The sequence below is a fragment of the Nicotiana tabacum genome, unplaced genomic scaffold (assembly GCF_000715075.1).
Source record: "Nicotiana tabacum cultivar K326 unplaced genomic scaffold, ASM71507v2 Un00024, whole genome shotgun sequence".
Classification (NCBI taxonomy): domain Eukaryota; kingdom Viridiplantae; phylum Streptophyta; class Magnoliopsida; order Solanales; family Solanaceae; genus Nicotiana; species Nicotiana tabacum.
In genome coordinates this window covers 11,788-155,966 of record NW_027438262.1, presented here as the reverse complement: position 1 = coordinate 155,966, position 144,179 = coordinate 11,788, and positions in this window count along the sequence as shown.

Below are 144,179 nucleotides of genomic sequence, written 5' to 3'. Positions count from 1 at the left end.
TGGACCCCGATCGCCTAAAATTTTCCGGGCCATCAAATACGACCTAAGGAACCATAGTCACCGCCTCGCCATGATCGTTCCTCATTTTTTGCATTTTTTGGCCAAAAAACTAGAATTCCGCCCGATTCCCATATTTTTGTGTACGCGCCCACGCCTTCCGAGTGGGTCGGGCTCCTCGGAGCCGGATCGCCTAAAATTTTTCCGGACTATCAAATACGACCTAAGGAACCATAGTCACCGCCCCGCCATGATCATTCCTAGTCTTTTGCGTTTTTCGGCCAAAAAACTAGAATTCCGCGCGATTCCATATTTTCGTGTGCTTTAGCCCACGCCTTCCGAGGGGTCCCGGGACCACCGGACCCCGATTCGCCTAAAAATTTTCCGGACTATCAAATATGACCTAAGGAACCATAGTATCCGCCCCGCCATGATCGTTCCTCATTTTTTGCATTTTTCGGCCAAACAACTAGAATTTCGCCCGATTCCCATATTTTCGTGTGCTATACCCACGCATTCCGAGTGGTCCCAAGAGCCGCGGACCCCGATCGCCTAAAATTTTTCCGGACTATCAAATAAGACCTAAGGAACCATAGTCACCGCCCAGCCATGATCGTTCCTAGTTTTTTCCGTTTTTCGGCCAAAAAACTAGAATTCCGCGCGATTCCCATATTTTCGTGTCCTATAGCCCACGCCTTCCAAGTGAATCCGGGAACTCCGGACCCCTATCGCCTAAAATTTTTACGGACTATCAAATACGACCTAAGGAACCATAGTCACCGCCCAGCCATGATCACTCCTCATTTGTTGCGTTTTTCGGCCAAAAAACTAGAATTCCGCCCGATTACAATATTTTTGTGTGTTATTGCCCACCCTTCCAAGTGGTTTCGGGACGCCCGGACCCCGATCGCCTAAAATTTTGTTCCAAATGCTTTGCATTTTTCGGCCAAAAAACTAGAACTCCGCGCGATTTGCCTTCCGAGTGGTTCCGGGAGCCGTGGACCCCGATCGCCTAAAATTTATCGGGCCATCAAATACGACCTAAGGAACCATAGTCACCGCCCCGCTATGATCATTCCCCATTTTTTGCGTTTTTCGGCCAAACATATAGAATTTCGCCCGATTCCCATATTTTCGTCTGCTATACTCACGCATTCCGAGTGGTCCCAAGAACCGCGGACCCCGATCGCCTAAAATTTTTCCGGACTATCAAATAAGACCTAAAGAACCATAGTCACCGCCCAGCCATGATCGTTCCTAGTTTTTTCCATTTTTCGGCCAAAAAACTAGAATTCCGCGCGATTCCCATATTTTCGTGTCCTATAGCCCCGCCTTCCAAGTGAACCCGGGAACTCCGGACCCCTATCGCCTAAAATTTTTCCGGACTATCAAATACGACCTAAGGAACAATAGTCACCGCCCAGCCATGATCATTCCTCATTTGTTGTGTTTTTCGGCCAAAAATCTAGAATTCCGCCCGATTACAATATTTTTGTGTGCTATTGCCCACCCTTCCAAGTGGTTCCGGGACCCCCGGACCCCGATCGCCTAAAATCTTTTCGGGCCGTCAAATACGACCTAAAGAACCATAATAACCACCCCTCGATCATCGTTTCTCATGTTTTGAATTTTTCGACCAAAAAACTAGAATTACGCCCGATTCCCATATTTTCGTGTGCTATACCCACGCCTTCCAAGTGGTCCGGGGAGCCGCGGACCCCGATCGCCTAAAATTTTTCCAGACTATCAAATACGACCTAAGGTACCATAGTCAACGCCCCACCGTGATCGTTCCAAATGCTTTGCATTTTTCGGCCAAAAAACTAGAACTCCGCGCGATTTGCATATTTTCGTGTGCTATAGCTTACGCCTTCCGAGTGGTCCCGGGAGCCGTGGACCCCGATCGCCTAAAATTTTCCAGGCAATCAAATACGACCTAAGGAACCATAGTCACCGCCCCGCCATGATCGTTCCTCATTTATTGCATTTTTCGGCCAAAAACCTAGAATTCCGCTCGATTACCATATTTTTGTGTGCCCCACGCCTTCCGAGTGGGCCGGGCCGCCTGACTCGGATCGCCTAAAAAATTTTCGGTCCATCAATTAGTACCTAAGGAACCATAGTCACCGCCTCGCCATTATCGTTCCTCATTTTTTGCATTTTTTGGCCAAAAAACTAGAATTCCGCCCGATTCCCATATTTTTGTGTGCTAGCCCACGCCTTCCGAGTGGGTCGGGTCCCCCGGAGCCGGATCGCCTAAAAAATTTTCGGACTATCAAATACGACCTAAGGAACCATAGTCACCGCCCCGTCATGATTGTTCCTAGTCTTTTGCGTTTTTTAGCCAAAAAACTAGAATTCCGCGCGATTTTCATATTTTCGTGTGCTTTAGCCCACGCCTTCCAAGGGGTCCCGGGAACCCCGTACCCCGATCGCCTAAAAATTTTCCGGGCCATCAAATACGACCTAAGGAACCATAGTAACCACCCCGCCGTGATCGTTCCTCATTTTTTGCGTTTTTCGGCAAACAACTAGAATTCTGCGCGATTCCCATATTTTTGTGTGTTATAGCCCACGCCTTCCGAGTGGTCCTGGGACCTCCTGACCCCTATCGCCTAAAATTTTTCCGAACTATCAAATACGACCTAAGGAACCATAGTATCCGCCCTGCCATGATCGTTCCTCATTTTTTGCATTTTTTGGCCAAAAAACAAGAATTCCGCACGATTCCCATATTTTTGTGTGCTATCGCCCACGCCTTCCGAGTGGGCCGGGCCCCCCGGAGCCGGATCGCCTAAAAATTTTCCGGACTATCAAATACGACCTAAGGAACCATAGTCACCGCCCCGCCATGATCGTTCCTAGTCTTTTGCGTTTTTCAGCCAAAAAACTAGAATTCCGCGCGATTTCCATATTTTCGTGTGCTTTATCCCACGCCTTCCAAGGGGTCTCGGGAACCCCGAACCCCGATCGCCTAAAAATTTTCTGGGCCATCAAATACGACCTAAAAAACCATAGTAACCACCCCGCCATGATCGTTCCTCATTTTTTGCGTTTTTCGGCCAAACAACTAGAATTTCGCCCGATTCCCATATTTTCATGTGCTATACCCACGCATTCCGAGTGGTCCCAAGAGCCGCGGACCCCGATCGCCTAAAATTTTTCCGGACTATCAAATAAGTCCTAAGGAACCATAGTCACCGCCCAGCCATGATCGTTCCTAGGTTTTTCCGTTTTTCGGCCAAAAAACTAGAATTCCGCTCGATTCCCATATTTTCGTGTCCTATAGCCCACGCCTTCCAAGTGAACCAGGGAACTCCGGACCCCTATCGCCTAAAATTTTTCCGGACTATCAAATACGACCTAAGGAACAATAGTCACCGCCCAGCCATGATCATTCCTCATTTGTTAAATTTTTCTGCCAAAAATCTAGAATTCCGCCCGATTACAATATTTTTGTGTGCTATTGCCCACCCTTCCAGGTGGTTCCGGGACCCCCGGACCCCGATCGCCTAAAATTTTTCCGGGACATCAAATACGACCTAAGGAACCATAGTAACCTCCCCGCGATCATCGTTTCTCATTTTTTGCATTTTTTGGCCAAAAAACTAGAATTACGCCCGATTCCCATATATTCGTGTGCTATACCCACGTCTTCCAAGTGGTCCGGGGAGCCACGGACCCCGATCGCCTAAAATTTTTCCGGACTATCAAATACGACCTAAGGTACCATAGTCACCGCCCCACCATGATCGTTCCAAATGCTTTGCATTTTTCGCCCAAAAAACTAGAACTCCGCGCGATTTGCATATTTTCGTGTGCTATAGCTTACGCCTTCCGAGTGGTCCCGGGAGCCGTGGACCCCGATCGCCTAAAATTTTACGGGCCATCAAATACGACCTAAGGAACCATAGTCACCGCCCCGCCATGATTGTTCCTCATTTATTGCGTTTTTCGGCCAAAAAACTAGAATTCCGCTCGATTACCATATTTTTGTGTGCTATTGCCCACGCCTTCCGAGTGGGCCAGGGCGCCGGACTCGGATCGCCTAAAAAATTTTCGGGCCATCAATTACGACCTAAGGAACCATAGTCACCGTCTCGCCATGATCGTTCCTCATGTTTTGCATTTTTGGCAAAAAAACTAGAATTCCGCTCGATTACCATATTTTTGTGTGCTATTGCCCACGCCTTCCGAGTGGGCCGGGCCGCCGGACTCGGATCGCCTAAAAACTTTTCGGGCCATCAATTAGGACCTAAGGAATCATAGTCACCGCCTCGCCATGATCGTTCCTCATTTTTTGCATTTTTTGGCCAAAAAACTAGAATTCCGACCGATTCCCATAATTTTGTGTGCTATTGCCCACGCCTTCCGAGTGGGTCGGGCCCCCCGGAGCCGGATCGCCTAAAAAATTTCCGGACTATCAAATACGACCTAAGAAACCATAGTTACCGCCCCGCCAAGATTGTTCCTTGTCTTTTGCGTTTTTAGCAAAAAAACTAGAATTCCGCGCGATTTCCATATTTTCGTGTGCTTTAGCCCACGCCTTCCAAGGGGTCCCGGGAACCCCGAACCCCGATCGCCTAAAAATTTTCCGGGCCATCAATTACGACCTAAGGAACCATAGTAACCACCCCACCATGATCGTTCCTCATTTTTTGCGTTTTTAGGCCAAACAACTAGAATTCCGCGAGATTCCCATATTTTTGTGTGTTATAGCCCACGCCTTCCGAGTGGTCCCGGGACCTCCTGACCCCTATCGCCTAAAATTTTCCCGGACTATCAAATACTACCTAAGGAACCATAGTATCCGCCCCGCCATGATTGTTCCTCATTTTTTGCATTTTTCGGCAAAACAACTAGAATTCCGCGCGATTCCCATATTTTTGTGTGTTATAGCCCACGCCTTCCGAGTGGTCCCGGGACCTCCGGACCCCTATCGCCTAATATTTTTCCGGACTATCAAATAAGACCAAAGGAACCATAGTCACCGCCCTGCCAAGATCTTTCCAAATTTTTTGCATGTTACTGAAAAAGACCTAGAATTTCGCCCGATTCCCATATTTTCATGTGCTATACCCACGCATTCCGAGTGGTCCCTAGAGCCGCGGACCTCGATCGCCTAAAATTTTTTCGGACTATCAAATAAGACCTAAGGAACCATAGTCACCGCCCAGCCATGATCGTTCCTAGTTTTTTCCGTTTTTCGGCCAAAATACTAGAATTCTGCGCGATTCCCATATTTTCGTGTCCTATATCCCACGCCTTCCAAGTGAACCCGGGAACTCCGGACCCCTATCGCCTAAAATTTTTCCGGACTATCAAATACGACCTAAGGAACCATAGTCACCGCCCAGCCATAATCATTCCTCAATTGTTGCGTTTTTTGTGTGCTATTGCCCACCCTTCCAAGTGGTTCCGGGACCCCCGGACCCCGATCGCCTAAAATTTTTTCGGGCCGTCAAATACGACCTAAGGAACCATAGTAACCGCCCCGCGATCATCGTTTCTCATTTTTTGCATTTTTCGGCCAAAAAACTAGAATTACGCCCGATTCCCATATTTTCGTGTGCTATACCCACGCCTTCCAAGTGGTCCGGGGAGCCGCGGACACCGATCGCCAAAAAAATTTTCGGACTATCAAATACGACCTAAGGTACCATAGTCACCGCCCCACCATGATCGTTCCAAATGCTTTGCATTTTTCAGCCAAAAAACTAGAACTCCGCGCGATTTGCATATTTTCGTGTGCTATAGCATACGCCTTCAGAGTGGTCCCGGGAGCCGTGGACCCCGATCGCCTAAAATTTTCCGGGCCATCAAATATGACCTAAGGAACCATAGTCACCGCTCCGCCATGATCGTTCCTCATTTATTGCATTTTTCAGCCAAAAAGCTAAAATTTCGCTCGATTACCATATTTTTGTGTGCCCCACGCCTTCCGAGTGGGTCGGGCCGCCGGACTCGGATCGGCTAAAAAATTTCAGGACTATCAAATACGACCTAAGGAATGATAGTCACCGCCCCGCCATGATCGTTCCTAGTCTTTTGCGTTTTTCAGCCAAAAAACTAGAATTCCGCGCGATTTTCATATTTTCGTGTGCTTTAGCCCACGCTTTCAAAGGGGTCCCGGGAACCCCGAACCCCGATCGTCTAAAAATTTTTCGGGCCATCAAATACGACCTAAGTAACCATAGTAACCACCCCGCCATGATCGTTCCTCATTTTTTGCGTTTTTCGGCCAAACAACTAGAATTTCGGCCGATTCCCATATTTTCGTGTGCTATACCCACGCATTCCGAGTGGTCCCAAGAGCCGCGGACTCCTATCGCCTAAAATTTTTCTGGACTATCAAATAAGACCTAAGGAACCATAGTCACCGCCCAGCCATGATCATTCCTAGTTTTTTTCCGTTTTTCGGCCAAAAAACTAGAATTCCGCGCGAGTCCCATATTTTCGTGTCCTATAGCCCACGCCTTCCAAGTGAACCCAGGAACTCCGGACCCCTATCGCCTAAAATTTTTCCGTACTATGAAATACGACCTAAGGAACAACAGTCACCGACCAGCCATGATCATTCCTCATTTGTTGCGTTTTTCGGCCAAAAATCTAGAATTCCGCCCGATTACAATATTTTTGTGTGCTATTGCCCACCCTTCCAAGTGGTTCCGGGCCCCCCGGACCCCGATCGCCTAAAATTTTTCCGGGCCGTCAAATACGACCTAAGGAACCATAGTAACCGCCCCGCGATCATCGTTTCTCATTTTTTCCATTTTTCGGCCAAAAAACTAGAATTACGGCCGATTCCCATATTTTCGTGTGCTATACCCACGCCTTCCAAGTGGTCCGGGGAGCAGCGGACCCCAATCGCCTAAAATTTTTCCGGACTATCAAATACGACCTAAGGTACCATAGTCACTGCCCCACCATGATCGTTCCAAATGCTTTGCATTTTTCGGCCCAAAAACTAGAACTCCGCGCGATTTGCATATTTTCGTGTGCTATAGCTTACGCCTTCCGAGTGGTCCCGGGAGCCGGGGACCCCGATCGCCTAATATTTTCCGGGCCATCAAATACGACCTAAGGAACCATAGTCACCGCCCCGCCATGATCGTTCCTCATTTTTTGCATTTTTCGGCCAAAAAACTAGAATTTTGCTTGATTACCATATTTTTGTGTGCTATTGCCCACGCCTTCCGAGTGGGCCATGGCGCCGGACTCGGATCGCCTAAAAAATTTTCGGGCCATCAATTACGACCTAAGGAACCATAGTCACCGTCTCGCCATGATCGTTCCTCATGTTTTGCATTTTTTGCCAAAAAACTAGAATTCCGCTCGATTACCATATTTTTGTGTGCTATTGCCCACGCCTTCCGAGTGGGCCGGGCCGCCGGACTCGAATCGCCTAAAAAATTTTCGGGCCATCAATTAGGACCTAAGGAACCATAGTCACCGCCTCGCCATGATCGTTCCTCATTTTTTGCATTTTTTGGCCAAAAAACTAGAATTCCGACCGATTCCCATAATTTTGTGTGCTATCGCCCACGCCTTCAGAGTTGGTCGGGCCCCCCGGAGCCGGATCGCCTAAAAATTTTCCGGACTATCAAATACAACCTAAGGAACCATAGTCACCGCCCCGCCATGATTGTTCCTAGTCTTTTGCGTTTTTCAGCAAAAAACCTAGAATTCCGCGCGATTTCCATATTTTCGTGTGCTTTATCCCACGCCTTCCAAGGGGTCCCGGGAACCCCGAACCCCGATCGCCTAAAAATTTTCCGGGCCATCAATTACGACCTAAGGAACCATAGTAACCACCCCACCATGATCGTTCCTCATTTTTTGCGTTTTTAGGCCAAACAACTAGAATTCCGCGAGATTCCCATATTTTTGTGTGTTATAGCCCACGCCTTCCGAGTGGTCCCGGGACCTCCTGACCCCTATCGCCTAAAATTTTCTCGGACTATCAAATACGACCTAAGGAACCATAGTATCCGCCCCGCCATGATTGTTCCTCATTTTTTGCATTTTTCGGCCAAACAACTAGAATTCCGCGCGATTCCCATATTTTTGTGTGTTATAGCCCATGCCTTCCGAGTGGTCCCGGGACCTCCGGACCCCTATCGCCTAATATTTTTCTGGACTATCAAATAAGACCAAAGGAACCATAGTCACCGCCCTGCCAAGATCTTTCCACATTTTTTGCATGTTACTGAAAAAGACCTAGAATTTCGCCCGATTCCCATATTTTCATGTGCTATACCCACGCATTCCGAGTGGTCCCAAGAGCCGCGGACCTCGATCGCCTAAAATTTTTCCGGGCAATCAAATACGACATAAGGAACCATATTATCCGCCCTGCCATGATCGTTCCTTATTATTTGCGTTTTTCGGCCAAACAACTAGAATTTCACGCGATTCCCATATTTTTGTGTGTTATAGCCCACACCTTCCGAGGGGTCCCGGGACCTCCGACCCCGATCGCCTAAAAATTTTCCATACTATCAAATAAGACCAAAGGAACCATAGTCACCTCCCTGCCAAGATCTTTCCACATTGTTTGCATGTTACTGAAAAAGACCTAGAATTTCGCCCGATTCCTATATTTTCGTGTGCTATACCCACGCATTCCGAGTGGTCCCAAGAGACGCGGACCCCTATCGCCTAAAATTTTTCCGGACTATCAAATAAGACCTAAGGAACCATAGTCACCGCTAAGCCATGATCGTTCCTAGTTTTTTCTGTTTTTCGGCCAAAAAACTAGAATTCTGCGCGATTCCCATATTTTCGTGTCCTATAACCCACGCCTTCCAAGTGAACCCGGGAACTCCGGACCCCTATCGCCTAAAATTTTTACGGACTATCAAATACGACCTAAGGAACCATAGTCACCGCCCAGCCATGATCGTTCATAATGCTTTGCATTTATCAGCCAAAAAACTAGAACTCCGCGCGATATGCATATTTTCGTGTGCTATAGCATACGCCTTCCGAGTGGTCCCGGGAGCCGTGGACCCCGATCGCCTAAAATTTTTCGGGCCATCAAATATGACCTAAGGAACCATAGTCACCGCCCGCCATGATCGTTCCTCATTTATTGCATTTTTCAGCCAAAAAGATAGAATTCTGCTCGATTACCATATTTTTGTGTGCCCCACGCCTTCCGAGTGGGCCGGGCCGCCGGACTCGGATCGCCTAAAAAATTTCCGGACTATCAAATACGACCTAAGGAACGATAGTCACCGCCCCTCCATGATCGTTCCTAGTCTTTTGCATTTTTCAGCGAAAAAACTAGAATTCCGCGCGATTTCCATATTTTCGTGTGCTTTAGCCCACGCCTTCAAAGGGGTCCCGGGAACCCCAAACCCCGATCGTCTAAAAATTTTCCGGGCCATCAAATACGACCTAAGGAACCATAGTAACCACCCCGCCATGATCGTTCCTCATTTTTTGCGTTTTTCGGCCAAACAACTAGAATTTCGCCCGATTCCCATATTTTCGTGTGCTATACCCACGCATTCCAAGTGGTCCCAAGAGCCGCGGACCCCGATCGCCTAAAATTTTTCCAGACTATCAAATAAGACCTAAGGAACCATAGTCACCGCCCAGCCATGATCGTTCCTAGTTATTTCCATTTTTCGGCAAAAAAACTAGAATTCTGCGCGATTCCCATATTTTCGTGTCCTATAGCCCATGCCTTCCAAGTGAACCCGGGAACTCCGGACCCCTATCGCCTAAAATTTTTCCGTACTATCAAATACGACCTAAGGAACAATAGTCACCGCCCAACCATGATCATTCCTCATTTGTTGCGTTTTTCGGCCAAAAATCTTGAATTCCGCCCGATTACAATATTTTTGTGTGCTATTGCCCACCCTTCCAAGTGGTTCCGGGACCCCCGGACCCCGATTGCCTAAAATTTTTTCGGGCCGTTAAATACGACCTAAGGAACCATAGTAACCGCCCCGCGATCATCGTTTCTCATTTTTGCATTTTTCGGCCAAAAAACTAGAATTACGGCCTATTCCCATATTTTTGTGTGCTATACCCACGCCTTTGAAGTGGTCCAGGGAGCCGCGGACCCCGATCGCCTAAAATTTTTCCGGACTATCAAATACGACCTAAGGTACCATAGTCACCGCCCCACCATGATCGTTCCAAATGCTTTACATTTTTCGGCCAAAAAACTAGAATTCCGCGCGATTCCCATATTTTCGTGTCTTATAGCCCACGCCTTCCGAGTGGTCCCGGGAGCCGTGGACCCTGATCGCCTAAAATATTTCCGGACTATCAAATACGACTTAAGGAACCATAGTATCCGCCCCTCCATGATCGTTCCTTATTTTTTGCGTTTTTCGGCCAAACAACTAGAATTCCGCGCGATTCCCATATTTTTGTGTGTTATAGCCCACGCCTTCCGAATGGTCCCGGGGACCTCCGGACCCCTATCGCCTAATATTTTTCTGGACTATCAAATAAGACCAAAGGAACCATAGTCACCGCACTGCCAAGATCTTTCCACATTTTTTGCATGTTACTTAAAAAGACCTAGAATTTCGCCCTATTCCCATATTTTCGTGTGCTATACCCACGCATTCCGAGTGGTCCCAAGAGCCGCGGACCCCGATCGCCTAAAATTTTTCCGGGCAATCAAATACGACCTAAGGAACCATATTATCCACCCTGCCATGATCGTTCCTTATTTTTTGCGTTTTTCGGACAAACAACTAGAACTTCGCGCGATTCCCATATTTTTGTGTGTTATAGCCCACGCCTTCCGAGGGGTCCCGGGACCTCCGGACCCCGATCGCCTAAAAATTTTCCGGACTATCAAATACGACCTAAGGAACCATAGTATTCGCCCCGCCTTGATCGTTCCTCATTTTTTGCATTTTTCGGCCAAACAACTAGAATTTCGCCCGATTCCCATATTTTCGTGTGCTATACCCACGCATTCCGAGTGGTCCCAAGAGACACGGACCCCTATCGCCTAAAATGTTTTCCGGACTATCAAATAAGACCTAAGGAACCATAGTCACCGCCCAGCCATGATCCTTCCTAGTTTTATCCGTTTTTCGGCCAAAAAATTAGAATTCCGCTCGATTCCCATATTTTCGTGTCAACCCACGCCTTCCAAGTGAACCCGAGAACTCCGGACCCCTATCGCCTAAAATTTTTCCGGACTATCAAATTCGACCTAAGGAACCATAGTCACCGCCCAGCCATGATCATTCCTCATTTGTTGCGTTTTTCAGCCAAAAAACTAGAATTCCGCCCGATTACAATATTTTTGTGTGCTATTGCCCACCCTTCCAAGTGGTTCCGGGACCCCAGGACCCCGATCGCCTAAAATTTTTCCGGGCCGTCAAATATGACCTACGGAACCATAGTAACCGCCTCGCGATCATCGTTTCTCATTTCTTGCATTTTTCGGCCGAAAAACTAGAATTACACCCGATTCCCATATTTTCGTGTGCTATACCCACGCCTTCCAAGTGGTCCGGGGAGCCGCGGACCCCGATCGCCTAAAAATTTTCCGGACTATCAAATACGACCTATGGTACCATAGTCACCGCCCCACCATGATCGTTCCAAATGATTTGCATTTTTCGGCCAAAACACTAGAACTCCGTGAGATTTGCATATTTTCGTGTGCTATAGCTTACGCCTTCCGAATGGTCCCGGGAGCCGTGGACCCACGCCTTCCGAGTGGGCCAGGCCGACGGACTCGGATCGCCAAAAAAATTTTCGGGCCATCAATTACGACTTAAGGAACCATAGTCACCGTCTCGCCATGATCGTTCCTCATGTTTTGCATTTTTGGCCAAAAAACTAGAATTCCGCTCGATTACCATATTTTTGTGTGCTATTGCCCACGCCTTCCGAGTGGGCCGGGCCGCCGGACTCGAATCGCCTAAAAAATTTTCGGGCCATCAATTAGGACCTAAAGAACCATAGTCACCGCCTCGCCATGATCGTTTCTCATTTTTTGCATTTTTTGGCCAAAACACAAGAATTCCGCCCGATTCCCATATTTTTGTGTGCTATCGCCCACGCCTTCCGAGTGGGTCGGGCCCCCCGGAGCCGGATCGCCTAAAATTTTTCCGGACTATCAAATACGACCTAAGGAACCATAGTCACCGCCCCGCCATGATCGTTCCTAGTCTTTTGCGTTTTTCAGCCAAAAAACTAGAATTCCGCGCGATTTCCATATTTTCGTGTGCTTTAGCCCACGCCTTCCAAGGGGTCCCGGGAACCCCGAACCCCGATTGCCTAAAAATTTTCCGGGCCATCAAATACGACCTAAAGAACCATAGTAACCACCCCGCCATGATCGTTCCCCATTTCTTGCATTTTTCGGCCAAACAACTAGAATTCCATGCGATTCCCATATTTTTGTGTGTTATAGCCCACGCCTTCCGAGTGGTCCCGGGACCTCCGGACCCCTATCGCCTAAAATATTTTCGGACTATCAAATACGACCTAAGGAACCATAGTATCTGCCCCGCCATGATCGTTCCTCATTTTTTGCATTTTTCGGCCAAACAACTTAAATTCTGCGCGATTCCCATATTTTTGTGTGTTATAGCCCACGCCTTCCGAGTGGTCCCGGGACCTCCGGACCCCTATTGCCTAATATTTTTCCGGACTATCAAATAAGACCAAAGGAACCATAGTCACCGCCCTGCCAAGATCTTTCCACATTTTTTGCATGTTACTGAAAAAGACCTAGAATTTCGCCCGATTCCCATATTTTCGTGTGCTATACCCACGCATTCCGAGTGGTCCCAAGAGCCGCGGACCCCGATCGCCAAAAATTTTTCCGGGCAATCAAATACGACCAAAGGAACCATATAATCCGCCCTGCCATGATCATTCCTTATTTTTTGCATTTTTCGGCCAAACAACTAGAATTCCGCGCGATCCCATATTTTTGTGTGTTAGCCCACACCTTCCGAGGGGTCCTGGGACCTCCGGACCCCGATCGCCTAAAAATTTTCCGGACTATCAAATACGACCTAAGGAACCATAGTATCCGCCCCGCCATGATCGTTCCTCATTTTTTGCGTTTTTCGGCCAAACAACTAGAATTTCGCCCGATTCCCATATTTTCGTGCGCTATACCCACGCATTCCGAGTGGTCCCAAGAGACGCGGACCTCTATCGCCTAAAATTTTTCCGGACTATCATATAAGACCTAAGGAACCATAGTCACCGCCCAGCCATGATCGTTCCTAGTTTTTTCCGTTTTTCGGCCAAAAAACTAGAATTCCGCGCGATTCCCATATTTTCGTGTCCTATAGCCCACGCCTTCCAAGTGAACCCGGGAACTCCGGACCCCTATCGCCTAAAATTTTTCCGGACTATCAAATAAGACCTAAGGAATCATAGTCACCGCCCAGCCATGATCATTCCTCATTTGTTGCGTTTTTCGGCCAAAAAACTAGAATTCCGCCCGATTACAATATTTTTGTGTGCTATTGCCCACGCCTTCCGAGTGGGCCGGGCCGCCGGACTCGGATCGCCTAAAAAATTTTCGGGCCATCAATTAGGACCTAAGGAACCATAGTCACCGCCTCGCCATGATCGTTTCTCATTTTTTGCATTTTTTGGCCAAAAAACTTGAATTCCGCCCGATTCCCATATTTTTGTGTACTATCGCCCACGCCTTCCGAGTGGGTTGGGCCCCTCGGAGACGGATCGCCTAAAAATTTTCCAGACTATCAAATATGACCCAAGGAATCATAGTCACCGCCCCGTTATGATCGTTCCTAGTCTTTTGCGTTTTTCAGCCAAAAAACTAGAATTCCGCGCGATTTCCATATTTTCATGTGCTTTAGCCCACGCCTTCCAAGGGGTCCCGGGAGCCGTGGACGCCGATCGCCTAAAATTTTTCGGGCCATCAAATACGACCTAAGGAACCATAGTCACCGCCCCGCCATGATTGTTCCTCATTTATTGCGTTTTTCGGCCAAAAAACTAGAATTCCGCTCGATTATCATATTTTTGTGTGCTATTGCCCACGCCTTCCGGTGGGCCAGGCCGCCGGACTCGGATCGCCTAAAAATTTTTCGGGCCATCAATTACGACCTAAGGAACCATAGTCATCATCTCGCCATGATCGTTCCTCATGTTTTGCATTTTTTGCATTTTTGGCCAAAAAACTAGAATTCCGCCCGATTCCCATATTTTCGTGTGCTATACCCACGCGTTCTGAGTGGTCCCAAGAGACGCGGACTCCTATCGCCTAAAATTTTTTCGGACTATCAAATAAGACCTAAGGAACAATAGTCACCGCCCAGCCATGATCGTTCCTAGTTATATCCGTTTTTCGGCCAAAAAACTAGAATTCCGCGCGATTCCCATATTTTCGTGTCCTATAGCCCACGCCGTCCAAGTGAACCCGGGAACTCCAGACCCCTATCGCCTAAAATTTTTCCGTACTATCAAATACGACCTAAGGAACCATAGTCACCGGCCAGCCATGATCATTCCTCTTTTGTTGCGTTTTTCGGCCAAAAAACTAGAATTCCGCCCGATTACAATTCTTTTGTGTGGCATTGTCCAGCCTTCCAAGTGGTTCCGGGACCCCCTGACCCCGATCGCCTAAAATATTTCTGGGCCGTCAAATATGACCTAAGGAACCATAGTAACCGCCCCGCAATCATCGTTTCGCATTTTTTGCATTTTTCGGCCAAAAAACTAGAATTACGCCCGATTCCCATATTTTTGTGTGCTATCCCCCACGCCTTCCGAGTGGGTCGGGTCCCCCGGAGCCGGATCACCTAAAAATTTTCCGGACAATCAAATACGACCTAAGGAACCATAGTCACTGCCCTGCCATGATCCTTCCTAGTCTTTTGCATTTTTCTGCCAAAAAACTAGAATTCCGCGCGATTTCCATATTTTCCTGTGCTTTAGCCCATGCCTTCCAAGGGGTCCAGGGAACCCCGAACCCCGATCGCCTAAAAATTTTCCGGGCCTTCAAATACGACATAAGGAACCATAGTAACCACCCCGCCATGATCGTTCCTCATTTTTTGCATTTTTCGGCCAAACAACTAGAATTCCGCGCGATTCCCATATTTTTGTGTGTTATAGCCCACGCCTTCCAAGGGTTTCCGGGAACCCCGAACCCTGATCGCCTAAAAATTTTCCGGGCCATCAAATACGACCTAAGGAACCATAGTAACTACCCTGCCATGATCGTTCCTCATTTTTTGCATTTTTCGGCCAAACAACTAGAATTCCGCACGATTCCCATATTTTTGTGTGTTATAGCCCACGCCTTCCGAGTGGTCCCGGGACCTCCTGACCCCTATCGCCTAAAATTTTTCCGGACTATCAAATACGACCTAAGGAACCATAGTATCCGCCCCGCCATGATCGTTCCTCATTTATTGCATTTTTCGGCCAAAAAACTAGAATTCCGCTCGATTACAAAATTTTTGTGTGCCCCACGCCTTCCGAGTGGGCCGGGCCGCCTGACTCGGATCGCCTAAAAAAATTTCGGGCCATCAATTAGGACCTAAGGAACCATAGTCACCGCCTCGCCAAGATCGTTCCTCATTTGTTTGCATTTTTTGGCCAAAAAACTAGAATTCCGCCCGATTCCCATATTTTTGTGTGCTATCCCCCACGCCTTCCGAGTGGGTCGGGCCCCCCGGAGCCGGATCGCCTAAAAATTTTCCGGACTATCAAAAATGACCTAAGGAACCATAGTCACCGCCCCGCCATGCTCCTTCCTAGTCTTTTGCATTTTTCAGCCAAAACACTAGAATTCCGCGCGATTTCCATATTTTCGTGTGCTTTAGCCCATGCCTTCCAAGGGGTCCCGGGAACCCCGAACCCCGATCGCCTAAAAATTTTCCGGGCCATCAGATACGACCTAAGGAACCATAGTAACCACCCCGCCATGATCGTTCCTCATTTTTTGCATTTTTCGGCCAAACAACTAGAATTTCGCGTGATTCCCATATTTTTGTGTGTTATAGCCCACGCCTTCCGAGTCGTCCCGGGACCTCCAGACCCCTATCGCCTAATATTTTTCCGGACTATCAAATAAGACCAAAGGAACCATAGCCACCGCCCAGCCAAGATTTTTCCACATTTTTTGCATGTTACTGAAAAATACCTAGAATTTTGCCCGATTCCCATATTTTCGTGTGTTATACCCACGCATTCCGAGTGGTCCCAAGAGCCGCGGACCCCGATCGCCTAACATTTTTCCGGGCCATCAAATACGACATAAGTAACCATAGTAACCACCCCTCCATGATCGTTCCTCATTTTTTGCGTTTTTCGGCCAAACAACTAGAATTTCGCGCGATTCCCATATTTTTGTGTGTTATAGCCCACGCCTTCCAAGTGAACCCGGGAAATCCGGACACTTATCGCCTAAAATTTTTCCGGACTATCAAATACGACCTAAGAAACCATAGTCACCGCCCAGCCATGATCATTCCTCATTTGTTGCGTTTTTCGGCCAAAAAACTAGAATTCTGCCCGATTACAATATATTTGTGTGCTATTGCACACGCCTTCCGAGTAGTCCCGGGACCTCCGGACCCCTATCGCCTAAATTTTTTCTGGACTATCAAATACGACCTAAGGAACCATAGTATCCGCCCCGCCATGATCGTTCCTCATTTTTTGCGTTTTTCGGCCAAGCAACAAGGATTCCGCGCCATCCGAGTGGTCCCGGGTCTCCGGACTCCTATCGCCTAAAATTTATCCGGACTATCAAATAAGACCTAAGGAACCATAGTCACCGCCCAGCCTTGATCGTTCCTAGTTTTTTCTATTTTTCGGCCAAAAAACTAGAATTCCGCGCGATTCCCATATTTTCGTGTCCTATAGCCCACGCCTTCCAAGTGAACCCAGGAATTCCAGACCCCTATCGCCTAAAATTTTTCCGGACTATCAAATGCGACCTAAGGAACCATAGTCACCGCCCAGCCATGATCATTCCTCATTTGTTGCGTTTTTCGGCCAAAAAACTAGAATTCCGCCCGATTACAATATTTTTGTGTGCTATTGCCCACCCTTCCAAGTGGTTCCGGGACCCCCGGACCCCGATCGCCTAAAAGTTTTTTGTGGCATCAAATACGACCTAAGGAACCATAGTAACCACCCCGCCATCATCGTTTCTCATTTTTTGCATTTTTCGGCCAAAAAACTCGAATTACGCCCGATTCCCATATTTTTGTATGCTATACCCTCGCCTTCCAAGTGGTCCGGGGAGCACCAGACCTCGATCGCCTAAAATTTTTCCGGACTATCAAATAAGACCATAGGAACCATAGTCACCGCCCAGCCATGATTATTCCTCATTTGTTGCATTTTTCGGCCAAAAAACTAGAATTCCGCCCGATTACAATATTTTTGTGTGCTATTGCCCACCCTTCCAAGTGGTTCCGGGACTCCCAGACCCCGATCGCCTAAAATTTTTCCGGGCCGTCAAATTCGACCTAAGGAACCATAGTAACCGCCCTGCCATCATCGTTTCTCATTTTTTGCATTTTTCGGCCAAACAGCTAGAATTCCGCGCGATTCCCATATTTTTGTGTGTTATAGCCCACGCCTTCCGAGTGGTCCCGGGTCCTCCGGACCCCTATCGCCTAATATTTTTCCGGACTATCAAATAAGACCAAAGGAACTATAGTCACCGCCCTGCCAAGATTTTTCCACATTTTTTGCATGTTACTGAAAAAGACCTAGAATTTTGCCCGATTCCCATATTTTCGTGTGCTATACCCACGCATTCCGAGTGGTCCCAAGAGCCGCGGACCCCGATCGCCTAACATTTTTCCGGGCCATCAAATACGACATAAGGAACCATAGTAACTACCCCGCCATGATCGTTCCTCATTTTTTGCGTTTTTCGGCCAAACAACTAGAATTCCGCGCGATTCCCATATTTTTGTGTGTTATAGCCCACGCCTTCCAAGTGAACCCGGGAAATCCGGACACTTATCGCCTAAAATTTTTCCGGACTATCAAATACGACCTAAGGAACCATAGTCACCGCCCAGCCATGATCATTCCTCATTTGTTGCATTTTTCGGCCAAAACACTAGAATTCCGCCCGATTACAATATATTTTTGTGCTATTGCCCACGCCTTCCGAGTGGTCCCGGGACCTCCGGACCCCTATCGCCTAATATTTTTCTGGACTATCAAATAAGACCAAAGGAATCATAGTCACCGCCCTGCCAAGATTTTTCCACATTTTTTGCATGTTACTGAAAAAGACCTAGAATTTTTCCCGATTCCCATATTTTCATGTGCTATACCCACGCATTCCGAGTGGTCCCAAGAGCCGCGGACCCCGATCGCCTAACATTTTTCCGGGCAATCAAATACGACCTAAGGAACCATAGTATCCGCCCCGCCATGATCATTCCTTATTTTTTGCGTTTTTCGGCCAAACAACTAGAATTCCGCGCGATTCCCATATTTTTGTGTGTTATAGCCCACACCTTCCGAGTGGTACCGGGACCTCCGGACCCCTATCGCCTAAAATTTTTCCGGACTATCAAATACGACCTAAGGAACCATAGTATCCGCCCCGCCATGATCGTTCCTCATTTTTTACCTTTTTCGGCCAAACAACTAGAATTCCGCGCGATTCCCATATTTTCGTGTCCTATAGCCCACGCCTTCCAAATGAACCCGGGAAATCCGGACACCTATCGCCTAAAATTTTTTCGCAGTATCAAATACGACCTAAGGAACCATAGTCAACCCCCAGCCATGATCATTCCTCATTTGTTGCGTTTTTCCGCCAAAAAACTAGAATTCCGCCCGATTCCCATATTTTCGTGTGCTATACCCACTCCTTCCAAGTGGTCCGGGGAGCCACGGACCCCAATCGCCTAACATTTTTCCGGACTATCAAATACGACCTAAGCTACCATAGTCACCGCCCCACCATGATCGTTCCAAATGCTTTGCATTTTTCGGCCAAATAACTAGAACTCCGCACGATTTGCATATTTTCGTGTGCTATAGCTTACGCCTTCCGAGTGGTCCTGGGAGCCATGGACCCCGATCGCCTAAAATTTTCCGGGCCATCAAATACGACCTAAGGAACCATAGTCACCGCCCCGCCATGATCGTTCCTCATTTATTGTGTTTTTCGGCAAAAAAAAAATAGAATTCCGCTCGATTACCATATTTTTGTGTGCCCCACGCAGTCCGAGTGGTCCCAAGAGCCGCGGACCCCGATCGCCTAAAATTTTCCGGGCCATCAAATACGACCTAAGGAACCATAGTCACCGCCCCGCCATGATCGTTCCTCATTTTTTTGCATTTTTTGGCCAAAAAACTAGAATTCCGCCCGATTCCCATATTTTTGTGTGCTATCCCCCATGCCTTCCGAGTGGGTCGGGCCCCCCGGAACCGGATCGCCTAAAAATTTTCCGGACTATCAAATACGACCTAAGGAACCATAGTCAACGCCCCGCCATGATCCTTCCTAGTCTTTTGCGTTTTTCAGCCAAAAAACTAGAATTCCGCGCGATTTCCATATTTTCGTGTGCTTTAGCCCATGCCTTCCAAGGGTTCCCGGGAACCCCGAACCCCGATCGCCTAAAAATTTTCCGAGCCATCAAATACGACCTAAGGAACCATAGTAACCACCCCGCCATGATCGTTCCTCATTTTTTGCGTTTTTCGGCCAAACAATTAGAATTCCGCGCGATTCCCATATTTTTGTGTGTTATAGCCCACGCCTTCCAAGGGCTTCCGGGAACCCCGAACACCGATCGCCTAAAAATTTTTCGGGCCATCAAATATGACCTAAGGAACCATAGTAACTACCCTGCCATGATCGTTCCTCATTTTTTGCATTTTTCGGCCAAACAACTTGAATTCCGCGCGATTCCCATATTTTTGTGTGTTATAGTCCACGCCTTCCGAGTGGTCCCGGGACCTCCTGACCCCTATCGCCTAAAATTTTTCCGGACTATCAAATACGACCTAAGGAACCATAGTATCCGCCCCGCCATGATCGTTCCTTATTTATTGCGTTTTTCGGCCAAAAAACTAGAATTCCGCTCGATTACCATATTTTTGTGTGCCCCACGCCTTCCGAGTGGGCCGGGCCGCCGAACTCGGATCGCCTAAAAAATTTTCGGGCCTTCAATTAGGAGCTAAGGAACCATAGCCACCGCCTCGCCAAGATCGTTCCCCATTTTTTTGCATTTTTTGGCCAAAAAACTAGAATTCCGTCCGATTCCCATATTTTTGTGTGCTATCCCCCACGCCTTCCGAGTGGGTCGGGCCCCCCGGAGCCAGATCACCTAAAAATTTTCCAGACTATCAAATACGACCTAAGGAACCATAGTCACCGCCCCGCCATGCTCCTTCCTAGTCTTTTGCATTTTTCTGCCAAAAAACTTGAATTCTGCGCGATTTCCATATTTTCGTGTGCTTTAGCCCATGCCTTCCAAGGGGTCCCGGGAACCCCGAACCCCAATCGCCTAAAAATTTTCCGGGCCATCAAATACGACCTAAGGAACCATAGTAACCACCCCGCCATGATCGTTCCTCATTTTTTGCATTTTTCAGCCAAACAATTAGAATTCCGCGCGATTCCCATATTTTCGTGTCCTTTAGCCCACGCCTTCCAAGTGAACCCGGGACCTCCGGACCCCTATCGCCTAATATTTTTCCAGACTATCAAATAAGACCAAAGGAACCATGGCCACCGCCCAGCCATGATCAATCCTCATTTTTTCCATTTTTCGGCCAAAAAACTAGAATTCCGCCCGATTACAATATTTTTGTGTGCTATTGCCCACCCTTCCAAGTGGTTCCGGGACCCCCGGACCCCGATCGCCTAAAATTTTTCCGGGCCATCAAATACGACCTAAGGAACCATAGTAACCGCACCGCCATCATCGTTTCTCTTTTTTTGCATTTTTCGGCCAAACAACTAGAATTCCGCGCGATTCCCATATTTTTATGTGTTATAGCCCACGCCTTCCGAGTGGTCCCGGGTCCTCCGGACCCCTATCGCCTAATATTTTTCCGGACTATAAAATAAGACCAAAGGAACTATAGTCACCGCCCTGCCAAGATCTTTCCACATTTTTTGCATGTTACTGAAAAACACCTAGAATTTTGCCCGATTCCCATATTTTCGTGTGCTATACCCACGCATTCCGAGTGGTCCCAAGAGCCGCGGACCCCGATCGCCTAACATTTTTCCGGGCCATCAAATACGACATAAGGAACCATAGTAACCACCCCGCCATGATCGTTCCTCATTTTTTGCGTTTTTCGGCCAAAAAACTAGAATTCCGCGCGATTCCCATATTTTTGTGTGTTATAGCCCACGCCTTCCAAGTGAACCCGGGAAATCCGGACACTTATCGCCTAAAATTTTTCCGGACTATCAAATACGACCTAAGAAACCATAGTCACCGCGCAGCCATGATCATTCCTCATTTGTTGCGTTTTTCGGCCAAAAAACTAGAATTCCGCCCGATTACAATATATTTGTGTGCTATTGCCCACGCCTTCCGAGTGGTCCCGGGACATCCGGAACCCTATCGCCTAAATTTTTTCCGGACTATCAAATACGACCTAAGGAACCATAGTATCCGCCCCGCCATGATCGTTCCTCATTTTTTCCGTTTTTTGGCCAAACAACAAGGATTCCGCGCCATCCCATATTTTTGTATGTTATAGCCCATGCCTTCCGAGTGGTTCCGTGTCTCCGGACCCCTATCACCTAAAATTTTCCGGACTATCAAATAAGACCTAAGAAACCATAGTCACCGCCCAGCCTTGATCGTTCCTAGTTTTTTCTGTTTTTCGGCCAAAAAACTAGAATTACGCGCGATTCCCATATTTTCGTGTCCTATAGCCCACGCCTTCCAAGTGAACCCGGGAACTCCGGACCCCTATCGCCTAAAATTTTTCAGGACTATCAAATACGACATAAGGAACCATAGTCACCGCCCAGCCATGATCATTCCTCATTTGTTGCGTTTTTCGGCCAAAAAACAAGAATTCCGCCCGATTACAATATTTTTGTGTGCTATTGCCTACCCTTCCAAGTGGTTCCGGGACCCCCGGACCCCGATCGCCTAAAAATTTTTTGTGCCATCAAATACGACCTAAGGAACCATAGTAACCGCCCCGCCATCATCGTTTCTCATTTTTTGCATTTTTCGGCCAAAAAACTAGAATTACCCCCGATTCCCATATTTTCGTGTGCTATACCCTCGCCTTCCAAGTGGTCCGGGGAGCAGCAGACCCTGATCGCCTAAAATTTTTCCGGACTATCAAATAAGACCAAAGGAACCATAATCACCGCCCATCCATGATCATTCCTCATTTGTTGCATTTTTCGGCCAATAAACTAGAATTCCGCCCGATTACAATATTTTTGTGTGCTATTGCCCACCCTTCCAAGTGTTTCCGGGACCCCCAGACCCAGATCGCCTAAAATTTTTCCGGGCCGTCATATACGACCTAAGGAACCATAGTAACCGCCCCGCCATCATCGTTTCTCATATTTTGCGTTTTTCGGCCAAACAACTAGAATTCCGTGCGATTCCCATATTTTTGTGTGTTGTAGCCCACGCCTTCCGAGTGGTCCCGTTACCTCCGGACCCCTATCGCCTAATATTTTTCCGGACGATCAAATAAGACCAAAGGAATCATAGTCACCGCCCTGCCAAGATCTTTCCACATTTTTTGCATGTTACTGAAAAAGACCTAGAATTTCGCCCGATTCCCATATTTTCGTGTGCTATACCCATGCATTCCGAGTGGTCCCAAGAGCCGCGGACCCCGATCGCCTAAAATTTTTCCGGGCAATCAAATACGACCTAAGGAACCATAGTATCCGCCCTGCCATGATCGTTCCTTATTTTTTGCGTTTTTCGGCCAAACAACTAGAATTCCGCGCGATTCCCATATTTTTGTGTGTTATATCCCACACCTTCCGAGTGGTCCCGGGACCTCCGGACCCCTATCGCCTAAAATTTTTCCGGAATATCAAATACGACCTAAGGAACCATAGTATCCGCCCCGCCATGATCGTTCCTCATTTTTTACGTTTTTCGGCCAAACAACTAGAATTCCGCACGATTCCCATATTTTCGTGTCCTATAGCCCATGCCTTCCAAGTGAACCCGGGAACTCCGGACCCCTATCGCCTAAAATTTTTCAGGACTATCAAATACGACCTAAGGAACCATAGTCACCGCCCAACCATGATCATTCCTCATTTGTTGCGTTTTTTGGCCAAAAAACTAGAATTCCGCCCGATTACAATATTTTTGTGTGCTATTGCCCACCCTTCCAAGTGGTTCCGGGATCCCCGGACCCCGATCGGCTACAATTTTCCCGGGCCGTCAAATACGACCTAAGGAACCATAGTAACCGCCCCGCCATCATCGTTTCTCATTTTTTGCATTTTTCCGCCAAAAAACTAGAATTACGCCCGATTCCCATATTTTCGTGTGCTATACCCACGCCTTCCAAGTGGTCCGGGGAGCAGCAGACCCCGATCGCCTAAAATTTTTCCGGACTATCAAATAAGACCAAAGGAACCATAGTCACCGCCCAGCCATGATCATTCCTCATTTGTTGCATTTTTCCGCCAATAAACTAAAATTCCGCCCATTTACAATATTTTTGTGTGCTATTGCCCACCCTTCCAAGTGGTTCCGGGACCCCCGGACCCCGATCGCCTAAAATTTTTTCGGGCCGTCAAATACGACCTAAGGAACCATAGTAACCGCCCCACCATCATCGTTTCTCATATTTTGCGTTTTTCGGCCAAACAACTAGAATTCCGCGCGATTCCCATACTTTTGTGTGTTATAGCCCACGCCTTCCGAGTGGTCCCGGGACCTCCGGACCCCTATCGCCTAATATTTTTCCGGACTATCAAATAAGACCAAAGGAACCATAGTCACCGCCGTGCCAAGATCTTTCCACATTTTTTGCATGTTACTGAAAAAGACCTAGAATTTCGCCCGATTCCCATATTTTCGTGTGCTATACCCACGCATTCCGAGTGGTCCCAAGAGCCGAAGACCCCGATCGCCTAAAATTTTTCCGGGCAATCAAATACGACCAAAGGAACCATATAACCCGCCCTGCCATGATCGTTCCTTATTTTTTGCATTTTTCGGCCAAACAACTAGAATTCCGCGCGATCCCATATTTTTGTGTGTTAGCCCACACCTTCCGAGGGGTCCCGGGACCTCCGGACCCCGATCGCCTAAAAATTTTCCGGACTATCAAATACGACCTAAGGAACCATAGTATCCGCCCCGCCATGATCGTTCCTCATTTTTTGCGTTTTTCGGCCAAACAACTAGAATTTCGCCCGATTCCCATATTTTCATGTCCTATAGCCCACGCCTTACAAGTGAACCCGGGAACTCCGGACCCCTATCGCCTAAAATTTTTCTGGAATATCAAATACGACCTTAGGAACCATAGTCACCGCCCAACCATGATCATTCCTTATTTGTTGCATTTTTCGGCCAAAAAACTAGAATTCCGCTCGATTACAATATTTTTGTGCGCTATTGCCCACCCTTCCAAGTGGTTCCGGGACCCCCGGACCCCGATCGCCTAAAATTTTTCCGGGCCATCAAATACGACCTAAGGAACCATAGTAACCGCCCCGCCATCATCGTTTCTCATTTGTTGCATTTTTCGGCCAAAAAACTAGAATTACGCCCGATTCCCATATTTTCGTGTGCTATATCCACGCCTTCCAAGTGGTCCGGGGAGCAGCAGACCCCGATCGCCTAAAATATTTCCGGACTGTCAAATAAGACCAAAGGAAGCATAGTCACTGCCCAGCCATGATCATTCCTCATTTGTTTCATTTTTCGGCCAAAAAACTAGAATTCCTCCCGATTATAATTTTTTTGTGTGCTATTGCCCACCCTTCCAAGTGGTTCCGGGACCCCCGGACCCCGATTGCCTAAAATTTTTCCGGGCCGTCAAATACGACCTAAGGAACCATAGTAACCGCCCCGCCATCATCGTTTCTCATTTTTTGCATTTTTCGGCCAAAAAACTAGAATTACGCCCGATTCCCATATTTTCGTGTGCTATACCCATGCATTCTAAGTGGTCCTGGGAGCCGCGGACCCCGATCGCCTAAAATTTTTCCGGACTATAAAATATGACCTAAGGTACCATAGTCACCGCCCACCATGATCGTTCCAAATGCTTTGCATTTTTCGGCCAAAAAACTAGAACTCCGCGCGATTTGCATATTTTCGTGTACTATAGCTTACGCCTTCCGAGTGGTCCCGGGAGCCGTGGACCCCGATCGCCTAAAATTTTCCGGGCCATCAAATACGACCTAAGGAACCATAGTCACCGCCCCACCATGATCGTTCCTCATTTATTGCGTTTTTCGGCCAAAAAACTAGAATTCCGCTCGATTACCATATTTTTGTGTGCCACGCCTTCCGAGTGGGCCGTGCCGCCGGACTCGGATCGCCTAAAAATTTTTAGGGCCATCAATTAGGACCTAAGGAACCATAGTCACCGCCCCGCCATGATCCTTCCTAGTCTTTTGCGTTTTTCAGCCAAAAAACTAGAATTCCGCGCGATTTCCATATTTTCGTGTGCTTTAGCCCACGCCTTCCAAGGGGTCCCGGGAACCCCGAACCCCGATCGCCTAAAAATTTTCCGGGCCACCAAATATGACCTAAGGAACCATAGTAACCACCCCGCAATGATCGTTCCTCATTTTTTGCATTTTTTGGCCAAACAACTAGAATTCCGCGCAATTCCTATATTTTTGTGTGTTATAGCCCACGCCTTCCGAGTGGTCCCAGGACCTCCTGACCCCTATCGCCTAAAATTTTTCCGGACTATCAAATACGACCTAAGGAACCATAGTATCCGCCCCGCCATGATCGTTCCTCATTTTTTGCGTTTGTCGGCCAAACAACTAGAATTCCGCGCGATTCCCATATTTTTGTGTGTTATAGCCCACGCCTTTACGAGTGGTCCCGGGACCTCCGGACCCCGATCGCCTAAAATTTTTCCGGACTATCAAATAAGACCAAAGGAACCATAGTCACCGCCCAGCCATGATCATTCCTCATTTGTTGCATTTTTCGGCCAAAAAACTAGAATTCCGCCCGATTACAATATTTTTGTGTGCTATTGCCCACCCTTCCAAGTGGTTCCAGGACCCCCCGACCCCGATCGGCTAAAATTTTTCCGGGATGTCAAATACGACCTAAGGAACCATAGTAACCGCCCCGCCATAATCGTTCCTCATTTTTTGCGTTTTTTGGCAAAAAAACTATATTTACGCCCGATTCCCATATTTTTGTGTGCTATCGCCCACGCCGCCCGAGTGGGTCGGGCCCCCCGGAGTCGGATCGTCTAAAAATTTTTCAGACTATCAAATACGACCTAAGGAACCATAGTCACCACCCTGCCATGATCGTTCCAAATGCTTTGCATTTTTCGGCCAAAAAACTAGAACTCCGCGCGATTTGCATATTTTAGTGTGCTATAGCTTACCCCTTCCGAGTGGTCCCGGAAGCCGTGGACCCCGATCGGGTAAAATTTTCCGAGCCATCAAATACGACCTAAGAAACCATAGTCACCGCCCTGCCATGATCGTTCCTCATTTTTTGCATTTTTTTGCCAAAAAACTAGAATTCCGCCCGATTACAAAATTTTGGGTGCTATTGCCCACCCTTCCAAGTGGTTCCGGGACCCCCGGACCCCGATCGCCTAAAATTTTTCCGGGCCATCAAATACGACCTAAGGAACCATAGTAACCGCCCCGCCATCATTGTTTCTCATTTTTTGCATTTTTCGGCCAAAAAACTAGAATTACGCCCGATTCCTATATTTTTGTGTGCTATACCCGCGCCTTCTAAGTGGTCCGGGGAGCCTCGGACCCCGATCGCCTAAAATTTTTCCGGACTATAAAATACGACCTAAGGTACCATAGTCACCGCCCACCATGATCGTTCCAAATGCTTTGCATTTTTCGGCCAAAAAACTAGAACTCCGCGCGATTTGCATATTTTCGTGTGCTATAGCTTACGCCTTCCGAGTGGTCCCGGGAGCCGTGGACCCCAATCGCCTAAAATTTTCCGGGTCATCAAATACGACCTAAGGAACCATAGTCACCGCCCTGCCATGATCGTTCCTCATTTATTGCATTTTTCGGCCAAAAAACTAGAATTCCGCTCGATTACCATATTTTTGTGTGCCACGCCTTCCGAGTGGGCCGTGCCGCCGGACTCGGATCGCCTAAAAAATTTTCGGGCCATCAATTAGGACCTAAGGAACCATAGTCACCGCCCCGCCATGATCCTTCCTAGTCTTTTGCATTTTTCAGCCAAAAAACTAGAATTCCGCGCGATTTCCATATTTTCGTGTGCTTTAGCCCACGCCTTCCAAGGGGTCCCTGGAACCCCGAACCCCGATCGCCTAAAAATTTTTCGGGCCATCAAATACGACCTAAGGAACCATAGTAACCACCCCGCCATGATCGTTCCTCATGTTTTGCGTTTTTCGGCCAAACAACTAGAATTCCGCGCGATTCCCATAGTTAGCCCACGCCTTCCGAGTGGTCCCAGGACCTCCTGACCCTATCGCCTAAAATTTTTCCGGACTATCAAATACGACCTAAGGAACCATAGTATCCGCCCCGCCATGATCGTTCCTCATTTTTTGCATTTTTCGACCAAACAACTAAAATTTCGCGCGATTCCCATATTTTTGTATGTTGTAGCCCACGCCTTCCGAGTGGTCCCGGGACCTCCGGACCCCTATCGCCTAATATTATTCCGGACTATCAAATAGGACCAAAGGAACCATAGTCACCGCCCTGCCAAGATCTTTCCATATTTTTTGCATGTTACTGAAAAAGACCTAGAATTTCGCCCGATTCCCATATTTTCGTGTGCTATACCCACGCATTCCGAGTGGTCCCAAGAGCCGCGAACCCCGATCGCCTAAAATTTTTACGGGCAATCAAATACGACCTAAGGAACCATAGTATCCGCCCCGACATGATCGTTCCTTATTTTTTGCATTTTTCGGCCAAACAACTAGAATTCCGCGCGATGCCCATATTTTTGTGTGTTATAGCCCACACCTTCCGAGTGGTCCCGGGACCTCCGGACCCCTATCGCCTAAAAATTTGCCGGACTATCAAATACGACCTAAGGAACCATAGTATCCGCCCCTCTATGATCGTTCCTCATTTTTTGCATTTTTTGGCCAAACAACTAGAATTCCGCGCGATTCCCATATTTTTGTATGTTATAGCCCACGCCTTCCGAGTGATCCCGGGACCTTCGGACCCCTATCGCCTAATATTTTTCCGGACTATCAAATAAGACCAAAGGAACCATAGTCACCGCCCTGCCAAGAACTTTCCATATTTTTTGCATGTTACTGAAAAAGACCTAGAATTTCGCCCGATTCCCATATTTTCGTGTGCTATACCCACGCATTCCGAGTGGTCCCAAGAGCCGCGGACCCCGATCGCCTAATCTTTTTATGGGCAATCAAATACGACCTAAGGAACCATAGTATCCACCCCGCCATGATCGTTCCTTATATTTTGCGTTTTTCGGCCAAACAACTAGAATTCCGCGCGATGCCCATATTTTTGTGTGTTATATCCCACACCTTCCGAGTGGTCCCGGGACCTCCGGACCCCTATCGCCTAAAATTTTGCCGGACTGTCAAATACGACCTAAGGAACCACAGTATCCGCCCCGCCATGATCGTTCCTCATTTTTTACGTTTTTCGGCCAAACAACTAGAATTCCGCGCGATTCCCATATTTTCGTGTCCTATAGCCCACGCCTTCCAAGTGAACCCGGGAACTCCGGACCCCTATCGCCTAAAATTTTTCCGGACTATCAAATACGACCTAAGGAACCGTAGTTACCGCCCAGCCATGATCATTCCTCATTTGTTGCATTTTTCCGCCAAAACACTAGAATTCCGCCCTATTACAATATTTTTGTGTGCTATTGCCCACCCTTCCAAGTTGTTCTGGGACCCCCGGACCCCGATCGCCTAAAATTTTTTCGGGCTATCAAATACGACCTAAGGAACCATAGTAACCGCCTCGCCATCATCATTTATCATTTTTTGCATATTTCGGCCAAAAAACTAGAATTACGCCCGATTCCCATATTTTCGTGTGCTATACCCACGCCTTCCAAGTGGTCCAGGGAGCCGCGGACCCCGATCGCCTAAAAATTTTCCGGACTATCAAATACATCCTAAGGTACCATAGTCACCGCCCCACCATGATCGTTCCAAATGCTTTGCATTTTTCGGCCAAAAAACTAGAACTCCGCGCGATTTGCATATTTTAGTGTGCTATAGCTTACGCTTTCCGAGTGGTCCTGGGAGCCGTGGACCCCGATCGCCTAAAATTTACCGGGCCATCAAATACGACCTAAGGAACCATAGTCACCGCCCCGCCATGATAGTTCCTCATTTATTGCGGTTTTCGTCCAAAAAACTAGAATTCCGCTCGATTACCATATTTTTGTGTGCTATTGCCCACGCCTTCCGAGTGGGCCGGGCCGCCGGACTCGGATCGCCTAAAATTTTTCCGGACGATCAAATACGACCTAAGGAACCATAGTATCCTCCCCGCCATGATCTTTCCTTATTTTTTGCATTTTTCGGCCAAAAAACTAGAATTCCGCGCGATCCCATATTTTTGTGTGTTATAGCCCACGCCTTCCGAGTGGTCCCGGGTCTCCGGACCCCTATCGCCTAAAATTTTTTCGGACTATTAAATAAGACCTAAGAAACCATAGTCACCTCCCAGACATGATCGTTCCTAGTTTTTTCTGTTTTTCGGCCCAAAAACTAGAATTCCGCGCGATTTCCATATTTTCGTGTCCTATAGACCACGCCATCCAAGTGAACCCGGGAACTCCGGACTCCTATCGCCTAAAATTTTTCCGGACTATCAAATACGACCTAAGGAACCATAGTCACCGCCCAGCCATGATCATTCCTCATTTGTTGCGTTTTTCCGCCAAAACACTAGAATTCCGCCCTATTACAATATTTTTGAGTGCTATTGCCCACCCTTCCAAGTTGTTCCGGGACCCCCGGATCCCGATCGCCTAAAATTTTTACGGGCCGTCAAATACGACCTAAGGAACCATAGTAACCGCCCCGCCATCATCTTTTCTCATTTTTTGCACATTTCGGCCAAAAAACTAGAATTACGCCCGATTCCCATATTTTCATGTGCTATACCCACGCCTTCCAAGTGGTCTAGGGAGCCGCGGACCCCGATCGCCTAAAATTTTCCCGGACTATCAAATACGTCCTAAGGTACCATAGTCACCGCCCCACCATGATCGTTCCAAATGCTTTGCATTTTTCGGCCAAAAAACTAGAACTCCGCGCGATTTGCATATTTTAGTGTGCTATAGCTTACGCTTTCCGAGTGGTCCCGGGAGCCGTGGACCCCGATCGCCTAAAATTTTCCGGGCCATCAAATATGACCTAAGGAACCATAGTCACCGCCCCGCCATGATCGTTCCTCATTTATTGCGGTTTTCGTCCAAAAAACTAGAATTCCGCTCGATTACCATATTTTTGTGTGCTATTGCCCACGCCTTCCGAGGGGTCCTGGGAACCCCGAACCAAGATCGCCTAAAATTTTTCCGGGCCATCAAATACGACCTAAGGAACCATAGTAACCACCCTGCCATGATCGTTCCTCATTTTTTGCGTTTTTCGGTCAGACAACTAGAATTCCGCTCGATTCCCATATTTTTGTGTGTTATAGCCCATGCCTTCCGAGTGGTCTCAGGACCTCCTGACCCCTATCGCCTAAAAATTTTCAGGACAATCAAATACGACCTAAGGAACCATAGTATCCGCCCCGCCATGATCGTTCCTCATTTATTGCTTTTTTCGGCCAAAAAACTAGAATTCTGCTCGATTACCATATTTTTGTGTGCTATTGCCCACGCCTTCCGAGTGGGCCGGGCCGCCGGACTCGGATCGCCTAAAAATATTTCGGGCCATCAATTAAGACCTAAGGAACCATAGTCACCACCTCGCCATGATCTTTCCTCATTTTTTGCATTTTTTGGCCAAAAAAATGGAATTTCGCCCGATTCCCATATTTTTGTATGCTATCACCCACGCCTTCCGAGTGGTTCCGGGCCCCCGGAGCCGGATCGCCTAAACCTTTTCCGGACTATCAAATACGACCTAAGGAACCATAGTCACCTCCCCGCCATGATCTTTCCTAGTCTTTTGCGTTTTTCAGCCAAAAAACTATAATTCCGCGCGATTTCCATATTTTCGTGTGCAGCCCACGCCTTCCAAGGGGTCCCGGGAACCCCGAACCCCGATCGCCTAAAATTTTTCTAGGCCATCAAATACGACCTAAGGAACCATAGTAACCACCCCGCCATGATCGTTCCTCATTTTTTGCGTTTTTCGGCCAGACAACTAGAATTCCGCTCGATTCCCATATTTTTGTGTGTTATAGCCCATGCCTTCCGAGTGGTCCCGGGACCTCCTGACCCCTATCGCCTAAAAATTTTCTGGACTATCAAATACAACCTAAGGAACCATAGTATCTGCCCCACCATGATCGTTCCTTATTTTTTGCATTTTTCGGCCAAACAACTAGAATTCCGCGCGATTCCCATATTTTTGTGTGTTATAGCCCACACCTTCCGAGTGGTCCTGGGACCTCCGGACCTCTATCGCCTAAAATTTTTCCGGACTATCAAATACGACCTAAGGAACCATAGTATCTGCCCCGCCATGATCGTTCCTCATTTTTTGCGTTTTTCGGCCAAACAACTAGAATTCCGCGCGATCCCATATTTTTATGTGTTATAGCCCACGCCTTCCGAGTGGTCCCGGGTCTCCGGACCCCTATCGCCTAAAATTTTTCTGGACTATCAAATACGACCTAAGGAACCATAGTATCCGCCCCGCCATGATCGTTCCTCATTTTTTGCATTTTTCGGCCTAACAACTAGAATTCCGCGCGATTCCCATATTTTCGTGTCCTATAGCCCACGACTTCCAAGTGAACCCAGGAACTCCGGACCCATATCGCCTAAAATTTTTCCGGACTATCAAATATAACCTAAGGAATCATAGTCACCGGCCAGCCATGATCATTCCTCTTTTGTTGTGTTTTTCGGCCAAAAAATTAGAATTCCGCCCGATTACAATATTTTTGTCTGCTATTGCCCACCCTTCCAAGTGGTTCCGGGACCCCCGGACCCCGATCGCCTAAAATTTTTCCGGGCCCTCAAATATGACCTAAGGAACCATAGTTACCGCCCCGCCATCATCGTTTCTCATGTTTTGCATATTTCGGCCAAAAAACTAGAATTACGCCCGATTCCCATATTTTCGTGTGCTATACCCACGCCTTCCAATTTGTCCGGGGACCCACGCATTGCGAGTGGCCCCAAGAGCCGCGGACCCCGATCGCCTAAAATTTTTCCGGGCAATCAAATACGACCTAAGGAACCATAGTATCCGCCCCGCCATGATCGTTCCTTATTTTTTTGCGTTTTTCGGCCAAACAACTAGAATTCCGCGCGATTCCCATATTTTTGTGTGTTATAGCCCACACCTTCCGAGTGGTCCCGGGACCTCCGGACCCCTATCGCCTAATATTTTTCCGGGCTATCAAATAAGACCAAAGGAACCATTGTCACCGCCCTGCCAAGATCTTTCCACATTTTTTTGCATGTTACTGAAAAAGACCTAGAATTTCGCCCGATTCCCATATTTTCGTGTGCTATACCCACGCATTCCGAGTGGTCCCAAGAGACGCGGACCTCGATCGCCTAAAATTTTCCGGACAATCAAATACGACCTAAGGAACCATAGTATCCGCCCCGCCATGATCGTTCCTTATTTTTTGCATTTTTCGGCCAAAAAACTAGAATTCCGCTCGATTACCATATTTTTGTGTGCTATTGCCCACGCCTTCCGAGTGGGCCGGGCCGCCGGACTCGTATCGCCTAAAAATATTTTGGGCCATCAATTAAGACCTAATGAACCATAGTCACCGCCTCGCCATGATCGTTCCTCATTTTTTGCATTTTTTGGCCAAAAAACTAGAATTCCGCCCGATTCCCAAATTTTTTTATGCTATCGCCCACGCCTTCCGAGTGGGTCGGGCCCCCCGGAGCCGGATCGCCTAAAAATTTTTTGGACTATCAAATACGACCTAAGGAACCATAGTCACCTCCCCGCCATGATCGTTCCTAGTCTTTTGCGTTTTTCAGCCAAAAAACTATAATTCCGCGCGATTTCCATATTTTCGTGTGCAGCCCACGCCTTCCAAGGGGTCCCGGGAACCCCGAACCCCGATCGCCTAAAATTTTTTCGGGCCATCTAATACGACCTAAGGAACCATAGTAACCACCCCGCTATGATCGTTCCTCAGTTTTTGCGATTTTCGGCCAGACAACTAGAATTCTGCGTGATTCCCATATTTTTGTGTGTTATAGCCCATACCTTCCGAGTGGTCCCGGAACAACCTGACCCCTATCGCCTAAAAATTTTCCGAACTATCAAATACGACCTAAGGAACCATAGTATCCTCCCCGCCATGATCATTCCTTATGTTTTGCGTGTTTCGGCCAAACAACTAGAATTCCGCGCGATTCCCATATTTTTGTGTGTTATAGCCCACACCTTCCGAGTGGTCCTGGGACCTCCGGACCCCTATTGCCCAAAATTTTTCGGACTATCAAATATGACCTAAGGAACCATAGTATCCGCCCCGCCATGATCGTTCCTCATTTTTTGCATTTTTCGGCCAAACAACTAGAATTCCGCGCGATCCCATATTTTTGTGTGTTATAGCCCACGCCTTCCGAGTGGTCCCAGGTCTCCGGACCCCTATCGCCTAAAATTTTTCCGGACTATCAAATACGACCTAAGGAACCATAGTATCCGCCCCGCCATGATCGTTCCTCATTTTTTGCATTTTTCGGCCAAACAACTAGAATTCCGCGCGATTCCCATATTTTCGTGTCCTATAGCCCACGCCTTCCAAGTGAACCCGGGAATACCGGACCCCTATCGCCTAAAATTTTTTCGGACTATCAAATACGACCTAAGGAACCATAGTCACCAGCCAGCCATGATCATTCCTCTTTTGTTGTGTTTTTCGGCCAAAAAACTAGAATTCCGCCAGATTACAATATTTTTGTGTGCTATTGCCCACCCATCCAAGTGGTTCCGGGACCTCCGGACCCCGATCGCCTAAAATTTTTTCGGGCCGTCAAATACGACCTATGGAACCATAGTAAGTGCCCCGCCATCATCGTTTCTCATTTTTTGCATATTTCGGCCAAAAATTTAGAATTACGCCTGATTCCCATATTTTCGTGTGCTATACCCACGCCTTCCAAGTGCTCCGGGGACCCACGCATTGCGAGTGGTCCCAAGAGCCGCGGACCCCGATCGCCTAAAAATTTTTCGGGCAATCAAATACGACCTAAGGAACCATAGTATCCGCCCCGCCATGATCGTTCCTTATTTTTTGCGTTTTTCGACCAAACAGCTAGAATTCCGCGCGATTCCCATATTTTTGTGTGTTATAGCCCACACCTTCCGAGTGGTCCCGGGACCTCCGGACCACTATCGCCTAAAATTTTTCCGGGCTATCAAATAAGACCTAAGGAACCATAGTCACCGCCCAGCCATGATCTTTCCTAGTTTTTTCCGTTTTTCGGCCAAAAAACTAGAATTCCGCACGATTCCCATAATTTCGTGTCCTATAGCCCACGCCTTCCAAGTGAACCCGGGAACTCCGGACCCCTATCGCCTAAAATTTTTCCGGACTATCAAATACGACCTAAGGAACCATAGTCACCGCCCAGCCATGATCATTCCTCATTTGTTGCATTTTTCGGCCAAAACACTAGAATTCCGCCCGATTACAATATTTTTGTGTGCTACTGCCCACCTTTCCAAGTTGTTCCGGGACCCCGGGACCCCGATCGCCTAAAATTTTTCCGGGCCGTCAAATACGACCTAAGGAACCATAGTAACCACCCCGCCATCATCGTTTCTCATTTTTTGCATATTTCGGCCAAAAAAATACAATTACGCCCGATTCCCATATTTTCGTGTTCTATACCCACGCCTTCCAAGTGGTCCTGGGAGCCGCGGACCCCGATCGCCTAAAATTTTTCCGGACTATCAAATACATCCTAAGGTACCATAGTCACCACCCCACCATGATCGTTCCAAATGCTTTGCATTTTTCGGCCAAAAAACTAGAACTCCGCGCGATTTGCATATTTCAATGTGCTATAGCTTACGCCTTCCGAGTGGTCCCAGGAGCCGTGGACCCCGATCGCCTAAAATTTTTCGGGCCATCAAATACGACCTAAGGAACCATAGTAACCACCCCGCCATGATCTTTCCTCATTTTTTGCGTTTTTCGGCCAAACAACTAGAATTCCGCACGATTCCCATATTTTTGTGTGTTATATCCCACGCCTTCCGAGTGGTCCCGGAACCTCCTGACCCATATAGCCTAAAATTTTTCCGGACTATCAAATACGACCTAAGGAACCATATATCCGCCCCGCCATGATCGTTCCTCATTTTTTGCGTTTTTCGGCCAAACAACTAGAATTGCGTGCATTCCCATATTTGTGTGTGTTATAGCCGACGCCTTCCGAGTGGTCCCGGGACCTCCGGACCCCTATCGCCTAATATTTTTCCGGACTATCAAATAAGACCAAAGGAACCATAGTCACCGCCCTGCCAAGATCTTTCCACTTTTTTCGTGTGCTATACCCACGCATTCCGAGTGGTCCCAAGAGCCGCGGACCTCGATCGCCTAAAATTTTTCCGGACAATCAAATACGACCTAAGGAACCATAGTATCCGCCCCGCCATGATCGTTCCTTATTTTTTGCATTTTTCGGCCAAAAAACTAGAATTCCGCTCGATTACCATATTTTTGTGTGCTATTGCCCACGCCTTCCGAGTGGGCCGGGCCGCCGGACTCGGATCGCCTAAAAAATATTCGGGCCATCAATTAAGACCTAAGGAACCGTAGTCACACCTCGCCATGATCGTTCCTCATTTTTTGCATTTTTTGGCCAAAAAACTAGAATTCTGCCCGATTCCCATATTTTTGTATGCTATCGCCCACGCCTTCCGAGTGGGTCAGGCCCCCCAGAGCCAGATCGCCTAAAAATTTTTCGGACTATCAAATACGACCTAAGGAACCATAGTCACCTCCCCGCCATGATCGTTCCTAGTCTTTTGCGTTTTTCAGCCAAAAAACTATAATTCCGCGCGATTTCTATATTTTCGTGTACAGCCCACGCCTTCCAAGGGGTCCCGGGAACCCCGAACCCCGAACGCCTAAAATTTTTCCGGGATAGCAAATACGACCTAAGGAACCATAGTAACCACCCCGCCATGATCGTTCCTCATTTTTTGCGATTTTCGGCCAGACAACTAGAATTCTGCGCGATTCCCATATTTTTGTGTGTTATAGCCCATGCCTTCCGAGTGGTCCCGGGACCTCCTGACCCCTATCGCCTAAAATTTTTCCGAACTATCAAATACGACCTAAGGAACCATAGTATCCGCCCCGCCATGATCGTTCCTTATTTTATGCATTTTTCGGCCAAAAAACTAGAATTCCGCTCGATTACCATATTTTTGTGTGCTATTGCCCACGCCTTCCGAGTGGGCCGGGCTGCCGGACTCGGATCGCCTAAAAAACATTTGTGCCATCAATTAAGACCTAAGGAACCATAGTCACCGCCTCGCCCTGATCGTTCCTCATTTTTTGCATTTTTGGCCAAAAAACTAGAATTCCGCCCGATTCCCAAATTTTTGTATGCTATCGCCCACGCCTTCCGAGTGGGTCGTGCCCCCCGGAGCCGGATCGCCTAAAAATTTTTCGGACTATCAAATACGACCTAAGGAACCATAGTCACCTCCCCGCCATGATCGTTCCTAGTCTTTTGCGTTTTTCAGCCAAAAAACTATAATTCCGCGCGATTTCTATATTTTCGTGTACAGCCCACGCCTTCCAAGGGGTCCCGGGAACCCCGAACCCCGAACGCCTAAAATTTTTCCGGGATAGCAAATACGACCTAAGGAACCATAGTAACCACCCCGCCATGATCGTTCCTCATTTTTTGCGATTTTCGGCCAGACAACTAGAATTCTGCGCGATTCCCATATTTTTGTGTGTTATAGCCCATGCCTTCCGAGTGGTCCCGGGACCTCCTGACCCCTATCGCCTAAAATTTTTCCGAACTATCAAATACGACCTAAGGAACCATAGTATCCGCCCCGCCATGATCGTTCCTTATTTTATGCATTTTTCGGCCAAAAAACTAGAATTCCGCTCGATTACCATATTTTTGTGTGCTATTGCCCACGCCTTCCGAGTGGGCCGGGCTGCCGGACTCGGATCGCCTAAAAAACATTTGTGCCATCAATTAAGACCTAAGGAACCATAGTCACCGCCTCGCCCTGATCGTTCCTCATTTTTTGCATTTTTGGCCAAAAAACTAGAATTCCGCCCGATTCCCAAATTTTTGTATGCTATCGCCCACGCCTTCCGAGTGGGTCGTGCCCCCCGGAGCCGGATCGCCTAAAAATTTTCCGGACTATCAAATACGACCTAAGGAACCATAGTCACCTCCCCACCATGATCGTTCCTAGTCTTTTGCGTTTTTCAGCCAAAAAACTATAATTCTACACGATTTCCATATTTTCATGTGCAGCCCACGCCTTCCAAGGGGTCCCGGGAACCCCGAACCCCGATCGCCTAAAATTTTTCTGGGCCATCAAATACGACCTAAGGAACCATAGTAACCACCCCTCCATGATCGTTCCTCATTTTTTGCGATTTTCGGCCAGACAACTAGAATTCTGCGCGATTCCCATATTTTTGTGTGTTATAGCCCATGCCTTCCGAGTGGTCCCGGGACCTCCTGACCCCTATCGCCTAAAATTTTTCGGAACTATCAAAAACGACCTAAGGAACCATAGTATCCGCCCCGCCATGATCGTTCCTTATGTTTTGCGTTGTTCGGCCAAACAACTAGAATTCCGCGCGATTCCCATATTTTTGTGTGTTATAGCCCACACCTTCCGAGTGGTCCTGGGACCTCCGGACCCCTATTGCCCAATATTTCCCGAACTATCAAATATGACCTAAGGAACCATAGTATCCGCCCCGCCATGATCGTTCCTCATTTTTTGCATTTTTCGGCCAAACAACTAGAATTCCGCGCAATCCCATATTTTTGTGTGTTATAGCCCACGCCTTCCAAGTGGTCCCGGGTCTCCAGACCCCTATCGCCTAAAATTTTTCCGGACTATCAAATACGACCTAAGGAACCATAGTAGCCGCCCCGCCATGATCGTTCCTCATTTTTTGCATTTTTCGGCCAAACAACTAGAATTCCGTGCGATTCCCATATTTTCGTGTCCTATAGCCCACGCCTTCCAAGTGAACCCGGGAACACCGGACCCCTATCGTCTAAAATTTTTCCGGACTATCAAATACGACCTAAGGAACCATAGTCACCGGCCAGCCATGATCATTCCTCTTTTGTTGCTTTTTTCGGCCAAAAAACTAGAATTCCGCCCGATTACAATTCTTTTGTGTGGCATTGTCCAGCCTTCCAAGTGGTTCCGGGACCCCCTGACCCCGATCGCCTAAAATATTTCTGGGCCGTCAAATATGACCTAAGGAACAATAGTAACCGCCCCGCCATCATCGTTTCTCATTTTTTGCATATTTCGGCCAAAAAACTAGAATTACGCCCGATTCCCATATTTTCGTGTGCTATACCCACGCCTTCCAAGTGGTCCGGGGACCCACGCATTGCGAGTGGTCCCAAGAGCCGCGGACCCCGATCGCCTAAAATTTTTCCGAGCAATCAAATACGACCTAAGGAACCATAGTATCCGCCCCGCCATGATCGTTCCTTATATTTTGCGTTTTTCGGCCAAACAACTAGAATTCCGCGCGATTCCCATATTTTTGTGTGTTATAGCCCACACCTTCCGAGTGGTCCCGGGACCTCCGGACCACTATCGCCTAAAATTTTTCCGGGCTATCAAATAAGACCTAAGGAACCATAGTCACCGCCCAGCCATGATCTTTCCTAGTTTTTTCCGTTTTTCGGCCAAAAAACTAGAATTCCACGCGATTCCCATAATTTCGTGTCCTATAGCCCACGCCTTCCAAGTGAACCCGGGAACTCCGGACCCCTATCGCCTAAAATTTTTCCGGACTATCAAATACGACCTAAGGAACCATAGTCACCGCCCAACCATGATCATTCCTCATTTGTTGCGTTTTTCGGCCAAAACACTAGAATTCCGCCCGATTACAATATTTTTGTGTGCTACTGCCCACCTTTCCAAGTTGTTCCGGGACCCCGGGACCCCGATCGCCTAAAATTTTTCCGGGCCGTCAAATACGACCTAAGGAACCATATTAACCGCCCCGCCATCATCGTTTCTCATTTTTTGCATATTTCGGCCAAAAAACTACAATTACACCCGATACCATATTTTCGTGTGATATACCTACACCTTCCATGTGGTCCGGGGAGCCGCGGACCCCGATCGCCTAAAATTTATCCGGACTATCAAATACGTCCTAAGGTACCATAGTCACCACCCCACCATGATCGTTCCAAATGCTTTGCATTTTTCGGCCAAAAAACAAGAACTCCGCGCGATTTGCATATTTTAGTGTGCTATAGCTTACGCCTTCCGAGTGGTCCCGGGAGCCGTGGACCCCGATCGCCTAAAATTTTCCGGGCCATCAAATATGACCTAAGGAACCATAGTCACCGCCCCGCCATGATCATTCCTCATTTATTGCGGTTTTCGTCCAAAAAACTAGAATTCCGCTCGATTACCATATTTTTGTGTGCTATTGCCCACCCCTTCCGAGTGGGCCGGGCCGCCGGACTCGGATCGCCTAAAAAAATTCGGGCCATCAATTAGGACCTAAGGAACCATAGTCACCGCCTCGCTATGATCGTTCCTCATTTTTTGCATTTTTTGGCCAATAAACTAGAATTCCGCCCGATTCCCATATTTTTGTGTGCTATCGCCCACGCCTTCCGAGTGGGTCGGGCCCCCCGGATCCGGATCGCCTAAAAATTTTCCGGACTATCAAATACGACCTACAGAACCATAGTCACCGCCCCGCCATGATCGTTCCTAGTCTTTTGCGTTTTTCAGCCAAAAAACTAGAATTTCTCGCGATTTCCATATTTTCGTGTGCTTTAGCCCACGCCTTCCAAGGGGTCCCGGGAACCCCGAACCCCGATCGCCTAAAAATTTTCCGGGCCATCAAATACCACCTAAGGAACCATAGTAACCACCCAGCCATGATCGTTCCTCATTTTTTGCGATTTTCGGCCAGACAACTAGAATTCCGCGCGATTCCCATATTTTTGTATGCTATCGCCCACGCCTTCCGAGTGGGTCGGGCCCCCCGGAGCCGGATCGCCTAAAAAATTTTCGGGCCATCAATTAGGACCTAAGGAACCATAGTCACTGCCTCGCCATGATCGTTCCTCATTTTTTGCATTTTTTGGCCAAAAAACTAGAATTCCGCCCGATTCCCATATTTTTGTATGCTATCGCCCATGCTTTTCGAGTGGGTCGGGCCCCCCAGAGCCAGATCGCCTAAAAGTTTTCCGGACTATCAAATACGACCTAAGGAACCATAGTCACCTCCCCGCCATGATCGTTCCTAGTCTTTTGCGTTTTTCAGCCAAAAAACTATAATTCCGCGTGATTTCCATTTTTTCGTGTGCAGCCCACGCCTTCCAAGGGGTCCCGGGAACCCCGAACCCCGATCGCCTAAATTTTTTCTTGGATATCAAATACGACCTAAGGAACCATAGTAACCACCCCGCCATGATCGTTCCTCATTTTTTGCGATTTTCGGCCAGACAACTAGAATTCCGCGCGATTCCCATATTTTTGTGTGTTATAGCCCATGCCTTCCGAATGGACCCGGGACCTCCTGACCCCTATCGCCTAAAATTTTTCCGAACTATCAAATACGACCTAAGGAACCATAGTATTCCCCCCGCCATGATCGTTCCTTATTCTTTGCATTTTTCGGCTAAAAAACTAGAATTCCGCTCGATTACCATATTTTTGTGTGCTATTGCCCACGCCTTCCGAGTGGGCCGGGCTGCCGGACTCGGATCGCCTAAAAACAATTTGGGACATTAATTAAGACCTAAGGAACCATAGTCACCGCCTCGCCATGATCGTTCCTCATTTTTTGCATTTTTTGGCCAAAAAAACTAGAATTCCGCCCGATTCCCAAATTTTTTTATGCTATCGCCCACGCCTTCCGAGTGGGTCGGGCCCCCGGAGCCGGATCGCCTAAAAATTTTCCGGACTATCAAATACGACCTAAGGAACCATAGTCACCTCCCCACCATGATCGTTCCTAGTCTTTTGCGTTTTTCAGCCAAAAAACTATAATTCCGCGCGATTTCCATATTTTCGTGTGCAGCCCACGCCTTCCAAGGGGTCCCGGGAACCCCGAACCCCGATCGCCTAAAATTTTTCCGGGCCATCAAATACGACCTAAGGAACCATAGTAACCACCCCGCCATGATCGTTCCTCATTTTTTGCGATTTTCGGCCAGACAACTAGAATTTCGCGCGATTCCCATATTTTTGTGTGTTATAGCCCATGCCTTCCGAGTGGTCCCGGGACCTCCTGACCCCTATCGCCTAAAATTTTTCCGAACTATCAAATATGACCTAAGGAACCATAGTATCCGCCCCGCCATGATCGTTCCTTATGTTTTGCGTTTTATGGCCAAACAACTAGAATTCCGCGCGATTCCCATATTTTTGTGTGTTATAGCCCACACCTTCCGAGTGGTCCTGGGACCTCCGGACCCCTATTGCCCAAAATTTTCCGGACTATCAAATATGACCTAAGGAACCATAGTATCCGCCCCGCCATGATCGTTCCTCATTTTTTGCATTTTTCGGCCAAACAACTAGAATTCCGCGCAATCCCATATTTTTGTGTGTTATAGCCCACGCCTTCCGAGTGGTCCCGGGTCTCCGGACCCCTATCGCCTAAAATTTTTTCGGACTATCAAATACGACCTAAGGAACCATAGTATCCGCCCCGCCATGATCGTTCCTCATTTTTTGCATTTTTCGGCCAAACAACTAGAATTCCGCGTTTTTCCCATAATTTCGTGTCCTATAGCCCACGCCTTCCAAGTGAACCCGGGAACTCCGGACCCCTATTGCCTAAAATTTTTCCGGACTATCAAATACGACCTAAGGAACCATAGTCACCGCCCAGCCATGATCATTCCTCATTTGTTGCGTTTTTCGGCCAAAACACTAGAATTCCGCCCGATTACAATATTTTTGTGTGCTACTGCCCACCCTTCCAAGTTGTTCCGGGACCCCGGGACCCCGATCGCCTAAAATTTTTCCGGGGCGTCAAATACGACCTAAGGAACCATAGTAACTGCCCCGCCATCATCGTTTCTCATTTTTTGCATATTTCGGCCAAAAAACTAGAATTACGCCCGATTCCCATATTTTCGTGTGCTATACCCACGCCTTCCAAGTGGTCCGGGGAGCCGCGGACCCCGATCGCCTAAAGTTTTTCCGGAATATCAAATACGTCCTAAGGTACCATAGTCACCACCCCACCATGATCGTTCCAAATGCTTTGCATTTTTCGGCCAAAAAACAAGAACTCCGTGCGATTTGCATATTTTAGTGTGCTATAGCTTACGCCTTCCGAGTGGTCCCGGGAGCCGTGGACCCCGATCGCCTAAAATTTTCCGGGCCATCAAATACGACCTAAGGAACCATAGTCACCGCCCCGCCATGATCGTTCCTCATTTATTTCGGTTTTCATCCAAAAAACTAGAATTCCGCTCGATTACCATATTTTTGTGTGCTATTGCCCACGCCTTCCGAGTGGGCCGGACCGCCGGACTCGGATCGCCTAAAAAATTTTCGGGCCATCAATTAGGACCTAAGGAACCATAGTCACCACCTCGCCATGATCGTTCCTCATTTTTTGCATTTTTTGGCCAATAAACTAGAATTCCGCCCGATTCCCATATTTTTGTGTGCTATCGCCCACGCCTTCCGAGTGGGTCGGGCCCCCCGGAGCCGGATCGCCTAAAACTTTTCCGGACTATAAAATACGACCTAAGGAACCATAGTCACCGCCCCGCCATGATCGTTCCTAGTCTTTTGCGTTTTTCAGCCAAAAAACTAGAATTCCGCGCGATTTCCATATTTTCGTGTGCTAAAGCCCACGCCTTCCAAGGGGTCCCGGGAACCCCGAACCCCGATCGCCTAAAAATTTTCCGGGCCATCAAATACGACCTAAGGAACCATAGTAACCACCCCGCCATGATCTTTCCTCATTTTTTGCATTTTTCGGCCAAACAACTAGAATTCTGTGCGATTCCCATATTTTTGTGTGTTATAGCCCACGCCTTCCGAGTGGTCCCGGGACCTCCTGACACATATAGCCTAAAATTTTTCCGGACTATCAAATACGACCTAAGGAACCATAGTATCCGCCCCGCCATGATCGTTCCTCATTTTTTTGCGTTTTTCGGCCAAACAACTAGAATTCCGTGCGTTCCCATATTTGTGTGTGTTATAGCCGACGCCTTCCGAGTGGTCCCGGGACCTCCGGACCCCTATCGCCTAATATTTTTCCGGACTATCAAATAAGACCAAAGGAACCATAGTCACCGCCCTGCCAAGATCTTTCAACATTTTTTTGCATGTTACTGAAAAAGACCTAGAATTTCGCCCGATTCCCATATTTTCGTGTGCTATACCCATGCATTCCGAGTGGTCCAAGAGCCGCGGACCTCAATCGCCTAAAATTTTTCCGGACAATCAAATATGACCTAAGGAACCATAGTATCCGCCCCGCCATGATCGTTCCTTATTTTTTGCGTTTTTCGGCCAAAAAACTAGAATTCCACTCGATTACCATATTTTTGTATGCTATTGCCCACGCCTTCCGAGTGGGCCGGGCCGCCGGACTCGGATCGCCTAAAAAATATTCGGGCCATCAATTAAGACCTAAGGAACCGTAGTCACGCCTCGCCATGATCGTTCCTCATTTTTTGCATTTTTTGGCCAAAAAACTAGAATTCCGCCCGATTCCCATATTTTTGTATGCTATCGCCCACGCCTTCCGAGTGGGTCGGACCCCCCATAGCCAGATCGCCTAAAAATTTTCCGGACTATCAAATACGACCTAAGGAACCATAGTCACCTCCCCGCCATGATCGTTCCTAGTCTTTTGCGTTTTTCAGCCAAAAAACTATAATTCCGCGCGATTTCCATATTTTCGTGTGCAGCCCACGCCTTCCAAGGGGTCCCGGGAACCCCGAACCCCGATCGCCTAAAATTTTTCCGAGATATCAAATACGACCTAAGGAACCATAGTAACCACCCCGCCATGATCGTTCCTTATTTTTTGCGATTTTCGGCCAGACAACTAGAATTCCGCGCGATTCCCATATTTTTGTGTGTTATAGCCCATCCCTTCCGAGTGGTCCCGGGACCTCCTGACCCCTATCGCCTAAAATTTTTCCGAACTATCAAATACGACCTAAGGAACCATAGTATCCGCCCCGCCATGATCGTTCCTTATTTTTTGCATTTTTCCGCCAAAAAACTAGAATTCCGCTCGATTACCATATTTTTGTGTACTATTGCCCACGCCTTCCGAGTGGGCCGGGCTGCCGAACTCGGATCGCCTAAAAAAATTTTGGGCCATCAATTAAGACCTAAGGAACCATAGTCACCGCCTCGCCATGATCGTTCCTCATTTTTTGCATTTTTTGGCAAAAACACTAGAATTCTGCCTGATTCCCAAATTTTTGTATGCTATCGCCCACGCCTTCCGAGTGGGTCGGGCCCCCGGAGCCGGATCGCCTAAAAATTTTCCGGACTATCAAATACGACCTAAGGAACCATAGTCACCTCCCCACCATGATCGTTCCTAGTCTTTTGCGTTTTTCAGCCAAAAAACTATAATTCCGCCCGATTTCCATATTTTTGTGTGTTATAGCCCACACGTTCCGAGTGTTCCCGGGACCTCCGGACCCCTATCGCCTAATATTTTTCCAGACTATCAAATAAGACCATAGGAACCATAGTCACCGCCCCACCATGATCTTTCCAAATGCTTTGTATTTTTCGGCCAAAAACTAGAACGCCGCGCGATTTGCTTATTTTAGTGTTCTATAGCTTACGCCTTGCGAGTGGTCCCGGGAGCCGTGGACCCCGATCGCCTAAAATTTTCCGGTCCACCAAATACGACCTAAGGAACCATAGTCACCGCCCCGCCATGATCGTTCCTCATTTATTGCGTTTTTCGGCCAAACAACTAGAATTCCGCGCGATCCCATATTTTTGTGTGTTATAGCCCACGCCTTGCGAGTGGTCCCGGGTCTCCGGACCCCTATCACCTAAAATTTTTCCGGACTATCAAATACGACATAAGGAACCATAGTATCCGCCCCGCCATGATCGTTCCTCATTTTTTTGCATTTTTTATCCAAACAACAAGAATTCCGCGCGATCCCATATTTTTGTGTGTTATAGCCCACGCCTTCCGAGTGGTCCCGGGTCTCCGGACCCCTATCGCCTAAAATTTTTCTGGACTATCAAATACGACCTAAGGAACCATAGTATCAGCCCCGCAATGATCGTTACTCAATTTTTGCATTTTTCGGCCAAGCAACTAGAATTCCGCGCAATTTTCATATTTTCGTGTGCTTTAGCCCACGCCTTCCAAGGGGTCCCGGTAACCCCGAACCCCGATCGCCTAAAAAGTTTTCAGGCCATCAAATACGACCTAAGGAACCATAGTAACCACCCCACCATGCTCGTTCCTCATTTTTTGAGTTTTTCGGCCAAACAACTAGAATTTCGCTCGATTCCCATATTTTTGTGTGTTATAGCCCACACCTTCCGAGTGGTCCCGGGACCTCCTGACCCCTTTCACCTAAAATTTTCCGGACTATCAAATACGACCTAAGGAACCATAGTATCTGCCCCGCCATGATCGTTACTCAATTTTTGCGTTATTCGGCCAAACAACTAGAATTCCGCGCGATCCCATATTTTTGTGTGTTATAGCCACGCCTTCCGAGTGTTCCCGGGACCTCCGGACCCCTTTCGCCTAATATTTTTCCGGACTATCAAATAAGACCTAAGGAACCATAGTATCCGCCCCGCCATGATCATTCCTCATTTTTTGCGTTTTTCGGCCAAACAACTAGAATTCCGCGCGATCCCATATTTTTGTGTTTTATAGCCCACGCCTTCCGAGTGGTCCCGGGTCTCCGGACCCCTATCGCCTAAAATTTTTCCGGACTATCAAATACGACCTAAGGAACCATAGTATCCGCACCGCCATGATCGTTCCTCATTTTTTGCATTTTTCGGCCAAACAACTAGAATTCCGCGCGATCCCATATTTTTGTGTGTGTATAGCCCACACCTTCCGAGTGGTCCCGGGACCTCCGGACCCCTATCGCCTAAAATTTTTCCGGACTATCAAATACGACCTAAGGAACCATAGTAACCGCCCCGCCATCATCGTTTCTCATTTTTTGCATTTTTCGGCCAAAAAACTAGAATTACGCCCGATTCCCATATTTTCGTGTGCTTTAGCCCAGGCCTTCCAAGGGGTCCCGGTAACCCCGAACCCCGATCGCCTAAAAAAATTTCGGGCCATCAAATACGACCTAAGGAACCATAGTAACCACCCCACCATGCTCGTTCCTCATTTTTTAAGTTTTTCGGCCAAACAACTAGAATTTCGCTCAATTCCCATATTTTTGTGTGTTATAGCCCACGCCTTCCGAGTGGTCCCGGGACCTCCTGACCCCTTTCGCCTAAAAATTTTCCGGACTTTAAAATATGACCTAAGGAACCATAGTATCCACCCTGCCATGATCGTTACTCAATTTTTGCGTTATTCGGCCAAACATCTAGAATTTCGCGCGATTCCCATATTTTTGTGTGTTATAGCCCACGCGTTCCGACTGTTCTCGGGACCTCCGGACCCCTATCGCCTAATATTTTTCCGGACTATCAAATAAGACCAAAGGAACCATAGTCACCGCCCTGCCAAGATCTTTCCACATTTTTTGCATGTTACTGAAAAAGACCTAGAATTTCGCCCGATTCACATATTTTTGTGTGCTATACCCACGCATTGCGAGTGGTCCCAAGAGCCGCGGACCCCGATCGCCTAAAATTTTTCCGGGCAATCAAATACGACCTAAGGAAGCATAGTATCTGCCCCGCCATGATCGTTCCTTATTTTTTGGGTTTTTCGGCCAAACAAATAGAATTCCGCGTGATTCCCATATTTTTGTGTGTTATAGCCCACACCTTCCGAGTGGTCCCGGGACCTCCGGACCCCTATCGCCTAAAATTATTACGGACTATCAAATACGACCTAAGGAACCATAGTCACCGCCCAGCCATGATCTTTCCTAGTTTTTTCCATTTTTCCGCCAAAAAACTAGAATTCCGCGCGATTCCCATATTTTCGTGTCCTATAGCCCACGCCTTCCAAGTGAACCCGGGAACTCCGGACCCCTATCGCCTAAAATTTTTCCGGACTATCAAATACGACATAAGGAACCATAGTCACCGCCCAGCCATGATCATTCCTCATTTGTTGAGATTTTCGGCCAAAAAACTAGAATTCTGCCCGATTACAATATTCTTGTGTGCTATTGCCCACCCTTCCAAGTGGTTCCGGGACCCCCGGACCCCGATCGCCTAAAATTTTTCCGGGCCGTCAAATACGACCAAAGAAACCATAGTAACCGCCCCGCCATCATCATTTCTCATTTTTTGCATATTTCGGCCAAAAAACTAGAATTACGCCCGATTCCTATATTTTCGTGTGCTATACCCACGCCTTCCAAGTGGTCCCGGTAACCCCGAACCCCGATCGCCTTAAAAAATTTCGGGCCATCAAATACGACCTAAGGAACCATAGTAACCACCCCACCATGCTCGTTCCTCATTTTTTGAGTTTTTCGGCCAAACAACTAGAATTTCGCTCAATTCCCATATTTTTGTGTGTTATAGCCCACGCCTTCCGAGTGGTCCCGGGACCTCCTGACCCCTTTCGCCTAAAAATTTTCCGGACTTTAAAATACGACCTAAGGAACCATAGTATCACCCTGCCATGATCGTTACTCAATTTTTGCGTTATTCGGCCAAACATCTAGAATTTCGCGCGATTCCCATATTTTTGTGTGTTATAGCCCACGCGTTCCGACTGTTCTCGGGACCTCCGGACCCCTATCGCCTAATATTTTTCCGGACTATCAAATAAGACCAAAGGAACCATAGTCACCGCCCTGCCAAGATCTTTCCACATTTTTTGCATGTTACTGAAAAAGACCTAGAATTTCGCCCGATTCACATATTTTTGTGTGCTATACCCACGCATTGCGAGTGGTCCCAAGAGCCGCGGACCCCGATCGCCTAAAATTTTTCCGGGCAATCAAATACGACCTAAGGAAGCATAGTATCTGCCCCGCCATGATCGTTCCTTATTTTTTGGGTTTTTCGGCCAAACAAATAGAATTCCGCGTGATTCCCATATTTTTGTGTGTTATAGCCCACACCTTCCGAGTGGTCCCGGGACCTCCGGACCCCTATCGCCTAAAATTATTACGGACTATCAAATACGACCTAAGGAACCATAGTCACCGCCCAGCCATGATTTTTCCTAGTTTTTTCCATTTTTCCGCCAAAAAACTAGAATTCCGCGCGATTCCCATATTTTCGTGTCCTATAGCCCATGCCTTCCAAGTGAACCCGGGAACTCCGGACCCCTATCGCCTAAAATTTTTCCGGACTATCAAATACGACATAAGGAACCATAGTCACCGCCCAGCCATGATCATTCCTCATTTGTTGAGATTTTCGGCCAAAAACTAGAATTCTGCCCGATTACAATATTCTTGTGTGCTATTGCCCACCCTTCCAAGTGGTTCCGGGACCCCCGGACCCCGATCGCCTAAAATTTTTCCGGGCCGTCAAATACGACCAAAGAAACCATAGTAACCGCCCCGCCATCATCGTTTCTCATTTTTTGCATGTTTCGGCCAAAAAACTAGAATTACGCCCGATTCCTATATTTTCGTGTGCTATACCCACGCCTTCCAAGTGGTCCGGGGAGCCGCGGACCCCGATCGCCAAAAATTTTTCCGGACTATCAAATATGACCTAAGGTACCATAGTCACTGCCCCACCATGATCGTTCCAAATGCTTTGCATTTTTCGGCCAAAAAACTAGAACTCCGCGCGATTTGCATATTTTAGTGTGCTATATAGTTTACACCTTCCGAGTGGTCCCGGGAGCCGTGGACCCCGATCGCCTAAAATTTTCCGGGCCATCAAATACGACCTAAGGAACCGTAGTAACCGCCCCGCCATGATCATTCCTCATTTATTGTGTTTTTCGTCAAAAAAACTAGATTTCCGCTGGATTACCATATTTTTGTGTGCTATTGCCCACGCCTTCCGAGTGGGCCGGGCCGCCAGACTCGGATCGCCAAAAAAACTTTCGGGCCATCAATTAAGACCTAAGGAACCATAGTCACCGCCTCCCATGATCGTTCCTCGTTTTTTGCATTTTTTGGCCAAAAAACTAGAATTCCGCCCAATTCCCATATTTTGTTGTGCTGTCGCCCACGCCTTCCGAGTGGGTCGGGGCCCCCGGAGCCGGATCGCCTAAAAATTTTCCGGACTTTCAAATACGACCTAAGGAACCATATTCACCGCCCCGCCATGATCGTTCCTAGTCTTTTGCGTTTTTCAGCCAAAAAACAAGAATTCCGCGCGATTTCCATTTTTTCGTGTGCTTTAGCCCACACCTTCCAAGGGGTCCCGGGACCTCCTGACCCCTTTCGCCTAAAATTTTTCCGGACTATCAAATACGACCCACGGAACCATAGTATCTGCCCCGCCATGATCGTTACTCAATGTTTGCGTTTTTCGGCCAAACAACTAGAATTCCGTGCGATTCCCATATTTTTGTGTGTTATAGCCCATGCGTTCCGAGTGTTCCCGGGACCTCCGGACCCCTATCGCCTAATATTTTTCCGGACTATCAAATAAGACCAAAGGAACCATAGTCACCGCCCTGCCAAGATCTTTCCACATTTTTTGCATGTTACTGAAAAAGACCTAGAATTTCGCCCGATTCCCATATTTTCGTGTGCTATACCCACGCATTCCGAGTGGTCCCAAGAGCCGCGGACCCCGATCGCCTAAAAATTTTCCGGGCAATCAAATACGACCTAAGGAACCATAGTATCCGCCCCGCCATGATTGTTCCTTATTTTTTGCGTTTTTCGGCCAAACAACTAGAATTCCGCGCGATTCCCATATTTTAGTGTGCTATAGCCCACGGCTTCCGAGTAGTCCCGGGTCTCCGGACCCCTATCGCCTAAAATTTTTTCGGACTATCAAATACGACCTAAGGAACCATAGTATCCGCCCCTCCATGATCGTTACTCAATTTTTGTGTTTTTCGGCCAAACAACTAGAATTCCGCGCGATTCCCATATTTTTGTGTGTTATAGCCCACGCGTTCCGAGTGTTCCCGGGACCTCCGGACCCCTATCGCCTAATATTTTTCCGGACTATCAAATAAGACCAAAGGAACCATAGTCACTGCCCTGCCAAGATCTTTCCACATTTTTTGCATGTTACTGAAAAAGACCTAGAATTTCGCCCGATTCCCATATTTTCGTGTGCTATACCCACGCATTCCGAGTGGTCCCAAGAGCCGCAGAACCCGATCGCCTAAAATTTTTTCGGGCAATCAAATACGACCTAAGGAACCATAGTTTCCGCCCCGCCATGATCGTTCCTTATTTTTTGCGTTTTTCGGCCAAACAACTAGAATTCCGCGCGATTCCCATATTTTTGTGTGTTAGCCCACACCTTCCGAGTGGTCCCGGGACCTTCGGACCCCTATCGCCTAAAATTTTTCCGGACTATCAAATACGACCTAAGGAACCATAGTATCCGCCCCGCCATGATCGTTCCTCATTTTTTGCGTTTTTCGGCCAAACAACTAGAATTTCGCGCGATCCCATATTTTTGTGTGTTATAGCCTATGCCTTCCGAGTGGTCCCGGGACCTCCGGACCCCTATCGCCTAATATTTTTCCGGACTATCAAATAAGACCAAAGGAACCATAGTCACCGCCCAGCCATGATCATTCCTCATTTGTTGCGTTTTTCGGCCAAAAAACTAGAATTTCGCCCGATTACAATATTTTTGTGTGCTATTGCCCACCCTTCCAAGTGGTTCCGGGACCCCCGGACCCCGATCGCCTGAAATTTTTCTGGGCCGTCAAATACGACCTAAAGAACCATAGTAACCGCCCCGCCATCATCGTTTCTCATTTTTTGCATATTTCGGCCAAAAAAGTAGAATTACGCCTGATTCCCATATTTTCGTGTGCTATACCCACGCCTTCCATGTGGTCCGGGGAGCCGTGGACGCCGATCGCCTCAAATTTTTCCGGACTATCAAATACGACCTAAGGTACCATAGTCACCGCCCCACCATGATCGTTCCAAATGCTTTGCATTTTTTGGCCAAAAAACTAGAACTCCGCGTGATTTGCATATTTTAGTGTGCTATATAGCTTACGCCTTCTGAGTGGTCCCGGGAGCCGTGGAACCCGATCGCCTAAAATTTTTCGGGCCATCAAATACGACCTAAGGAACCATAGTCACCGCCCCGCCATGATCGTTCCTCATTTATTGCGTTTTTCGTCCAAAAAACTAGAATTCCGCTCGATTACCATATTTTTGTGTGCTATTGCCCACGCCTTCCAAGTGGGCCGGGCCGCCGGACTCGGATCGCCAAAAAGGTTTTCGGGCCATAAATTAGGACCTAAGGAACCATAGTCACCACCTCGCCATGATCGTTCCTCATTTTTTGCATTTTTTTGCCAAAAAACTAGAATTTCGCCCGATTCCCATTTTTTGTGTGCTATCGCCCACGCCTTCCGAGTGGGTCAGGCCCCCTGAGCCGGATCGCCTAAAAAATTTCCGGACTATCAAATACGACCTAAGGAACCATTGTCACCGCCCCGCCATGATCATTCCTAGTCTTTTGCGTTTTTCAGCCAAAAAACTAGAATTCCGCGCGATTTCCATATTTTCGTGTGCTTTAGCCCACGCCTTCCAAGTGGTCCCGGGAACCCCAAACCCCGATCGCCTAAAATATTTTCGGGCCATCAAATACGACCTAAGGAACCATAGTAACAACCCCGCCATGATCGTTCCTCATTTTTTGCATTTTACGGCCAAATAACTTGAATTCCGCTCGTTTCCCATATTTTTGTGTGTTATAGCCCACGCCTTCCGAGTGGTCCCGGGACCTCCTGACCCTTATCGCCTAAAATTTTTCCGGACTATCAAATACGACCTAAGGAACCATAGTATCCGCCCCACCATGATCGTTCCAAATGCTTTGCATTTTTCGGCCAAAAAACTAGAACTCCGCGCGATTTGCATATTTTAGTGTGCTATAGCTTACGCCTTCCGAGTGGTCCCGGGATCCGTGGACCTCGATCGCTTAAATTTTATCGGGCCATCAAATAGGACCTAGGGAACCATAGTCACCGCCTCTAGATGATCGTTCCTCATTTTTTGCATTTTTCGGCCAATGAACTAGAATTCCGCGCGATTCCCATATTTTTGTGTGTTATAGCCCACGCCTTCCGAGTGGTCCCGGGACCTCCGGACCCCTATCGCCTAAAATTTTTCCGGACTATCAAATACGACCTAAGGAACCATAGTCACCGCCCAGCCATGATCATTCCTCATTTGTTGCATTTTTCGGCAGTAAAACTAGAATTCCGCCCGATTACAATATTTTTGTTTGCTATTGCCCACCCTTCCAAGTGGTTCCGGGACCCCCAGACCCCGATCGCCTAAAATTTTTCCGGGCCGTCAAATACGACCTAAGGAACTATAGTAACCGCCCCACCATCATCGTTTCCCATTTTTTGCATTTTTCGGCCAAAAAACTAGAATTCCGCGCGATTTTCATATTTTCGTGTGCTTTAGCCCACGCCTTCCAAGGGGTCCCGGGAACCCCGAACCCCGATCGCCTAAAAAATTTTCGGGCCATCAAATACGACCTAAGGAACCATAGTAACCACCCCGCCATGATCGTTCCTCATTTTTTGCATTTTTCGGCCAAACAACTAGAATTCCGCTCGATTCCCATATTTTTGTGTGTTATAGCCCACGCCTTCCGAGTGGTCCCGGGACCTCCTGACCCCTATCGCCTAAAATTTTTCCGGACTATCAAATACGACCTAAGGAACCATAGTATCCGCCCCGCCGTGATCGTTACTCATTTTTTGCTTTTTTTGGCCAAACAACTAGAATTCCGCGCGATTCCCATATTTTTGTGTGTTATAGCCCATGCCTTCTGAGTGGTCCCGGGACCTCCGGACCCCTATCGCCTAATATTTTTCCGGACTATCAAATAATACCAAAGGAACCATAGTCACCGCCCTGCCAAGATCTTTCCACATTTTTTACATGTTACTGAAAAAGACCTAGAATTTCGCCCGATTCCCATATTTTCGTGTGCTATACCCACGCATTCCGAGTGGTCCCAAGAGCCGCGGACCTCGATCGCCTAAAAATTTTCCGGGTAATCAAATACGACCTAAGGAACCATAGTATCTGCCCCGCCATGATCGTTTCTCATATTTTGCGTTTTTCGGCCAAAAAACTAGAATTCCGCGCGATTCCCATATTTTTGTGTGTTATAGCCCACGCCTTCCGAGTGGTCCCGGGTCTCCGGACTCCTATCGCCTAAAATTTTTCCGTACTATTAAATAAGACCTAAGAAACCATAGTCACCGCGCAGCCATGATCGTTCCTAGATTTTTCCATTTTTCGGCCAAAAAAATAGAATTCCGCGCGATTCCCATATTTTCGTGTCCTATAGCCCACGCCTTCCAAGTGAACCCGGGAACTACGGACCCCTATCACCTAAAAATTTTCCGGACTATCAAATACGACCTAAGGAACCATAGTCACCGCCCAGCCATGATCATTCCTCATTTGTTGCGTTTTTCGGCCAAAAAACTAGTTTTCCGCCCGATTACAATATTTTTGTTTGTTATTGCCCACCCTTCCAAGTGGTTCCGGGACCCCCGGACCCCGATCGCCTAAAATTTTTCCGGGCCGTCAAATACGACCTAAGGAACTATAGTAACCACCCCGCCATCATCGTTTCTCATTTTTTGCATTTTTCGGCCAAAAAACTAGAATTACGCCCAATTCCCATATTTTCGTGTGCTATACCCACGCCTTCCAGGTGGTCCGAGGACCCGCGGACCCCGATCGCCTAAAAGGTTTCTGGACTATCAAATACGACCTAAGGTACCATAGTCACCGCCCCACCATGATCGTTCCAAATGCTTTGCATTTTTTGGCCAAAAAACTAGAACTCCGCACGATTTGCATATTTTAGTGTGCTATAGCTTACGCCTTCCGAGTGGTCCCGGGAGCCGTGGACCCCGATCGCCTAAAAAGTTTCGGGCCATCAAATACGACCTAAGGAACCATAGTCACCGCCCCGCCATGATCGTTCCTCATTTATTGCGTTTTTCGTCCAAAAAACTAGAATTCCGCTCGATTACCATATATTTGTATGCTATTGCCCACGCCTTCCGAGTGGGCCGGGCCCCCCGGAGCCGGTTCGCTAAAAAAATTTCGGACACTCAAATACGACCTAAGGAACCATAGTTACCGCCACGCCATGATCGTTCTTAGTCTTTTGCGTTTTTCAGCCAATAAATTAGAATTCCGCGCGATTTCCATATTTTCTTGTGCTTTACCCCACGCCATCCAAGGGGTCCTGGGAACCCCGAACCCCTATCGCCTAAAATTTTTCCGGACTATCAAATACGACCTAAGGAACCATAGTCACCGCCCAGCCATGATCGTTTCTCATATTTTGCGTTTTTCGGCCAAAAAACTAGAATTCCGCGCGATTCTCATATTTTTGTGTGTTATAGCCCACGCCTTCCGAGTGGTCCCGGGTCTCCGGACTCCTATCGCCTAAAATTTTTCCGGACTATCAAATAAGACCTAAGGAACCATAGTAACTGCCCAGCCATGATCGTTCCTAGATTTTTCCATTTTTCGGCCAAAAAACTAGAATTCCGCGCGATTCCCATATTTTCGTGTCCTATAGCCCACGCCTTCCAAATGAACCCGGGAACTCCGGACCCCTATCACCTAAAAATTTTCCGGACTATCAAATACGACCTAAGGAACCATAGTCACCGCCCATCCATGATCATTCCTCATTTGTTGCGTTTTTTGGCCAAAAAACTAGTTTTCCGCCCGATTACAATATTTTTGTTTGCTATTGCCCACCCTTCCAAGTGGTTCCGGGACCCCCGGACCCCGATCGCCTAAAATTTTTCCGGGCCGTCAAATACGACCTAAGAAACTATAGTAACCACCCCGCCATCATCGTTTCTCATTTTTTGCATTTTTCGGCCAAAAAACTAGAATTACGCCCGATTCCCATATTTTCGTGTGCTATACCCACGCCTTCCAGGTGGTCCGAGGAGCCGCGGACCCCGATCGCCTAAAAAGTTTCTGGACTATCAAATATGACCTAAGGTACCATAGTAACCGCCCCACCATGATCGTTCCAAATGCTTTGCATTTTTTGGCCAAAAAACTAGAACTCCGCGCGATTTGCATATTTTAGTGTGCTATAGCTTACGCCTTCCGAGTGGTCCCGGGAGCCGTGGACCCCGATCGCCTAAAAATTTCTGGGCCATCAAATACGACCTAAGGAACCATAGTCACCGCCCCACCATGATCGTTCCTCATTTATTGCGTTTTTCATCCAAAAAACTAGAATTTCGCTCGATTACCATATTTTTGTGTGCTATTGCCCACGCCTTCCGAGTGGGCCGGGCCCCCCAGAGCCGGATCGCTAAAAAATTTTCGGACTATCAAATACGACCTAAGGAACCATAGTTACCACCATGCCATGATCGTTCTTAGTCTTTTGCGTTTTTCAGCCAAAAAATTAGAATTCCGCGCGATTTCCATATTTTTTTGTGCTTTAGCCCACGCCATCCAAGGGGTCCCGGGAACCCCGAACCCCTATCGCCTAAAATTTTTCCGGACTATCAAATATGACCGAAGGAACCATAGTCACCGCCCAGCCATGATCATTCCTCATTTGTTGCATCTTTCGGCCAAAAAACTAGAATTCCCCCGATTACAATATTTTTGTTTGCTATTGCCCACCCTTCCAAGTGGTTCCGGGACCCCCGGACCCCAATCGCCTAAAATTTTTCCGGGCTGTCAAATACGACCTAAGGAACTATAGTAACCGCCCCGCCATCATCGTTTCTCATTTTTTGCATTTTTCGGCCAAAAAACTAGAATTACGCCCGATTCCCATATTTTTGTGTGCTATACCCACGCCTTCCAAGTGGTCCGAGGAGCCGCGGACCCCGATCGCCTAAAAATATTTTGGACTATCAAATACGACCTAAGGTACCATAGTCACCGCCCCACCATGATCGTTCCAAATGCTTTGCATTTTTCGGCCAAAAAACTAGAACTCCGAGCGATTTGCATATTTTACTGTGCTATAGCTTACGCCTTCCGAGTGGTCCCGGGAGCCGTGGACCCCGATCGCCTAAAAATTTTCGGCCCATCAAATACGACCTAAGAAACCATAGTCACCGCCCCGCCATGATCTTTCCTCATTTATTGGATTTTTCGGCCAAAAAACTAGAATTCCACTCGATTACCATATTTTTGTGTGCTATTGCCCACGCCTTCCGAGTGGGCCGGGCCGCCGGACTCGGATCGCCTAAAAAATTTTCGGGCCATCAATTAGGACCTAAGGAACCATAGTCACCACCTCGCCATGATCGTTCCTCATTTTTTGCATTTTTTGGCCAAAAAACTAGAATTCCACCCGATTCCCATATTTTTGTGTGCTATCGCCCACGCCTTCCGATTGGGTCGGCCCCCCAGGAGCCGGATCGCTTAAAAATTTTCGGACTATCAAATACGACCTAAGGAACCATAGTTACCACCCCGCCATGATCGTTCCTAGTCTTTTGCGTTTTTCAGCCAACAAATTAGAATTCTGCGCGATTTCCATATTTTCGTGTGCTTTAGCCCGTGCCTTCCAAGGGGTCACGGGAACCTCGAACCCCGATCGCCTAAAAATTTTCCGGACCATCAAATACGACCTAAGGAACCATAGTAACCACCCCGCCATGATCGTTCCTCATTTTTTGCGTTTTTCGTCCAAACAACTAGAATTTCGCGCGATTCCCATATTTTTGTGTGTTATAGCCCACGCCTTCCGAGTGGTCCCGAGATCTGCGGACCCCTATCGCCTAAAATTTTTCCGGACTATCAAATACGACCTAAGGAACCATAGTCACCGCCCAGCCATGATATTTCCTAGTTTTTTCCGTTTTTCGGCCAAAAAACTAGAATTCCGTGCGATTCCCATATTTTCGTGTCCTATAGCCCACGCCTTCCAAGTAAACACGGGAACTCCGGACCCCTATCGCCTAAAATTTTTCCGGACTATCAAATACGACCTAAGGAACCATAGTCACTGCCCAGCCATGATCATTCCTAGTTTTTTCTGTTTTTCGGCCAAAAAACTAGAATTCCGCGCGATTCCCATATTTTCGTGTCCTATAGCCCACGCCTTCCAAGTGAACCTAGGAACTCCGGACCCCTATCGCCTAAAATTTTTCCGGATTATCAAATACGACCTACGAAACCATATTCACCGCCCAGCCATGATCATTCCTCATTTGTTGCGTTTTTCGGCCAAAAAACTAGAATTCCGCCCGATTACAATCTTTTTATGTGCTATTGCCCACCCTTCCAAGTGGTTCCGGGACCCCCGGACCCCGATCGCCTAAAATTTTTCGGGCCGTCAAATACGACCTAAGGAACCATAGTAAGCGCCCCGCCATCATCGTTTCTCATTTTTTGCATTTTTCGGCCAAAAAACTAGAATTACGCCCGATTCCCATATTTTCGTGTGCTATACCCACGCCTACCAAGTGGTCCGGGGAGCCGCGGACCCCGATCGCCTAAAATTTTTCCAGACTATCAAATACGACCTAAGGTACCATAGTCACCGCCCCACCATGATCGTTCCAAATGCTTTGCATTTTTCTGTCAAACAACTAGAACTCCGCGCGATTTTCATATTTTAGTGTGCTATAGCTTACGCCTTCCGAGTGGTCCCGGGAGCCGTGGACCCCGATCGCCTAAAATTTTCTGGGCCATCAAATATGACCTAAGGAACCATAGTCACCGCCCTGCCATGATCGTTCCTCATTTATTGCATTTTTCGGCCAAAAAACTAGTATTCTACTCGATTACCATATTTTTGTGTGCTATTACCCATGCCTTCCGAGTGGGCCGGGCTGCTGGTCTCGGATCGCCTAAAAAATATTCGGGCCATCAATTAAGACCTAAGGAACCATAGTCACCGCCTCGCCATGATTGTTCCTCATTTTTTTCATTTTGTGGCAAAAAAACTAGAATTCCGCCAGATTCCCATATTTTTGTGTGCTATCGCCCACGCCTTCCGAGTGGGTCGGGCCCCCCGGAGCCGGGTCGCCTAAAAAATTTCCGGACTATGAAATCCGACCTAAGGAACCATAGTCACCGCCCCGCCATGATCGATCCTAGTCTTTTGTGTTTTTCAGCCAAAAAACTAGAATTTCGTGCGATTTCCATATTTTCGTGTGCTTTAGCCCACGCCTTCCAAGGGGTCCCTGGAACCCTGAACCCCGATCGCCTAAAAAATTTCCGGGCCATCAAATACGACCTAAGGAACCATAGTAACCACCCCGCCATGATCGTTCCTCATTATTTGTGTTTTTCGGCCAAACAACTAGAATTCCGCGTGATTCCCATATTTTTGTGTGTTATAGCCCACGCCTTCCGAGTGGTCCCGGGACCTCCTGACCCCGATCGCCTAAAATTTTTCCGGACTATCAAATATGACCTAAGCAACCATAGTATCCTCCCCGCCATGATCATTCCTCATTTGTTGCGTTTTTCGGCCAAACAACTAGAATTCTGCGCGATTCCCATATTTTTGTGTGTTATAGCCCACGGCTTCTGAGTGGTCCCGGGACCTCCAGACCCCTATCGCCTAATATTTTTCCAGACTATCAAATAAGACCAAAGGAACCATAGGCACCGCCTTATCAAGATCTTTCCACATTTTTTGCATGTTACTGAAAAAGACCTAGAATTTCGCCCGATTCCCATATTTTCGTGTGCTATACCCACGCATTCCGAGTGGTCCCAAGAGCCGCGGACCCCGATCGCCTAAAATATTTCCGGGCAATCAAATACGACCTAAGGAACTATAGTATCCGCCCCGCCATGATCGTTCCTCATTTTTTGTATTTTTCGGCCAAACAACTAGAATTCCACTGGATCCCATAATTTTGTGTGTTATAGCCCACGCCTTCCGAGTGGTCCCGGGTCTCCGGACCCCTATCGCCTAAAATTTTTCCGGACTATCAAATAAGACCTAAGGAACCATAGTCACCGCCCAGCCATGATCGTTCCTAGTTTTTTCTGTTTTTCGGCCAAAAAACTAGAATTCCGCGCGATTCCCATATTTTCATGTCCTATAGCCCACGCCTTCCAAGTGAACCCGGGAACTCCGGTCCCCTATCGCCTAAAATTTTTCCGGACTATCAAATACGACCTAAGGAACCATAGTCACCGCCCAGCCATGATCATTCCTCATTTGTTGCGTTTTTCGGCCAAACAACTAGAATTCCGCCCGATTACAATATTTTTGTGTGCTATTGCCCACCTTTCCAAGTGGTTCCGGGACCCCCGGACCCCGATCGCTTAAAATATTTCCGAGCCGTAAAATACGGCCTAAGGAACCAAAGTTACCACCCCGCCATCATCGTTTCTCATTTTTTGCATTTTTCGGCCAAAAAACTAGAATTACGCTCGATTCCCATATTTTCGTGTGCTATACCCACGCCTTCCAAGTGGTCCGGGGAGCCGCGGACCCCGATGGCCTAAAATTTTTCTAGACTATCAAATACGACCTAAGGTACCATAGTCACCGCCCCACCATGATCGTTCCAAATGCTTTGCATTTTTCGGCCAAAAAACTAGAACTCCGCGCGATTTGCATATTTTAGTGTGCTATAGCTTACGCCTTCCGAGTGGTCCCGGGAGCCGTGGACCCCGATCGCCTAAAATTTTCCGGGCCATCAAATATGACCTAAGGAACCATAGTCACCGCCCCGTCATGATCGTTCCTCATTTATTGCATTTTTCGGCCGAAAAACTAGAATTTCGCTCGATTACCATATTTTTGTGTGCTATTGCCCACGCCTTCCGAGTGGGCCGGGCCGCCGGTCTCGGATCGCGTAAAATATTTTCGAGCCATCAATTAAGACCTAAGGAACCATAGTCACCGCCTCGTTATGATCGTTCCTCATTTTTTGCATTTTTTGGCCAAAAAACTAGAATTCCGCCCGATTCCCATATTTTTGTGTGCTATCGCCCACGCCTTCCGAGTGGGTCAGGCCCCCCGGAGCCGGATCGCCTAAAAATTTTCCGGACTATCAAATACCACCTAAGGAACCATAGTCACCGCCCCGCCATGATCGTTCCTAGTCTTTTGCGTTTTTCAGCCAAAAAACTAGAATTTCGCACGATTTCCATATTTTCGTGTGCTAAAAGCCCACGTCTTCCAAGGGGTCCCGGGAACCCCGAACCCCGATCGCCTAAAATTTTTCCGGGCCATCAAATACGACCTAAGGAACAATAGTAAACACCCCGCCATGATCGTTCCTCATTTTTTGCGATTTTCGGCCAGACAACTAGAATTCCGCGCGATTCCCATATTTTTGTGTGTTATAGCCCACGCCTTCCGAGTGGTCCCGGGACCTCCTGACCCCTATCGCCTAAAATTTTTCCGGACTATCAAATACGACCTAAGGAACCATAGTATCCGACTCGCCATGTTCGTTCCTCATTTTTTGCGTTTTTCGGCCAAACAACTAGAATTCCGCGCGATTCCTATATTTTTGTGTGTTATATCCCACGCCTTCCGAGTGGTCCCGGGACCTCCGGACCCCTATCGCCTAATATTTTTCCGGACTATCAAATAAGACCAAAGAAACCATAGTCACCGCCCTGCCAAGATCTTTCCACATTTTTTGCATGTTACTGAAAAAGACCTAGAATTTCGCCCGATTCTCATTTTTTCGTGTGCTATACCCACGCATTCCGAGTGGTCCCAAGAGCCGCGGACCCCGATCGCCTAAAATTTTTCCGGGCAATCAAATACGACCTAAGGAACTATAGTATCCGCCCTGCCATGATCGTTCCTTATTTTTTGCGTTTTTTGGCCAAACAAGTTGAATTCCGCGCGATTCCCATATTTTTGTGTTTTATGGCTCACACCTTCCGAGTGGTCCCGGGACCTCCGGACCCCTATCGCCTAAAATTTTTCTAGACTATCAAATACGACCTAAGGGACCATAGTATCCGCCCTGCCATAATCGTTCCTCATGTTTTGTGTGTTTTTTGGCCAAACAACTAGAATTCCGCGCGATCCCATATTTTTGTGTGTTATAGCCCACGCCTTCCGAGTGGTCCCGGGTCTCCGGACCCCTATCGCCTAAAATTTTTTCGGACAATCAAATATGACCTAAGGAACCATAGTCACCGCCCAGCCTTGATCGTTCCTAGTTTTTTCTGTTTTTCGGCCAAAAAACTAGAATTCCACGCGATTCCCATCTTTTCGTGTCCTATGCGCCTTCCAAGTGAACCCGGGAACTACGGACCCCTATCGCCTAAAATTTTTTTGGACTATCAAATATGACCTAAGGAACCATTGTCACCGCCCAGCCATGATCATTCCTCATTTGCTGCGTTTTTCGGCCAAACAACTAGAATTCCGCCCGATTACAATATTTTTGTGTGCTATTGCCCACCCTTCCAAGTGGTTCCGGCATCCCCGGACCCCGATCGCTTAAAATTTTTCCGGGCCGTCAAATACGACCTAAGGAACCATAGTAACTGCCCCGCCATCATCGTTTCTCAATTTTGCAGTTTTCGGCCAAAAAACTAGAATTACGCCCGATTCCCATATTTTCATGTGCTATACCCACGCCTTCCAAGTGGTCCGGGGAGCCGCGGACCCCGATCGTCTAAAATTTTTCCGGACTATCAAATATGACCTAAGGTACCATAGTCACCGCCCCACCATGATCGTTCCAAATGCTTTGCATTTTTCGGCCAAAAAACTAGAACTCCGCGCGATTTGCATATTTTAGTGTGCTATAGCTTACGCCTTCTGAGTGGTCTCGGGAGCCGTGGACCCCGATCGCCTAAAATTTTCCGGGCCATCAAATATGACCTAAGGAACCATAGTCACCGCCCCGCCATGATCGTTCCTCATTTATTGCGTTTTTCGGCCGAAAAACTAGAATTCCGCTCGATTACCATATTTTTGTGTGCTATTGCCGACGCCTTCCAAGTGGGCCGGGCTGCCCGTCTCGGATCGCCTAAAAAAATTTGGGCCATCAATTAATACCTAAGGAACCATAGTCACCGCCTCGCCATGATCGTTCCTCATTTTTTGCATTTTTTGGCCAAAAAACTAGAATTCCGCCCGATTCCCATATTTTTGTGTGCTATCGCCCACGTCTTCCAAGTGGGTCGGGCCCCGCGGAGCCGGATCGCCTAAAAATTTTTCGGACTATCAAATACCACCTAAGGAACCATAGTCACTGCCCCGCCATGATCGTTCCTAGTCTTTTGCATTTTTCAGCCAAAAAACTAGAATTTCGCGCGATTTCCATATTTTCGTGTGCTTTAGCCCACGTTTTCCAAGGGGTTTCGGGACCCACTGACCCCGATCGCCTAAAATATTTCCGGGCCGTCAAATACGACCTAAGGAACTATAGTAACCAGCTCGCCTTGATCGTTCCTTATTTTATGCATTTTACGGCCAAACAACTAGAATTCCGCGCGATTCCCATATTTTTGTGTGTTAGCCCACGCCTTCCGAGTGGTCCTGGGACCTCCTGACCCCTATCGCCTAAAATTTTTCCGGACTATCAAATACGACCTAAGGAACCATAGTATCCGCCCCGCCATGATTGTTCCTCATTTTTAGCTTTTTTCGGCCAAACAACTAGAATTCCGCGCGATTCCCATATTTTTGTGTGTTATATCCCACGCCTTCCGAGTGGTCCCGGGACCTCTGGACCCCTATCGCCTAATATGTTTCCGGACTATCAAATAAGACCAAAGGAACCATAGTCACCACCCTGCCAAGATCTTTCCACATTTTTTGCATGTTACTGAAATAGACCTAGAATTTCGCCCGATTCTCATTTTTTCGTGTGCTATACCCACGCATTCCGAGTGGTCCCAAGAGCCGCGGACCCCGATCGCCTAAAATTTTTCCGGGCAATCAAATACGACCTAAAGAACTATAGTATCCGCCCTGCCATGATCGTTCCATATTTTTTGCATTTTTTGGCCAAACAAGTTGAATTCCGCGCGATTCCCATATATTTGTGTGTTATGGCTCACACCTTTCGAGTGGTCCCGGGACCTCCGGACCCCTATCACCTAAAATTTTTCTGGATTATCAAATACGACCTAAGGAACCATAGTATCCGCCCCGCCATGATCGTTCCTCATTTTTTGTGTTTTTCGGCCAAGCAACTATCGTTCCGCGCGATCCCATATTTTTGTGTGTTATATAGCCCACGCCTTCCGAGTGGTCCCGGATCTCCGGACCCCTATCGCCTAAAATTTTTCCGGACTATCAAATAAGACCAAAGGAACCATAGTCACCGCCCAGCCATGATCGTTCCTAGTTTTTTCTGTTTTTCGGCCAAAAAACTAGAATTCCGCGCGATTCCCATATTTTCGTGTCCTATACGCCTTCCAAGTGAACCCGGGAACAACGGACCCCTATCGCCTAAAATTTTTCCGGACTATCAAATACGACCTAAGGAACCATAGTCACCGCCCAGCCATGATCATTCCTCATTTGTTGCGTGTTTCAGCCAAAAAACTAGAATTCCGCCCGATTACAATATTTATGTGTGCTATTGCCCACCCTTCGAAGAGGTTTCGGGACCCACTGACCCCGATCGCCTAAAATTTTTCTGGGCCGTCAAATACGACCTAAGGAACTATAGTAACCAGCTCGCCATGATCGTTTCTCATTTTTTGCATTTTTCGGCCAAGCAACTAGAATTCCGCGCGATCCCATATTTTTGTGTGTTATATAGCCCACGCCTTCCGAGTGGTCCCGGGTCTCCGGACCCCTATCGCCTAAAATTTTTCCGGACTATCAAATACGACCTAAGGAACCATAGTATCCGCCCCGCCATGATTGTTCCTCATTTTTTGCGTTTTTCGGCAAAACAACTAGAATTCCGCGCGATTCCCATATTTTTGTGTGTTATATCCCACGCCTTCCGAGTGGTCCCGGGACCTCTGGACCCCTATCGCCTAATATTTTTCCGGACTATCAAATAAGACCAAAGGAACCATTGTCACCGCCCTTCCAAGATCTTTCCAAATTATTTGCATGTTACTGAAAAAGATCTAGAATTTCGCCCGATTCCAATATTTTCGTGTGCTATACCCACGCATTCCGAGTGGTCCCAAGAGCCGCGGACCCCGATCGCCTAAAATTTTTCCGGGCAATCAAATACGACCTAAGGAACCATAGTATCCACCACGCCATGATCATTCCTTATTTTTTGCATTTTTCGGCCAAACAACTAGAATTCCGCGCGATTCCCATATTTTTGTGTGTTATAGCCCACACCTTTCGAGTAATCCCGGGACCTCCGGACCCCTATCGCCTAAAATTTTTCCGGACTATCAAATACGACCTAAGGAACCATAGTATCCGCCCCGCCATGATCGTTCCTCATTTTTTGTGTTTTTCGGCCAAGCAACTATAATTCCGCGCGATCCCATATTTTTGGGTGTTATATAGCCCACGCCTTCCGAGTGGTCTCGGGTCTCCGGACCCCTATCGCCTAAAATTTTTCCGGACTATCAAATAAGACCTAAAGAACCATAGTCACCGCCCAGCCATGATCGTTCCTAGTTTTTTCTGTTTTTCGGCCAAAAAACTAGAATTCCGCGCGATTCCCATATTTTCGTGTCCTATACGCCTTCCAAGTGAACCCGGGAACAACGGACCCCTATCGCCTAAAATTTTTCCGGACTATCAAATACGACCTAAGGAACCATAGTCACCGCCCAGCCATGATCATTCCTCATTTGTTGCGTGTTTCGGCCAAAAAACTAGAATTCCGCCCGATTACAATATTTTTGTGTGCTATTGCCCATCCTTCGAAGTGGTTTCGGGACCCACTGACCCCGATCGCCTAAAATTTTTCTGGGCCGTCAAATATGACCTAAGGAACTATAGTAACCAGCTCGCCATGATCGTTTCTTATTTTTTGCATTTTTCGGCCAAGTAACTAGAATTCCGCGCGATCCCATATTTTTGTGTGTTATATAGCCCACGCCTTCCGAGTGGTCCCGGGTCTCCGGACCCCTATCGCCTAAAATTTTTCCGGACTATCAAATAAAACCTAAGGAACCATAGTCACCGCCCAGCCATGATCGTTCCTAGTTTTTTCTGTTTTTCGGCCAAAAAACTAGAATTACGCGCGATTCCCATATTTTCGTGTCCTATAGCCCACGCCTTCCAAGTGAACCCGGGAACTCCGGACCCCTATCGCCTAAAAATTTTCCGGACTATCAAATACGACCTAAGGAACCATAGTCACCACCCAGCCATGATCATTCCTCATTTGTTGTGTGTTTCGGCCAAAAAACTAGAATTCCGCCCGATTACAATATTTTTGTGTGCTATTGCCCACCCTTCTAAGTGGTTTCGGGACCCACTGACCCCAATCGCCTAAAATTTTTCCGGGCCGTCAAATACGACCTAAGGAACTATAGTAACCAGCTCGCCTTGATCGTTCCTTATTTTTTGCATTTTTCGGCCAGACAATTAGAATTCTGCGCGATCCCATATTTTTGTGTGTTATATAGCCCACGCCTTCCGAGTGGTCCTGGGTCTCCGGACCCCTATCGCCTAAAATTTTTCCGGACTATCAAATAAGACCTAAGGAACCATAGTCACCGCCCAGCCATGATCGTTCCTAGTTTTTTCTGTTTTTCGGCCAAAAAACTAGAATTCCGCGCGATTCCCATATTTTCGTGTCCTATAGCCCACGCCTTCCAAGTGAACCAGGGAACTCCGGACCCCTATCGCCTAAAAATTTTCCGGACTATCAAATACGACCTAAGGAACCATAGTCACCGCCCAGCCATGATCATTCCTCATTTGTTGCGTGTTTCGGCCAAAAAACTAGAATTCCGCCCGATTACAATATTTTTGTGTGCTATTGCCCACCCTTCGAAGTGGTTTCGGGACCCACTGACCCCGATCGCTTAAAATATTTCCGGGCCGTCAAATACGACCTAAGTAACTATAGTAACCAGCTCGCCTTGATCGTTCCTTAATTTTTGCGTTTTTCGGCCAAACAATTAGAATTCTGCGCGATTGCCATATTTTTGTGTATTATAGCCCACACCTTCCGAGTGGTCCCGGGACCTCCGGACCCCTATCGCCTAAAATTTTTCCGGACTATCAAATACGACCTAAGGAACCATATTATCCGCCCCGGCATGATCGTTCCTTATTTTTGCATTTTTCGGCCAAACAACTAGAATTCCGCGCGATTCCCATATTTTTGTGTATTATAGCCCACACCTTCCGAGTGGTCCCGGGACCTCCGGACCCCTATCGCCTAAAATTTTTCTGGACTATCAAATACGACCTAAGGAACCATATTATCCGCCCCGGCATGATCGTTCCTCATTTTTTGTGTTTTTCGGCCAAACAACTAGAATTCCGCGCGATCCCATATTTTTGTGTGTTATAGCCCACGCCTTCCAAGTGGTCCCGGGTCTCCGGACCCCTATTGCCTAAATTTTTTCTGGACTACCAAATAAGACCTAAGGAACCATAGTCACCGCCCAGCCATGATCGTTCCTAGTGTTTTTTGTTTTTCGGCCAAAAAACTAGAATTCCGCGCGATTCCCATATTTTCGTGTTCTATAGCCCACGCCTTCCAAGTGAACCCGGGAACTCCGGACCCCTATCGCCTAAAATTTTTCCGGACTATCAAATACGACCTAAGGAACCATAGTCACCGCCCAGCCATGATCATTCCTCATTTGTTGCGTGTTTCGGCCAAAAAACTAGAATTCCGCCTGATTACAATATTTTTGTGTGCTATTGCCCACCCTTCGAAGTGGTTTCGGGACCCACTGACCCCGATCGCCTAAAATTTTTCTGGGCCGTCAAATACGACCTAAGGAACTATAGTAACCAGCTCGCCATGATCGTTTCTCATTTTTTGCATTTTTCGGCCAAGCAACTAGAATTCCGCGCGATCCCATATTTTTGTGTGTTATATAGCCCACGCCTTCCGAGTGGTCCTGGGTCTCCGGACCCCTATCGCCTAAAATTTTTCCGGACTATCAAATAAGACCTAAGGAACCATAGTCACCGCCCAGCCATGATCGTTCCTAGTTTTTTCTGTTTTTCGGCCAAAAAACTAGAATTCCGCGCGATTCCTATATTTTCGTGTCCTATAGCCCACGCCTTCCAAGTGAACCAGGGAACTCCGGACCCCTATCGCCTAAAAATTTTCCGGACTATCAAATACGACCTAAGGAACCATAGTCACCGCCCAGCCATGATCATTCCTCATTTGTTGCGTGTTTCGGCCAAAAAACTAGAATTCCGCCCGATTACAATATTTTTGTGTGCTATTGCCCACCCTTCGAAGTGGTTTCGGGACCCACTGACCCCGATCGCTTAAAATATTTCCGGGCCGTCAAATACGACCTAAGTAACTATAGTAACCAGCTCGCCTTGATCGTTCCTTAATTTTTGCGTTTTTCGGCCAAACAATTAGAATTCTGCGCGATTGCCATATTTTTGTGTATTATAGCCCACACCTTCCGAGTGGTCCCGGGACCTCCGGACCCCTATCGCCTAAAATTTTTTCGGACTATCAAATACGACCTAAGGAACCATATTATCCGCCCCGGCATGATCGTTCCTCATTTTTTGTGTATTTCGGCCAAACAACTAGAATTCCGTGCGATCCCATATTTTTCTGTGTTATAGCCCACGCCTTCCGAGTGGTCCCGGGTCTCCGGACCCCTATCGCCTAAATTTTTTCTGGACTACCAAATAAGACCTAAGGAACCATAGTCACCGCCCAGCCATGATCGTTCCTAGTGTTTTCTGTTTTTCGGCCAAAAAACTAGAATTCCGCGCGATTCCCATATTTTCGTGTTCTATAGCCCACGCCTTCCAAGTGAACCCGAGAACTCCGGACCCCTATCGCCTAAAATTTTTCAGGACTAACAAATACGAACTAAGGAACCATAGTCACCGCCCAGCCATGATCATTCCTCATTTGTTGCATTTTTCGGCCAAAAAACTAGAATTCCGCCCGATTACAATATTTTTGTGTGCTATTGCCCACCCTTCCAAGTGGTTCCGGGACCCCCGGACCCCGATCGCGTAAAATTTTTTCGGGCCATCAAATACGACCTAAGGAACCATAGTAACCGCCCAGCCATCATCATTTCTCATTTTTTGCATTTTGCGGCCTAAAAACTTGAATTACGCCCGATTCCCATATTTTCATGTGCTATACCCACGCCTTCCAAGTGGTCCGGGGAGCCGCGGACCCCGATCGCCTAAAATTTTTCCGGACTATCAAATACGACCTAAGGTACCATAGTCACCACTCCACCATGATCGTTCCAAATGCTTTGCATTTTTCGGCCAAAAAACTAAAACTCCGCGCGATTTGCATATTTTAGTGTGCTGTAGCTCACGCCTTCCGAGTGGGTCGGGCCCCCCGGAGCCGGATCGCCTAAAAATTTTCTGGACTATCAAATACGACCTAAGAAACCATAGTCACCGCCCCGCCATGATCGTTCCTAGTCTTTTGCGTTTTTCAGCCAAAAAACTAGAATTTCGCGCTATTTCCATATTTTCATGTGCTTTAGCCCACACCTTCCAAGGGGTCCCGGGAACCCCGAACCCCGATCGCCTAAAAATTTTTCGAGCCATCAAATACGACCTAAGGAACCAAAGTAACCACCCCGCCATGATCGTTCCTCATTTTTTGCGTTTTTCGGCCAAACAACTAGAATTCCGCGCGATTCTCATATTTTTGTGTGTTATAGCCCACGCCTTCCGAGTGGTCCCTGGACCTCCTGACCCCTATCGCCTAAAATTTTTCCGAACTATCAAATACGACCTAAGGAACCATAGTATCCGCCCCGCCATGATCGTTCCTCATTTTTTGCATTTTTCGGCCAAACAACTAGAATTCCGCGCGATTCCCATATTTTTGTGTGTTATAGCCCACGTCTTCCGAGTGGTCCCGGGACCTCCAGACCCCTATCGTCTAATATTTTTTCGGACTATCAAATAAGACCTAAGGAACCATAGTCACCGCCCTGTCAAGATCTTTCCACATTTTTTGCATGTTACTGCAAAAGACCTAGAATTTCGCCCGATTCCCATATTTTCGTGTGCTATTACCCACGCCTTCCGAGTGGTCCCAAGAGCCGCGGACCCCGATCACCTAAAATTTTTCCGGGCAATCAAATACGACCTAAGGAACCATAGTATCCGCCACGCCATGATCGTTCCTTATTTATTGCATTTTTCGGCAAACAACTAGAATTCCGCGCGATTCCCATATTTTTGTGTGTTATAGCCCACACCTTCCGAGTGGTCCCGGGACCTCCGGACCCCTATCGCCTAAAAATTTTTCGGACTATCAAATACGACCTAAGGAACCATAGTATCCGCCCCGCCATGATCGTTCCTCATTTTTTGTGTTTTATGGCCAAACAACTAGAATTCCGCGCGATCCCATATTTTTGTGTGTTATATAGCCCACGCCTTCCGAGTGGTCCCGGGTCTCCGGACCCCTATCGCCTAAAATTTTTCCGGACTATCAAATAAGACCTAAGGAACCATAGTCACCGCCCAGCCATGATCGTTCCTAGTTTTTTCTGTTTTTCGGCCAAAAAACTAGAATTCCGCGCGATTCCCATATTTTCGTGTCCTATAGCCCACGCCTTCCAAGTGAACCCGGGAACTCCGGACCCCTATCGCCTAAAAATTTTTCGGACTATCAAATACGACCTAAGGAACCATAGTCACCGCCCCGCCATGATCGTTCCTAGTCTTTTGCGTTTTTCAGCCAAAAAACTAGAATTTCGCGCTATTTCCATATTTTCATGTGCTTTAGCCCACGCCTTCCAAGGGGTCCCGGGAACCCCGAACCCCGATCGCCTAAAAATATTTCGAGCCATCAAATACGACCTAAGGAACCAAAGTAACCACCCCACCATGATCGTTCCTCATTTTTTGCGTTTTTCGGCCAAATAACTAGAATTCCGCGCGATCCCATATTTTTCTGTGTTATAGCCCACGCCTTCCGAGTGGTCCCTGGACCTCCTGACCCCTATCGCCTAAAATTTTTCCGAACTATCAAATACGACCTAAGGAACCATAGTATCCGCCCCGCCATGATCGTTCCTCATTTTTTGCATTTTTCGGCCAAACAACTAGAATTCCGCGCGATTCCCATATTTTTGTGTGTTATAGCCCACGTCTTCCGAGTGGTCCCGGGACCTCCAGACCCCTATCGTCTAATATTTTTTCGGACTATCAAATAAGACCTAAGGAACCATAGTCACCGCCCTGTCAAGATCTTTCCACATTTTTTGCATGTTACTGCAAAAGACCTAGAATTTCGCCCGATTCCCATATTTTCGTGTGCTATTACCCACGCCTTCCGAGTGGTCCCAAGAGCCGCGGACCCCGATCACCTAAAATTTTTCCGGGCAATCAAATACGACCTAAGGAACCATAGTATCCGCCACGCCATGATCGTTCCTTATTTTTTGCATTTTTCGGCAAACAACTAGAATTCCGCGCGATTCCCATATTTTTGTGTGTTATAGCCCACACCTTCCGAGTGGTCCCGGGACCTCCGGACCCCTATCGCCTAAAATTTTTTCGGACTATCAAATACGACCTAAGGAACCATAGTATCCGCCCCGCCATGATCGTTCCTCATTTTTTGTGTTTTTTGGCCAAACAACTAGAATTCCGCGCGATCCCATATTTTTGTGTGTTATATAGCCCACGCCTTCCGAGTGGTCCCGGGTCTCCGGACCCCTATCACCTAAAATTTTTCCGGACTATCAAATAAGACCTAAGGAACCATAGTCACCGCCCAGCCATGATCGTTCCTAGTTTTTTCTGTTTTTCGGCCAAAAAACTAGAATTCCGCGCGATTCCCATATTTTCGTGTCCTATAGCCCACGCCTTCCAAGTGAACCCGGGAACTCCGGACCCCTATCGCCTAAAAATTTTTCGGACTATCAAATACGACCTAAGGAACCATAGTCACCGCCCCGCCATGATCGTTCCTAGTCTTTTGCGTTTTTCAGCCAAAAAACTAGAATTTTGCGCGATTTTCATATTTTCGTGTGCTTTAGCCAACGCCTTCCAAAGGGTCCCGGGAACCCCGAACCCCGATCGCCTAAAAATTTTCCGGGCCATCAAATACGACCTAAGGAACTATAGTAACCTCCCCGCCATGATCGTTCCTCATTTTTTGCGTTTTTCGGCCAAACAACTAGAATTCCGCGCGATTCCCATATTTTTGTGTGTTATAGCCCACGCCTTCCGAGTGGTCCCTGGACCTCCTGACCCCTATCGCCTAAAATTTTTCCGGACTATCAAATACGACCTAAGGAACCATAGTATCTGCCCCGCCATGATCGTTCCTCATTTTTTGCATTTTTCGGCCAAACAACTAGAATTCCGCGCGATTCCCATATTTTTGTGTGTTATAGCCCACGCCTTCCGAGTGGTCCCGGGACCTCCGGACCCCTATCGTCTAATATTTTTCCGGACTATCAAATAAGACCTAAGGTACCATAGTCACCGCCCTGTCATGATCTTTCCACATTTTTTGCATGTTACTGAAAAAGACCTAGAATTTCGCCTGATTCCCATATTTTCGTGTGCTATTGCCCACGCATTCCGAGTGGTCCCAAGATCCGCGGACCCCGATCGCCTAAAATTTTTCCAGGCAATCAAATACGACCTAAGGAACCATAGTATCCGCCACGCCATGATCGTTCCTTATTTTTTGCATTTTTCGGCAAACAACTAGAATTCCGCGCGATTCCCATATTAATGTGTGTTATAGCCCACACCTTCCGAGTGGTCCCGGGACCTCCGGACCCCTATCGCCTAATATTTTTCCGGATTATCAAATAAGACCTAAGGAACCATAGTCACCTCCCTGTCAAGATCATTCCTCATTTGTTGCGTTTTTCGGCCAAAAACTAGAATTCCGCCCGATTACAATGTTTTTGTGTGCTATTGCCCACCCTTCCAAGTGGTTCCGGTACCCCCGGACCCCGATCGCCTAAAATTTTTCCGGGCCGTCAAATACGACCTAAGGACCATAGTAACCGCCCCGCCATCATCGTTTCTCATTTTTTGCATTTTTCGGCCAAAAAACTAGAATTACGCCCGATTCCCATATTTTCGTGTGCTATACCCATGCCTTCCAAGTGGTCCGGGGAGCCGCGGACCCCGATCGCCTAAAAATTTTCCGGACTATCAAATACGACTTAAGGTACCATAGTCACCGCCCCACCATGATCGTTCCAAATGCTTTGTATTTTTCGGCCAAAAAACTAGAACTCCGCGCGATTTGCATATTTTAGTGTGCTATATAGCTTACGCTTTCGGAGTGGTCCCGGGAGCCGTGGATGTCACGCCCCGAACCAGGGGCGAGACCGGCACTCGGTGCCTCACCTATCCTTGCGTACCAACTTGCGACTAAGGGACTCTGAACATATGATGTCATACTTTGGCCATGGGCCACATTGCAAGACAACTGCGAATGCTGAATAAATATAAATATAAAACTGGGCCGACAAGATCGTCATAATTACTACAGCTGACAAACCAACCAAATATACATACAAGGCCTACAAGCCTAACATGCTGCACTAACTGACAGGATATGTCTACAAGCCTCTACTGGTAGATATACTGTGATCAGAACAGCTTCCCAACCTACTCATAACATATATACATTTATACACTATATGTACATAAAGCTCTAGACCCGGCAACTCCGAAAGGCATGGAGCTTATCGATCAAGCTGAACTCGGGCAACAGAGGTATACCCGTCTGTCTGTCTGAACCTGCACGCATGAAATACAGTGCCCCCAAAAAAGGGACGTCAGTACGAAATAATGTACCGAGTATGTAAGGCACTATACTGAAAGCTGAAACTGAACTGATAATATAATAACTGAAAGCAACTGGAAGTCAATGATAATCTGAAGATATGCTTACCTGCTGATACTGACTCAACTCTCTCAATATAGTAAGTAAAATAGTTATCCGGCCTTATAAGACTCGGTATATATATAACTGCTCTGCCGTAGTAGGCTCGCTCATAGGCGCTCGGCCATACTAGGCTCTGCATCTCGGCTAACTGGGCTCGCTCATAGGCGCTCGGCCACAGTAGGCTCGGTATATAACTTACCATCTGATGAGAGGTTGCCCAATAGGGGCCTGCCCATCGATTATGGCTCGATGGTAATGAAAATACTGTAATACTGTATATATAAACTCTCTGCTCTCTTGACTGGAAAAAGAAAATACTCAAATGAATAGGAAGTTCCAATAAAGATAATATTGTAACTTACAAAACTAGGAAAATATACATAAATTTCGGGATATGAATTTTTCTTTATGCCTCGTTATCAAACTCGTGTAATTACGAGATCATGCCAAAATGAAAGAAGGGCTTAGCCTTAACATACCTGGAGTTCGAAAAAATACGTATAATATTCTTGGAAAAGATTGCACCATACTCCTTTAGAACCGCAAAATTTTACGTTGTTACGATTCTAACAATTCTCGTTGGAATTGTTTGGTTGCAAGAATTTCGTTGAAACCTTGTAGGAGAATTTGGTTGCAAGAATTTCGTTGGAAGCTTTGTTTTGGATGGAGTTTAGCGCCTGTTAGTGTCTTGAATTGTAACTGGAATTATTTGGTTTCATGTAGGAACTTGAATTGTAGGAAGTGTTAGCGTTCTTGTTATGAAGTGTTGTAAGAAGGTTTGTTGAATTCTTTCTTAAGATTCTAGGGAATGATTTTGATCTTTGTTGTAAGAAGGCTTGCTAAGTTCTTTCGTAAGATTGTAGGGAATGATTTTGATTTTCTTGAGATGTTATTCTTAACTCTAGGTGGCCCCACATATCAAGCTTAGTGTCATTTAAGATATGACACCTTACCATCTTCATGAATAGTCATTAGAGATTTTAGGAGGGCTTGCCACGTTGGGAGGGGGGGTTAAGTCTTATCCTAAGCTTGTTTTATTAAGAATTATTTTTTTACTTACTTAAAATACTACTCACTTTTCACATACCTTATACACCTTACTATCATGGCCATGTAGTACCTTGTGCGGTACAAGTCCATAAATACCGGGTATTATAGCTCGGGTCGTATTTTATCCCAAAATGTCAAATTTTGACGAAATTCATTTTCTTCGATTTGCTTACCCTCTCACCTTCACGAATTTACTCATCACTTATTTGAAATAGCATAATACTTATAGTCTCACAATAATCTCATATCCGAGCTTATATCAATTTACTTATGGCGTACTTCCACGTACGAAAATATGGGGTGTAACAGTGGACCCCGATCGCCTAAAATTTTCCGGGCCATCAAATATGACCTAAGGAACCATAGTCACCGCCCCGTCATGATCGTTCCTCATTTATTGCGTTTTTTGGCCAAAAAACTAGAATTCCGCTCGATTACCATATTTTTGTGTGCTATTGCCCACGCCTTCCAAGTGGGCCAGGCCGCCGGTCTCGGATCGCCTAAAAACTTTTCGGGCCATCAATTAAGACCTAAGGAACCATAGTCACCGCCTTCCGAGTGGGTCGGGCCCCCCGGAGCCGGATCGCCTAAAAATTTTCCGGACTATCAAATACGACCTAAGGAACCATAGTCACTGCCCCGCCATGATCGATCCTAGTCTTTTGCATTTTTCAGCCAAAAAACTAGAATTTTGCGCGATTTTCATATTTTCGTGTGCTTTAGCCCACGCCTTCCAAGGGGTCCCGGGAACCCCGAACCCCGATCGCCTAAAAAATTTTCGGGCCATCAAATACGACCTAAGAAACAATAGTAACCACCCCGCCATGATCGTTCCTCATTTTTTGCGTTTTTCGGCCAAACGACTAGAATTCCGCGCGATTCCCATATTTTTGTGTGTTATAGCCCACGCCTTCCGAGTGGTCCCAGGACCTCCTGACCCCTATCGCCTAAAATTTTTCCGGACTATCAAATACGACCTAAGGAACCATAGTATCCTCCCCGCCATGATCGTTCCTCATTTTTTACGTTTTTCGGCCAAAAAACTAGAATTCCGCTCGATTACCATATTTTTGTGTGCTAATACCCACGCCTTCCGAGTGGGCCAGGCCGCCAGGCTCGGATCGCTTAAAAATTTTTCAAGCCATCAATTAGGACCTAAGGAACCATAGTCACCGCCTCGCCATGATCGTTCCTCATTTTTTGCATTTTTTGGCCAAAAAACTAGAATTCCGCCCGATTCCCATATTTTTGTGTGCTATCGCCCACGCCTTCCGAGTGGGTCGAGCCCCCGGAGCCGGATCACCTAAAAATTTTCCAAACTATCAAATACGACCTAAGGAACCATAGTCACCGCCCCGCCATGATCGTTCCTAGTCTTTTGCGTTTTTCAGCCAAAAAACTCGAATTTCGCGCGATTCCCAAATTTTCGTGTCCTATAGCCCACGCCTTCCAAGTGAACCCGGGAACTCCGGACCCCTATCGCCTAAAATTTTTCCGGACTATCAAATACGACCTAAGGAACCATAGTCACCACCCAGCCATGATCATTCCTCATTTGTTGCGTTTTTCGGCCAAAAAACTGGAATTCCGCCCGATTACAATATTTTTGTGTGCTATTGCCCACCCTTCCAAGTGGTTCCGGGACCCCCGGTCCCCGATCACCTAAAATTTTTTCGGGCCGTCAAATACGACCTAAGGAACCATAGTAACCGCTCTGCCATCATCGTTTCTCATTTTTTGCATTTTTCGGCCAAAAAACTAGAATTACGCCCGATTCCCATATTTTCGTGTGCAATACCCACGCCTTCCAAGTGGTCCGGGGAGCCGCGGACCCCGATCGCCTAAACTTTTTCCGGACTATCAAATACGACCTAAGGTACCATAGTCACCGCCACACCATGATCGTTCCAAATGCTTTGCATTTTTTGGCCAAAAAACTAGAACTCCGCGCGATTTGCATATTTTAGTGTGCTATAGCTTACGCCTTTCGAGTGGTCCCGGGAGCCGTGGACCCCAATCGCCTAAAATTTTTCGGGCCATCAAATACGACCTAAGGAACCATAGTCACCGCCCCGCCATGATCGTTCCTCATTTATTGCGTTTTTCGGCCAATAAACTAGAATTCCGCTCGATTACCATATTTTTGTGTGCTATTGCCCACGCCTTCCGAGTCGCCCGGGCCGCCGGACTCGGATCGCCTAAAAAATTTTCGGGCCATCAATTAGGACCTAATAAACCATAGTCACCGCCTCGCCATGATCGTTCCTCATTTTTTGCATTTTTTGGCCAAAAAACTAGAATTCCCCCCAATTCCCATATTTTTGTGTGCTATCGCCCACGCCTTCCGAGTGGGTCGGGCCCCCCGGAGCCGGATCGCCTAAAAATTTTCCGGACTATCAAATATGACCTAAGAAACCATAGTCACTGCCCCGCCATGATCGTTCCTAGTCTTTTGCATTTTTCAGCCAAAAAACTAGAATTCCGCGCGATTTCCATATTTTCGTGTGCTTTAGCCCACGCCTTCCAAGGGGTCCCGGGAACCCCGAACCCCGATCGCCTAAAAATTTCCGGGCCATCAAATACGACCTAAGGAACAATAGCAACCACCCCACCATGATCGTTCCTCATTTTTTGCGTTTTTCGGCCAAACAACTAGAATTCCGCGCGACTCCCATATTTTTGTGTGTTATAGCCCACGCCTTCCGAGTGGGCCGGGCCGCCGGACTCGGATCGCCTAAAAAATTTTCGGGCCATCAATTAGGACCTAAGGAACCATAGTCACTGCCTCGCCATGATCGTTCCTCATTTTTTGCATTTTTTGGCCAACAAACTAGAATTCCGCCCGATTCTCATATTTTTGTGTGCTATCGCCCACGCCTTCCGAGTGGGTCGGGCCGCCCGGAGACGGATCGCCTAAAAATTTTCCGGACTATTAAATACGACCTAAGGAACCATAGTCACCGCCCCACCATGATCGTTCCTAGTCTTTTGCGTTTTTCAGCCAAAAAACTAGAATTCCGCGCGATTTCCATATTTTCGTGTACTTTAGCCCACGCCTTCAAAGGGGTCCCGGGAACTCCGAACCCCGATCGCCTAAAAATTGTCCGGGCCATCAAATACGACCTAAGGAACCATAGTAACCACCCCACCATTATCGTTCCTCATTTTTTGCATTTTTCGTCCAAACAACTAGAATTCCGCGCGATTCCCATATTTTTGTGTGTTATAGCCCACGCCTTCCGAGGGGTCCCTGGACCTCCTGACCCCTATCGCCTAAAATTTTTCCGGACTATCAAATACGACCTAAGGAACCATAGTATCCTCCCCGCCATGATCGTTTCTCATTTTTGCATTTTTCGGCCAAACAACTAGAATTTCGCCCGATTCCCATATTTTCGTGTGCTATACACACGCCTTACAAGTGGTCCCGGGTCTCCGGACCCCTATCGCCTAAAACTTTTCCGGACTATCAAATAAGTCCTAAGGAACCATAGTCACCGCCCAGCCATGATCGTTCCTTATTTTTTGCGTTTTCGGCCAAACAACTAGAATTCTGCACGATTCCCATATTTGTGTGTGTTATAGCCCACACCTTCCGAGTGGTCCCGGGACCTCAGGACCCCTATCGCCTAAAATTTTTCCGGACTATCAAATACGACCTAAGGAACCATAGTATCCGCCCCGTCATGATCGTTTCTCATTTTTGCATTTTTCGGCCAAACAACTAGAATTTCGCCCGATTCCCATATTTTCGTGTGCTATACACACGCCTTACAAGTGGTCCCGGGTCTCCGGACACCTATCGCCTAAAACATTTTCGGACTATCAAATAAGACCTAAGGAACTATAGTCACCGCCCAGCCATGATCGTTCCTTATTTTTTGCGTTTTTCGGCCAAACAACTAGAATTCCGCGCGATTCCAATATTTGTGTGTGTTATAGCCCACACCTTCCGAGTGGTCCCGGGACCTCAGGACCCCTATCGCCTAAAATTTTTCCGGACTATCAAATACGACCTAAGGAACCATAGTCACCGCCCTGCCCTGATCATTCCTCATTTGTTGCATTTTTCGGCCAAAAAACTATAATTCCGCCCGATTACAATATTTTTGTGTGCTATTGTCCACCCTTCCCAGTGGTTCCGGGACCCCCGGACCCCCATCGCGTAAAAAAATTTCGGGCCGTCAAATACGACCTAAGGAGCCAGAGTAACCGCCCCGCCATCATCGTTTCTCATTTTTTGCATTTTTCGGCCAAAAAACTAGAATTACGCACGATTCCCATATTTTCGTGTGCTATACCCACGCCTTCCAAGTGATCCGGGGAGCCGCGGACCCCGATCGCCTAAAATTTTTCTGGACTATTAAATACGACCTAAGGTACCATAGTCACTGCCCCACCATGATCGTTCCAAATGCTTTGCCTTTTTCGGCCAAAAAACTAGAACTCCGCGCGATTTGCATATTTTTGTGTGCTATAGCTTACGCCTTCCGAGTGGTCCCGGGAGCCGTGGACCCCGATCGCCTAAAATTTTTCGGGCCATCAAATACGACCTAAGGAACCATAGTCACCGCCCCACCATGATCGTTCCTCATTTATGGCGTTTTTCGGCCAAAAAACTAGAATTCCGCTCGATTACCATATTTTTGTGTGCTATTGCCCACGCCTTCCGAGTGGGCCGGGCCGCCGGACTCGGATCGCCTAAAAAATTTTCGGGCCATCAATTAGGACCTAAGGAACCATAGTCACCGCCTCGCCATGATCGTTCCTCATTTTTTGCATTTTTTGGCCAATAAACTAGAATTCCGCCCGATTCCCATATTTTTGTGTGCTATCGCCCACGCCTTCCGAGTGGGTCGGGCCCTCCGGAGCCGGATCGCCTAAAGATTTTCCGGACTATCAAATACGACCTAAGGAACCATAGTCACCGCCTCACCATGATCGTTCCTAGTCTTTTGCGTTTTTCAGCCAAAAAACTAGAATTCCGCGCGATTTCCATATTTTCGTGTGCTTTAGCCCACGCCTTCAAATGGGTCCCGGGAACCCCGAACCCCAATCGCCTAAATATTGTCCGGGCCATCAAATACGACCTAAGGAACCATAGTAACAACCCCACCATTAACGTTCCTCATTTTTTGCATTTTTCGTCCAAACAACTAGAATTCCGCACGATTCCCATATTTTTGTGTGTTATAGCCCACGCCTTCCGAGTGGTCCCGGGACCTCCTGACCCCTATCGCCTAAAATTTTTTCGGACTATCAAATACGACCTAAGGCACCATAGTATCCGCCCCGCCATGTTCGTTCCTCATTTTTTGCATTTCTCGGCCAATCAACTAGAATTCCGTGCGATTCCCATATTTTTGTGTGTTATAGCCCACGCCTTCCGAGTGGTCCCGGGACCTCCGAACCCCTATCGCCTAATATTTTTCCGGACTATCAAATAAGACCAAAGGAACCATAGTCACCGCCCTGCCAAGATCTTTCCACATTTTTAGCATATTACTGAAAAAGACCTAGAATTTCGCCCGATTACCATATTTTCGTGTGCTATACCCACGCATTCCGAGTGGTCCCAATAGCCGCAGACCCCGATCGCCTAAAAATTTTCCAGGAAATCAAATACAACCTAAGGAACCTTTATTTTTTGCGTTTTTCGGCCAAACAACTAGAATTCCGAGCGATTCCCATATTTTTGTGTGCTATAGCTCACGCCTTCCGAGTGGGCCGTGCCCCCCGCACTCGGATCACCTAAAAAATTTTCCGGACTATCAAATAAGACCTGAGGAACCATAGTCACCTTCCCGCCATGATCGTTTTTCATGTTTTGCATTTTTCGGCCAAACAACTAGAATTCCGCCTGATTCCCATATTTTTGTGTGCTATACCCACGCCTTATAAGTGGTCCCGGGTCTCCGGACCCCTATCGCCTAAAATTTTTCCGAACTATCAAATAAAACCTAAGGAACCATAGTCACCGCCCAGCCATGATCGTTCCTTATTTTTTGCGTTTTTGGGCCAAACAACTAGAATTCCGCGCGATTCCCATATTTTTGTGTGTTATAGCCCACACCTTCTGCGTGATCCCGGAACCTCAGGACCCCTATCGCCTAAAATTTTTCCGGACTATCAAATACGACCTAAGGTACCATAGTCACTGCCCCACCATGATCGTTCCAAATGCTTTGCATTTTTCGGCCAAAAAACTAGAACTCCGCGCGATTTGTATATATTAGTGTGCTATAGCTTACGCCTTCCGAGTGGTACCGGGAGCCGTGGACCCCGATCGCCTAAAATTTTTTGGGCCATAAAAAAAGACCTAAGGAACCATAGTCACTGCCTCTCCATGATCGTTCCTCATCTTTTGCGTTTTTCGGCCAAACAACTAGAATTCCGCGCGATTCCCATATTTTTGTGTGTTATAGCCCACGCCTTCCGAGTGGTCCCGGGACCTCCGGACCCCTATCGCCTAATATTTTTCCGGACTATCAAATATGACCTAAGGAACCATAGTATCCGCCCCGCCATGATTGTTCCTCATTTTTTGCGTTTTTCGGCCAAACAACTAGAATTCCGCACGATTACCATATTTTTGTGTGTTATAGCCCACGCCTTTCGAGTGGTCCCGGGACCTCCTGACTCCTATCGCCTAATATTTTTCCGGACTATCAAATACGACCTAAGGAACCATAGTATCCGCCCCGCCATGATTGTTCCTCATTTTTTGCGTTTTTCGGCCAAACAACTAGAATTCCGCCCGACTCCCATATTTTTGTGTGTTATAGCCCACACCTTCCGAGTGGTCCCGGGACCTCCCGACCCCTATCACCTAAAATTTTTCCGGACTATCAAATACGACCAAAGGAACCATAGTCACCGCCCTGTCAAGAACTTTCCACATTTATTGCGTTTTTCGGCCAAACAACTAGAACTCCGCGTGATTTGCATATTTTAGTGTGCTATAGCTTACGCCTTCCGAGTGGTCCCGGGAGCCGTGGACCCCGATCGCCTAAAATTTTCCGGGCCATCAAATACGACCTAAGGAACCATAGTCAACGCCCCGCCATGATCGCTCCGCATTTTTTGCGTTTTTCGGCCAAACAACTAGAATTCCGCGCGATTCCCATATTTTTGTGTGTTATAGCCCACGCCTTCCGAGTGGTCCCGGGACCTCCGGACCCCTATCGCCTAATATTTTTCCGGACTATCAAATAAGACCAAAGGAACCATAGTCACCGCCCTGTCAAGATCTTTTCACATTTTTTGCGTTTTTCGGCCAAACAACTAGAACTCCGCGCGATTTGCATATTTTAGTGTGCTATAGCTTACGCCTTCCGAGTGGTCCCGGGAGCCGTGGACCCCGATTGCCTAAAATTTTCCGGGCCATCAAATGCGACCTAAGGAACCATAGTCACCGCCCCGCCATGATCGTTCCTCATTTATTGCGTTTTTCGGCCAAATAACTAGAATTCCGCTCGATTACCATATTTTCGTGTGCTATTGCCCACGCCTTCCGAGTGGGCCGGGCCGCCTGAATCGGATCGCCTAAAAAAAATTTGAGCCATCAATTAGGACCTAAGGAACCATAGTAACCACCCCACCATGATCGTTCCTCATTTTTTGCGTTTTTCGGCCAAACAACTAGAATTCCGCGCGATTCCCATATATTTGTGTGTTATAGCACACGCCTTCCGAGTGGTCCCGGGACCTCCTGACCCCTATCGCCTAAAATTTTTCCGGACTATCAAATATGACCTAAGGAACCATAGTATCCGCCCGCCATGATCGTTTCTCATTTTTTGCATTTTTCGTCCATCCAACTAGAATTCCGCCCGATTCCCATATTTTCGTGTGCTATACCCACGCCTTACAAGTGGTCCCGGGTCTCCGGACCCGTATCGCCTAAAACTTTTCCAGACTATCAAATAAGACCTAAGGAACCATAGTCACCGCCCAGCCATGATCGTTCCTTATTTTTTGCGTTTTTCGGCCAAACAACTAGAATTCCGCGCGATTCCCATATTTTTGTGTGTTATAGCCCACACCTTCCGAGTGGTCCCGGGACCTCAGGACCCCTATCGCCTAAAATTTTTCCGGACTATCAAATACGACCTAAGGAACCATAGTCACCGCCCAGCCATGATCATTCCTCATGTGTTGCGTTTTTCGGCCAAAAAACAAGAATTCCGCCCGATTACAATATTTTTGTGTGCTATTTATTGCCCACCCTTCCCAGTGGTTCCGGGACCCCCGGACCCCGATCGCCTAATATTTTTCCGGGCCGTCAAATACGACCTAAGGAACTATAGTAACCGCCCCGCCATCATCGTTTCTCATTTTTTGCATTTTTCGGCCAAAAAACTAGCATTACGCCCGATTCCCATATTTTTGTGTGTTATACCCACGCCTTCCAAGTGGTCCGGGGAGCCGCGGACCCTGATCGCCTAAAATTTTTCTGGACTATCAAATACGACCTAAGGTACCATAGTCACCGCCCCACCATGATCGTTCCAAATGCTTTGCATTTTTCGGCCAAAAAACTAGAACTCCGCGCGATTTGCATATTTTCGTGTGCTATAGCTTACGCCTTCCGAGTGGTCCCGGGAGCCGTGGACCCCGATCGCCTAAAATTTTCCGGGCCATCAAATACGACCTAAGGAACCATAGTCACCGCCCCGCCATGATCTTTCCTCATTTATTGCGTTTTTCGGCCAAAAAACTAGAATTCCGCTCGATTACCATATTTTTGTGTGCTATTGCCCACGCCTTCCGAGTGTGCCGGGCCGCCGGACTCGGATCGCCTAAAACATTTTTGGGCCACCAATTAGGACCAAAGGAACCACAGTCACCGCCTCGCCATGTTCGTTCCTCATTTTTTGCATTTCTTGGCCCAAAAACTAGAATTCCGCCCGATTCCCATATTTTTGTGCGCTATCGCCCACGCCTTCCGAGTGGGTCGGGCCCCCCGGAGCCGGATCGCCTAAAAATTTTCCGTACTATCAAATACGACCTAAGGAACCATAGTCACCGCCTCGCCATGATCGTTCCTAGTCTTTTGCGTTTTTCAGCCAAAAAACTAGAATTTCGCGCGATTTCCATATTTTCGTGTGCTTTAGCCCACGCCTTCCAAGGGGTCCCCCGGAGCCGGATCGCCTAAAAATTTTCGGGGCATCAATTAGGACCTAAGGAACCATATTCACCGCCTCGCCATGATCGTTCCTCATTTTTTGCGTTTTTTGGCCAAAAAACTAGAATTCCGCTCGATTACCATATTTTTGTGTGCTATTGCCCACGCCTTCCGAGTGGGCCGGGCCGCTAGACTCGGATCGCCTAAAAAATTTTCGGGCCATCAATTAGGACCTAAGGAACCATATTCACCGCCTTGCCATGATCGTTCCTCATTGTTTGCGTTTTTCGGCCAAAAAACTAGAATTCCGCTCGATTACCATATTTTTGTGTCCTATAGCCTACGCCTTCCTAGTGAACCCGGGAACTCCGGACCCTGATCGCCTAAAATTTTTCGGGCCATCAAATACGACCTAAGAAACCATAGTCACCGCCCCGCCATGATCGTTCCTCATTTATTGCATTTTTCAGCCAAAAAACTAGAATTTCGCTCGATTACCATATTTTTGTGTGCTATTGCCCACGCCTTCCGAGTGTGCCGGGGCACCGGACTCGGATCGCCTAAAACATTTTTGGGCCACCAATTAGGACCAAAGGAACCACAGTCACCACCTCGCCATGTTCGTTCCTCATTTTTTGCATTTCTTGGCCCAAAAACTAGAATTCTGCCCGATTCCCATATTTTTGTGCGCTATCGCCCACGCCTTCCAACTGGGTCGGGCCCCCCGGAGCCGGATCGCCTAAAAATTTTCCGTACTATCAAATACGACCTAAGGAACCATAGTCACCGCCCCGCCATGATCGTTCCTAGTCTTTTGCGTTTTTCAGCCAAAAAACTAGAATTCCGCGCGATTTCCATATTTTCGTGTGCTTTAGCCCACGCCTTCCAAGGGGTCCCCCGGAGCCGGATCGCCTGAAAATTTTTGGGGCATCAATTAGGACCTAAGGAACCATATTCACCGCCTCGCCATGATCGTTCCTCAGTTTTTGCATTTTTTGGCCAAAAAACTAGAATTCCGCTCGATTACCATATTTTTGTGTGCTATTGCCCACGCCTTCCGAGTGGGCCGGGCCGCTAGACTCGGATCGCCTAAAAAACTTTTGGGCCATCAATTAGGACCTAAGGAACCATATTCACCGCCTCGCCATGATCGTTCCTAATTTTTTGCGTTTTTCGGCCAAAAAACTAGAATTACGCTCGATTACCATGTTTTTGTGTCCTATAGCCCACGCCTTCCTAGTGAACCCGGGAACTCCGGACCCCGATCGCCTAAAATTATCCGGGCCATCAAATACGACCTAAGGAACCATAGTCACCTCCCCGCCACGATCGTTCCTCATTTATTGCGTTTTTCAGCCAAAAAACTAGAATTCCGCTCGATTACCATATTTTTGTGTGCTATTGCCCACGCCTTCCGAGTGGGCCGAGCCGCCGGACTCTGATCGCCTAAAAAAATTTCGGAAAATCAATTAGGACCTAAGGAACCATAGTCACCACCTCGCCATGATCGTTCCTCATTTTTTGCATTTCTTTGCCAAAAAACTAGAATTCCGCCCGATTCGTATATTTTTGTGTGCTATCGCCCACGCCTTCCGAGTGGGAAGGGCCCCCCGGAGCCGGATCGCCTAAAAATTTTCCGAACTATCAAATACGACCTAAGGAACCATAGTCACCGCCCCACTATGATCGTTCCTAGTCTTTTGCGTTTTTCAGCCTGAAAGCTAGAATTTCGCGCGATTTCCTTATTTTCGTGTGCTTTAGCCCACGCCTTCCAAGGGGTCCCCCGGAGCCGGATCGCCTAAAAATTTTCGGGGCATCAATTAGGACCTAAGGAACCATATTCACCACCTCGCCATGATCGTTCCTCATTTTTTGCGTTTTTCGGCCAAAAAACTAGAATTCCGCTCGATTACAATATTTTTGTGTGCTATTGCCCACGCCTTCCGAGTGGGCCGGGCCGCTGGACTCGGAACGCCTAAAAAATTTTCGGGCCATCAATTAGGACCTAAGGAACCATATTCACCGCCTCGCCATGATCGTTCCTCATTTTTTGCGTTTTTCGGCCAAAAAACTAGAATTCCGCTCGATTACCATATTTTTGTGTCCTATAGCCCACGCCTTCGTAGTGAACCCGGGAACTCCGGACCCCGATCGCCTAAAATTTTCCGGGCCATAAAATACAACCTAAGGAACCATAGTCACCGCCCCGCCTTGGTCATTCCTCATTTATTGTGTTTTTCGGCCAAAAAACTAGAATTCCGCTCGATTACCATATTTTTGTGTGCTATTGCCCACGCCTTCCGAGTGGGCCAGGCCGCCTGACTCGGATCGCCTAAAAAATATTCGGGCCATCAATTAGGACCTAAGGAACCATATTCACTGCCTTGCCATGATCGTTCCTCATTTTTTGCATTTCTTGGCCAAAAAACTAGAATTCCGCCCGATTCCCATATTTTCGTGTGCTTTAGCCCACGCCTTCCAAGGGGTCTCGGGAACCCCGAGCCCCGATCGCCTAAAAATTTTCCGGGCCATCAAATACCACCTAAGGAACCATAGTAACCACCCCGCCATGAGCGTTCCTCATTTTTTGCGTTTTTCGGCCAAACAAATAGAATTCCGCGCGATCCCATATATTTGTGTGTTATAGCCCACGCCATCCGAGTGGTCCCGGGTCTCCGGACCCCTATCGCCTAAAATTTTTCCGGACTATCAAATAAGACCTAAGGAACCATAGTCACCGCCCAGCCATGATCGTTCCTAGTTTTTTCCGTTTTTCGGCCAAAAACTAGAATTCCGCGCGATTCCCATATTTTCGTGTCCTATAGCCCACGCCTTCCAAGTGAACCCGAGAACTCCGGACCCCTATTGCCTAAAATTTTTCCGGACTATCAAATACGACCTAAGGAACCATAGTCACCGCCCAGCCATGATCATTCCTCATTTGTTGCGTTTTTCGGCCAAAAAACTAGAATTCCGCCTGATTACAATATTTTTGTGTGCTATTGCCCACCCTTCCAAGTGGTTCCGGGACCCCCGGACCCCGATCGCCTAAAATTTTTCTGGGCCGTCAAATACGACCTAAGGAACCATAGTAACATCCCCGCCATCATCGTTTCTCATTTTTTGCATTTTTCGGCAAAAAACTAGAATTACGCCCGATTCCCATATTTTCGTGTGCTATACCCACGCCTTCCAAGTGGTCCGGGGAGCCGCGGATCCCGATCGCCTAAAAAATTTCCGGACTGTCAAATACGACCTAAGAAACCATAGTCACCGCCCAGCCATGATCATTCCTCATTTGTTGCGTTTTTCGGCCAAAAAACTAGAATTCCGCCTGATTACAATATTTTTGTGTGCTATTGCCCACCCTTCCAAGTGGTTCCGGGACCCCCGGACCCCGATCGCCTAAAATTTTTCTGGGCCGTCAAATACGACCTAAGGAACCATAGTAACATCCCCGCCATCATCGTTTCTCATTTTTTGCATTTTTCGGCCAAAAAACTAGAATTACGCCCGATTCCTATATTTTCGTGTGCTATACTCACGCCTTCCAAGTGGTCCGGGGAGCCGCGGATCCCGATCGCCTAAAACATTTCCGGACTATCAAATACGACCTAAGGTACCATAGTCACCGCCCCACCATGATCGTTCCAAATGCTTTGCATTTTTCGGCCAAAAAACTAGAACTCCGCGCGATTTGCATATTTTAGTGTGCTATAGCTTACGCCTTCCAAGTGGTCCCGGGAGCCGTGGACCCCGATCGCCTAAAATTTTCCGGGCCATCAAATACGACCTAAGGAACCATAGTCACCGCCCTGCCATGATCGTTCCTCATTTATTGCGTTTTTCGGCCAAAAAACTAGAATTCCGCTCGATTACCATATTTTTGTGTGCTATTGCCCACGCCTTCCGAGAGCGCCGGGCCGCCGGACTCGGATCGCCTAAAAACGTTTCGGGACATCAATTAGCACATAAGGAACCATAGTCACCACCTCGCCATGATCGTTCCTCAGTTTTTGCATTTTTTGGCCAAAAAACTAGAATTCCGCTCGATTACCATATTTTTGTGTGCTATTGCCCACGCCTTCCGAGTGGGCCGGGCCGCTAGACTCGGATCGCCTAAAAAACTTTTGGGCCATCAATTAGGACCTAAGGAACCATATTCACCGCCTCGCCATGATCGTTCCTAATTTTTTGCGTTTTTCGGCCAAAAAACTAGAATTACGCTCGATTACCATGTTTTTGTGTCCTATAGCCCACGCCTTCCTAGTGAACCCGGGAACTCCGGACCCCGATCGCCTAAAATTATTCGGGCCATCAAATACGACCTAAGGAACCATAGTCACCTCCCCGCCACGATCGTTCCTCATTTATTGCGTTTTTCAGCCAAAAAACTAGAATTCCGCTCGATTACCATATTTTTGTGTGCTATTGCCCACGCCTTCCGAGTGGGCCGAGCCGCCGGACTCTGATCGCCTAAAAAAATTTCGGAAAATCAATTAGGACCTAAGGAACCATAGTCACCACCTCGCCATGATCGTTCCTCATTTTTTGCATTTCTTTGCCAAAAAACTAGAATTCCGCCCGATTCGCATATTTTTGTGTGCTATCGCCCACGCCTTCCGAGTGGGAAGGGCCCCCCGGAGCCGGATCGCCTAAAAATTTTCCGAACTATCAAATACGACCTAAGGAACCATAGTCACCGCCCCACTATGATCGTTCCTAGTCTTTTGCGTTTTTCAGCCTGAAAGCTAGAATTTCGCGCGATTTCCTTATTTTCGTGTGCTTTAGCCCACGCCTTCCAAGGGGTCCCCCGGAGCCGGATCGCCTAAAAATTTCGGGGCATCAATTAGGACCTAAGGAACCATATTCACCACCTCGCCATGATCGTTCCTCATTTTTTGCGTTTTTCGGCCAAAAAACTAGAATTCCGCTCGATTACAATATTTTTGTGTGCTATTGCCCACGCCTTCCGAGTGGGCCGGGCCGCTGGACTCGGAACGCCTAAAAAATTTTCGGGCCATCAATTAGGACCTAAGGAACCATATTCACCGCCTCGCCATGATCGTTCCTCATTTTTTGCGTTTTTCGGCCAAAAAACTAGAATTCCGCTCGATTACCATATTTTTGTGTCCTATAGCCCACGCCTTCGTAGTGAACCCGGGAACTCCGGACCCCGATCGCCTAAAATTTTCCGGGCCATAAAATACAACCTAAGGAACCATAGTCACCGCCCCGCCATGGTCATTCCTCATTTATTGCGTTTTTCGGCCAAAAAACTAGAATTCCGCTCGATTACCATATTTTTGTGTGCTATTGCCCACGCCTTCCGAGTGGGCCAGGCCGCCTGACTCGGATCGCCTAAAAAATATTCGGGCCATCAATTAGGACCTAAGGAACCATATTCACTGCCTTGCCATGATCGTTCCTCATTTTTTGCATTTCTTGGCCAAAAAACTAGAATTCCGCCCGATTCCCATATTTTCGTGTGCTTTAGCCCACGCCTTCCAAGGGGTCTCGGGAACCCCGAGCCCCGATCGCCTAAAAATTTTTCGGGCCATCAAATACCACCTAAGGAACCATAGTAACCACCCCGCCATGAGCGTTCCTCATTTATTGCGTTTTTCGGCCAAACAAATAGAATTCCGCGCGATCCCATATATTTGTGTGTTATAGCCCACGCCATCCGAGTGGTCCCGGGTCTCCGGACCCCTATCGCCTAAAATTTTTCCGGACTATCAAATAAGACCTAAGGAACCATAGTCACCGCCCAGCCATGATCGTTCCTAGTTTTTTCCGTTTTTCGGCCAAAAAACTAGAATTCCGCGCGATTCCCATATTTTCGTGTCCTATAGCCCACGCCTTCCAAGTGAACCCGAGAACTCCGGACCCCTATTGCCTAAAATTTTTCCGGACTATCAAATACGACCTAAGGAACCATAGTCACCGCCCAGCCATGATCATTCCTCATTTGTTGCGTTTTTCGGCCAAAAAACTAGAATTCCGCCTGATTACAATATTTTTGTGTGCTATTGCCCACCCTTCCAAGTGGTTCCGGGACCCCCGGACCCCGATCGCCTAAAATTTTTCTGGGCCGTCAAATACGACCTAAGGAACCATAGTAACATCCCCGCCATCATCGTTTCTCATTTTTTGCATTTTTCGGCGAAAAAACTAGAATTACGCCCGATTCCCATATTTTCGTGTGCTATACCCACGCCTTCCAAGTGGTCCGGGGAGCCGCGGATCCCGATCGCCTAAAAAATTTCCGGACTGCCAAATACGACCTAAGAAACCATAGCCACCGCCCAGCCATGATCATTCCTCATTTGTTGCGTTTTTCGGCCAAAAAACTAGAATTCCGCATGATTACAATATTTTTGTGTGCTATTGCCCACCCTTCCAAGTGGTTCCGGGACCCCCGGACCCCGATCGACTAAAATTTTTCTGGGCCGTCAAATACGACCTAAGGAACCATAGTAACATCCCCGCCATCATCGTTTCTCATTTTTTGCATTTTTCGGCCAAAAAACTAGAATTACGCCCGATTCCTATATTTTCGTGTGCTATACCCACGCCTTCCAAGTGGTCCGGGGAGCCGCGGATCCCGATCGCCTAAAACATTTCCGGACTATCAAATACGACCTAAGGTACCATAGTCACCGCCCCACCATGATCGTTCCAAATGCTTTGCATTTTTCGGCCAAAAAACTAGAACTCCGCGCGATTTGCATATTTTAGTGTGCTATAGCTTACGCCTTCCAAGTGGTCCCGGGAGCCGTGGACCCCGATCGCCTAAAATTTTCCGGGCCATCAAATACGACCTAAGGAACCATAGTCACCGCCCTGCCATGATCGTTCCTCATTTATTGCGTTTTTCGGCCAAAAAACTAGAATTCCGCTCGATTACCATATTTTTGTGTGCTATTGCCCACGCCTTCCGAGAGCGCCGGGCCGCCGGACTCGGATCGCCTAAAAACGTTTCGGGACATCAATTAGCACATAAGGAACCATAGTCACCACCTCGCCATGATCGTTCCTCATTTTTTGCATTTTTTGGCCAAAAATATAGAATTCCGCTCGATTACCATATTTTTGTGTGCTATTGCCCACGCCTTCCGAGTGGGCCGGGCTGCCGGACTCGGATTGCCTAAAAATATTTGGGCCATCAATTAGGACCTAAGGAACCATAGTCACCGCCTTGCCATGATCGTTCCTCATTTTTTGCATTTTTTGGCCAAAAAACTAGAATTCCGCCCAATTCCCATATTTTTGTGTGCTATCGCCCACGCCTTCCGAGTGGGTCGGGCCCCCCGGAGCTGGATCGCCTAAAAAATTTTCGGACTATCAAATACGACCTAAGGAACCATAGTCACCGCCCCGCCATGATCGTTCCTAGTCTTTTGCATTTTTCAGCCAAAAAACTAGAATTCCGCGCGGTTTCCATATTTTCGTGTGCTTTAGCCCACGCCTTCCAAGGGGTCTCGGGAACCCCGAGCCCCGATCGCCTAAAAATTTTCCGGGCCATCAAATACCACCTAAGGAATCATAGTAACCACCCCGCCATGAGCGTTCCTCATTTTTTGCGTTTTTCGGCCAAACAAATAGAATTCCGCGCGATCCCATATATTTGTGTGTTATAGCCCACGCCATCCGAGTGGTCCCGGGTCTCCGGACCCCTATCGCCTAAAATTTTTCCGGACTATCAAATAAGACCTAAGGAACCATAGTCACCGCCCAGCCATGATCGTTCCTAGTTTTTTCCGTTTTTCGGCCAAAAAACTAGAATTCCGCGCGATTCCCATATTTTCGTGTCCTATAGCCCACGCCTTCCAAGTGAACCCGAGAACTCCGGACCCCTATCGCCTAAAATTTTTTCGGACTATCAAATACGACCTAAGGAACCATAGTCACCGCCCAGCCATGATCATTCCTCATTTGTTGCGTTTTTCGGCCAAAAAACTAGAATTCCGCCTGATTACAATATTTTTGTGTGCTATTGCCCACCCTTCCAAGTGGTTCCGGGACCCCCGGACCCCGATCGCCTAAAATTTTTCTGGGCCGTCAAATATGACCTAAGGAACCATAGTAACATCCCCGCCATCATCGTTTCTCATTTTTTGCATTTTTCGGCCAAAAAACTAGAATTACGCCCGATTCCCATATTTTCGTGTGCTATACCCACGCCTTCCAAGTGGTCCGGGGAGCCGCGGATCCCGATCGCCTAAAAAATTTCCGGACTATCAAATACGACCTAAGGTACCATAGTCACCGCCCCAACCATGATCATTCCAAATGCTTTGCATTTTTCGGCCAAAAAACTAGAACTCCGCGCGATTTGCATATTTTAGTGTGCTATAGCTTACGCCTTCCGAGTGGTCCCGGGAGCCGTGGACCCCGATCGCCTAAAATTTTTCGGGCCATCAAATACGACCTAAGGAACCATAGTCACCGCCCCGCCATGATCGTTCCTCATTTATTGCGTTTTTCGGCCAAAAAACTAGAATTCCTCTCGATTACCATATTTTTGTGTGCTATAGCTTACGCCTTCCGAGTGGTCCCGGGAGCCGTGGACCCCGATCGCCTAAAATTTTCCGGGCCATCAAATACGACCTAAGGAACCAAAGTCACCGCCCCGCCATGATCGTTCCTCATTTATTGCGTTTTTCAGCCAAAAAACTAGAATTCCGCGCGATCCCATTTATTTGTGTGTTATAGCCCACGCCATCCGAGTGGTCCCGGGTCTCCGGACCCCTATCGCCTAAAATATTTTCGGGCCATCAATTAGGACCTAAGGAACCATAGTCACCGCCTCGCCATGATCGTTCCTCATTTTTTGCATTTCTTGGCCAAAAAACTAGAATTCCGCCCGATTCCCATATTTTTGTGTGCTATCGCCCACGCCTTCCGAGTAGGTCGGGCCCCCCGGAGCCGGATCGCCTAAAAATTTTCCGGACTATCAAATACGACCTAAGGAACCATAGTCACCGCCATGCCATGATCGTTCCTAGTCTTTTGCGTTTTTCAGCAAAAAACAAGAATTCCGCGCGATTTCCATATTTTCGTGTGCTTTAGCCCACGCCTTCCAAGGGGTCCCGGGAACCCCGAACCCCGATCGCCTAAAAATTTTCCGGGCCATCAAATACGACCTAAGGAACCATAGTAACCACCTCTCCATGATCGTTCCTCATTTTTTGCGTTTTTCGGCCAAACAACTAGAATTTCGCGCGATCCCATATTTTTGTGTGTTATAGCCCACGCCTTCCGAGTCGTCCCGTGTCTCCTGACCCCTATCGCCTAAAATTTGTTCGGACTATCAAATAAGACCTAAGGAACCATAGTCACCGCCCAGCCATGATCATTCTTAGTGTTTTCGTTTTTCGGCCAAAAAACTAGAATTCCGTGCGATTCCCATATTTTCGTGTCCTATAGCCCACGCCTTCCAAGTGAACCGGGAACTCCGGACCCCTATCGCCTAAAATTTTTCCGGACTATCAAATACGACCTAAGGAACCATAGTCACCGCCCAGCCATGATGATTCCTCATTTGTTGCGTTTTTCGCCCAAAAAACTAGAATTCCGCCCGATTACAATATTTTTGTGTGCTATTGCCCACCCTTCCAAGTGGTTCCGGGACCCCCGGACCCCGATCGCCTAAAATTTTTCCGGGCCATCAAATACGACCTAAGGAACCATAGTAACTGCCCCGCCATCATCATTTCTCATTTTTTGCATTTTTCGGCCAAAAAACTAGAATTACGCCCGATTCCCATATTTTCGTGTGCTATACCCACGCCTTCCAAGTGGTCCGGGGAGCCGCGGACCCCGATCGCCTAAAGATTTTTCGGACTATCAAATACGACCTAAGGTACCGTAGTCACCGCCCCACCATGATCATTCCAAATGCTTTGCATTTTTCGGCCAAAAAATTAGAACTCCGCGCGATTTGCATATTTTAGTGTGCTATAGCTTACGCCTTCCGAGTGGTCCCGGGAGCCGTGGACCCCGATCGCCTAAAATTTTCTGAGCCATCAAATACGACCTAAGGAACCATAGTCACCGCCCCCGCCATGATCGTTCCTCATTTATTGCGTTTTTCGGCCAAAAAACTAGAATTCCGCTCGATTACCATATTTTTGTGTGCTATAGCTTACGCCTTCCGAGTGGTCCCGGGAGCCGTGGACCCCGATCGCCTAAAATTTTTTGGGCCATCAAATATGACCTAAGGAACCATAGTCACCGCCCCGCCATAATCGTTCCTCATTTATTGCGTTTTTCAGCCAAAAAACTAGAATTCCGCTCGATTACCATATTTTGTGTGCTATTGCCCACGCCTTCCGAGTGGGCCGGGCCACCGGACTTGGATCGCCTAAAAAATTTTCGGGCCATCAATTAGGACCTAAGGAACCATAGTCACCGCCTCGCCATGATCGTTCCAAATGCTTTGCATTTTTCGGCCAAAAAACTAGAATTCCGCGCGATTTGCATATTTTAGTGTGCTATAGCTTACGCCTTCGGAGTGGTCCCGGGAGCCGTGGACCCCGATCGCCTAAAATTTTCCGGGCCATCAAATACGACATAAGGAACCATAGTCACCGCCCCGCCATGATCGTTCCTCATTTATTGCGTTTTTCAGCCGAAAAACTAGAATTCCGCTCGATTACCATATTTTTGTGTGCAATTGCCCACGCCTTCCGAGTGGGCCGGGCCGCCGGACTCAGATCGCCTAAAAATTTTTTGGGCCATCAATTAGGACCTAAGAACCATAGTCACCGCCTCGCCATGATCGTTCCTCATTTATAGCATTTCTTGGCCAAAAAACTAGAATTCCACCTGATTCCCATATTTTTGTGTGCTATTGCCCACGCCATCCGAGTGGGTCGGGCCCCCCGGAGCAGGATCACCTAAAAATTTTCCGGACTATCAAATATGACCTAAGGAACCATAGTCACCGCCCCGCCATGATCGTTCCTCATTTTTTGCATTTTTCGACCAAACAACTAGAATTCCGCGCGATCCCATATTTTTTTGTGTTATAGCCCACGCCTTCCGAGTGGTCCCGGGTCTCCGGACCCCTATCGCCTAAAATTTTTTCGGACTATCAAAAAAGACCTAAGGAACCATAGTCACCGCCCAGCCATGATCGTTCCTAGTTTTTCCGTTTTTCGGCCAAAAAACTAGAATTCCGCGCGATTCCCATATTTTCGTGTCCTATAGCCCACGCCTTCCAAGTGAACCCGGGAACTCCGGACCTCGATCGCCTAAAATTTTTCGGGACATCAAATACGACCTAAGGTACCATAGTCACCGCCCCACCACGATCGTTCCAAATGCTTTGCATTTTTCGGCCAAAAAACAAGAACTCCGCGCGATTTGCATATTTTAGTGTGCTATAGCTTACGCCTTCCGAGTGGTCCCGGGAGCCGTGGACCCCGATCGCCTAAAATTTTCCGGGCCATCAAATACGACCTAAGGAACCATAGTCACCGCCCCGCCATGATCGATCCTCATTTATTGCGTTTTTCGGCCAAAAAACTAGAATTACGCTCGATTACCATATTTTTGTGTGCTATTGCCCACGCCTTCCGAGTGGGCCGGGCCGCCGGACTCGGATCGCCTAAAAACTTTTTGGGCCATCAATTAGGACCTAAGGAACCATAGTCACCGCCTTGCCATGATCGTTCCTCATTTTTTGCATTTCTTGGCCAAAAAACTAGAATTCCGCCCGATTCCCATCTTTTTGTGTGCTATCGCCCACGCCTTCCGAGTGGGTCGGGCCCCCCGGAGCCGGATCGCCTAAAAATTTTCCGGACTATCAAATATGACCTAAGGAACCATAGTCACCACCCCGCCATGATCGTTCCTAGTCTTTTGTGTTTTTCAGCCAAAAAACTAGAATTCCGCGCGATTTCCATATTTTCGTGTGCTTTAGCCCACGCCTTCCAAGGGGTCCCGGGAACCCCGAACCCCAATCGCCTAAAATTTTCCGGGCCATCAAATATGACCTAAGGAACCATAGTCACCGCCCCGCCATGATCGTTCCTCATTTTTTGCATTTTTTGGCCATACAACTAGAATTATATTTAATACCACAGATAATCAAATGGTATGCAAAATTAGTGTTAGGTTATAATATCAGATATAGCTATATGATTACAGGATATATCTCAATCATTAAAATTATTGAATTCATAAATGTACTATAAATTCAATAACCTATTACGTTTGAGTAACCACCATTCCCACCTATTAATATATAGTATTGTTGTTAATATATTAACCATTTGGTATACCTTATAACATAATCTATCTGAACACTAATTCCATAATATAGTATTGATTATTTATATATTAACCTCATATTACTTATATGACTATAATTATGGTCTACATCCATTTATACGATAGTATAAATTTACCATCTTATGTTAATACAAATTTGGGAAAATTATACTATAATAGATATTTGGTTATATCAACATAAGTATCAAGTATATACATGAAATTAGAATATTTGAAATACAATCATTGGTATTATGCTTGAAAATTTGTTTTATATGATTCAATCACCCCCAAGCAGGTGAACCCGTGGATGTAACCTATGTTCGAACATTTATTTACCTCAATGCCACCATTGACTTATAATGTACGGATCATATGGTGGTATAGTGAATACGTACAGCCCTCCCCCCCCCCCCCAGAGTATTATTAAGAGCATGTAACCATTATATGATTTTACAATAGTCATATTTGGAGAGCAATTTATCCAAATTCTCTTTCTACATCGGGATCTATATAATACTATAGTCATTCAACCTACAAACCTTGGAAGGCATACTTCATATAGACTCTTGAAACTTTGAAAATCTAAAGAAATATATATACACTTAACCTAAATGCCACATATGGATATTCTCTTTATACCCAAATCGTATTAACGATAATTAGAGCATAATGGATTATAGTGAACTAAACTGACTATGACTGATAACTAAATATTCAATCACCAGTTCTTATATAAAGAGAATAATATACGTACAACATATAGGTAACATACTAACATAGGTTACCTAATAGGTGAATATAATTGTACCTATGATACCACACGAGTTTATAGTACTCTTAGTCAGTTCATATAATCTATGGTACTAAAGAATTGAGGTATTTTTATGACTTGTGTGTTAAGAGGTCATAAAAAATCCTATTTGCTCAATTATATTGCCTACATTAGGTCACAATATTATTGAAATTAGTTAACTAAATTCGAATTAAATATTATAATTAGTATAATAGAATATACTAATTATATATATATCTATTATACAATACTATTGATCTATACATATACTTATATCATATAGTAATATATGATATTGTATAGGCATTTAATTACATAGTAATTTAACAAATTTATCTTAATGTTGGTATACTTATGTAAACACTATAGGTTACTATGATTACTTATAAGTTATATATAAGTATTCGTCATTTATAACCTATCAACATAACCTATTATTCACTTGTTCATATATTTAATTTCATAGACCTATCCTAAACTAATTTTCGGACCCAAATACCAACCCATACCTCAAAAAATCTTGGCCCATATAGAAATCAGATTGTATCCACACGAGGTATAGTCTATTATACTATTATAACCTATTATATAATAGTACCAAATAATATTATATAATAACTATAATGGGTAATACATAACAATATGATATACATATAATGAATTTTCAAATAGCACGTGGTTATATAACAAATTACTAACTTTCTAAATCAAATACTAAATATGATCGGATGCTATATCTAACTATATCCGATCATTATAGCATATACTATATTAGGTACTCTAATCATAAGTGTAATAGTACGATAAGATATGGGGGAAAGTTTAATGATTAGGCTATAACCAATATATACACATTGTTTAGGTTATTTAAGGTATGGCCATAAGCATATAATTACTATATACTATATGTATTTGTAATGATATATTATGGTTACCTAGTGACCTATTAATATCTTTCAATGTAATTATATGATTCAATACAATACTTTTTTAAGACTAAGTATGTTATATAATACATGATTCTACCTAACAATTTCATATATCGTAAGTTACTTAACTAACACTAATGATACCAAATGAGCTGAAGTTGATAGTCACGAACAATCATAACCTCACTACACTATATTTAATAGATAATTAGTTGATATACAATCATAATAATATATATGATACATTAGTTATAATACTAATCATATTTATTCCATATAATAGTATAGATATAATCTATGATCACTAAATCATATATTAGTGTATATATATGATTCACATATTAAATTAGCAATATTTTATTGAACCTTAAGGATACAACATAAATAAGTATCAATTCATCTAATACCAGTTACAATGATTACTTTCGAACCTAACTTATATATTATGTCGGGTGGTTGAGTGTGAGTTAATTACCGATTAATCAATATTATATAGATTATGATGAATTGTGAATTATATTAGCTTATAATTCATTATGATTAACTATTAATAGATTTAATCATAATTGTAACCTATACATATTAATTCTTATTGGTTATTTGTTTAGTTTAAAATAACCCAATTTGATAAATCTATACCATTAACTGATTATATTCAGTTAATGGTAATTACTAGATGTTACTATAATTATATAATAATTATATATAATTAGTAATTGTATATCCTTATACGTATACACATGACTATTATTTCCTATTCAATATATTACATAAACAATCATTATCCCATATATGAATTATAACCTATTATATATATAAATGACATATATTACATATTAATATTATTATTATAACTATTATAATTACCATAATATTATATCATAATGTATCTATTAATCATATTACTATCCATAATAGTAATAGGGACAAGTCAGGAAGGAATATAATAACCAGGAACTAGAGCACATGAATTAGTCTATCACGAGAATGCAAAATAAAGTAGGGATATCATATCAGGACGTGCAATCATTTCAAGTAATAATGTTATATAATCTGCTTGGGGGTTAATAGTTATCATATGACAATATTAATATCATTCAGTTTACTTATAATTAATACAACTTCCACTCGTAGGGAATTAGTATTGTATACCTATAATTTATATAGAAATATGTAAATTATATATATGAATAGTTAATTAATATACTATATAGTATAATATAGTATATTATATTATACTATATACAATATAATATAATATAATAATTACTATATGGTTATATAGTTTAAATATGATTAGGATATATGATTATAGCTCATTTAAGTGATTGAGTATGTAATATGGTAATATCCTCTTAATGATAACTAGTGCTTAACCATATAATAGCATATTATTTAATCTTGGACACATAATATACCATGTACGATAAGGCTATTAGTATTGTACTTATAGTTATATAACCTAATCAATACATATAATTAAATATTGGTATGATTATTATACATATAATTAACATTAGATTGTGTATATATTCTAGATTAAACTAATACACAATAAATTACTATATTATAACATATTTAATAGATAACAATTAATTTATTATCTATGGGTTATAAGCATAAAGATATATATTATAACCTATATCATGATTAATATTTATCACTTATAACAGAGATGATTATTGGTATTATCTTATGTATTAAACCTATAATGATATTAACACTTATACTTAGGGTAATATAACATGTAGTGATTAATATTTAATCAATTACAATATATTATTTAAACCTGATATTAACGTATATGTTTAGTTACTAATGATATACGTAATTAAGTTGGTATAAATAGTATAATGTATATCTATACTATCCTATTATGTATTAGTATAGGTAATCATCATACCTATACATGATAAGTAAATGATGTGTATCATAGTTATTCATATTATATCAATTATGTATGCAAATTAGATATATTATAATTTATTGTAATATATGACCACTAAAAATATATTATAATAATTATAATGAGCTATAATCATTAACTGACTTATATCATACCACTATTAAATATTGGTATTATTTGGTAGTAATTTATACCAAATAATTATCTAGATATTACCTAATTAGTTATTATACCATGATATAGGTTATAATATATATCTTTATGCTTACTATTATATGAAATAACCTAAATTATAACCTATTATTTAATATACTAACATACTATAATACGCAAATATGTATAATATGAAATCATATTTATATCCAAATTATAGTTAATATACTGAAAATATATGGTTATTGGTATAACAAATATATGCCAATTACTTATGATAGGTATATACCATATAATACTCAGTTAGTAATAGTAAAATTGGGTTAATCAATAATATATACTTAATACACTTGTAATGGGAACATAGTATGTACGGATAAAAGTGATCAATTACTAATAATTAGTAATATAATTTATTTGGTAATTATATTAAGTAATTGGTTAATAATGTACATAATCCATATATAGTATTGTAACTGTATTATTCCAGTTATTAGACAATTTGATTAATCATATGAACATATTACTAAATGTATATAATAATTATATCCCAATTATTACATATTTTAGTATGTTAATTAACTATTATAGTGATTAATTTCAATAATAGGTATATATGATTGGGTATTAATCTTGGTTTCTATAAGCATGGTATTAAGTCTATACTCATAGTGACAATTAAATACACTATATATGTCATAACTATAGGTTCTGGTATAATATCTGTATATTTAACCTATACATTTTTAATATAGCATTATACATATTTATAAACAATTGTATGCAAACTAATATGAGAATTGATATACCTTAACATTAGTAAGTTTAGTTCAATATATACTTAACCATATATAACCGTAATGTATTATACTATTATAGAGATAATAATAGTCAATACTATAATTAATGAATCCATTATAATTTAGACTCATCAAGGGTATATATAAATAATAGTATTGTTAACCATATCATCTGAGTATTATAGGTAAACAATATAATCTATGATACCTATACTTAGTTATAAATATATATGGTATATAATCAATTCATATTATCCAATAGATGTATGGGTAATATGGAATTTGGGTATATATATTAGTATTTAACATTATATTATATAATAGTTATTATATTATTGTATTATAATCATGCCCTATAACTTATCATTAACCTAGTTGATTTATACTATCAATTGATAATATACCTATAATCTATCATTACTATCATATTTATATTTTAATCTTAATCTATTAATATCTTAATTATGATTATGGATATCAAATAATATTAGTGTATATATGTATAACTATAATTAATACGTTATATACGTAAATATAAATGATATTTACGTATCATTTATACTAGTAATATGCTATCATTAGAGGGGGTTAATTATGTATACACTCCGATATGACTATTATATAATCGAATATGATATATGGTTAAGTAATATTACCTATAATTATTAGATTACTGATAATAATTATATAATTAAATATTTAATTATATAACCAATAACCTAATTGGTAACATTTATGAAAAGCCATTATACAATTAAATAGATACTTATAACCACCAGTATATGTATGATACCTATATAAACTGTACATAGGTTACTATTATTGATATACTAAATTCATAAATTATACAATTATACCCAATCATATTGTATAATTAATGCATAATAATAGTATATATTAAGTTAATATTAAGATAGTCTATATAGGTATCATACATATACTAGTCACATCATACATGCTCTTAACTATAGGTTTATGTGGAACCTATAGTTATCTTTCATATATTGACTTACATATATTAATCCAATATAGTATACATTATGTATACTATCTAGTAATAGATAGCATTAATTGGTATATACTATAATCGATAATAGTATTATTCCGAAATATATTATAATTATGTGTTATTATCATATATACATCTCAAGTATAAAAATATGTATGTGGTTATACGAGATATAGTGTTATCAAATTATATATTACCAATTATAGGTATTATTATATAATTATTTAACCTAATTGTATTATACACGAGTATAATACAACATTAATAATGTATATAGTTTACTAATTAATGTATTTATTGACTACATCTGGTTACTTATATTAATCGGTATATACAATAATTTGGTCATACAGATTATTCAATTATACTATATGGTTAATACAATGCATAAGCCATATCAATTAGAGTGTATTAACCATACACTTGAGATGTATATATGATCAACATTTACCATAATAAATTACCTCCTGTATATAATTTAACCCATTTCATATCTCATATTGTAATTATGATTAATAGATTTAATCATAATATAAGAAGTACTATCTAATACTTATTTCTGATAATAGTTAAAATAATCATTATAAATCCAATTCTTAGTATATTCAGACTAATATACTAGTAGTATATTAATATTGTGAAAGTATAATAGTGATTAATCCGATTTATATTACTATACCTAATTACTAACTATCATATTCATATTAACCTTATAATTATATATAATAATTATTTGTTAACTATAATAAGTACCATAGAATATAATAAGTATATATACTATATAGTAACCAATTATACGATATAAATACTAATTGTGATGTACTAATTATAAACTTTAGTATTAATGTATCATCATATAGGTCAGGATTATCAATTTATATACTTATTGTTAATCAATACTAATATATAATATTATAATAGATAATATAGATATGTATATATGATTATGTAATATACCAACTACATTTAATGTAATCAACTCAGGTTAACCTATGATTGAAGGTTTACTCATACTACCAATAGAAATATATAAGCATAAAGATATACAATTGAATATCATATAGGTTAATCATACTATACCTATACTTGATGAGTCTAAATTATAATGGATTCATTAATTATATATACTCGTTATCGTACATAAGTACCTATTAAATTGTAACCAAGATTAACGTTGGGTTGATATTATAGGTAATTATACCATAACTATTAAATCTAATAATATTACTATAACTTATAATATATCCATATATATTAATATCACTAAACTGTATAATTATTATCACGTATTAATATACCCAAATTAATGATATCATTATCTAAAGTATAGGGTTATATTATAAATTATTACATATTATATAATTGTACAGTTACCAATGATGGTTATATAATGAGGTTATAATATACCTACACTATTACATTTTAATACAATAATTACCTATATCTTTTAGGTTACAATCATATATATAGTATAGTATTTCACCTATTAATTATAATACTATTTTGATATTACGTACTATTGTAATAATACCATAAGTTATTCATTATATGTACTATATTTCATATAGGTATATTACAAGTGTATTAATTATAATGATAACTCAATATAAATAGTTAATATTACTTAACCATATTTATATATGATAAAATATGCCATCAAATTAAGTAAATAGGTATGTGTATAACTTAATCTTAACTATTATCAATATGTAATAGTTATAATTATTTATCACTATATGTGGATATAGTATTATAATTAATTATCCATATTAACTAATGATATAATATACATTATTACCATATCCTAGTAATACATTATATCATATATATCTAACATTTAATGTATATGATATTGTTAATGCTATATCTTGAATTACTATAATCATAATTAGGTAACATAGGTTATAGTACTAATTATATAAAATTGGGTACTAATTATGGAGTACCGCAAACTGTGAGCCTCCCGGAGAATCAATTCACGAAAACCATTTATATTTGGCACACATAGCCTGCCCTACATCCGTAATACATCTTCATCTCCAATAGTGACTTCCTTGGTATTGCCATGCTGAACTGTGTCCTTAAGGACAAGTAGATGGGGGTCATCATACTGACATTCCCTGATACGATCATAAAGAGAAGACTGAGAAACCACACAAGCCAAAACTCGACTCGGCTCGAAAACATCCAAACTGACAAACTGGTTGGCCAAGGCCTGAACATCCAAGGCCAAAGGCCTCTCTGCTACCGGTAAATATGCTAAGCTGCCTAAACTCTCTGCCTTACGACTCAAGGCATCGGCCACCACATTGGCCTTCCCAAGATGATAGAGAATGGTGATATCATAATCTTTAAGCAACTCCAACCACCTCTGCTGCCGCAAATTAAGATCATTATGTTTAAATAAATGTTATAGACTTCGGTGATCGGTGTAGACCTCACAATGGACACCGTACAAATAATGCCGCTAAATTTTTAAGGCATGAACAATAGTTGCTAACTCCACGTCATGTACATGATAATTCTTCTCATGCACTTTTAACTGTCTGGACGCGTAGGCAATCACCCTACCGTCTTGCATCAACATCGCGCCGAGACCAATATGCGATGCGTCACAATACACAGTATAAGACCTTGAATATGTAACTAATACCAACGCTTGTGTCGGAGTCAAAGTGATCTTGAGCTTCTGAAAGCTTAACTCACACTCGTCTGACCCTGTAAATGAGGCACCCTCTTGGATCAATTTGGTCTTAATAGTTGTTCATAATCAATTACAGAATCGTCATTTAACCTCATGTTAACAAAAATCTCGTTGCAAACGTTCACAATACTGATAACTAGATGTGAGGCATGAAGACTTCATAATTATTTACTCGAATTAATGAGTCACATTTAACGCCACCTAGGCGGGCACCTATCTCGTAGGTTAAAAATTAATAATTACAACACGAATTTGACAACTATGCCCAAAGAATTTCATATAAAAATTTTCAAATAAGCCTAACATGCCTGACTCCCTATTAGTACTATAGTACAAATTTAATTTCACAAGGGAGAACTTAAACACAAGAATTTTCCTCACAAGGATCTCATCATTATATAACTTCCACCGCAGCTCGTAGCCCAGTTTAAACATATCAATTTACATAAAAATGTGAGGATCTCGTCCTCAGTTCTGAATCACAAGTAATATGCACATCGTGCCAATTGAAAATTTCCATTTTCTCCTTTTAAATAATTTCGGTTACACCAAATCACAACACATAATGAACCCCACACTGGTAGGGCATATAATTCACAATTTGCAATTAATTATTCGGAATTTACATAAAAATTTACCGAAATGAGTAACAGAAAGCCACATTTAGCCTTGCAGCTCTGATTAGTGACCAACACGAAATGATAGGCGTAGTTATCTCCATAAAATCTCCCAACAGGGGTAAACACATAAGTAGATTATAGAATTATGAAGCTCACTCATAAGTGGAGCACAATAGGAAGACTCGTTTCGATATTGAGAACCGAATCAACTTAAGGAAATTATTCCTTTATATTAAATCGAGGTCGTACCTGCAACGACACCATCTGATGTAGCGACCTCCGCCATACCGTAAAACAAATATATCAACGGCTGGGTCTCCACCTCTAGGACGCCTTTTACTCATATGACCTTCACCCCTAACTGGTCGTGTGGGTGGTGTAGTAACTGCAATGGGGCACGTAGCCTGAGTGCTTTGATGAAATAAGTCTCTCCCAAGTTTTTGACAATTTTTCTCATGATGTGCCTAGTATCACCGTATTCATAACAACTCCTTTGCGGGTTAGGCTGCTCATATTGAGTCTGTGCCAGAAAACTGGAATAACCATTGTAGGAACTCATGTCGGTGGTGCATTAAAAGAACTTACTGGAGCACCCCGAGTAATCCGATGTGCAGACTGGACTGGACGACTGCCTGAGCCAAGTGGGCGGTGTTGCATTGGCTGGTCTCCCCTCTTCATAGTCTTACCACGAACACTGGTGGAGAATTATCTCTCCCAAGGCAAATTTCTTCTTTTGTTATGCTGACTCAACACTGTTGAGCCGACCCATTTCTTAACATACTCTTTGATTCTTCTTTGGGGTAACCCTTACCCCTATTTATACACAACGATCACAAAAGTAGAGCTCCATACAAACAAATCTTGGCACGAACCACATAGTCCAGAATCTCGTCAACAACTATACTTACTCCGAAGCACTCCAAAATCCGCAACAGTGACGTCCACGCTGAGTAGACCTTCTAGAAATTTAGAGTTGTTTCTATAACTCCTTTGCTATTGAAGTATAGGATTATTAACGAGGCGGACATACCGCAAGTCCCAACATTATCCTCTACAAAATCTCAGGTCTTAAACATGTGTAAATTTTAGGGAACCTTTCAGTACCACATATATACATTTCAGGCCAAAACTGATATAATACATGACCCCGCAATCCACCCATTGGTAGTGGAATCCCCCTACTCAGCGCGAAGTCATAGGTCACAACGTCTGATAATCCACAATAATAATCTTCAGAGCTTGTATAAATCAACCAGACGCCAATGTCCGTTGCACCCCGCACATGATTCACTAGGTGATCTCTCAATACGCCCACATCTTCAGTCGGAATCACACGTTAAGGAAATGTTTGAGCATCTCTGGCTCCCTCGTAGTCCATCTGCGGCATCACGAACCGTCGACACACAACTGATATTGAGTGCACAATGTCATACACGAGTGGATACAAAGGAATATGAGATATATGTTTCACGCTAAATCAATGCCGCACGATAAGGAATCAAGGAAATGAATATTTTCCTAACAGTTCCATAGCCTCCCGAAGATAAGTACAGACGTCTCCGTACCGATCCGCAAGACTCTACTAAACCTGCTTGTGACTTATAACACCTATGAACCTAGTGTTCTGATACCAACTTGTCACGACCCCAAATTCCCTCCGTATGATATCGTGATGGCACCTAGTCTCTAAGACTAGGTAAGCCTATCAATGCGGAATAATAATAAATATCTGAAATAAATAAACTACAATTCAAACAATTTCAACTCCCAAAACCCGGTAGAAATAAGTCACAAGCTTCTAAGAATTTATTCTCAATGTCTCTATATGTCAAGGTCTAGATAAAATATAAGGAAGCAACATAAAATGATAAAAGGGGACTCCGGAGTCTGCGGACGCTGGCAGATATACCTCGAAGTCTTCGTGCGCAGGTAACTCAATGACGTCTAGGCTGGTAAAATGTACCTGGATCTGCACAAAAAGATGTACAGAAGCGTAGTATGAATACACCACAGCGGTACCCAGTAAGTGCCAAGCCTAACCTCAGTAGAGTAGTGACGAGGTCAGGTGAGGCCCTACTGGAATATAATAATGGCATGGTAAAATGTTTATCAATGTAGTAAAATAAAATGACATTGAAAATGAATCAAATAGTATGTCACATATAATAACACCAAATAATTGCAAATAATATCTCGTGGAAATCAAAACAGAATTTCCTTCAACTTTATGAAAATCACAATAATAATCAAAGGCAACTACGGCCATAAATCAATATCAATAAGGGCACTCCCGAGGTACCGCCTCGTAGTCCCAAATCATAAATAAATTCACAATATCTCATTTTCTTATATCACCGCGGGAGCCTTCACAATTTATTTAAAGAAAATATTTTTCCCGAAATAGCATCCCGCGTTTTAGCCACCCTTATCACACCGCATGACTTCTAATAGTTCCTCTACTAGCCACGCGTATCAAGCCACCCTTATCTCACCGCATGCGTTTCAACACCCAGACCTTATACCACCGCATGCGTATCAATATCACAATATATCATAATTTGTACCTCAAGTGCTCAAATAATTTAACTTGCCAAAATAATTAAACAACAATATTTTTCCACCATAAAGAGTTCACGGCTCATGCAAAAATAAATCATCAATAATAGTTTGCCACAATAAAGAGCTTACGGCTCATGCAAAAATAAATCATCAATAATAGTTTGCCACAATAAAGAGCTCACGGCTCATGCCAAAATAAATCATCAATAATAGTTTTCCACAATAAAGAGCTCACAGCTCATGTCAAAATAATTCATCAATAATATTCTTCCACAATAAAGAGCTCACGTCTCCCTCACAATGAGTATAAAAATATTCAGGAGTAAATAATTTAGGAAAATAATATTTCAAAATCTTTACTACGTTGCTTCAATATCAAGTTTAAAAATGTCAAATACTTCATATTAATAATATTTAATTTAAAGAAAATCAACCTTTAAATAATGCACTTAAAAGAAACCAAGTTTCAACTAAACAGGTAAAACAATTAGTAAGAAAAGATCAAACAAATTTGAAGTATATATCTCACATCAATGATGAAGAATATAACAAGATAAAATAATTTAATAAATGCGCAACAGTGATCTACACAATTTAAAAATATAATCTTTCGCAATTTAACCCGTGTACACACTCGTCACCTCGTGCACACGACTTTCAACATATTTTAATAATCACATCAATACCAATCCTAGGGGAAATTTCTCCCACACAAGGTTAGACAAGTCACTTACCTCGACTTGCTCCAATTTAACCAAGTATTATGCTTTTTCCTCAAATTTCTGACTCCGATCGACTCGTATCTAGTCATAATTAATTCGATACAGTCAACAAAAATTATAGTAATCACTTTCATAAGAAAATATTACATTTTCATTAAAATCCGAAATTAGCTCAAAATTTGTCCGTGGGGCCCACATCTCGGAATCCGGCGAAACTTATAAAATCCGACAACCCATTCAATTACGAGTCCACCCATACCAATTTTACCAAAATCCGATAACAACTCGACCTCCAAATCTTAAATTTTTGTTTTTGGAAGATTTTGAAAAAATCTTGATTTCTTCCATTTAAATCCGAAATAAATGATGAATATAACCATGGATTTATGAAATATAATCACATTTGGATATAGAACACTTACCCAAGTTGAAGTCTTGAAGAAATCCTCAAAATCGCCCAAGAACCGTGCTCCAAAACTCCAAAACGAAATGAAGGAAATGACCATTTTTGGTCCTTAAGTTTCTGTCCCAAAAACACTATTCCGTTCGCTAAAAGTCCAATCCCGTCGCTAAAAGTGTCACATCTGGTCGCTAAAGGTGCACACAAGGACTATTTACACCAGCAGTTTTATTTCACTAAAAAGGCTCTAACTCCATCATACGAACTCGGAATTCGACGATTCTTATTCCTATGAGTCACAAATAAAACTACGAACCCATTCGTTCAATCGAAACTCAATTCGGAGCTCATTTGCTCAATGTGATACCAATTTCGCTCGTTTAACAATTAACTCATATTTCGCGCTTAAAACTCAATCGTGACTTGATGAAATTAGACCAAACTTTCCAGATCACTCCTATAATTCATTATCAAAATGTCGAAAGTCTCGAAATTGAATTTCGATCTCTAGAACTAAAAATGGACTTTTGGATCATTACATGCTTATGTTGAAAACATCAAACTCTTCCTCGACAGCCTGTAGTGTATCAATCATAACTTCTTGTACTCAACTCCAACTGCCAAACGGTTTAAAGTTCTGCAAACTAGATACAAAGTACTACAACTTTCATATTTTGCTCATCGCCCAACTCCTTATAGATTACGAGATATAAGCTCCCAAAGTCAGCCCTGTGCAGCAGAAATTTCTGGCGATGCACACTGCTGTAGCAAAACTCTGCAGTAGCAACTTCAGTCAATCGATCATAACATTTTGTATAAATGTCTGAATGATAAATGGTTTATCATTCTGGAAACTAGAATTAAAGGGCTACAAATACTGTTTTGAAAATATTCAGATTCCTTATAGATTTCGAGATATAAGCTTCCAAAGTCAGCTCTGCGATTGCACCGGTTGCTGTCCAAAAACAGCTTCTGCAGCAGAAAAATTCCAGCAGCTCCTTTTTGTCCGAAATTCATTCCGTTAACCTTCCGAAATCCACCCGAGGCCCTCGGTATCTTAACCAAATATACCAACATGTCCCAAAATACAATATGAACTTAGTTGAGGCTTCAAACCATGCCAAACAACGCCGAAATTACGAATCGCGCATCGAATCGAATTATGAGTTTTCAAAATCTTCCAACTTTTATATTTTGCGTCGAAACATATCAAATCAATTCCGATTGACCTCAAATTTTGCACACAAGTCATAAATGACATAATGGATTTATAAAAAATTTCAGAATCGGATTTCGACCCCGATATCAAAAAGTCAACCCCTCGGTCAAACTTCCCAAAAATTCAACTTTTGGCATTTCAAGCCTAATTCTACTACGGACTTCCAAATAAAATTCTGATCACGCTCCTAAGTCCAAAATCACCATACGGAGCTGTTGGAATCATCAAAATTCTATTCCGGGGTCGTTTGCACATAATTTGACATCCAGTCACTATTTGAACTTAAACTTTTAATTTTTCATCAAAATTCCATATCTCTGGCTAGGGACCTCGGAATTTGATTTCGGGCATACACCTAAGTCCCAAATCACGATATAGACCTACCAAAATTGTCAAAATACTGATCCGAGTCTGTTTGCTCAAAATGTTGACCAAAGTCAACTCAGTTGAGTTTTAAAGCTCTAATTCATATTTTAATCCATTTTTCACCTGAAAACTTTTCCGAAATTTTTTTACGGACTGCACACTCAAGTCGAGTAATGGTAAATAGTGCTTAGATCACATAATTAATTATTAAATTTAAAGATGACATTTTGGGTCATCATAGAAATATACGTTGGGTATAGGTATGAAATAGGTTATTATCATGGTATATCACAATGGCTATATACCATAATATTAATGATTGTTTATACTATTATATCATATATGCATTAATTACCTAATGCATATTATCAATCTATAGTAATTAACCATATCACTTGTTACTATAATATGTATACATTAAATCAGAAAATAGACTAAATTATAATATGTTTACTTAAATTAATAGGGTATCAACACTATAGATTTATGACATAAATTATAATTAGTGTTAGGTTATATGCTGATAAAAGGTATTATGGATAAATTAATGTTAGGTAACCTATAGTTACTAAATCACATGGAATTATATGAATACGATATCATATATTGTCATAAATGATATACTATATTATACTATTCTATGCATAAATGATCATATAAGCAATACCAAACTAAATATATTTAATATAAGAATGTATGAATTAACTAGTGTCAATGGGGGTGTTAACGGATCATTGGTTTTCCATGATGATCACCAATACTATATGCTAATAACATGGAATATCACTGAGATTGGTATACATGACTGCAAGCATTATAAGTAACCATACATTATAGGGTGAACTTGGGTTTGAAATCAGATTAACCCAAGTGAATGTACGGATCATACTTCCCCCACTTTGGGTACTTATGGATTATACCACGTGACACCAATAACCTATAGTTCTATTGGTGAAATACTTACCAATAGAACCTATATGCTCAAGTTCTATTGGTGAAGCAACCCATCAATAGAAGCCTATTTGGTGAAAATTCACCAAATATATACCACCAATATACCACTGACTATTTCACTTACATACTATAGGTTACCTATAGTGAATATCACTATAGATAACACGTATAGGGTTATTATTTGATGGCATATTTTATCATATATAAATATGATAAAATATAACACATTAAACTATAGCATGTACGGATTTTAACTCAATGTTCCCCATCTGCTATCCTCTCGTTATACGTATATATGATTTTGAGGTTATGCCTGATGGGGAACCTATAAATATAAATTTATAGACTTGTGATTATCATCAAATTATCGTAATATAGGCAATACAATTAAGTAATATTTGCCTATATTTGTTATTGCAATCAGTTGGTAATGTACCTATAATTCTTATAGATTAACCCAAGTGAATGTACGAATCATACTTCCCCCACTTTGGGTACTTATGGATTATACCATTTATTACAATATATTTATATAACTATAATAACATAAGTAAATTCAATAACCTATTACGTATAAGTAATAGTTAAATAGTTATCAAGATATGTTATACTAGTATAAATAGTGATATGTAAACCATTTATAAATACACACCGTTTACATATCATTTAGTTAAGTAATATTTGTGATAACCTATTTTATACGATATGAACATATTTAACTAATGTAAATTCAATAACCATAGTTGCCTATCTAATTATATAAGTAGTTTAAGATTATATCATAATTTTAAACTATCCGTATTAATATGAACCTTCACCATTGGGTTATATTTTATACCACAGATAATCAAATGGTATGCAAAATTAGTGTTAGGTTATAATATCAAATATAGCTATATGATTACAGGATATATCTCAATCATTAAAATTATTGAATTCATAAATGTACTATAAATTCAATAACCTATTACGTTTGAGTAACCACCATTCCCACCTATTAATATATAGTATTGTTGTTGATATATTAACCATTTGGTATACCTTATAACATAATCTATCTGAACACTAATTCCATAATATAGTATTGATTATTTATATATTAACCTCATATTACTTATATGACTATAATTATGGTCTACATCCATTTATACGATAGTATAAATTTACCATCTTATGTTAATACAAATTTGAGAAAATTATACTATAATAGATATTTGGTTATATCAACATAAGTATCAAGTATATACATGAAATTAGAATATTTGAAATACAATCATTGGTATTATGCTTGAAAATTTGTTTTATATGATTCAATCACCCCCAAGCAGGTGAACCCGTGGATGTAACCTATGTTCGAACGTTTATTTACCTCAATGCCACCATTGACTTATAATGTATGGATCATATGGTGGTATAGTGAATACGTACAACCCCCCGGAGTATTATTAAGAGCATGTAACCATTATATGATTTCACAATAGTCATATTTGGAGAGCAATTTATCCAAATTCTCTTTCTACATCGGGATCTATATAATACTATAGTCATTCAACCTACAAACCTTGGAAGGCATACTTCATATAGACTCTTGAAACTTTGGAAATCCAAAGAAATATATATACACTTAACCTAAATGCCACATATGGATATTCTCTTTATACCCAAATCGTATTAACGATAATTAGAGCATAATGAATTATAGTGAACTAAACTGACTATGACTGATAACTAAATGTTCAATCACCAATTCTTATATAAAGAGAATAATATACGTACAGCATATAGGTAACATACTAACATAGGTTATCTAATAGGTGAATATAATTATACCTATGATACCACACGAGTTTATGGTACTCTTAGTCAGTTCATATAATCTATGGTACTAAAGAATTGAGGTATTTTTATGACTTGTGTGTTAAGAGGTCATAGAAAAGCCTATTTGCTCAATTATATTGCCTTCATTAGGTCACAATATTATTGAAATTAGTTAACTAAATTCGAATTAAATATTGTAATTAGTATAATAGAATATACTAATTATATATATCTATTATACAATACTATTGATCTATACATATACTTATATCATATAGTAATATATGATATTGTATAGGCATTTAATTACATAGTAATTTAACAAATTTATCTTAATGTTGGTGTACTTATGTAAACACTATAGGTTACTATGATTACTTATAAATTATATATAATTATTCGTCATTTATAACCTATCAACATAACCTATTATTCACTTGTTCATATATGTTAATTTCATAGACCTATCCTAAACCAATTTTCGGACCCAAATACCAACCCATACCTCAAAAAACCTTGGCCCATATAGAAATCAGATTGTATCCACACGAGGTATAGTCTATTATACTATTATAATCTATTATATAATAGTACCAAATAATATTATATAATAACTATAATGGGTAATACATAACAATATGATATACATATAATGAATTTTCAAATAGCATGTGGTTATATAACAAATTACTAACTTTCTAAATCAAATACTAAATATGATCGGATGCTATATCTAACTATATCCGATCATTATAGCATATACTATATTAGGTACTCTAATCATAAGTGTAATAGTACGATAAGATATGGGGGAAAGTTTAATGATTAGGCTATAACCAATATATACACATTGTTTAGGTTATTTAAGGTATGGCCATAAGCATATAATTACTATATACTATATGTATTTGTAATGATATATTATGGTTACCTAGTGACCTATTAATATCTTTCAATGTAATTATATGATTCAATACAATACTTTTTTAAGACTAAGTATGTTATATAATACATGATTCTACCTAACAATTTCATATATCGTAAGTTACTTAACTAACACTAATGATACCAAATGAGCTGAAGTTGATAGGTCACGAACAATCATAACCTCGCTACACTATATTTAATAGATAATTAGTTGATATACAATCATAATAATATATATGATACATTAGTTATAATACTAATCATATTTATTCCATATAATAGTATAGATATAATCTATGACCACTAAATCATATATTAGTGTATATATATGATTCACATATTAAATTAGCAATATTTTATTGAACCTTAAGTATACAACATAAATAAGTATCAATTCATCTAATACCAGTTACAATGATTACTTTCGAACCTAACTTATATATTATGTCGGGTGGTTGAGTGTGAGTTAATTACCGATTAATCAATATTATATAGATTATGATGAATTGTGAATTATATTAGCTTATAATTCATTATGATTAACTATTAATAGATTTAATCATAATTGTAACCTATACATATTAATTCTTATTGGTTATTTGTTTAGTTTAAAATAACCCAATTTGATAAATCTATACCATTAACTGATTATATTCAGTTAATGGTAATTACTAGATGTTACTATAATTATATAATAATTATATATAATTAGTAATTGTATATCCTTATACGTATACACATGACTATTATTTCCTATTCAATATATTACATAAACAATCATTATCCCATATATGAATTATAACCTATTATATATATAAATGACATATATTACATATTAATATTATTATTATAACTATTATAATTACCATAATATTATATCATAATGTATCTATTAATCATATTACTATCCATAATAGTAATAGGGACAAGTCAGGAAGGAATATAATAACCAGGAACTAGAGCACATGAATTAGTCTATCACGAGAATGCAAAATAAAGTAGGGATATCATCTCAGGACGAGCAATCATTTCAAGTAATAATGTTATATAATCTGCTTGGGGGTTAATAGTTATCATATGACAATATTAATATCATTCAGTTTACTTATAATTAATACAACTTCCACTCGTAGGGAATTAGTATTGTATACCTATAATTTATATAGAAATATATAAATTATATATATGAATAGTTAATTAATATACTATATAGTATAATATAGTATATTATATTATATTATACTATATACAATATAATATAATAATTACTATATGGTTATATAGTTTAAATATGATTAGGATATATGATTATAGCTCATTTAAGTGATTGAGTATGTAATATGGTAATATCCTCTTAATGATAACTAGTGCTTAACCATATAATAGCATATTATTTAATCTTGGACACATAATATACCATGTACGATAAGGCTATTAGTATTGTACTTATAGTTATATAACCTAATCAATACATATAATTAAATATTGGTATGATTATTATACATATAATTAACATTAGATTGTGTATATATATTCTAGATTAAACTAATACACAATACATTACTATATTATAACATATTTAATAGATAACAATTAATTTATTATCTATGGGTTATAAGCATAAAGATATATATTACAACCTATATCATGATTAATATTTATCACTTATAACAGAGATGATTATTGGTATTATCTTATGTATTAAACCTATAATGATATTAACACTTATACTTAGGGTAATATAACAGGTAGTGATTAATATTTAATCAATTATAATATATTATTTAAACCTGATATTAACGTATATGTTTAGTTACTAATGATATACGTAATTAAGTTGGTATAAATAGTATAATGTATATCTATACTATCCTATTATGTATTAGTATAGGTAATAATCATACCTATACATGATAAGTAAATGATGTGTATCATAGGTATTCATATTATATCAATTATGTATGCAAATTAGATATATTATAATTTATTGTAATATATGACCACTAAAAATATATTATAATAATTATAATGAGCTATAATCATTAACTGACTTATATCATACCACTATTAAATATTGGTATTATTTGGTAGTAATTTATACCAAATAATTATCTAGATATTACATAATTAGTTATTATACCATGATATAGGTTATAATATATATCTTTATGCTTACTATTATATGAAATAACCTAAATTATAACCTATTATTTAATATACTAACATACTATAATACGCAAATATGTATAATATGAAATCATATTTATATCCAAATTATAGTTAATATACTGAAAATATATGGTTATTGGTATAACAAATATATGTCAATTACTTATGATAGGTATATACCATATAATACTCAGTTAGTAATAGTAAAATTGATATATACTTAATACACTTGTAATGGGAACATAGTATGTACGGATAAAAGTGATCAATTACTAATAATTAGTAATATAATTTATTTGGTAATTATATTAAGTAATTGGTTAATAATGTACATAATCCATATATAGTATTGTAACTGTATTATTCCAGTTATTAGACAATTTGGTTAATCATATGAACATATTACTAAATGTATATAATAATTATATCCTAATTATTACATATTATAGCATGTTAATTAACTATTATAGTGATTAATTTCAATAATAGGTATATATGATTGGGTATTAATCTTGGTTTCTATAAGCATGGTATTAAGTCTATACTCATAGTGACAATTAAATACACTATATATGTCATAACTATAGGTTCTGGTATAATATCTGTATATTTAACCTATACATTTTTAATATAGCATTATACATATTTATAAACAATTGTATGCAAACTAATATGAGAATTTATATACCTTAACATTAGTAAGTTTAGTTCAATATATACTTAACCATATATAACCGTAATGTATTATACTATTATAGAGATAATAATAGTCAATACTATAATTAATGAATCCATTATAATTTAGACTCATCAAGGGTATATATAAATAATAGTATTGTTAACCATATCATCTGAGTATTATAGGTAAACAATATAATCTAACTTAGTTATAAATATATATGGTATATAATCAATTCATATTATCCAATAGATGTATGGGTAATATGGAATTTGGGTATATATATTAGTATTTAACATTATATTATATAATAGTATTATATTATTGTATTATAATCATGCCCTATAACTTATCATTAACCTAATTGATTTATACTATCAATTGATAATATACCTATAATCTATCATTACTATCATATTTATATTTTAATCTTAATCTATTAATATCTTAATTATGATTATGGATATCAAATAATATTAGTGTATATATGAATAACATAATTAATATGTTATATACGTAAATATAAATGATATTTACGTATCATTTATACTAGTAACCTGTACTAATATATAGTATAAATTACCATAATAATGTACAGATATTAATGGTATATAATCTGTACATAATTATTAGTTATGTTACCTATACATAATGGTCAGTAGATACATTGTTACATATATTCACATAATCATACATAGTATATTTGACAAGTATGATCATTATATAATGAATACTAATAATGATATAGATGATATCTGATTAATTATCAACATAATATAACAAAATTGTATTAATTATGTAATAACCATTTAAATACTGTAAGATATGATATGATAATACTATATTACCATGATGATACTCATAATATATCATGATGATACTCATAATTATTTTCATGACTTACTATATAACTATAAATATTATAACCTATTTATATTTAATAGTAATATGGACGATAGTTACAATATTGATAGTTAACTAGTATACTTATATATCTTATCAATAGATATCTAATATATTAGTGTATGTTATACCATACACTAATGTACAATATGTATTAAGTACATTGTATATCTATATTACTTATGGTAATTAATAAATAATTTGAGTAATGCACTTTATTATTATATATGCTAATATAATGTTCCCATTATAGATAATTGCATATAAATATCATATGTATTATAAATATCTGTTAGTAAGTATATGAATATTGATCACTATATTCATATCACATTACTATGATATAAATAATTTGGGTATCTTAATATAGGTATACCTCAAGTATAACATAATATTATATTAATTACGATATATTTATAGTAATTAATGGTATATTATACAGTAATATGGTTTATACTAGTATATAGTGAATTGGATACTTAAATATTATGAGGTATGAATACTTATAATAATATGATATAAATATTATGGTATACTAATTACATATAGTATGATATTTATTGTCATCTAAGAGTACTATGGTATCAATACAATTACTTGGAGATTATGCACGTGGTTATTATAAATTACGTAATAATATCTCTATATACACATATAGTGGTATTCCATGTTAACCAATAGAACTATAGGTTATTGGTGTCACGAACTGCTCTTATGATTATAATATATTAATGTGTTATAAGTAACCTATAACAATATCCTTAAATATTAGTTAACTTATATAATTATCTTATGGATAACACATACAAGCATAGTATAATTATCCCATATGACCACAAGTACCAGATTGAGGCTAAGCAGATAATATATTAATATATTATGGTATAATTAATATAAGTATATATAATTATCATAACTATAATCTGATATAGTTTATAATGTAATTATAGTGGAGTTATATTATTCCTCTAATATATTATTAGTATATATTGACCATATATCATGTTATAATTATTAGATATATTATAACACTAGTATAGACCAATAACCTATATAGTAATCTATATGAGCATAGGAATTTATCACAATACTATACCTATATGGTAATACACATATGAGTTAATAATATCATTACTATATACTAGATTAATATGTATCATCCTTATTATTGCTATACATGATATTGATAGTATCATATATCTAACAATTACTATCTTAGGTAACTTGTTATAATATATTTAGATCATAACTTATTTACTAACAACTAATTATCATATGATTAACTAATAATAACCATGGGGATAATATTATCATACCTAATTAAATATATACTATTATCTTTTACCTATTAGTTTATTATTCATATTAACTATTACGTATATTAATAGTTACATATCAATATGGATAACTATGATTATATGGTAAACCATAATATCTATAGTATAATTATATATATATATAATACTTTATATATATAATAATATTATATAAAGTGAATATTATGTAGTATATGATAACATTGGTATAAATAGTAATAAGATATCACAATGTATATTAACCTAAATGGATACACTAGATAATTATTGGTTATCTCATAATTTAATCAATATTATGTTATGTCCAATTATGCACATAAATAACCTATCATATGGTTAATCTAGAATAATGTATTGTGTATTTTCATTAAATATTATTATATGTATAGTATGTTAATTATTTTATATAACATACTATATGATATACTATAACCTTAAGTTTACCTATAAGTGAATACATCTGGTATTACGTATAATCTATAACTATATAAACTTATATTTGATTAATTCGACAATAGATTAAGATATTATAAATTAAATATATTACCATAAGTAATTATATTAACTACGTTAATATAATAATATGAGTATATTATATAATCATGTTATTGACAAATCTAAATACTCAACATTACACGAAGTAATATCATAATTAGTTAATTATAAGTATAATTTATTATTATTAGATTTTGGGTTAATATCATGTTACATATAATTGGTTATCATTATAATATTATACATTATTTTATGACCATAGGTATTATTGTCAATATATGAAATATCGATGTAAGAGATACATTACTTCCTAACACAATCCATATAGTATATTACCATGTTATTATAGATACCCATACATTATTCTCTTAATGTATATAAGATTACTAAGCCATTATATATAAATTATATGGTGAGAGAATGAAATTACTATGGATATTTATAGATGATAAATATCCATACATATATTAGTAATTAAATTTATGTAGTGATGATATGAAATCATTATTAGTTTATATTAAATTAGATAAGATGGTATTTTTGAACATACTTATAGTGGATATTATGAACTAACACCATAGATATAATTATACCAATTATATTATCCAACGTATACGTAATAATTATTATATATGTCAAGAGGATGATCATCTTATATAATATGAACACCCAATATCTAATAATAATTATGATATGATTATCACTTATATATCATAATATACTATATTATGATATATAATTCTCTCCACCATCACTTATTTAGTTTTATGGTCATAATACAATGAATTGTGTATGTAACTATAATCTCTCCATCATATAATATCTCAGTACCTATAATATGAGATAACTATTAAATTATAGGTACTTATGGTTATATTCACCCAATTATAATAGGTGAATATAATTGTACCTATAATAACACTATTATTATACCACATGGTAACTTTAAATTTGGTATCGTAAGCATCAGATGGGGAAATATATGTTGGGTATAATATTCCTATCATAGGTATTATATACCAATATTATTATTGCGGTTATAATATGTATGACATATTTAGGCACAGTATACTAACCATTATCATTATATATACATATTATATCTGGTATCATATATAGTATAAGTTATAATATATAACTTATACTAGTGTATATATTTGATACAACATATTACCAATTAACTAATTGGAATAATCATTTATAATATGACCAAATTTATATACTAAAATTAAGATAAATTTGTTACATGGGAAGGTATTATCAGATCATACCTTAGGGAAGTATTGAACAATTCCGATAGTATGGCTGTTAAGAGTATTTGTAAATGGGTACCATAAATGAATGCTCATAAATGTATAAATTATACAATTATGGTCATAATTAACTCCGATAGTTATCTGACCCTTGGTATATTATAGTCACCAATTAGGTCAAATTATATAGTATTTTGTAACCAACTTAAGTAATATTGTACCACCTCATATATGCATACTATTATCTCATTATAGTAATATTGACTTATACCTATTATGGTTGTATAACAAATTGTACCTATACGTATTTATCAATAATATTAGCTTTATATTATATGGTCATTATACTAGTGATATATGTATATTTATTATGTACTTATTATAGTATATTATACCAAGTAATGAATACATCATACTATTAGTTAATATTACTTGAATAATAATGATATAGATAATATAAAATATCAGGTGATATAATAGTAATTTTATTATGGTTATTGTATTATATAATTATAGTATAATAAGTAATATAGGTAAATTATATCATATACTCAAATACGTATAACATAATCAGTATATCAAATACACAGTCAATACCTATTAGATAAATATACTATATAGTCTTATATGTAATAAATGTCATAACATTAGTTAATACCAATATGATATGTATCATAGTTTATTTCAGTCTATGGTCATTAATTAATGTGACCATGTATTAACTGTATGATCCCAATGTAAATTAATACTATGTGCATATAGTAATATAAATCACAAATTGATAATTAAAAATATATATTATCATGTATATTAATATATTATGGTATCCACATATAAGTGAATTATCTCATATTAATAATATAAGATATAGTTATTGATATATAATTTATACTTAATATCATTTATATATGGGGTAAATATAATTATATGCATTATCTTATATATGGTAATAGTATTAATATTAATATATCTGTTATAATTAACATATATTTAACCTAATATGATTATTGACATACTAATATAAGTAATAGACTAATTTCACAATGACCTATTTATTCAATTAATACTATAAGTTTTATGTATTTAAACTAAATATCTAGTGTTATAATATCATATAACTTATTACTATGATCATATAACTATAGTATATAAATGACACTGATATTACATAATTATAATTATGGGATATATAATGCAAAATATAGGTATAATAGTATATACCGATAATGTATTCAATTAATATACTGAATTATGTACCAAGTTAAATATACTCATTATTAATTAGAGTTTTATAGTAATTAATAATATAGTAATTTGCATAATGTAAATATATGTAAATTATATATGCTTATTATATATTTAATAGGATATTATTTAATCTTGGACACATAATATACTATTGTCATATTAACCTATAGATTTAAATAATACATATTTATATATCACATAAATATATATTATATCACAATATCAACCTATATATATGGTTACCTATAACCATATATTATGATATACTCTATATATGGTTATATAGAGTATTATATACTATGATTGTTACTTATAATAGTTACTATATCATAATAATCATATGATTTCACTACGATAAGTTATGTGAAATATTAGTAATAGGTATACAATTAGGAATATCTATAGTAATCATATAGATACTTAGTATATTAACCAAATAAGAATATAGGTAATTATACTCTATTTAATTATGCATTAGTGTATGGTGATAGTTATATTATTACTATGTATACATATGTATAAGTAAGGATATACATAATATGTATATCAAATATCTTATAATCATTATATGATAAATATTAAGATATATTATGAATATTATGATTAATATAAATGTTAATATCATATAATATGATAACTTACATTGATAATCTATACGTATAATAGTTAATTATACGTACTATGGTAAGTATAATAAAACATAGTATATAACATATAGTATACTATGATTATTGTATTTATCAGTTAATATAATTTTATAATTGAATATTAGTATTATATTAGTATACATATTATATCATAAGATTATGATATAATATTATGTATAATCATATAAGGAATAATACTAAATTTATTAAGTAATATATGTAATAATATAGTGTATATAATTATACTATATTACATAATAGACTACCTATAGATACACTTGTAACCTACAATAGGATATTCTAGATATCCTATAGAATATCTAGGATATCTAGTATAATACCTAGACATTATAATATGAACTTATCTAACCTATAATAGTATATTTATTTAAATAATATAGTATCTAATACAATACTATGATAATATGTTATTATCATAGTTATTATAACGTATATCTACTTTATCCATGTAAAATAATATATTCATATAATATGATATAACTTATATGTAATACAAGATAATTATAATATTATATATTTTAATATATACAATATAATCATTTATTTATTAATATCCATAATGATAACACATATGGATGTATAATTATTATTAACATTGATTATTCATATAAATATCTTTATAAATATATTATGATATAACTAAATATTAACCTATATTATCATAAGAGATATATGATTATTACCTTAGTTATAACTATTAGTAATTTATATAGACTATTTACACCAATAATCATAGTTATATAACTAATATACGTATAGTTATTATGATATGATAAGTTGGTATTACATAGGTAAATACCTAGTTATTTACCTGTATTATAATGGCATCAATGGTATATGCCATTATAATTATATTTATAATTGATCTATAAATATAACTTATATTTATAATTATACATATTGTATATAATAACTAATTGATTAATAATATGGACAAATGATTAGTATAAACATTAAATTATCTAATTATCATATTATTATAGTATTATTAATACATTAACACATACCCTATAACCAATAAGAATATAATACCATGTACTATCACTATACTATAGTACATGGTATACGTATATTTATTATACAATAACGTATAATATATCATATGATTATGTATGATAATATGATATGTATACCATTTTAATCAAGTATATACCTATATAATCTTGTTATACCTAATGACATATTATATGTTCATGTATTATCACAAGTAATAATATCAACTGATGATAATGTAATTAACTAATTTAATATAATTCATAATATTAATAGTAATAGATATTATCCATAACAATATGTATTTGATGATAATATTCACCATAATTAGTTATATGGTTAATTATATACAATGTTAGTATTAACCATCATGGTTATATTATATGATTACTATTATGATATAATTATACTATCATAATTTATGGTATATACTATGATATGTTAATATTATCAATATGATAATACTATTAAGATATCTATGGTTAATATAATGTGTACCATTAATAATATATACTGATTAACTGTAAGATTATTAGTAATATACCATATACGACTATTACGATTAACATATTTTATAACTATAGTATAAGATACTGTAATTATACCTATCAATAACACTATTGCCATATACGTATATCAAATATCTTATAATCTACAGTTAATATTAACCTTATAGTCATATAGGTTAATATAATTATTATTCATATATGACTATATTACTATAATTATATTTATGTATATACTACATCATACAATTATCAGATATATTTATCCATGTAATCAGTTAATGTAAATTACACATTATGATATCTGATTATTACAATTAAAAATAATATTATTTGTAACCATAATTATGATATACATATACTATGAAGTATCAGAAATTACATCAGAAATTATAACTTTGTTTATATATTATCTGATAACAATTGTATAATAGTATACCATAATTATACATAATATAGAATTTATACCATATCAATAGATAAATATTATACATCATTATATGAAAAATACCTATATACGTTAATCAATACATTATAGTATAATTATATGAAAATCTAATGCCTATAATATTATAGTATAAAACCATACATTTAGGTATAATTATCATATATGTTATGATTAATGAATAACATATATTATACGTATTAGAAGTATAAATTATCATATGTTATAGTATAATTAACGATAATTTATATAAGATGTATCACATACCATACTTATAAGTGATCTATATTAACTTATATTATCATATTATAGGTTACCAACTATTAATTAATATCATCTTTAGTTTACATACATATCAACCGTATAATAGGTAATTATATTTATTTGTATAACTATAATTTATTATTACCAATACCACTTTGTCATCTGATAGATTATAACAGATGAATTATTATGATACCTATAGTGTATATAGTCTATCAATAATTCATATTACCTATAATATCTAATTAATTATAGATAGTTATATAAATATCTTATAATGTTCATACGTATTGGTAATCATTAACTATATACGTATTAAGTAATGTTATCATTACCTATATCCGTACACTAATTACGTATGAAATTGGGTCACTACACCATATGTATAATGGTATGTTGACTTACTAAGATGAATGATGTGATGTAAACCTCACACATCATTCATATGGAAAACATATATATATTTTATCTCACATTTATATAAATTAGTGTAATACCAATATAGTATTAACCTATAAGTATAATTTACTTATAATGTTATGGATATCCTATTATTGTATATCATATACAATAATGTTGCTGAACTATATACATATAATTCAACATTATATAAATATTCATGATAATAGTATTTGTGATATATAGTAAACTATATGATCATTAGATATACGTAATTTATGGATATATTGTATATATCAGGTATTATAAATATCATACACTTATATAATATGACCATAAGATGGCACATAAATATAGTAATACATTACATGGTATATAATATAGTAAATTGTTACTAACAAATAGGTATTGATGGCAATTTTATCATAAACTTGTTAGGATATAGTATATAAATACTATATCTGATAATAAATGACTTAATAGGTATTAAATTATAAGATAAGTAATATGGTAATTATATAATAGCATATATTTATTGATACTTAATGTTAGTAATGAATACACATATACCTAATTATAGTAATACCATATATCAAAGGTTAATTTATACAGTTATGATCCTAATGTAGTGATGATATGAAATAGTACATATCCATTTTACCTATCTTATGTATATAATTAATATAATGTATACTATAGTTATGTAAATATACAATTATAGTTAATGATATCTGCTGATAATTATAGTTAACCTTATTGTTAATAATAGGTTTAACCCATAATATGTTATTTACCTATATATAGTATGTTATTAATTAATAATATGTGCCATCTTATGGTCATATTATATAAGTGTATGATATTTATAATACCTGATATATACAATATATCCATAAATTATATTAATGGCATATAATTTAATGACTAATTTAACTCATAATTAATAGTAATAAAATCTATATACAATATTATAACCTATATATATAGTTATACATATATAATCAGATATAGACTACTATTAACTATTAATAGTAGCATTACTTAATGATATTTATTGATAATATTATATAAGCATAATTTTATTAATTAATATTGATAATTATCTAATATAGGTTATTATAGTTAATTTACCATGTAATAATGATATACTAAGTCAGTTTATACAAGTTATCATATAATGCCTTAGCATATATTACATAAATATATCATCATGTACATTACCTCAAGTTATGATTAGATTTGTGATAATTAACCTTACATATTATTTATGTAATCTCTATGGAATTAGTTTCCATATTTATTTGATAATCAATATGTTAATTTAATGGTGTATATATAATTAACTCAATTATGTAATGTATTACCATATAATATATGCATTAGTGTATCATTATATTGGTATATTGTAATGATACACTGAAACATATTTATGAATTATCCATACATTGTATATCCATAAGTATATTAATATATTATACTTATGGTATTAATAATCTATATAGGTATGGGGATATGTATTAATTATCCTATAACTTAATCATATGGATATAATAATATAGGTATTATATGACATTGATTATCAGTGTCATTAATACGTAAATAAACTATGATTATATACTGATATATGATATTAATATATAGTTATAATGATTATAGGTATATATCAAACACTGTAATATTATTGTTAAATATAAATTTAGGTTAATTTGGGTTATTATATAATATAATATTATATACACATATAATATTACTAATACACTGTTAAATAATAAAATGTTCATCATATTATGATCGTATCCACCAATGACATAATAGGGCTAACTATCACCATACACTAATGTATTATAACTAATAACTATATTAGTTAATTGTTATTAACTAATCCAAATAATATTAACGTATGTTACCGGAATATACCCCTATACCTCTTTACAGTGGCTTTCTTGGGTGGGGTGCAGACCAAATCGGAAACATAGCTCTCTGCCAAATTTCGTAACATATTTGGCAGGAATAAGTAGTTTTATACAATCCTCTCCCAAGATATTATATGAGTATAGTTTAGTATTAACCATTTTACATAATAGTATCATAGTATCTATATAGGTATAGCATGATTAACCTATATGATATTCAATTTTCGATGTAATATTAGATACTATAATTAATATAACTAACCATATATTGTACCAATATATGGTTATTTGCATATCACCAATATAATAAGCCATATTAACGAATTATATGATATGATTAAATAAGTACAAATTATTAAATTAGTTTAATACACTCTAATTGATACCAATGTTATATATCAATATTCATACTCACAAATGTATAGATAATAGATTAGTACTTTAATTACCTATTAGGTTATGTATTTCATATGGTTATTATAACGATAACAATTGAGTATTTATATGGATATTATATTGTAATATGATATTACAATAACTTAATTATAAGTATAACTATTATGAATACCATTAAGATATATAGTTAAATATATGGTTAATATTATCCGCGTATATAGTAAAATATGATATATGAAATTAATAATATTATATAAATATTAGAAACAGTCAACTATACGTATTAAAAATAGTATAGTTACTTATGTAGTCATTTTATAGTCAATTTTACCATATATATATTAATATGGTTTGGTATATGGATATCATTACTTATAGTTTATATAAGATATTTGATATACGTATATTTGATATAGCTTAATAAATATCATATTTATGTATAACCACATATAGGTATCAATAGATATATATTATGCGATAACAATGTACATAACATTAGTATATATTATATCAAACCATCATATCGGAATGTTTAACCATATATTGTATTTATAAATGGGTCAACCTGTATGCGTATATTAGTTATCTATATCAAATTATACAAGTATAGTTGACCACAACTTACCTAAGGTAATTAATACCCTATTAATTATATGATTTTGGTACCATTATACAAATTAATGATAACTATATTAGAATTATATTAACCATATAATCATACCTAATATGATAATCTAGACCTATATAATAGTTATAATATGGTTATTGATAATTATATATTATTGATGTAACTATATTATATATAGTATTTATAATATAATAGTTATCAATATATGATACGTAGATTACACATATAAGAATTTATAATATCACTATCATATGCTTAAAATATATTACTATGGATAATTATATGCATTAATTAATACGTATATAGTAAATACATATACATATAAATTATACTAATACTATAAATTATCTCACATATTGTATTATATGATATATTATATAATCATATTAATATATTTTAACACCCCCATAGTATTATCTATATATCATGATTTACTGACCATAGTATGGTAGTATAACTATTAGATATAGTTAACTTGAATCATGCATATATTATATAGGTAATATTAATTATGATAATATTATATGTACTTATATAATGCCAATTCATTTAAGTTATCTTTTAATAAATAAATTATGATACCACTATACCAATATCTATTATACAATAATTACATTATAGTATATAATACTATATAATTAATAGGTCAGATATATTACAAACTAGTATATGTAATTGTTAATAATTACATAGTTAAAACGTAATTTTAACTAGATATAGACATTATGGTTATATCATAGTATATAACCTTATATCTTAAATAGTAATTATAATTGCATATGTATAACATATTTACACAATCATAATACTATCATGACATTGTTATGTATTCTCACCAATAGAACTTGAACATATAATATTAGTATACAAATAATAATTATATTCTGTATACATTTATATATAGTATATATATTACCTGAGGTACAATATGGCTAAACTATGATACATCCACTGGTATCATATCCTTAATATATATTTATATACCTATAAGTATATGCTTACTATTATTTAAATATTAATAATATAAGCATATATAAACAATAACAATTATAGATCTAAGACAATTATAAGTATAATAGTGATGAACCATATCATGATAATAACTATATTATGGATATTTGGTTATTTAATGTAATTATTACCCAATGTAATATATAGTATTTATAATATAATAGTAATTATTGTTTAATCTATGATAATATAAACGTTGCGTAATGATATGAATTATTATTATACCTATTGATATTATAAAATTTATGGTTATAGTATTATGTTAATAGTTATGTAATATATATGGATTAATATAGTTGAAATATAGTGTATTATATTCGTTATTGTATATTATAACCTATAGGATATCAACTATAGGTTATATTAGGTAATTACTATTTACGTATTATATAATTTTATATTGTAATATGAAATTTATGGTATACAACACCATTACATTTAGTGGTCATATATTAATGTATTTATACTTATAGTTATAGTACAATATTAAGTTTATATGGTATAACCTCTTATTTATATTGATATACCACCAATATACCATACAGTTTAACACTCTTTTGGGTATATAGTATTATAAGAACCTATAATCTATGTATTATCGTATATTATAGATACTAGTATAAATATGATGCTAAATAACCATATCTTAAGTTATCAATTATAATAGTATATACTCAAATTACGTATATCAGCATCATGATTAACTAATGTTGCTGATATTGTTTAGTAAACTATACATAGGTTACTATTATTGATATACTAAATTCATAAATTATACAATTATACCCAATCATATTGTATAACTAATGCATAATAATAGTATATATTAAGTTAATATTAAGATAGTCTATATAGGTATCATACATATAATGGTCACATCATGCATGCTCTTAACTATAGGTTTATGTGGAACCTATAGTTATCTTTCATTTATTGACACATTAACTTAATTAGACTATTTTAAAACTAATTATAACTACTTGATATATGAATACCATAGATTAATATATTACATATCACTTATTAGTATGACAATATTTATAACTATTGTATTATCTAATTAACAAATATACTTCACGTAATAGGTTTATTATGAACATTTATATGACAACAATTATAAATATTTTAAGTAACATATAATTAACTATTAATTATTATATAGGTAATTATTCTCAAATAGTATATTATGATTAATATACTATATATACCACATGTAGCATAGTAATGAGTATATCATTATTCTAATTGATAATCTTGCCATATTGTTAATTTACCATTGGTTATAACTATAGTATATTATGTTATAATAAATATCTCATATAATGACCAATATCATAAGTATATGGTTATTAATATATACACTATTAAAATGATCACATAGTAGGTATATAATTATGATTATATACTTGTATGGGTTAACTATTAGTGATATTAATATATATGGATATATTATTGCATATTGGAGGTAACAAACACTATTAACCTTAATTACATATTTTGGGCATAACCACTAAACCAATATAATGTTCATATTGGGTTAATGAACATAATATTATACATTGTAATCTAAATAGACAATTATGTTAATGAATGCTATTGTAATTATTATCCATTAATGTAAATTGACAATTAATAATGATAACAAAGTATAATTACAAATTATATACTATTATACTAACCATTATGATAATCAAATACCTAGTATAGTGGTATACTTTAAACATTAATAATATAATACTGTATGTATTATATTAATAAACTCTATTGATAACCTATATAGTTTAAGGTATCATATATATAGATTTATCTTAATGAGATGTAACTATCATACCTATAATTGGGTATATATCATCAAATAGCCAATACTTATCACATTGGTTATATTAAATTAAATATTACAGATATTAAGTATAACCACTATTAATTGTATATCCATACCCTAAATATAATAGGTAGGTTAGTGTAATATCATACCTACAATTACACTTTAAGTGAAGTAATTGTATAATCAAATTCAATGTAAATTATCTATAGAATAATTTATGCATATACTTATATAATCATATTAATTCGTATAAATGAAATTAGTAATTGTATGATTATGAGATATTGTCTATTATCTCATAATAGATGGTTATCACATATTTAATGTAAATAAGTATAGGGTTATAATTTACATTAAATATGTGATATCTTAGTAAAATACCTAAAATCATTATATATGGTTAAATATGGATAGTAATTTTATTTTAACTATTATAAATATCACTAGTTAGGTTAATATAGATATAACATATACTATATTATTTTACTATAGTATGTAAATATTATATGGTATACGGGATACAAATATTACTATAATAGTTTATTATCTGATCATACTAATATTAGTGATACATGTTAGGTAGCATAATTAGTATTAATAAGTATAATTATAATATGATATTAATTATACTATAGTTGGATCTTAACTATACAATATAATTAATTTATACATGCATAGACTATATACTATAAGTAATTTAGCCATATTCATATAATTATAATGGTTATGAATTTCTAATTATATTGTACATATAGGTAACATATAGCATATGTAACTATATGTAAAATCATAATTATATATCCAATATACTATAGTATAAGGTATATAGTAGATGTTATTATAACAAGTTACCTAATATATATACCTTATGTATTCATACCTATATTAGTATTGTTATATAATAGCATATAACTAATATATTACCGATATTAATATGATTTAGATATAACTATTATTATAATATTTTCATAGTGTATATATTGACCATAATAATTATCTCATATTTATTACAAATTAGATATGTAATTTTCATATTACTAATAGGTGTTCAGAAGTTATCAATAATGTTTATACTATTGATATATATCTATTATACAATACTATTGATATCCTATTATATCATATAACCATATCAAATGACATATATATACCACTTATAGGTAATGGTATTGTGATTTTAGTTGGGTTGTAAATAGCACGTGGTTAATTGTATACAATAACCACGTAATATGAATATTGACTTATTTTTCACTATTATAAGATATATTTATATATAATATTTGGCCCAAATGTAATATTTGGGTATATGGATATAATATTATAACTAATAATTTATAATATTAATAGGATATCATATCTTATACTATGTTAAATATTAGTAACTGAATATAGTTAAATTACCCAAGTATTATATCTAATTATATAATTCAAACATTGGTTATGCTAACTATTAATATATTTAATTGGCTATAAACCAAATATATCATATTACATATAATTATTTAAAACTATTATTATACATAAATTTAGGTGTAATAATTATAAAATATCATTAGTTGAATACCATTGGTGAGTATAAAAGTTATCTTAGGACCATGCTTATACTAATATGCATAGTTGATAAATTATATTACTAATTGGATAATAACTACCTATAAATAATAGGTATTCTAATTATATAACAGGTTAATAGTCACTTAACCTATTGGTATTATTCGTGATTACCCATAAGTATACACTACCAAGCCTATTAATATCCACAATGTTATAATATTATACATTATAGTCATTAAGTATATAATTATAACACTAATGTATAATCATACTTGATATAGTAAATCATACACAATAACCTATCATACAATATTATAAGTATGTTAATCAATAATATTAATACGTATAGGGTTGCAAGTATGATCACCAAGTGATGTAACCTATAGATGGTGATTGGATAATTGTTAACTATACATATCATAATATTAAGTTAATATATTATAATTATTAGTAAGTTATAATAGATTTAATTGATGTTATTATCCACTGATATAATTATATTTAATTTCTTATATGTAACATATTATTTTATCTATATGGATATATATTGTAATGATAATTTATATGACACAATATAAAATACGTGATATACCATAAGTCTATTATATAAGTAACATATTTGTCATATAGTAGTTATATAAGAGGATATATTATTATATGATATGTATTTAGTTAATTATAGTTAATATTATATACATAAGATAGGTAAAATGGATATATACCATGATACATATTCTAACCATAGGTAAATATATGTGATAACTATATATTTATTTACATAATTTATGTACATTTATATATAATATCCATTGACTATTGTAAATTAACCATTATTTATACTAATTATTAGATATTTATGTAATCATAACATGTTATAATTAAATATAGTAATATTAATGGTAGAACATAATGAATATCATATAGGAAATAATCAATAATTTATATATAGAGATATATAAGATAAGTAATTTAATTATACTATAAGTAATTTAGCCATATTCATATAGATTAAGTCTAAATAACAGAGATGATTATTATACTATAAGTAATTAACCTAATACATAGTATATTAATATACGTATAATATACTGATTATGTTACTATACCATTAACTAATTTGTAACCTTAGACTATATCATAACCACATATAATTATATATAGTATAACAATTCACTAATGTATATTTATAATATATTATTTATTAGATACTTAAATATTACTATTAATTAACATTTAAGTTAATTACTATAGTAAATATTATATATATGATATCATTACTTAACATATGTATAATGTTATTATATATACTTATAATATAGCATTTGGTTATGATTAATTGGGTAATATATTATTAACACTATTAATAACATTTGTAATATTTTATAACAAAACTATGTATTAACGTGAATATTAATCTTTATACTATTGTTGTATAATCGGTATATCAACATAATTATAACCAATATTATATACGATAATTTAATTCCTTATGAATAACTATTTTAATATCTTATAGGTACATAATAGCCTTATCGTACATGGTATATTATGTGTCCAAGATTAAATAATATGCTATTATATGGTTAAGCACTAGTTATCATTAAGAGGATATTACCATATTACATACTCAATCACTTAAATGAGCTATAATCATATATCCTAATCATATTTAAACTATATAACCATATAGTAATTATTATATTATATTGTATATAGTATAATATAATATACTATATTATACTATATAGTATATTAATTAACTATTCATATATATAATTTATATATTTCTATATAAATTATAGGTATACAATACTAATTCCCTACGAGTGGAAGTTGTATTAATTATAAGTAAACTGAATGATATTAATATTGTCATATGATAACTATTAACCCCCAAGCAGATTATATAACATTATTACTTGAAATGATTGCTCGTCCTGAGATGATATCCCTACTTTATTTTGCATTCTCGTGATAGACTAATTCATGTGCTCTAGTTCCTGGTTATTATATTCCTTCCTGACTTGTCCCTATTACTATTATGGATAGTAATATGATAAATAGATACATTATGATATAATATTATGGTAATTATAATAGTTATAATAATAATATCAATATGTAATATATGTCATTTATATATATAATAGGTTATAATTCATATATGGGATAATGATTGTTTATGTAATATATTGAATAGGAAATAATAGTCATGTGTATACGTATAAGGATATACAATTACTAATTATATATAATTATTATATAATTATAGTAACATCTAGTAATTACCATTAACTGAATATAATCAGTTAATGGTATAGATTTATCAAATTGGGTTATTTTAAACTAAACAAATAACCAATAAGAATTAATATGTATAGGTTACAATTATGATTAAATCTATTAATAGTTAATCATAATGAATTATAAGCTAATATAATTCACAATTCATCATAATCTATATAATATTGATTAATCGGTAATTAACTCACACTCAACCACCCGGCATAATATATAAGTTAGGTTCGAAAGTAATCATTGTAACTGGTATTAGATGAATTGATACTTATTTATGTTGTATTCTTAAGGTTCAATAAAATATTGCTAATTTAATATGTGAATCATATATATACACTAATATATGATTTAGTGGTCATAGATTATATCTATACTATTATATGGAATAAATATGATTAGTATTATAACTAATGTATCATATATATTATTATTATTGTATATCAACTAATTATCTATTAAATATAGTGTAGTGAGGTTATGATTGTTTGTGACCTGTCAACTTCAGCTCATTTGGTATCATTAGTGTTAGTTAAGTAACTTACGATATATGAAATTGTTAGGTAGAATCATGTATTATATAACATACTTAGTCTTAAAAAAGTATTGTATTGAATCATATAATTACATTGAAAGATATTAATAGGTCACTAGGTAACCATAATATATCATTACAAATACATATAGTATATAGTAATTATATGCTTATGGCCATACCTTAAATAACCTAAACAATGTGTATATATTGGTTATAGCCTAATCATTAAACTTTTCCCCATATCTTATCGTACTATTACACTTATGATTAGAGTACCTAATATAGTATATGATTATATGTATATAATATAAATAATTTATAGATATATCTGTATATATCTATTATTCTATCACTATATTAAGATCACTAAGTTAGATCACTTATTAATAATATTATCCATACTATATTGGATAATTTATAGTTAATAACTAACGATATATGATGCTTACATGCATAGAGATGTATTTTACATCGAAATTTAAACAAACTATATTAGATATATTAAAATAGTGCCTATAGATATATATAACAATATTGATAACTATGTATTTGTTGTTAAGATTTGTTATTAATTACATATAGGTACAATATTATAAACTATTGATTGTATCTATATTATAATGTATATCTGTTATGTAATACTATATAACCTTATAATATATTCATACTTAATTATGTATAGGTAATTTAGTAATCTACTATACACTATAACCCAGTATATGGTTATTGATAATTATATATTATTCATAATATACGATAGTTAATCATAATCATATATATTTCGGGTAATGAAAACCGTATGGAGAATTATATAACAATCATGTGTTATTTAAGATGGTAACCAAGATTATGACAATTATTTAGATAATTATTTAGGGCTAGTCAATATTCATATTACGTGGTTATTGTATACAATTAACCACGTGCTATTTACAACCCAATTAAAATCACAATACCATTACCTATAAGTGGTATATATATGTCATTTGATATGGTTATATGATATAATAGGATATCAATAGTATTGTATAATAGATATATATCAATAGTATAAACATTATTGATAACTTCTGAACACCTATTAGTAATATGAAAATTACATATCTAATTTGTAATAAATATGAGATAATTATTATGGTCAATATATACACTATGAAAATATTATAATAATAGTTATATCTAAATCATATTAATATCGGTAATATATTAGTTATATGCTATTATATAACAATACTAATATAGGTATGAATACATAAGGTATATATATTAGGTAACTTGTTATAATAACATCTACTATATACCTTATACTATATTATATTGGATATATAATTATGATTTTACATATAGTTACATATGCTATATGTTACCTATATGTACAATATAATTAGAAATTCATAACCATTATAATTATATGAATATGGCTAAATTACTTATAGTATATAGTCTATGCATGTATAAATTAATTATATTGTATAGTTAAGATCCAACTATAGTATAATTAATATCATATTATAATTATACTTATTAATACCAATTATGCTACCTAACATGTATCACTAATATTAGTATGATCAGATAATAAACTATTATAGTAATATTTGTATCCCGTATACCATATAATATTTACATACTATAGTAAAATAATATAGTATATGTTATATCTATATTAATCTAACTAGTGATATTTATAATAGTTAAAATAAAATTACTATCCATATTTAACCTTATATAATATTTATATTATCATATAATATGATATCTACATATAATATTGATATTCTCAAGCATTATAAATAGATTAACCATTATTAATTAATACTCATTTCATATAATAACTTAACAATTGATAACTATAGGTAATGTTATCAGATATAATTATTGTTATTAATACTATGATTGATAACTTCTGAACACCTATTAGTAATATGAAAATTACATATCTAATTTGTAGTAAATATGAGATAATTATTATGGTCAATATATACACTATGAAAATATTATAATAATAGTTATATCTATATATGTACCGATATATATTAATAATAGACTATGAATTATTAGGTAATTAATAAGATATCATAGTGAATTATAATATAATATTTAATAGATTAATTAAATTGGGTATTATAACCCATAATATCTATTTTTACTATATGTATCATAATTAACTAATATACCTATACTTATATTAATATATCAATATACCATAGTTTATATTAATATGTAATACTATACCGTATATACAACTATAATATGTAATTGATATGTATATCATACTAATATCAATAATGCTATTAATCATAATTATAGCATTATATGAATCATTTAGGTATCTAACATAATCATACTATATTATGATTAATATAAGTTCTACATTATGATATCAATACATCATATAGGTACATAATTATATATTAGTGTAGATTTTGGATATTTACCATTATGTATTACCATATTAACAATATATTATTTATACTATTTATTATAACCATACCACTGTTATAACTATATGTTTATACATATTAATAAATATATCTATATATTCCGGTAATATACATCTCTATAATATTTAATTAACAATAGGTTAACCCAAGTTATATTAACTATATATATAGTTATTATAGATAATTAACACATATATAGTAATTAGAATATGTATGTTATCATAATTAAGATAATAAACTGAATTATGTATATATTAAGTACACTTATGGAAGTACATATATGTTAATTATGAATTACATAATTATAAGTAATATTTAACATAATATAAGTTAACATAACTAATAATATTCACCTATTTATCCATGGTTATGGTATAATATTGATAATTACCTATATAACATTAAATAATCACTAATTATATTATATCATACTATACTTTATATCATATACTTATGTTCTTACCTATATCATTATGATTACCATATACTATAATATAATATTTAACTTACATTATGTGATTATTATCTAGTAATTGTATATATTTAAATTATCTATTAAACATAAGTAAAACTAATATGCCATTGGTTGTATTTCATATAGCCGTAAATTATCATAACTATATTAGGTAAATGTAATTCATGATTAAATACTACCTTAATATGTGATATATGTGATAATTATACCTATAACCTATTGATATATGTGATAATTAACAAAATCTATCACGTATAATTATAACATATTATCTATATGTACATTACTTATATTATAGATATTGGATACATTTCAATTATGATAGGTTAATTATAAATTATACTATAACATACTAGTTATATTAAATGGTTAAACTATACTCATATAATATCAATAGATAACATAATGTACTATAATTAGTATACCAATAGGTATCGTGTATTAATAATAATATAATATTTATAGGTATTAGGTAATGTACCTATAAATAATATTAACAATGTTAATATATGATATTATTATGATTATATACTTTATTATAATCATATTATAATAAAGTGTACAATATTATTATACATCCAAATATGTAATATTTACCCAATATGTGATGATAGTAACGTAGGTTACTATATCGTGATTTAAAGTATAATTCCATATATTTAGTAAATATCACTATGTATAATTACCTATTGGTAGTTATTAATATTATGCAACAATTATACTAACCTAAGGTGTGATATAAATAATATAGCATTATCTATATTATTTACACTATTATGAATACCATTAAGATAGGTATAGTATAATAATAACATATATTATACTATAATAACATTAATAATCATAATTATTGTATAACTTATCATATATTATCACATGGGTATATATGTAATCTATGGATAATTACATATAATAAATGACCATAACATAAAGTATAAGTATTACTATATCTTATTATATACTAAATTTATTAATAGTATACATAATCATTATATTTAGATACTATACTATTATTAATATATTATAATAATAGTAATGACTAAATTAATATACTATAGTATTGGTTATATTATATATATACTATATATGGATCTATTATTAATATTAATAAAGATTAAATATTGTATTAATCTTTAATGTCAATTTAATAGTTCACATTGGTTATAGGTTACATAATATTAGATGATATGGATTATGTTAAACTATAATGATATATACCCAAATTATATTATTATATGGTGATTACATATCTTAAGTTAATCATATTAACTATATGAAATTGTGAAATACTATAACTTTACTAAATATTTACTCATACATATTAGTATGGATATATTAATTAACATTATAGTAGGGATATCATCTCAATTAATTATTATCATATTATGAAATTTATCATATTATTATCATAGATAATTACTATATTTAATTAAATAAATACATATCATATTATCATACCTATTATAGTATTCCTTGATGTAAACATAAACTATTATAACCTTGATACTGTATAATTATACTATACAGTATTCATTATACATATAAGGTATATCTAGTTATTACTGAGATATTTCGTTGATCATAACCGTATGTTAAAATACCATAATATCATATAATATCCATAGTATAATATTGTGTATAATAATATTACCCTTAATTAGTTAATCTATTATGCATATTTATGATATTACTATTAGTTGACTTATATTAATTAGATATGTATGATTATTATGGGTACACTGTATATTATAATATCAATATTTGCATATTATGTATATTAATATATAGATTATATTGATGATAACAATGCTATAATTGCCTATGTATAATTATTTAATATATACTATATTGTAATCATTAATTATCATAATTATAATAACCATATTAACTTATGTGAAATATCCTAAATACATACTATGGTCATATATATAATAAATGGTATTATACTAGTACATATATAATTAATTATACTATTAGTATAGTATATATAATAAATGGTATTAACTATCTCAAGTGTTTTACTATATAGTATAATATATACTAATTATAGTGTATGCTATAATATGCTAGTAATATGGTGTACCCATATATGTAATAATTTATGCTAATACTATGTTTACACGTATATCAACATTGTATAATAATAATATACGTATATCAGGTACTTAGTAATTGACATATGATAATATATACCTTATACTATAGTATATTAAATATAATGATATTTAATATACGTATATAATCACTGATATATATTATAGTTTACATAATAATATATAATGGATACATATATTATTATAATACTATATTATAGCTATGTATATTATTAGCTATAAACCTCATTGGGTAGTATATTTATGTAATCACATATAATTATTGACACATCCCTTAATATTTACCTGTTAAATATGTTATACACTTGAATCATTTATTGAACATTTGGTCTGCACCCCACCCAAGAAAGCCACTGTAAAGAGGTATAGGAGTATATTCCGGTAACATACGTTAATATTATTTGGATTAGTTAATAACAATTAACTAATATAGTTATTAGTTATAATACATTAGTGTATGGTGATAGTTAGCCCTATTATGTCATTGGTGGATACGATCATAATATGATGAACATTTTATTATTTAACAGTGTATTAGTAATATTATATGTGTATATAATATTATATTATATAATAACCCAAATTAACCTAAATTTATATTTAACAATAATATTACAATGTTTGATATATACCTATAATCATTATAACTATATATTAATATCATATATCAGTATATAATCATAGTTTATTTACGTATTAATGATACTGATAATCAATGTCATATAATACCTATATTATTATATCCATATGATTAAGTTATAGGATAATTAATACATATCCCCATACCTATATAGATTATTAATACCATAAGTATAATATATTAATATACTTATGGATATACAATGTATGGATAATTCATAAATATGTTTTAGTGTATCATTACAATATACCAATATAATGATACACTAATGCATATATTATATGGTAATACATTACATAATTGAGTTAATTATATATACACCATTAAATTAACATATTGATTATCAAATAAATATGGAAACTAATTCCATAGAGATTACATAAATAATATGTAAGGTTAATTATCACAAATCTAATCATAACTTGAGGTAATGTACATGATGATATATTTATGTAATATATGCAAAGGCATTATATGATAACTTGTATAAACTGACTTAGTATATCATTATTACATGGTAAATTAACTATAATAACCTATATTAGATAATTATCAATATTAATTAATAAAATTATGCTTATATAATATTATCAATAAATATCATTAAGTAATGCTACTATTAATAGTTAATAGTAGTCTATATCTGATTATATATGTATAACTATATATATAGGTTATAATATTGTATATAGATTTTATTACTATTAATTATGAGTTAAATTAGTCATTAAATTATATACCATTAATATAATTACGTATTTATAATCCAATCATATGTGCCTTTATATAGATAATATACCATATAAGTATACAATATAATTATATGATATAATTTAATATCTGTTATTATATAGTAATATACTTAATAATATGTTAACGGAAGTATAATACTATATTAGTATATTTAGTATGATAATACTAGTTATTACCCTGATGTATATATAATAATGAACCAATAATTACTAATTGTAATAGATACCAATAATATTATATTATATTATCACTATAATTATCATATAGTAAACTATATGATCATTAGATATACGTAATTTATGGATATATTGTATATATCAGGTATTATAAATATCATACACTTATATAATATGATCATAAGATGGCACATATTATTAATTAATAACATACTATATATAGGTAAATATCATATTATGGGTTAAACCTATTATTAACAATAAGGTTAACTATAATTATCAGCAGATATCATTAACTATAGTATACATTATATTAATTATATACATAAGATAGGTAAAATAGATATGTACTATTTCATATCATCACTACATTAAGATCATAACTGTATAAATTAACCTTTGATATATGGTATTACTATAATTAGGTATATGTGTATTCATTACTAACATTAAGTATCAATAAATATATGCTATTATATAATTACCATATTACTTATCTTATAATTTAATACCTATTAAGTCATTTATTATCAGATATAGTATTTATATACTATATCCTAACAAGTTTATGATAAAATTGCCATCAATACCTATTTGTTAGTAACAATTTACTATATTATATACCATGTAATGTATTACTATATTTATGTGCCATCTTATGGTCATATTATATAAGTGTATGATATTTATAATACCTGATATATACAATATATCCATAAATTACGTATATCTAATGATCATATAGTTTACTATATATCACAAATACTATTATCATGAATATTTATATAATGTTGAATTATATGTATATAGTTCAGCAACATTATTGTATATGATATACAATAATAGGATATCCATAACATTATAAGTAAATTATACTTATAGGTTAATACTATATTGGTATTACACTAATTTATATAAATGTGAGATAAAATATATATATGTTTTCCATATGAATGATGTGTGAGGTTTACATCACATCATTCATCTTAGTAAGTCAACATACCATTATACATATGGTGTAGTGACCCAATTTCATACGTAATTAGTGTACGGATATAGGTAATGATAACATTACTTAATACGTATATAGTTAATGATCACCAATACGTATGAACATTATAAGATATTTATATAAATATCTATAATTAATTAGATATTATAGGTAATATGAATTATTGATAGACTATATACACTATAGGTATCATAATAATTCATCTGTTATAATCTATCAGATGACACAGTGGTATTGGTAATAATAAATTATAGTTATACAAATAAATATAATTACCTATTATACGGTTGATATGTATGTAAACTAAAGATGATATTAATTAATAGTTGGTAACCTATAATATGATAATATAAGTTAATATAGATCACTTATAAGTATGGTATGTGATACATCTTATATAAATTATCGTTAATTATACTATAACATATGATATAACTATTGATAATTTATACTTTTAATACGTATAATATTTGTTATTTATTAATCATAACATATATGATAATTATACCTAAATGTATGGTTTTATACTATAATATTATAGGCATTAGATTTTCATATAATTATACTATAATGTATTGATTAACGTATATAGGTATTTTTCATATAATGATGTATAATATTTATCTATTGATATGGTATAAATTCTATATTATGTATAATTATGGTATACTATTATACAATTGTTATCAGATAATATATCAACAAAGTTATAATTTCTGATGTAATTTCTGATAGTTCATAATATATGTATATCATAATTATGGTTACAAATAATATTATTTTTAATGGTAATAATCAGATATCATAATGTGTAATTTACATTAACTGATTACATGGATAAATATATCTGATAATTGTATGATGTAGTATATACATAAATATAATTATAGTAATATAGTCATATATGAATAATAATTATATTAACCTATATGACTATAAGGTTAATATTAACTGTAGATTATAAGATATTTCATATACGTATATGACAATAGTGTTATTG